Here is a 141,151-nt window from a genome sequence, read left to right as displayed (position 1 = left end):
CTCGTTTCGTGCATTCTTCACCTAAACAGGTAATGCCGGGCTTTTCCCAGAGATTAAGAGCCACTCAGTGAAGCTCTCAGGCTTCAGCACCTGCTACAGCCCTGTCTTCTGTCTCTAGCGCTGTGCCTTTACCACGCACAAAGAGAAACGTTTCCAAGATCCCCGTAACAAGGAACTCTCACAGTTATGAAGTGCTTTTAGCGCTTAGTTAGACTACAGCCCTCTCCTGGCCCCCATCCAGCCGCAGCGATTTATCCCCGCCGCACTGTTGGGATAATCCCGTCCAGCCCCGCGGGTTTATTCCCAGGCAGTCCCCTCCCTTCCAGCCCAAGTGCGGGGCTGGACTCGGCTTTCAGGAGCCGCTATCCGCCTACAGCTCCTCACCCAGCCAGCGAATCCCCGCAGCAGCCCTGACACTTCCCTTCCCTTCCCTTCGAGACGGCAGAGGGAGAACAAGGCGCGGAGCCGGGGTCATTCCAGGCCCCAGGAGCCCAGCCTCCACCCCACCCCACCCTCCGCCGAGTCAAGCCCCCGGAGATGCGCGGCGTCGAGCACCCCGGGGGCATACGGCTCCGCCGTGCGGCCTGTGCCGGCCCCGAGCCCCGCTCTCCCCTGGGGACCCCACACCCCTCGGGCCCCGACTCCACCGCCCCCCGCCCCGGCTGGAGGCAGGGCAGGGGGAGCTGCGGCCGGCCCCCGCGGGGCGGAGGTCACCCGCCTCCCCCCGCCCTCCGCCCATGGGCGCCGGTTCCGTCCAGCCGCCGCCGCCGCTCCGGCCCCCTGGCAGAAGGAGGCGGCGGGGCGAGTCTGTCGGCGGCTGCTGTGTCCGCCTGGCCGCCCGCTAGTCGCGGCCGAGGCGCATGGAGACAACGGCCGCGCCTGTGTGCTGGGGTAAGGCGCGATGCACGGGGCGTGGGGTGCTCGGCGCGGCCAAGGGGCGGCAGCCGGGCAGGGCGCTGCCCCGGGGGGCGGCGGCGGCGGCCCGGGGCGGCTGTCCGCGGAAAGTTTGCGTTACTCCGGAACCCGCCCCGGCAAAGCGGCAGCCCGGCGCCCAGCGAAGCGCGGCCGGGGAGGGCCGCAGGGGAGGAGCTGGTTGGGGGGCTGGAGCTAGCAGCGACCCGGGAGAGAGCCCGCAGGCTCCGTCTGGGGGTCACGGCCGCCCGGGCAGCCCCCTTGGTGATCCTGCACCACACGGGGCTGGGGCAGGGGTCAGGCTGTGTATGCAACTGCAGGAGCGAAGGAACCCAGCTCCCCAGAAATCTAAACGTGTTGTTATTTAGGACACGTTTTACTCGTGTGTGCATTTTGGTGCCTGCAAGTATAAATCTTTGACGTGCAAGTTATAAATACTGAAGCTGAAATGCGTAGGGGGGATACGTATCAAATTTGGGCATAAATTTATTTCAACCCAGTTTGACACCCACCCCTCCACCCCCCTAATGCATGCAAGAGGCACTGAAATGAGGGAACAATTGTGTTTTACAGGCATGGGTACCTGTGTCAGAGACTGGGGAATGACTGAACAACAATAGTTAGCATATTTACATATAGCAGTGTTGTTTGTACGTGGAGTTTGGCATCTAAGAGTCGTTAGAGTCCTACATAATTCATTTCCTAAATTGGATTAAGTCCTGGAAGTATGAAGCAAGGACTTGTTTGGTTTGTTCACCCCCATCCAAGCTACCTCTGTGCATGCAGTGACAGTCCAAACCATGTAATCCCTGCCCCAGAGAGTAAGTGCAGGTTAACACCACAATGTGTCTTCAGCTGACAGCTGGCTGCAAAATGAAAACAAACTGCTATTAAGGACTTTTCTTTTTCCCCTCCCCCTTTTTCCCTTCTTAGTTCTTTTCATCCATCTTCCTCTCATCTCTGGAAGCTCCATCCATATTGGACTAGGCAGCAATTATTCCACTCTCTGTAAGTAGTCTTTTTTTTAAACCCCCCCCCTCCCTTTTTCACTGCATTAATGTCATGCCTTGCAGCCATGTACAGCTGTAGGAATATTGTATTTAAAGTCCTCTAGCAGATAAACATCAATCCATTAAAAAGCCAATAGCTTCCTCACTAAGGAAACAACTGAGTTAACAGAAATGGAATTAACCTTGTGCTCTTCATACAGACAAAAAACTCACAGGAGTGAGAGAGAGAATTGCCTGAAGTAGAGGAACATGACATTTCACATCTTCAATATTTCCTTTTTTTCTTTAAAGGAAGAAAAAAAATAATAATAAAATAATCCTTTTCAGCATTTTCTCCCTCAACAGCAAATTAGCACAGAGCTGCTAAAACTGAGTTAACAGGCTGAGCACACTGACATCAGTCAAAATTGATATAATTTTGGCACTCCCTGCTGAAATAAACGTGGCTAAAAATTACCTCCAATCATGGAAATAAAAACTCCTGACATCTGACTGCCTTTCCCTCTCCTTTTTGTGACTGATTTTTGTAGGTATTACATGAAGGTGTTTTTTTTAAGAGGAAATAAAACATTATAGGGAGGCACTTCTGCTCCTGTTTTGGCAGAGAACCACACGTATTCAGGGAATCAAAGCAGCATGTCCAATCTCTTGGATGCATGCTGACAAAAATGTACCCACAACAATTAAAACAAGCAAGATCTTTCTCAGAGCAAGAGCTTCAGATCAAGAAAAATCTATTTACAACTTTTCAGCACAGCTTATGGCATGGGTATAAACTTCCAAGCCCATCATGGGTGAGAAATCATATGATTAAACCTGAAGTTTAAAGAAAGAAGAGGCAAAGATTGATTTACTTTTGAGCACACACAAAGGAACAAAAGTGTCAGGCAGCTACCATCATTCACACACAAGAAATATTCTCAAGCTTGGTGTCTGCTGCCACAACCTACCAACTTGGAGAACTTATGCAGAATGTCAGGATCAGCTTCTCCCAACAGTTTGGAGGAGCTAACCCTAGGAAAACCTTGGTGACTAGGAGCAGAGTTGATTGATGAAGTTAAAGACAGTGCAGAACCCAAGTAAATGCAAAGTGAGATCTTTCAGATTGCCTGGTTATACCTTAAGCTCCTATTAAAAACATGTTAAAGTTGGGCTCAGGAACAAGTGCAAAATCAGTAGCTGCTGGAAATTGTTCACTCTCTGGCCACCTAATAGATGACCACCTGTCATCACCAGTGTAGCCAGCACGTTTAGTTTGGGCATCCATATCAGAATGATAGCATTTCTTACCCATTCCCTGGCTTAGATTTTTCCCTGCTGTTGCCCATCCTAGAGACAACTTCTACATGGCAAGACATGGCATTCATTTCAGATTAGTGGAGTTTTGTAACAGGGCTGTTGCAGCAATAGTCTGAGTGTTGCTCTAATTTCCAGATGGGCACCTACATCTCTTTCAAATTAAGTGTTCTTAAGATAGTATTTTTGTTTTACTTTGGCCTTAACTGATTTGACTTCAGCCAGGCCCAGCATTCTGGCCTCCTGCATGAGGGCTGTGATATGTAGGGCCTAAACTGCTGGCAATTACAGGTGATATCAACACAATGCAAGGTGAGCATTAGCCAATAAACAAAAAGAACAAAATGCCTTAATAGAGAGCATGGAAAGAGACTAGTGTCATCCCAGGCCGTGACTGTGCTCTGCAGGAAGGAGACTGTCAACTGTGTACTTGAGCTACACAGAATGTGTAGCTGATGTGTGCCAGGTACCAGTGCTGTTTACCTTCCCAACGCTGAATTTGTAAGTGCAGAAGCCCAGGAGCTGGGCTGCAGCTCTTCTCATGCAGAGTCAGCTGTGCCTCATGAATATTGCTCTCATACAGGACAGAGATGTAAAGCCAAGTCAATGTTCAGGAGTTCTGTGACTTGAGCCACACAGCACCAAGGCAGGTTGACAGTTCCAGCATTAATGGAAGTTTGTGATAGGAAATTAAATCTGCTGTTAAAATGTGTTGGTTTAGCTGTTTCTCTCCGAGAGAGACATTGTATTTTCTTTGCAAAGTGTTTTTAGCTTTTTGGTCAGGTAGAGAGAATTGTGAAAGTGAAGAGTCAGCATTATCTCCAGAAAATTCATTTGTATGCATGGAGCAAGAAAAACAAAGCTATAAAATAGGCAGATAGCATTTTAAAATCCAGTGTCAAGACTCCTGTGTTTTAACCTTTCTAGATATTGCAGACTTAGTCTCACTAAACAGAATTATCTCACTACATAAGAAGGAACAAAAGTGTTCTTCATGTGACTGTCCTCTCTTTGTGCATGAAAACCACCCTAAGCCAGGCACAGGGACATACTTCCTGCAATAAGTAAGTGCAGAAGATCCTGATTCTGAAACCAGCAGGCCCTTGAGTAGACACTTTGGATGCTGTCCTTCAGCACTCAGCTCCTACACAGTAACAGCACAGCTGGATGCCAGCTGTGCTCTGAGTCCTCAGGATAATGGAAGGTTGAACAAGCTTCTACTCGTAAACAAGGAAATCTTTCTGTGCACAGCAAGAATAGAGAGCTCTCTGCACTGCTACAGACTAGGTAGCCTGCAGCTCTTGTTCTTTATGGCAAATGCTGCATGTTTCCCAGAATGGTCTCCAAACTCAGCCAGTTTAACACAGTTGTGTAGAGCCCAGCACTCAATGAGCAGAACTCCACATTCACAAATGCCTGCAGTTCAAACAGGTGGAGAAACTGGGTAATTTGGGTATCTTACAGTGGTTCTGTTGGCTACAGCAGATAAAGAGACACTCAGAAAGAGAGGAAATTGCCTCAGGCCTGTGCACAACAGTTCTGCTGTGAGTTGGTGTCCTGAGGAGTGCATTATGCCAGGAAGTTGAAGAGACAGACTGACAGGTCTGCACCCTGCAGCAACATAGTCCCTGCCACTTGTGGGGTGCCTTGAGAAGTGTCAGCAATCAAAGCACCAACATCTAGCACTCATTAGCAGAGAGTGCCAGAAGCCATGTGTGCCTGTGATGCCAGGCAGTGACAGAAACACACTCCAGTTGCCCCCCTCATCTCTAAGTGCACAGCAAAGTTTAATCCCCAGAATAATCTGCTCCTTATTTTCCTTCAGATTTCCTCCCCCCCCCAAAGTGTTGATGTTTCCTGAAGGAACCCATCTCTCCCTGTAGGTTCCTCCAGAACAGATCAACACTGGGTTCCTGCAGAAAACATCAACACTGTAGTTTTCCACCTTGGGCTTCAAGCTTGAATGACTCCATCTGTGCAGAAAAGGGTGTTCAAGTGCCACCAGAACCACGCCTCAGAATTCCTCTCCCCTAATAAGCGATACCCTGCTCAGTATCTGCCATCAATTCGTTTTATGATGGCTTGAAATTATCCCAGTCACATCAAGAATGATTTTTTTTACCCTTTCATTTATTAGACTGGATTTTGTACTAGGAGGATATCAATTTCTCTCTAAGCCTGCAATTTCTCATCGTCCTTTATGAAGATGTAGGCTGTTAACTCCAAATCATTCATTTCTACTGTAACCACTGACTGAGTGCTCTAGCTTCAGTAGCTTCTCCTGACTCCAACCTCTCATTCCTGATTTACATACTTTTTAGTGGAGAGAATGATAGATTAGAATCCCTTCCCTTGCAGAAATACATATTAGAGTCAAATTTTATTAGAGCAAATATAGAGAAATGATGCTTTGGTGTTTGAGGAGAGTCTAATCAAAGTGGTACAAGTTTGATCTAAGAAACCTCTCAGGGAAGAGAAGGGAAAAGGTATGTTTGAGGTGCTGAGTGCTGGTAACTCTTGCAGTCTGACATTTCATTATTATATAATGACTGTATTTGAGCTAGGAGCTCAGGCACCTAAAATGCAGTAGATGCCCAGACACCTTAATGCAAAGCATCTTTCAAGGAGAGGCAGACACCTGATTATGCATTTTTGTAAAGCCTACTTAAGAGTCTCTATCTCCAGATGCTTTGAAAATTTGGCTTCAGATTCAGAGCTGGCAGAAGCAAGCAACTGAGTTGGCTTTGCCAGCATCTATGCAAACAGTGATTTTAGCTGCAAGACTTCATATCTATCTTGGTAGAACTTCCTGAAATCCCTCAGACTTTTGCAAAAATGCTGACATGCTTTGACTTTGAGCCAGCCACAGTCTCCAAGGACCATGTGCTAAGGCAAGGCATTGCAGGACATTCCAGACACTTCACTGTCTGTTCTTAATGCAAATAGTGCTTCTATGACACTTTGCTTCTTTGGCCTCTTCAGTTCTAAGTTTCTTATCTTTTAATTGCTGGATTTAGTTTCATGCACGCAAATCCCTTTACTTCTACCATTAAAATGAAGATTTTCCTTTCAGCAATTGTTTTCTTTCTTTGTTAGAAGCAATGAATTATGATCCTGCCTATCCTCAGAGAAGGTCAACAAAGCTGGTGAAGGGTCTGGAGAACAGGGCTGGTGAGGAGCAACTGAGGGATCTGGGGCTGTTTGATCTGGAGAAGAGGAGACCTCATTGCACTCTACAACTCTCTGAAAGGAGGCTGCAATGAGGTGGGGTTGGTCTCTTCTCTCGAGGATCAGGTGCTAGGACTAGAGGAAATGGCCTGAAATTGTACCAAGGGAGGGTTAGGTTGGAGAGTATGAAAAATTTCATTGCTCCAAGAGTGGTCAGGGATTGGAACAGGCTGCCCAGGGAGGTAGTGGAGTTACCATCCCTGGAGGTGTTCAAAAAGCAGTAGCCATGGCACCTGGGGACATGGTTGAATGGCCTTGGTGGTGGTGGGTTGCTGGTTGGACTGGATGACCTTAGGGTTGCCAACCCAAGCAATTCTATGATTCCATGAGTATAGACAGAAGTAGTGAAATGTTTGTGGGTTTTTAAACTTCTGAATCTCTCTTATTTGTAATTCATCTGTTTTAGTTTCATAGTTTAAGAGAAGCAGCTCTGTAAACATCTCACCTGTACAGGTTTACAGCATCTTAGCCCTATTTTGTAGTAGCTACAAAATTACACAGAATCACAAAATGCCAACTTGAAAAGGGCCCCAAGGATCATCTGGTCCAACCTTTCTAGGAAATTGTTACAGGATTACTTCTACTTAAAAGACCTACCTGAGGCTAATGTTATATCATGGTAGGTACTGCACAAAGTAACTGGCCTTGTCCTTCCAGATTGCAGGTGTCTGGATAACACAGGGGGTAGGAAAAGGGGGGAAAAAAGGTTGGCAGAAAAACTGATTGCTTTAGATGACCTAGCAATTGAAGGAGAAAGCAAGGCCCTCCTGGACTGGTAGCTGTCTGGCACTGATTCTTGTTAACAAGATGCTGCACTAGCTACTTTCTCCTGTAGCATCTCCCCCTCCACCCCCCATCCTTGTCCAGTCTCATATCTGTCTGTTTCTGGGCCCAACTGGAGGAACAGACTTGCTGCTAGACAATCTCCACCATTCCACTGTTCTGCTTTTACTTTTGCATATGATTATGTAGTTGAAGTCATTGTCTTGCACTGCTTTTCAATTTGAAACATTAGGCTCTGCCCAGGTAATTTCTTACAGTTCAAAGTCTTCATGGTTCTCCTTGAAGATAATAAAACATCACAGTGGTTTTCTAGCATTCTCATCCAGACTATAACCCAAAGTGAGTGACACAGCTCAACAACAACTGGCAGAAACAGAAAGCGTGGTATTACTTTCTGGATGAGAGAAGAGCCATTTATCTTCCAGTGACCTTCAAAGCAGAGCCAGCAAAGCAGCAAGAAGGAAAACAGGAATTTTATGTTGCAGGAACTGTAGCAAACATTCTTACATCCAGACAGGGTGAAATTGTAAGTAGTGACAGAGCAGGACTGTGTCCAACTAATGAAAACAGCAACAGTGAATGAGAGGGAGGAAAGCTTGGGGACTGGAGCAAGTTCAGAGAGGTTTAAAATAATCTAGGGCACTTCAAACTACATTAGGAACTAAAACAGTCTTTATGGAAGCTATAAATATGTGAGGTGCATATCAGGACCAATTACTCTAATACATGTTTGGTTGTTGGGGTCTTCCTCTCTTTTCACAGCATTTTCTTGCAGGTGAATTCTTTCTTGCTATTTGCAATGACTTTGTAACCAGCCTAAAGCTCACAAAAGCTGTTCCCATTTACACAGGGACTGTGTTTGGTACCACAAAGTAATTACTGTTTAGCAGCTGCTTCTGTCCTGTTTTAACACTAAAAAAACCCAAACCAAACAGGAACCCCCACAAGATTAATTGCTGGAGTTCTGTGCCATTTTATCCCAAAACTGTCAGAGAAATACAGAAGGCATCTGGGAAGTGTACTGCAACAAACCAGTATGATCTGATTGCTGGTCTCTAGATTCCAGAGCTGCCAGGTACTAGCCTACAACCCAAGGTTTACTGTAACAGGATGCTGTCAGTGCTGGTGGTATTTAGAACTGTACTGACATCTCCTGGAGCAGCTATGTGGAGGATTGGAAGTCAGGAACAATCACTCCAGTGCCTCATTTTGCAGCTAGGAAGGGTGGGAAAAAGACTCCAAATTAAAAATACTGGAGAGCAAACAAATCCAGGATACAGCAAAACTGCCTGGCCTCTGCCAGGTACCTATTTGCACACTAGCCCTCTGTGTCCTTATGGTTAAGGCCAAAGATTTATCAAGTTGGGCTTGAAGGTTTATTAGCCTGTGTTTGGAATGGTTTAGACTGCTCACATCAAGCAACCTGAACTCAGCTCTAAGACCTTGCTATAAGGTATTTCATGTCTCTGCAAACCAAGCCTGAGTTTGTGTCTCCATAGATTTACAGAGAGCTTTATTAAGAGGATTCCAAAAATTCTTCCCTGTTCAATCAGACTGAGTTCCTACATTTCACTGTCAAACTGGAAAAGGATAGTGAGAGAGTTATATTAAGGGCTAAAAGAGCCCTTAATCCAGTCTTTTTTCCCCTCATTTATCCATTTTGTGTGTTAAGCTGGGCAAAGATGGATTGGTTATGATTTCTTTGGTGTGTTTCACCCAGACCTCATCTGTCTCAAGCACCATTTCATGATGAGCAACCACAGTACAGGAAACACTCCTTTGAGTCTGAGACCCTTTTCACATCTGACCAAGAGGACAGTGAGACTTCATCCACCCAGGGATTTCAGAAGCAGAAGGACTGACTTCCAGCATTTACTTGGCTTTGTTGCTCAGGAAGGAGTTGTTGTTTACACAAAGTCATCTCTCACTTCTTCTTTCAGATGAGCAGAGCATCCTGCCATGTAAAAAAGAAGAACTGCAGTGTGGTGACGGACTCTGCCTCCTGAACTGGCTGCGCTGTCGCTACAGGAAGGACTGTGGCAGAGACTACATGTCCATCAAACTAACATGCTCAAGTGAGTCACCTTTCACCTCCCCCCATCACCACCTAGGAACACAAAGACCATTTGCTCACCAAGTCAGTGTTTGTAGCAATGTTCTAGACGTGAGATGTGAGCTGGTTTTGCTCTTGCAAGGATGTGGCTGTTTAGAGGTTTATTTATTCATCTGTCTAAATCATTTACACCGTGTGCTGATTTCAAGTACAACAGCAGACATATCAGCAGTGGTGAGAATGGAAGGCTTGGTCAAGCTCAAAATGCATTAAGCTAATGTGCTGTGAAGGCTGCAGGTCTGTAATGCCAGATGAGGAGGGGAGAAGATTTAAACAAGCAGCCTACAAAAGGCAGTCACCATTGCCAGAAACAATTAGACACCGGCAGCTCTGCAGAGCAGTGACTGCTGGCTGGGCACTCTGTATTTGAAAGTGTTAATGTGAATAGACAAACTGCCAGCTTATTGAAACAATGCTTGGGCAGGGGAGAGAGGAATTCCATCCAGTCACAGGTACCCATTGTGCTTACAGAGTCACAGGGTAGCTTCTGTGAGCAGTGCAGGTAGCTTTAGCCATTTGGTTTAGACTTGCTGCAAATAAGTTGAAAAATCACAGAATCGTTAAGGTTGGAAAATACCTGTAAGACCATCAAGTCCAGCCTTGTACCCAGCACCTCCATGACCACAAGACCATGAGCATCTCCAGGGATGGTGACTCCACCACCTCCCTGGGCAGTCTGTTCCAACGCCTGACCACTCTTGCAGGGAAGAAATGATTCCTAATATCCAACCTAAACCTGCCCTGGTGCTGTCTGAGGCTGTTACCTCTTGTCCTGCCCAGCCCCAGCCTCACTCTAACCTCCTTTCAAGGAGCTGTAGAGAACAATGAAGTCTCCTCTCAGTCTCTTCTTCTTCAGGCTAAACAATCCCAGCTCACTCAGCCTCTCCTAAGAGATCTTCTGCAAACCCCTCTCCAGCTCCATTGCCCTGATGAGCTGGAGGATTTTTAAGGAACAGAAGTGTGTTGTCATCTCAGCAGTTGCTGTGTACTAGCAAACCTGGTCATGTAACCATCTCAGGTTTTTCTGTTCTTACTTTTTGTTTACTGATTACAGGATAGAGTTTTAACTCTGAAACCTTCCTTTTCAAATGCTCATTTTGTAACTAGCAGCATCTAATAGGGCAAATTACTTTTAGCCCTCCATTCCACAGGGTATGCATCAAGGGGTCACATACTGCTTGTCACTAAAGACCTGCCAGAAATACTTGCAGCCTTGGGGTTTTTAGTGAACACAACACCAGACACAGAAGATAGCCCCAACCTTCCAGAAAGGCCAGAAGTTACAAAGGGGAGAGCAGATGCATGTCAGGTGAAAGCAAACCAAGAAGTGAGTGTCAGGAGTGAGCCTAGGACAATCCATCCTCTAATGGGCACTCAGATGTATTGAGGCAAGGCAGAACTAATCCCAAATAAAGCCCTCTGAAACATGCACAGAGTAGACAGCAGGCCCTCAACACTGTTTAGCCTACAGATCCCTGATTGTCACAACCTGCTACCTGCCTTCACACTGGAGTTCAAGCACCCATGCAGCACAGGCACTCTGCAGAATTGATCTGAGCCTGTTAAGCAGAGCAGGATTCAGGTCAGATCCATGAAGCATGAAAAATTCTAAATTTATGGCTGAGAATCCAGAAGGGCTACAGTTAACAGGAACAGGAGGACACACCAGAGCTGAATTTGGGCAAGACCTTAAGCTCTTAACCCCTAAGTTCATCAGTGGAGATTAGAGGTAGGGTGGCGTCACAGAAGACTTAAAGGGAACTCATCAGATTTGATCGTGCATCTTGTCTGGATCACATGAAAACCTTTCAGCCATTTAACACTGCACAGGAATATGCATTCTTCTCTGCCCTTCTAGAAAGGTGTGCATCAAGTGAGTAGCAACAAACTCCTTTTAGTACATGCAAATAGCTCTTTTTTGCTCTAAATGCAACGCTGTTAAGTCAGTGCTAACAAGAAAAGCCCCAGACAAACATACAGAAGCTGACAAAATAAAACCTAATAGTCACAGGTTTGCTCTGAACATGTTACAGTAGTCAAGAGCTCAAAACTACAAACAGATCATTTGCAATGGTTACAGCAGAGCACACAAATCAGAAAGTGCCTGGAGGAAAAAGTCATTATCTTACAATGGAAAGACTGATTTGCTGTTATGAGCCTGAGAGCAGAGTGTCATCCAGCGAGGCACCAGCACCTGTCACTTTAGATACACTTCAGACACAGAAACGTTTCAGACAAGTGCCAAAGCACCTCTCTCAGCACTATAATTCTTCAGAATGCATCACAGAAGCATGGTGGGCCTTTACTTTGGCCTGGACTAGATAATCATAGAACCCTGGAGCGGCTTAGGTTAGAAGGTACCTTAGAGATCATCGGCTTCAACCTCCTTGCTGCGGGCAGGGACGCCTCTCAATTAGACTTGGCTGCTCAAGGCCTCATCCAGCCTGGCCTTGAACACTGCCAGGGAGGAGGCATCCAAAACCTCCCTGGGCAACCTATTCAGTCTCACCATACTTATACCGAAGAACTTCTTCCTAAGCTCCAGTCTGCTCTCCCTCAGCTTCAAGCCATTCCCCCTTGCCCTGTCTCTAGACACCCTCATGACAAGTCCCTCTGCAGCCTTCCTGTAGGATCCCTCAGGTATTGGAAAGCAGCTCTAAGGTCCCCCCAGAGTCTTCTCCTTTTAGTGATTTTTTTACTTTGGACTGAACTAGATCCTCTCTGAGGGTACCTAGGTTTAAACTAGCAGCTCTGATGTGAGCATTCAGGCCTCTAAACACAGCTTCAGTTTATAGAATCCAAAAACATGAAAGGTTGTGCAGCATGCAGGTTTAAAACCAAAAAGCTTCTCCATAGGACAGCCCTTACAAGTTCATCTGTCCAACAGTTCTCTCTTTTGGTCAGAGAAAGCCTTTTTTTCTTTACACAGAGCAATGAACAGTTACATTCCTCAGCCTGTTGCATGTGCTCACTCTGGAGGGATAGTCACCCCAGAGGATTTAGGATTTGTGCCTGGCTAAGGGGAATGAGCAAGATCTGCTTCTTCAAACACAGGCAGTTCATCAGCCAAGGAAGCAGACTAATGACAGAATGAAAGGGAAATGACTTCCAAATCACCTCCTGCCCACTGTGTCATTAATGCCTAACATAATATTCAGGATTCATGTACTCAGGCTTTGAGAGGGAATAAAATGAGAACCTTTTGTTCTAGCATTTATCAACTCAGATAGAATAGTGTCTATAACGGAGCCTCCCCGTACCAGGAACTGCTGCTCAGATGCATACAAGGATTTTTAGGTATCTTTTAGTGTCTCAGGTTACTTGTGAGTTTGGGGTTTTTTAAGCTGTACTATCTAGTGCTGAAGGCTAAAATACATTCTCACAGGAAGCAAGGGGTTTGCCTCACTGAAGCAAATCATTGCCTCCCAGTGCAATCATTTCTCTTTCTTTCCAAGGCTTGCATGACTGGAGCCTTTAGAATCAGACACTTAATGTCTTCATGTCTTCACAGAAAGCCAGGTTGGAAGGAACCCCAAGGATCACCTGCTCCAATCTTTCCAGGTGATAGTGGAGTTGAAATGAGCTGGCCCAGCACCCTGGCAAGCTGAGTTTTCAAGCCACCCAGTGTAGGGCACTCCACTGCTTCCCTTGGGAGGGGATTCCAGTGTCTGATTGCTCTCATGGGGAAACATTTTTTTCCTGGGGTCCAATGGGAATCTCCCAAGCTGTAACTTGCCCTCATCACCCCTTGTCTTTGCCATGGGACTCCTTGTCAAAAGGGAGTTTCCATCTTCTTGATACTCTTCTTATTATTAATTAAGCACTGCATAAAAAATAACTCTTAAGACTTAAGAGGAACCAGGTTTATGTTTGTTCTAAAAGCTTCATCTACACAGATAATCCTGCAGATTCCCTTTCCAGTAAGCACAGAGGCCATTTGGATTAATAATCTCCACCACTCTCTATGCAGCTTTATATAAAGTCCTATAGGTAATCCTGCCTAAGGAAAGTTCTCTCTGAATAATCCTGCCTGGAGCCCACCAGGATGATTGACATAATCTTGTCATGAGACTGTGGAAAATAATTGAATAGTGTCCAGACTTTAATTTTGAACTCTTCTTGTCAGAAAAGCAGATTTCACAGGAGACACAGTACTGTTGTTTAAACAACTGTTACAGAAACATAACAGCTCCTGAGAGTAACCACAGTCATTTTAGCCCAGTGAATGCATTCTTTTGTTTCTATTCATTCCAGTTTAAGTCCATTAGATCTCCTTCTACAGTTAATCCAACAGAAGAATGTGAAATGAGAAATTTCCTATCTCTTTACACATTTCTATCCAGGCTTCTCCCAGGCCACTGAATCAAGGAATCCTAGAATGGTTTGGGTTGGAAGAGGCCTTGAAGATCATTTAGCCCCAACCCCCTTGCCACGGGCAGGGACACCTTCCACTCACCCAGGTTAGTCAAGGCTTCTTCCAGCCAGGTCTTGAACACCTCCAGGGAAGAGGCATTCACAACCTCCCTGGGCAACCTGTTCCAGTGTCTCAGCACCCCCATTTTCAAGAATTCCCTCCTAATCTCCAGGAGAAATCACTAGTTCTGTGGATTACATTTGTTTATGAGAGAGTGTCCAGTGATGCTTAGTAAGACAGATCAAGAGATTCCTGAAAGGAGGTTGGTGTGAGGTGAGTATCAATCTCTTCTCCCTAGTATCAGGTGATAGGAGGAGAGAAAATGGCCTGAAATTGTCAGGGTAGAGAATAGGTTGGAGATGAGGAACAATTTCTTTGCTGCAAGAGCGGTCAGGCATTGGAACAGGCTGCCCAGGGAGGTGGTGGAGTCACTACCCCTGGGGATGTTGAAGAAAAGTGTGGACATGGAATTCTAGGACATGGGTTGATGGCCATGGTGGTGGTGGGTTGAAGTTGGGCTTGATGATCCTAAAAGGTCTTTTCCAGCCCAAACAATTCCATGATTCTATAAAAAGCCATGGTGCTTCAGCTCAGGGAATGGTGCTCTGCCAGCTGAGGGACAGCAACGGTTAAGGCTGCGCTGCTGCTGCGTGCCTCTGCCAGCCAAGCCGCCAGTCTGAGACCCAAAGCAGACATTGTGGGGATTCTCCCAGCAAAGAGAAATGTCAGAACTGACACAATGTTTGCAGTAATGAGCTGTGTTGGCAAAATTCGGGGAGATGTCACCAAAATGTAAATCAGCTCCACTGACTCAGGGAAGCAGTCTCCAGAAGAAAGAGACACAGAACTTATTTGCATTTAGCAAGGGATTACAACTAGCATTGTTCTCGCCCTGTCTCAGATGGAAACCGTTGGCTCAGTCTCAGCAGTGCAGAGAGGCATTTCTCTTCCTTGAAACTAGTTTAATACCAAGGGAATAAAGTGTAGATCCCTCTGCTTTTCAGCCAGCTCCTTTTCACACATGCTTTGCTGCAGGAATCTGACTCTCCACAATGGGAGTAGGCTATGTGATACAGTGCAGCAAGAGCATGCAGAAGGGCATGACTGGCACAGAAACAAAGAGGTCAGGCTATGAAAAGAGATTGATCACTTAAGTAGGATACAGTGAGGTCAGTACACAAGCCTTTGTTAGGGCAAGAAAGCATGTGGTCCATGCTGACTGCCACCTCCATTCTGGAAATACTCCCTGGAACATGAGTTGACAAGAAGTTTACCTGATGATAAAAATGCACCAATAAGAGAGGGAGAGAATGCAACCTCTTAATCTTTGTTGTCTGGAGGAAGGAAACATCACCAGGCTTATACAAAAATGCAACAAATAAGGCATGGGCTATTATTCTAGAGCATAATCAGGATTGCTCTTTTCCAAGCAAAGCAATTCTATGATTCTACAAGTCTGTGACTCCAGGATTAAAAATACCTCTGTGAAAATTACATTTCCCAAGGAATATAATGCAAACAATGACAAATCTAACAGCCAAAGTGCCACAAAGAAAAAAGTAGCACAGTAATCTGCACTGCAGAAGAGATGAAAGCATCAATTAGAACACCAGCAAGCCACATTTACAGAGCAAGTCTCTCTTTCCCTGTTTTATAGCATCACATAACCCATATAATATTCATTAGAAGTGATTTCTCAGCTTAGGAAAATAGTGTGCTGGTAATTCATTCCTCTGCTACAGGTCATGGGAAGTGCAGACTTAGAGTGTGATTTAACACAGCATAAGACATAATCATTGTGCACGTACTTTGAACCTGCACATGTAAAACTGGTGTGAATGCAGCCTTGAGACAGACAGGAAGCCCCCAGAACATCTCACTGACATCCTGCTCATTTAGAATCCTACCTTGGGGAAGGGTCTGCTTGCTGCTTTGCAATTTCATGTTTGGGAGTAACTGGAAGGTGAGCAGGTAACTGAGCCAGAGCACAAGATAATACAGGGTCCAATCCAATTGATTCCTCTTCTAATGTTTCATGAACTTGTGGTGATGAAGACTTAGTGGGGTAGAGGATTAGCAGTGCAGAAGACACCTACCTCATAATCAGTGAGAGAATGAGAGGAAAGAAGTCTTGGGCTAAATTAATGAGAGGCAATAGGACCATAATTCATAGAGTCAGTAATCATCCTGACAGATCTGGTAAATGAATGCAGTAGACATTGTTCAGGGCTTCCTCTCTCATGAGGAACACCACTGCCTGTCAGCTAGGAGGAACTTACTTTTCCCAGCCTGTCAGTGGTGTAAGTCTCCTCTCCTCTTCAAGCCTGCCAGCTCTGCCAGACAAAGATAAATAGGAGAGAGGACAGAGTGTATGATGTGCAGCAAGCAGCCCCTAGACACAGCACATACAAGGGCTGGTGTCTGGCTGCCTGGCAAGCCCTGCACTCAGATTTACCCAACAGGTGACTCCCAATGGGGATTTCAAAGAGAGGATTTCCCCCTCCCCGAGAGTTTCAAGTAGTAACCTTTGAGTAATTTAATTTCTATAGATCTTCCAGTATCCTTGAATTTTGGTGGCTCCTTACAGCAAAGAAACTAGTTGACTGAAACTGTCCCAAGGATCAATACCTGTTTGCAGCTATTGACATTCCTGCAGCTGTCTGAGAGAAGTCTTAGTCCTATTCAGACAAAATCACTTCTTAATGGTGTGAGACAACCCCTTGATTTATGCAGACAGAGCCTGCTGGAGCTTTAACAGATACAAATGATAATGTAAGTCACACTACAGGCTTTGTGTACCCTCTGATAGCAACACCATCATTCCCATGGCAGTGCAGAGCAACACTGCAAACCCATTTTAATTTTAAGAACTCAAGCCTGTTCCTGACATACACAGCTCAATCAGTATGGCAGGTGTCACTATTTTCTAAGTAGTTTCTGTCAACCATTCTTCTACAAACCTACTCTCTCTCAGCTTCAAACCATTCCCCCTTGTCCTGCCTCTACACACCCTCCCTGAAAAGGCCCTCTGCAGCCTTCCTGTAGGATCCTTTTAGGTGTTGGAATGCAGCTCTAAGGTCTCCCCACAGCCTTCTCTTCTCCATGCTGAACCACCCCAGCTCCCTCAGCCTGTCCTCATAGCAGAGGTGCTCCAGCCCTTGGATCATCTTTGTGGCCCTTCTCTGGACTCACTCCAACAGCTCTGTGTCCTTTTTATGATGGGGACACTACCAAGTTTTGTCACCAGAAAGAGAAAAAAAGAACTAAAAAATCATTGCTTTTGCCCTGGTCAAGCCACAGCCAACCTAAGCTGGACCCAAGTTTATGAAGGCAACCTTACTTTAATGGGTGAAATGGGATTCTCATCATAGTTATTTCCAAGCCCCAACACAGAGTGCCTGAAGAAAGTAATGGTTTTGGGTCCTGCTTATAAAATTGTATTAGTTCAAAGTTGTTTGTATATGAGAAAATAAGGGAAGAAACACATTGTCCATCACTAAGCAGGCTGTTACACTTCCAGAGTGATTGGTTTCACTGCAGTGGTATTTATCATGTTGATGAAACAGACCATGGATCTGAAAAGGGGAAGATTTTTTTCCCTGTTAATTTGAAGCAGCACCTCTACATGCTGCTGTGGCATCAGCATAATACCCTAAAGCCACAGCATCTGAAAAGATTTATTTGCTGAGCCCTCATGCCGCCGCCTTCGCGCTGCTGCTGACATTCTCAATTTGCAGGCTGCTGCCGATCCAATCTTACTCATTCTGGCTCTATAATAAGGATGTCAATGCAAGAAGAGGAAAGTCATTATCTGATAGCCAGCAGACATGATAAAAAGGCAGTTAGCTATCTCAGAGGAAAGGCCACCCTTTCTGCCTTGGATAAGCGTCTCAAGGTCACGGGCAGCTTTTGTACCTGTAAGTATGCTCCACATTCACTTCAAGCTGAGAGCATCAAATAAAGCTGAAGCGTCCCCAACACACAGTCTCATGTCCAACTGAAGGGTTGATTCTATATTTTTTTAATGATGATTGGAACATATAAATGCAGTGAGAGAGATCAAATGGCCAATTACAGAAACCATTACAGCTTCCCTAGAGCTGATGTGTCCTCAGGAAAAAAGATAATTAAAATGCCCACAACTATTTCAGTACCCAGGAAAATAACTCCTGCTTACATGCAGCGCTCCCTTTCTGTCTCATCTGGGACACAAGCAAGTGAAGGACAGAGAAGCCACTGCTAACAAAGGGCTTTGTCTTGCATGAACCAAACCCCCACAAAACATGCACACCAAAATAAACCTTTATTTAGAATAAACCAAACCAGGTTGGAAGAGACCTTCAAGATCGTGTCCAACCCATCAACCAATCCAACCCACCCAAACAGCTAACCCATGGCACCAAGCACCCCATCAAGTCTCCTCCTGAACACCTCCAATGACGGTGACTCCACCACCTCCTTGGGCAGCCCATTCCAATGGGCAATCACTCTCTCTGTATAGAACTTCTTCCTAACATCCAACCTGAACCTCCCCTGGCGCAGCCTGAGACTGTGTCCTCTTGTTCTGGTACTGGCTGCCTGGGAGAAGAGACCAACCTCTGCCTGTCTACAACCTCCCTTAAGGTAGTTGTAGAGAGCAATAAGGTCACCCCTGAGTCTCCTCTTCTCCAGGCTAAGCAATCCCAGCTCCCTCAGGCTTTCCTCATAGGACTTAATGTTCCAAACCCCTCACCAACTTTGTTGCCCTTCTCTGGACTCGTTCCAGCAAGTCAACATCCTTCCTAAACTGAGGGGCCCAAAACTGGACACAGGACTCAAGGTGTGGCCTAACCAGTGCAGTATACAGGGGCAGAATGACCTCCCTGCTCCTGCTGGCCACACTGTTCTTGATGCAGGCCAGGATGCCATTGGCTCTCTTGGCTGCCTGGGCACACTGCAGGCTCATGTTCAGCCTACCATCATATTTCACCCTGACTGTATATGACCCATCTGAAACTCCAACATTCCAAGGTATAAGGAACCTTCCTTCCAAGGTTAGTGAGAAGGGGAAAGCACAATGTATGCCACAAAAAGCTGAGTTGTACTACACCTCCTTCTACATGCTGCAGGGGGGTTGGTCTAGATGACCTTTGGATGTTCCTTCCAACCCAAACCATTCTACCATTCTAGAATTCTATGTTAATTGTTTCACTTGGAAGAGGCCTTCAAGACCACCAAGTCCAACCATCAACCTAACACCACCACGGCCATGAAACCACGAGCTGCCAACTCAGTTACCTGGAGTTACTTTACAAGTTGGTCTGTTGAGCTGCAGGAGCACTAGGGAAAGTAGCATCATGTGATATTGAAAGGGTTTTTCAGGCTGATCGTTCACTGTCCAACACAGAATGGATAGGAGGCAATTCTCCACTAGCACTGTCATGGTAAATTAAGAGTTCACTCAGCCACATGTGCCCCTTGCATTGTATTCATGACTGCAACAGCCAGCATGTTCCATTTGTGCCATGCCTGCTTACAAAACTCCCTTCACTGGAGGAAAGCAGTGCTTTGTGCACCCAGTAGAACTAATCCTCTGAACAGGAGTAATAAGGCACATTTAGGCAGGTATTGTGCACAGTTTTCAGTTGCATGGCAAAAAATATAACTCCCCTAACAAAAGCCAAAAGAAAACAAACAAGCAGCCCCTGCTATTGCTGTTCTGTTTGTGAGAATTATATGAAGTTCCAGATATTTTTATTATGAATAAAACCAATTTTTACATCCAGGTTGCTCAAGGCCTCATCCAGCCTGGCCTTGAACGCCTGCAGGCAAAGGATAGCCACAACCTCCTTGGGCAACATGCTCCAGCCAAGGCAGCCCTGGGAGCTTGCTAGATAAATGGGCTGTCTTAGAATTAAAAACAAACAAACAAGCAAGCAAAACACCTGAAGTACAAACAAACAGCATAAGAGAATCTCTAAAGCAGAACAGGACCAAACACCAGTACTTACACTAGGCTGGCATCACACAAGTCTCCAAAAGAAAAAGCTCACACCTCAGGCTCATGTCCTCTTCATGGGGGCAAGCAACTTGAGTCTTCCCTTTTATCTTTGCAAGCCAGCCAAAATTAGCAGGAAACTATCCACCTGTGCTTTTAGTTCAGGTGTCAACTCTCTGCAGTTGTGATGTCAGCTAGCTGGCACTGCTGGGAGATTTTGAATCTTTCAAAGACACAATCTGAAAGAGAAAAAACAAAGCATGAAGACATATGGCAAGCAGCAGGGGAGCACACCTGGGGGACACATAACCAACAGAGTTAACAGAAACGACTGTACAAATAAGAAACATGATTAGAACTTGGTTTATTTGGAGGCAGTTTAGCTCTAGTGCAAGGGCAATGAGATCAGCAGAACCTACCCCTCCACCATATTCTATATCCAAAAGCTCTTTGTGCTCAGGGTGTTCAGCTTGCCATTCCTTTCTGATGTAGTGCTACAGTCTATTTCATTTTCAGAAAATGAAGCTTTCTGGCAGAAAATGCTTTGTAACAGCTCAGCACATTTCTTGGCCATCTTAATTGCTCATAAAGATTCCCAGCCAACAGCCAAGAGAATAGAATAGAATAGAATAGAATAGAATAGAATAGAATAGAATAGAATAGAATAGAATAGACCAGACCAGACCAGGTTGGACGAGACCTTCAAGATCATCGAGTCCAACCTATCATCCAACACCACCCAATCAACTAAACCATGGCACCAAGCACCCCATCAAGTCTCTTCCTGAACACTTCCAGTGATGGTGACTCCACCACCTCCTCTGGCAGCCCATTCCAATGGGCAATCACTCTCTCTGTGTAAAACTTCCTCCTAACCTCCAACCTAAACCTCCCCTGGCACAGTCTGAGACTGCATCCTCTTGTTCTGGTGCTGGCTGCCTGGGAGAAGAGACCAACCTCTGCCTGTCTACACCCCCCCTTCAGGTAGGTGTAGACAGCAATAAGGTCACCCCTGAGTCTCCTCTTCTCCAGACTAAGTGCTTCTAAATAGTTACCAAAACCCCTACTACATGCTAATTCCCCAGGTATTTTGTATTTCTAATCAGTTCTCTCAATGTCAAGTAGCAGCCAATGATAATACACAGTGGCTTGAAGCCATCATCTTCTTTTTAAGCTTATTGTGACTTGAAGACAATAAAGTGATAACATCCCAAAGGAAAAGATTGCTGAAAACTCTCTGCTAACAAGCTTCCATGTACAAACCATAAAATCATAGAATGGTTTGGCTTGGAAGGGACCTTCAAGATCTTCCATTTCCAACCCTGCCTGCCATGGGTTGGAACACTTCCCACCAGCCCAGGTTGCTCAAGGCCTCATCCAACCTGGTCTTGAACACCTCCAGAGAGGGGGCATCCACAATCTCCCTGGGTAACTTGTTCCAATGTCTGACCACTCTCACTGTACAGAATTTTCTATTTGAAGCATTGAACCATTCATGTTTGCCAAGAGGACCACCACATCACCCACGCTTCTGCCTAATAAAAAGCCATGTCTGATGCCTCACTAAGAATCCTGATTGAGTCCCTTCCTCACTCTGCTCCAAATCAGTGTTTTGGCTGCTGGCTCATACCACAAGCACAAGCATGTCCTATTCTATGAGAGCTGTCTCCTCTCTTTCCCTCCTGCCCAAAACCTTCTCTGCAAAGCCTTGGAATATTTTCAACCCTAGTAACATTGTACACTTGCTCTGTTCTGCTTGGAGCCCCCAGTTTTGAGTTTTCACATTCTTCCTCCACATTCAACATCAATCAATTAATGACAAAGAGAATCTTTCCAGGAATAAGCAAATAAAATTACACAGCATCCCTTACTGACTCCAGCAGGGCATTCCCCAATAACAGGGAAATGATTGCTGAGTGACACCCCCACCCAGAGTCAGTTCCTAACAGCACTAGAAACAGGTCTAACAAATAAGTTTCATAGAAGTTCCATGGAACTGTTGAGGCTGGAAGAGACCTTTGAGATCATCAAGTCCAGACACTGGCCTAGAGCTCACAATGGCACCACTGCCGCTAAGCCACTACCACTAAACCACATCCCTCAGCAGTACATCCACCTCCCTGGGCAGCCTGTTGCAGAGCCTCAGAAGCCTTCCTGTGAAGAAACTTGTCCATATGAGCATGAATTCAAACAGTGGATCTGCCTCAGGCTGTCTCTTAGGGCTTTGAAGCCCTTCAATCTGGTATCTGTATAACCATGCTTTGTCTCGTTTCACAACTGACACAGTCTCTCTCTGCTGTGCAGAAGTCCACTTGAACCAGAGCAACGCAGCCAGTGAATTGCCCAGCTATGGTGAAAATGGAAACGATACCAGTTTACTTGTTTCACCTCTCCTGGTAGCTGGAGTAGTGATTGGACTTGTGCTATTTCTGTCCTGCATCACAATCATCGTCGGCAGCCTGCGCAAGGACGGCCGGTTAAGACACCCACATCCCAGGAGAGATGCTGTTTATGGTAAGCCAGCTACTTACTGCAAGAGAATGCTTAACTTGGTTATTATCTGGTGCTATGGGCAACAAAAAGCATCTGCCTGCTGTGCAAGGGATAAAAAAGTAACATAAACGCCAGGGTAAGCAGGTCAGGGGCAGATTTGCTGTTGAACAGCATCTTTGCACTGGCTCTGAATGGTGCAAGCTCCGCAGTTAGTGGTTAATGTAAACAAGGCTACTGCCGACAGCATTTCATAGGCAGCTTGTTTCCCCTTGATAGGGCGTAGGAGTTCTTCTCCATCACCAGACTCCTCACAGTTTATCTTCATACCCCACTGGAGCCTTGCTATAGCATAGAATGTAACTTTGGTGTGTTGGAAAGCCTGGAGGCTTGCCACTTTGGCAGCAGGCACCAACCTACAAAAGGGCTGGGCAATTACTTCTGAGCACAGAAGTGAATAACTGGATATAAACACAACCACAGTGCAGCAGAACATCATTTCAGCTGTCATCATCATTAATGATGGCACTGAGGGCTTCTAGTGACAGAACAAAGGGGAATGGATTTAAGCTGGAAGAGGGGAGGAGATTTAGACTGGAGATTAGGAAGAAATTCTTGAAGGAGGGTGGTGAGACTGGAACAGGTTGCCCAAGGAGGTTGTAGATGCCCCCTCCCTGCACAGGTTGGAAGAGGCCTTGAGCAGCCAAGTCTAGTTGAGAGATGTCCCTGCCCATGGTGGGGAGGTTGGAGTAGATGATCTCTGAGGTCATTTCCAACCTGAGCCATTCTAGGATTCTATGACCTACAGATGATGCTAACGTGCTCTTAGTGGTATAGGGAGCTCCTGTGAATCCTGCTTGTTCAGATCAGTAATTATTCTGCCTCAGATTGGTTTGATTTATGATTTATGGCAGTGGGGTTGGGCTAGATGACATTTGGAAGCCCCTTCCAAGCCAGACCATTCTATGATTCTGTGAAACAGTGATAATGTCTCACAGAATCCACCAGGGAGGAGAAACCCAGCAAGTATTAATTGTGTGTTTTCCAGCTCCAGATGGCTTCTCCTATGGTGGCTCCTTTGGAGAGCTGAGATCCACCTGCATGGAGGAGTTTCCCCCAGCTTTTGATTTTGGTTCCTATCTGGATACACTTTCTCAGGTCAACGTCATGTATCCTGATTCACCTCCCTGGTAAGCATTTCTCTAAGGTTCAGAGTGTTCTAGCCCTGCACTTGCAAAGAAATAAATCTGTTAGACCTGTATCTGCTACAAAAATGCAGGTCACACAAACTCCAAATATAGACAGAATTTGGTTAGTTCAAGTCTAAATTCATGCTTTCCTTAGCAGAATATTTCACTAAATAAAGGCAGGGGTACAGCCAATTCTTGTTTACTAATGGTCACATTAAAATGTATGATTTTGATGGCATGCTCATGAAACACGAGCAAAATTGCTTATGAACATCTTTCTTTGGAAGACACTGTTTCACCACTCAATTTTTCACTTCCAGGAGAAAAATAGATACTTTTTAAAGAACTTTCATGTGCTGCTCTCCTTGAGATCACAGCAAAGAGAAAAGTGAAGCAGAAAAAACAAATCAAAGGGCAATAAAAATTTGAGAAACCTTTAAAGCTTTCTGTACTTTTCAGCAAGTCTCACTTCTGAGCTTTCTTAGCCCTGCTGGTCTAGCAGACCTGAAGTAGGCACCTTCCTGATACACCTCATACCTAGCCATGATACTGCATTTGGTATGGGGAGAGATGGATGGAGATTGTTCATCCTGTCTGAGTAATCTGAAGGGGGATGATTGCCATTGCAGCCTGCTCTGGAGAGCCATAGTTGCCTAGGTTGTTGTGTAGCACCTTTGAAGAAGTGGCCTTCAAGTATCAGACAGTTCTCATCACCTGGGGAGGTAACTTAGGTAGAAAACACATTTTCCAAAGGATCTTCAGAGCAGCTTTATCTTTTGAATGCCATTCTTGTTGATGGGGAAATCCATATGTTCTCATCTGAATTGAAAAGCATTGTCCTCATGAATGTAACAGGGAAGTAAAAACAGCAACATCTGGGGAGGATGTTCTTTACCATGGGGGTGGTGGAATACTGCAACAGGTTGCCCAGAGATGTGGTTGAGGCCCCGTCCCTGGAGACCTTAAAGGTCAGACTTGATGTGGCCCTGACCAACCTGATCTTGTTGGAGATGTCCCTGCCCAGTGCAGGAGGGTTGGACAAGATGACTTTAGAGAGTCCCTTCCAGCTGGATGCATTCTATGACTCTATATTTGCCTAGCAACCTAGCACTAAGATTTCCCTTTCTCACCTTTCCCTTCCCTAAGCCCCACTTTCATCACCCAGACTAGGAACAGTCAAAGGTGCTGCAAGGGAAAGGTGTGAACAAGTGCAGCAGAACCAAGTATTTCTGTAAGGCAGGTCCTCCATGGTTGAGGGCAGTAGATTTGAGCTTACTACAAGCAATGCAAGCTGCCCTGCTGCAGGCCACTTATCATTCAGAAGCAGGGTTTATTAGCTTGGGTTTAGCCTGGCAGTAATGCAATTACAGGAGCAGAATGACTGCCTGCAGTCTACTGGGAACACACATGCTAAATATCCAGAGTTTCAGGAAGGATCCTAGATCTTAATAGCTCTGCAGTTAGCATGGTTGAGGAAATGGCTTCATTTGTCTGGCTCCACAAAACTGTTTTTCAGGTCAGCAGAGTAGGCAGAGGATTGGTTGTTTGGGTTGGGATTTTACAGAAAACGTTCCCTCCTTCAGAACTGGATTTTCAGTGGTCTTGAAACAGTTAAACGAGGCAGCCACAAACAAAGCAGGTCCAACATTTAAGATCATGATGTTAGGACTCCTCCTCACTTTTGCCTGTAGCCAGTGAGCCAGGAAAGCAGCATCTGCCTTCAGACCACTAGACCTTGGCTGATTTGATAGGAAAAGTGGAGTCAGCTGTAGTTTGTGGACAAACAGATGATGCAAGGACCACCCAGGTAACAGACCAGGTTCATCAGCTCTGGTCAGCCCTCCTTGTGGCCACAGTGCAATCAATCTCTGCAGAGCCCTTAGGCTTAGGAAGCCTCCCAAGAGATCATCTTCCAAGGGGAGCAGTGGATTCCCCTCTATTGGACAGCTTGAAGACTCAGCTTGGCAGGGTGCTGAGCTAGCTCATTTCAACTCCACTATCACCAAGATATGTTGGACCAGGGGATCCTTGAGGTCCCTTCCAACCTGCACTCTGTGAAGACAATCTGCTGCTCCTGCCAGCACAGACCTGCACCCAGGACACCCCACTACATGTAACTGCTGGCTGAGCACCAGAGACCTGCAAACCAGGAGGACAACAGTCAATGTGATCCTCTGCTAGACACCATCCAAAGCTCTCTAAAAGTTAATTCCTAACTGCAGAATGCCAAGACCACTTCCTTTTCCCCAGCCATTTTCTGATCTAGCTATCTATAAGCAGCTGAGAGGAGGAAGGAGCCCTTGCTGTATCACACCTACGGTGACTGCTGCAGCATGCACAGCTCTGGGAGCCAGCACTGTTACTCCTCCTGCATAACTGGCTGCAAGGAGCTGGGCTTGTGCCCAGGGAGCTGAGCTCAGCAGTGCTGCCAGGTTACCTTCCTGCAGGAGGATGGGGACTGAACTTCCCCTGAGAGCTCAGGGATTATTTCCAGGTAGGTAGAGATGTGCTGTCAAAAATCCTCTGCACTCAAGCATCTCACAAGGCAGGCTAAGCAAGGGTGGGGGCTGAGGAACAAAACACCAGATGATACTTTTCTTCTCACTCCACCTGTCCCTGTTATGCTGTCAATAACATACTGTGGGGTTACTCACAGGAATCTCATGAAAACAATCTTCTCTTTCTCTTTTCAGCTATGATGAATGTGTGGGGCCAGGAGCAACACAAATCTATATCCCCACGGAGGATCCCCCCCCGTATTCTCTTACGGACCCTTGCCAAAGAAATGAAATCTCTCTGAGCATTAGCCTGGAAGAAGCAGCAGCAGCTGGGACTACAGGACAGGCTGCAAACCACGCAGTCAGGCTGCAGGACCTGCAGCAGCCCATTTCATCCATCTCTCTGTCAGCTCTCGCTCTGGAGGCTGCTCCCCGGTACGAGGCCGTGGTGTGTGAACAGAACATCCCCATCCCACTTGTCCCACTGGAAGTACTGAAAAACTCTCCCACTGCCTACCAGACCCTTCTGAACCCAATCATGTGAACACCTGGGGCTCTTTCCCTCAGTTATTCTGAAGAACTCAGACCAACAAAAACAAGCAAACATTTCCACAGAAGAATAAAACCTCTGAAGCTTTAACTTATTTTCTATCTTGAAACAGGGATGCAAAGGGATTTTGCCTTTTTTTTCTTACAGTGAATTTTGAAAGTTTACCTAAACTTCCCTCTTTGTGCTTCAAAGTGTTCCATGACATCATGCAGCATAAAAAGAGGAGCAGTGACAAGCAGCCCACCTTGGTGAAGCATTGTAGAACAGATTGAAATCGGCCACTCTTGATGTAGTTACATGTTAGCCAGGTAGAGCTCTACCTGTTGATTTTAGGATACTTGGCATGGTTTAGAGCAGAAGGAGAAAGAAGAGCATTTTGTTGTCCTGGTAGATGTCATTCAGTGTCTTGGCAACCAAGCATTCTTGAATAACTCTTTGTCTAAATATGTATTTCAGCAGAGACAGCACACTGCCTGCCAAACGGGACTGTCAGTGCCAGCCATGCAGAGCCTGCTGCAGTGTCTTCCTCAAAAGAAACCAGCAGCAAGTGATGGAGAAATGGCAGTGGATCCCCAAAGACCAATTGGCTTTACCTATAGGAGCTGTGCTGCAGCTGGTGCAGGCCTGGGAGCTTCAGGTCCTTTGTGGGCACTTGCTCTGGCCAAGGGAAGGGCAGTTCCTGGAATCCCAAAGATGCTTCATGACAGTTCCCATGCAGAAATGCATTTTCTGGCACTAGCAGGTCTCTTTCTTCAGAAGGATCCTGTAGTGTTACAAAGGACCTTGGCCTCTAGCAATTGTGTTAGGGTGGTGTAAATAATAGATAGTGTAGTTGGTATGCACAGGAACCGAGCCCCTCACTTTGTGCAGAGACCCCTTTGAATGGGCACCATCCTGGCCACTGAAATGTTGCTACCCCTTTGAATGGGCACCATGCTGGCCACTGAAATGTTGCTACCCCTTGGAATGGGCACCATCCTGGCCACTGAAATGTTGCTAACCCTTGGAATGGGCACCATCCTGGCCACTGAAATGTTGCTACCCCTTTGAATGGCCACCATCCTGGCCACTGAAATGTTGCTACCCACAAAGCTAACCTTTGGTTGTAGACCTGGACCTCCCACACTTCCATTTGATAAGGGAGACCTTACAGCTGCCTTCCAGTAACTGAAGGGATCCTACAGGAAGGCTGCAGAAGGACTTTTCAGAAGGGTGTCTAGAGACAAGACAAGGGGGGATGGTTTGAAGCTGAGGGAGAGCAGGGTTAGACTGGATCTTAGGAAGAACTTCAGTATGAGGGTAGTGAGACTCTGGAATAGGCTCCCAGGGAGGGTGCATGGTACAGAAGCCTCCTGTCTCCACACAAGGACTAAGCTACATCTTCAACCAGCACTAGTTAGCACAGTTACCAGAGGCTGAGCTCCACTCAGTCTCCTAGAGGTATTTTCACTGAAAGAAAAACCCACTTTGGGGTTTTGTTACACTGGTAAAATGGACTTCAGTTTGCTACCCCTACTGAAGGCTGTGTCAAAATCAGTAACCATCTAAGAGTGTTTAAAAGGAAGCATCACCCAAAATGCACTTAGGTTTTCTGTAAATACTAAATCATTTTCCACTGTAATCATCATTCAGCACTCCAAAGATTGACACAATTATAATTAATACTTAGATGGGAAGTAATTACATGGTTCTTTACTGCTGTATAAATGATTCCATTACTGACTCACATGCACATGATAAGGTAAGTATGGATTTTTTTTGGCTAAGTAGATGTTTTGCTCAAATATCAGAACAGAATTCTTTGGCAGTTCAGCAAGATTTTCCACATTCTCATTAGTCTCTACCCAAAACAAAACTGCTGGCAAGCACTGCCACAACAGAGGCTGCATTTCACAGGTCTCCTTTCAACAGGTATTGCTCTGCACAGAAACTCTTCTGGAGGTATGCAGAGTGTCCTGCAATAAGAGAGACAAAACTCTGCAACATCTATTAGGAGCCAGGAATGAGAACTCACAGTGAAACATGCCAGTTTTATTGGCAGGAAAAAGAAGTGAAGGAGAGCACAGAGGTTTAGTTATGCAGAATAGGACATACTTTCAGAGCTGTGTCTTTCTGCAGCTCTTGGAGACCTGCCTAGAACAGGGTAAGTCATTGGGATGAGATTCTGCTTGCTTCAGACTGCTACTGGGGAGGTGGAAGGGGAGATCTGATAAATATGAGAAGGCAAAAGTGATATCCCTCCCCAGAAATTATTCTCTTTCTGAGGCAAACCTGAATGTTCTCCTGAAGACAAGCACAGAAGGCTTGAGGTAAACATGAAGGTTTTCCTGAAGACAAGCACAGAGGGCTTTTCACATCTGGCAGGCAAGCCTCTACTGTGTGAGAGATGCTCACATTTCCTGTATATTTTGGGAAATCCTTTCAACCTGCTCAGCTCTCAACCTGACAGGGATTTTCTGCCTTCCCCCTAACTTTCTGTCTGGTTAAAAGGGTAACTCCTTTTAAGGAGGCCTCTGCTGAAAACGGGAGATTCGTATGTTACCTCACGCCAGAAATGCATCATTAAGATGAGAGAAAACCGATCAAAGTCTTTTTTCCTTGCCAACAGGCACACCCTCAGCGTTGCCCTCTGCGTGCTGTGTAGCAGCATTACTTACACGCAGCTGGCTGCTCCCTCTTGTGGCTCACCGTGTTACAAAGCCAAAGCATCTACTTGGCACCTACACAGAGGTCACAACCAGGGACTTGTCCATCAAAATCTCCCCAGTTTCTTTGTCACAGGGATATGGAAGCCAAGCATATCATAAACTTCCATCCTGCAGCTTTTTGCCAGATGGCCACTCAATGCAGAAGTTTTGGCATTCATTGCAAACAAATCTCTTAATAACTTGTAAATTAAAAGTAGAGTATGCTACCTTTAGTGGTACCTTACCCTGATCACTGGCAGTAGTGGCTCAGAAGTTTCTATTCCTGGTAATATTTTCAACTAGGTGATATCCAGCAAAGTTGTGAGGGGAAAATGCTTATAAATCCAACCCATATAGCTCTGCAAACAGCCAATACTCAACAAGAGAAGTAGAGAGCTCTAAAGCTGCTCTGACAGCTTCTGCTGCTACTCCTGGGCTAGGGTTGCCATTTCTTGTAATGATGCAATAAGAATGTGTTTTCATGTCTTGGAGAATATTTAAGGTCCTGGAGAAATGCCTTTTCCAACCTCAATGAGTCTATAAATCTCCAGCAAAGTTGACAGTGTCTCCTGGTGCTCCTCTCAAGAAATTCATATCAGATTTTATCCTAAACTCTTGCATCGTTTTACTGCCAGTCCTAAAAGAGGCTTTCACTTATTACATGATTACTGTCAGAAAACAAACTGTTTGGCCATGCTGTTTCTCTCTCTGTGATAACAGTGCTGTATTTCTGTAGTCATGTTTGCTTCCAGTACACAGATCTCTACACAAAGCTTTTAGTAAAGAACTTACCTGCACTCACCAGCTTCTGTGCTCTTTACTGTGTGTCAGTACTAGCTTTGGGATTGTTTACAGCCTTTGGCCTTCTCTTCATCATGAGGCTAAGCAACTATTGACTAAGCAACATTGTGCTTCAGGCACTTACATTTGGATTGTACAAGGAATAAGCATCCATCAGAGCAGTCAGGTCCCTCGGGTCCCTCCGGCTCAGGTGGAGGAGTCAGTGTGTGCCCAGCCAGGATCAGCTAATCTCAGCAAGGGCAGGAAGGGAAGAGGCTGCAACACTGCTGCAGTGGAAACTCTTACCCATGAGACACCCTGAGGCATTTCAGGAAGAATCAGAAACCCTCATACATTCTGAAAACTACTGAAGTCAGGAGACTGGGAAATGCAATATACCACCAAGGAAAGAGGGAAAGCCAGGAAATAACAGACCAGTCTTCCCAGAATTACTCAAGCACAGCAGGGTGAGTGTACTTCCTGAATGGCAACCATCTCTGACTGATGTAACTGCTCATGGTATGTTCTGACAGAGCATTCCCCTCCTTCAACTGGAGAAATTCTCACTACACAGAACTCTAAACACAGACTCCTGTAAATTAAAATCATAACCTTCCCACAAGAGAGTGTTTATCAACTGCACTGAGCTCATGTGAAAGGAAGCATCAGACTGGATCACCTATGCCCTTCCTTTACCTGAAAGAAGGCACAATGTAGACTGGAGAGAGGAAGAAATTCTTTACAGTGAGGGTGGAACAAGTTGCCCAGGGAGGCTGTGGATGCCCACTCCCTGGAGGTGTTCAAGGCCAGGTTGTATGGGGCCTTGAACAACCTGGTCTAGTGGGGTCATGGGCTGGAACTAGATGATCTTTAAGGTCCCTCCAAACCCAAACCATTCTATGATGCCAATGCTAAGTGTTTAAGTGACCTGTGAACCTGGGGCTTAGAGACTTGGTTTAGTGTTGACCCTTCAGTGTTGGGTCAAAGGTTGGACTGGATGTTCTTGAAGGTCTCTTCCAAGCAGACATGTTCTGTGATTCTGTGTTGCTAGATTCCAGAGCATTGAGAGAAAAGGGACCTATTAAAACCAGCAAATGACATTAAACCACGAGAGGCTAGATAGATGAGGGAACTCACTGGTTTATGCAAATGTGAGAGACTAAGAACCAACAACAAAGCAAGAGTCTCTGCACCATTCTACTAAAATACACAGGGTTTAATAAACTGCAGCTAACATATCTTAACGAGAATGGCAAAGTTTAAAGAATCCAATCCCCCTCCGGTGGGAGCCAGCGTGCAGAAACCTGAAATCAAGCCTCTCATTTGGGTCAGTGAAGTTTTGCATACAGTGGGAAGGGAGCTGAGCTGCCTGCAGGCACCCTACAGAGAGTCTGCCTGCGTACACAGGCACATATGGCAGGGGAAGAAACTCAGACACTGCAGCAGATGGCCAGATGGCCTCATTTAGCACGTGGTGGGAGAATGGGGATTTGTCCCCCCTTCCTCTTGGCTAGCTCAGCAGTTTTTATACAGCAATTATGCACACACACATTCTACAGAAGTATTTCCTAATGATCTTTCACTTGGAATGACGACCAAAAGCATATGTTTTAGGAAAGCCCTCTTGCCTGGCACGTCAGAGAGGCTCCCAGCTTGTTTGCAGCCCAGCAGAGCCCCGTTCCACAGGGGAAGGAGGAGGGCTGCGGTCAGGCGAGCCCGAGGCCTGCCTTAGCGACGAGCAGCCACACGCCCCCGGTGGGTCCCAGGGGGACAGCAATGCATTTGGAAACCCAGCACGTGGCAAAGACAATCTGTAAGATGAGCCATTTAAAACCCATCAGGTGGAACCCACGTTGGCGGCCAGTCAGCTCAGCGGGGACACCACTGAAGGCACCGAGCCCAGCTGCTCCACAGCACGCATTAAGGTCACGGGCGGCTGATGCCAGCACTCACTGAGGGAATCGCACGGGTGCCTCACATCAGAGCAGCCAGGGGAAGCGGGGCCTGGGCCAGGAGAGCAACGGGACCGGCAGGAGAGAGAGGAAGCACGAACGGCCTTGGGGAGCTACCGGAGTACCGGAGCGCGGCCTGGCCGGGAAGAGCCGAGCCCGACCTCGAGTGGGGAGCGCGGCAGCTCCCTCGCGCGACACCGCCACGCGCCCGGGCTGAGGCGACGCCGGACCGCGCGGCCCCGCCCGGCCCCGCCCCCTCCGTCTTTCACTTTCAGTTCGCCAGGCCGCCCGCCCCGCCTCCCCCGTCCTGACTGACACCAGGAACACCACTGAGCGGCCGGCGCGCCGGCGGACTGACCAATGGCGGCCGGGGGCAGCGCCTGCGAGCGGGCCGCCCGGCCGGCCTGAGACCGCCATGAAGGAGCCGGCGGCGGCCGAGGAGGAGGTGCTGCGGGACTACCTGGCCTACTACGCGGCCCGAGGGGCGGAGGGGGAGCTGGCGGTGTGCGATGAAGCCTCCCTGAAGGCGAGGGCGCGAAAGCTCCTAGGCGTGCGGCGGCGCGGCGCCCTGGACGTGTGCAGCCTGGCGGAGCGGTGCCGGCGGGCCCGGGGCGAGCGGGGCGGCAGCGTCCTCCGCGATCTGCTTAGGGCGCTGGAGGTGCTGGAGTTGCTCTGCGTCAACCTTCTCCTCTGCCCGTGGCGGAAGGAGATCAGATCGGTGAAGGTAGGGAAGAGCCGTGGTGCTTGGATGGGAGCCGCGGGAAGCCCCGGAGAGGGCTCGGCCGGGTCTCTTTCTCGGGCCTGTGCTGCACAAAGGCTCAGCAGAGGCGCCTGCGGCCCCTGCGGCAGCGCTTAGGAGCCCGTTTAGAGTTGTCAGGGGTGCCCTGAGCGGGTTCGCTGGCCTTGTCTTTGCTGAGGCCGGGCCTTCAAGGGCCCTCTCGGGAGCTCTCAGCGGTTCAGAGGCTTGGAAACACACACTTTCTGTCGTGGTGAGATTGTAAAGGAGTGAAAATGTGCAATGAAAGGCTTGCATTACTCTGATCTTTAACCTTAATTTGCCTGTGAGGATGGGATGCTTTGGAGCATTAGCTGTCACTTTTGCTAAGAGTTTGCTGCCAGGGGCCAGCAGGGCGATGTCTTCCTGCTCTGCTGATTTTTAGCACCTATCCAAGTTCTCATGGCTGCAGCTGGTGAAGTGAGTAGGAAAATCCTCTTCAAAAGAGGAAGTGCTGTGTGCTCTGCCTCTGTCCCGTGCACACCTAAGGGTGGGGACCTGATCCACAGAGTGACATTTATAGATTCACAGAATGGTTTAGGTTGGACAGGATCTTAACGATTGTCCAGCTTCAAATCCCCTGCCATGGGCAGGGACACCTGAACCACAGAAAGATGTTTCAGCCTTGTCACCAGTTTAGGAAGAGAATTAACAGTGAGTGCATCATGCCTGGGAAAAGCTGAGACCTCAGTGATTCATTCTCTGAATCTTCAGTTGTTTAAGAAAAGCTTCCATTCTTCAGCAGAGCACATAAGACTTATAGCTGAGTTTCTCTAGCATGACTGAAATGATTTTTCTCCCTTCCTTTCTGAATATTGATGCTCTCAGCTGGTATCTCAGCAGGTTTAAACTGGCATCGTTTCACAAATTTTCATGTGTGATAGCAAAGCTGCAATGCTCGAGAGGCTGACAGAGTAATGCTGACAGAAGCACCTCACTGATTCAGAAGTCAGTCTTTTAGGATCCTGGGTTTTTTTTTAAAGATTTCAGTGATTTTTGAAGTCCTTTTGAGTTGAAGGATGTCTTTCATGCTTTCTTCTCCCACCACACAGCCCACCCCCACCCCTCCCCCCCAGCGCTCATCTGTTGTGTTCTGTTTCAGACGTTCACCGGTAACTTTGTCTACTACATTCAGTCAGTGCTCCCAGATGACGTTGTCACAACAGTGCTGGAGAAAATAGGTTACACTGCAACAACAGCAACAGAGTTTTCACTTGTCAAAAAGAGGAACAATGAGGAAACAAAGCAGACTGCATTTGAAATATTCCTGGCAAGGATTGAGTGTGAAACCATCCTCGAACTGACAAGTGAAGAAAAGCATGGCAGTGTGGAGGAGACCCTGCAGAAGAGAACACAAACACACCAGCGTCATCAGGACAAAGAGGACCAGACAGCCCAGAGAGAAGAGGCTGAAAGTGGAGAAATTAAAGCAGTCAGTGAGACAAAGTTTTCCCTTGCCACTCAACAGCAGCCTCCAGCTCACAGCCATGCCTCCTTTGAAGCTGCTGGGAGCCTGAGGAGCCGAGATGAGGTGCCTGAGTTAGCAGCTGCTCTATCCACTAACAGGCCTCAGGAGCACCAAAGGCAAGGCACCAACACTCTGCATTTGTTGGGCAAGTGCTCAGACAGTGAGGACTTCCTGACTGAATACAGTGACATTTTCATAAGGCAAACACCTCTTTTCAGTGAGAACCTTTCTCCAAAGGTGTTTGAAAACAAGCCAAGAGCCAGCCTGAGTAAAGAACGTGTGCTGGCAGCCACTGCAGAGCCAGCTGCAGATGAGACCAGGCCTGTGCCACTCTCACCAGGAGCAAGTGGTCCACCAGCTTTTGCAGTATTTGCTGACAGCTCTTGTGGCAGCAAGACCACCTTGGACTACAAAGCTCAGCAAGTCCCCACAGAATCCATTGAAGCAGAAATTCACGATGCCATGAACTGCATAGACCCAGACCCTGCTGATGAACCCAACGAGCTGAAGTCTCTGCCATACAGGGACACTGCATCTGTCCAAAACTGCAGCCTCCCTAGGGAAGAGGAAGTTTGTGAGCTGTCTTTAACCTTCACAAAACTCCAGATCAAGGACACCCAGGAAGACCTCATGTATCCAGTAGAGGAAACTGGGCAGCCTGAGTCAGTGTCATATGCACCCACAGGTGACAGGCATGTGAGAGAATTCAACCACTCCAGAATGGCACAAACATACCTGAGCAGTGCTCAGGTGCAGAACAAAGCAGTTACACATCCTGAGCCATATTCAGACCTGTGCTGTCCTGCTGGGAGCATGAAGGATCCCACTGCTGCTCCTGATAGCAAGAGACTCTTCATGGCTGCTCCTGATGCACATCCAGCTGCTGAGTACTTCATGCACATCAGAGAGCCCCCTTGCCTCACCTACGTTCCACCACAGAGTATTGATGTCCAGTCCTCACACATAAGGAGTGCACAGGGCAAAAGGAGCCCCTTGCAGCCTGAAGGTGACTCTCCTGAAGCCAGTGAGGTAAAGCTGGAGACCCATCACTCCAAAGTCAGTGAACTCCAGGAGCCTTATGTCATTATTGACAGAAATGACCCAGGAATGTTGTGCCATCAGGCTTGATTCCACCAGTGCTTTAATTCTGAGCTGCCTGCAGCTTTTGCCCACTTCCTTACTTTTGGCCTCAATGATCTTTGCAAGATTAGCTTTGTCAAAACAGTTTAAAGAAACCTTCCTTTACAAACCTGTTCCTGAATGACTCTTGAAGAGGGCTATGAGGATAGTGAAGGGACAGGAGCACTGATGAGGGAAGGATGAGAGACCTGGGGCTCTTTAGTCTGGAGAGGAGAAGGCTGAGAGGGGATTTTACTAATGCTTATAAATCTGAGGGGTGGGTGTCAATAAGAAGGGGCTAGGCTCTTCTCAGTGGTGTCCTGTGACAGGACAAGGGGCAGTGGACACAAACTGGAATCCAAGAAGTTCAACCTCAACATGAGGGAAAACTCCTTTGTTGTGAGGGCGCTGGAGTCCAGGAGCAGGCTGCCCAGAGAGGTTGTGGAGTCTCCTCTGGAGATTTTCAAGACCCACCTGGATGTGTTCCTGTGTGGCCTGCCCCAGGTGATCCTGCTTTGGCAGAGGGGTTGGACTGGATGGTCTCCAGGGGTCCCTTCCAACCCTTGCCATTATGTGATTCTACAACATGCTGTACACTCATAGAATCAGTGCCCAACCAATGCTATGGAGGGTACTGCAGTGCCCTCACTGCATTCCCATGCAGCTGTGCTCTCAGCTAATCTTGCAGAATGTAAGTTCAAAAACTTCTATAACATTCCTTTAGGTTTAGAACGAGGGAACCAGCTCTGTGCCTGCTTGCAGCTTTATTTTTGCATGAGGAGTAAGAGTTTAGCTCTTGCAGAGCCACCTTACCACAGGCTTTAGAGCTGTTTTCCTCTGGCTAGTGGTATTTTTTTGTGGCTACCACCATGAGTTTCAGGAGCGGCATTGAGCTGTGATTGTTCACTGCTGCCAGAAGAGGGAGATCCAGCTCCTGCTGCCATTTCCCTTCCCCCTGGTCCTGCCACTTACCTCAGCTTGGTTAAACGGAGGGGAAAACCTGCCCTTCCCTCACGTTTTAGTGGCAGGAAAGAAATGAGTTCAGAGAAGGGTCCCAGTGAGCTTCAGGGCTGGGCTGAGGGCTGTGTGAAAAGCATTGTGCTGGGGAGGAAAGAGATCTCATTAGATGGGATCAGCTGGAGCCTCAGCACTGAGAAACTGTGGTACAGAACATTTAATCCCATTTGGAGCAGCACAGTCACTGCTGCTGCACTTCAGCACCACCTTCAGTGCTTGTTTCATACCTGGAAAGGTATCAAAGTGCTTTTTGTTACCTAGACAGTTATATGCTGCTTGCTCCAAAGGAACTTCAATGCTAGCAATGGTTTATTCTCTCATCTATAGGCAAAATATGAGCTGGAATTAACTTAGTATAAATTGGAAACAATTTACTTTTATCCCCCAAAAATTCAAGAAGAGCAGATGCTAGAAAAGCCTCAGGAGCTAAAATGGTTTTTTTAATGACTAATTACTGAAGTCTTGTCATCATCTGATTCCAGCAGTGGAGGAGGAATGAAGCTTGGAGCAAGCTAAGAGGCCTGCCTTCAGCCTTGGGTGGGGCTGGAAGGAACAGATTGCTTTGAACATCCACACACAGATTAATTCTAGGATTGAAACAGCTTCCTTAATAACAGCTCCTGGGGCAGTCTGGTTGGGATTTGTGGCCACAGCTGCTGCTAACACACCACTGGTGTGGCTGCTGCTGAATAGTGTCTGTCACAGGTATTTTTCTGCTTTTCTAACTACAGCCCCAGCAGCTGGGACAGCTGAGCTGCCCAGGCCAAAGGGATGCACCATGCCATGTAATAAAACTGGACTAGGAGACAAACAGGTAAGGGTTAAAGCAGCAACTAACCATGAGCTTTTACTTGAGTTACTCAGCACTGCTTCACAGGTTGCTCAGAGAGGTTGTGGATACTCCTCCCTGGAGGTGTTCAAAGCCAGGTGGGATGAGGCCTTTAGCAACCTGGGCTAGTGGGAGGTGTCCCTACCCATGGCAGGGGGTTGGAACTAGATGATCTTGAAGGTCCCTTCCAACCCAAACCATCAAGAGGAGGTTTTGTCTAACAAGGTGTGGCCATTGCTCAGACTGACTGGGATCAGTCTGTCTGGGGGATGTGATCAGTTCCTGCCCTTGGGTCTTTTCTTTCCTTCACACTTCCTGTGTCTTAACCCAAAAAAAGTCTCTAATTTTGCTCTTCATATTCTCCCCTGTTCTGCTGAGGAAGGAGGAAGCAAGCAGCTGTGAAGGGGTCTAACTGTTGGCTAGGTCAACACAACCTCCTTCATCTTCTTTCAGGTACCCTTCTGTTCTTCCTAACCATTTGGGGTTTTCTGAGTTGCCTTTTCCCCCTGTGGGGGTTATTAAAATTCTGTGTTTTAAATCAAGAAACAGAAGCAAATAAATTCCAGGCTTAAACCCAGCTATTTATGATGACTGCAGTACTTTTTATCTACATGTCTAGAGCAGACTGCAAGCATTTCACATTTATGACACATGACAAACAACCTCTTTAGGTTGGTTCCATTCTCTAACATTAAATACCCCCCACCCTGCCTCTAAATTAAAAACTACACATGGGAAGGAACAGCAAACCATCAAAGAAAGGTGCTCTGTGTCCAGCACATCTGTCATGTGAAATGATTCCTTTCTATTCTGTTGCTAACACCAAACTGGAGAGGGTGGCTGACACCCCCCAGGCTCTGCTGGAACTGATTCTTTCAAAATACAAAAATGGGGTTGTCTTTGGAGAAAAAGACTAAGAAGAAACTTAGGTTACTTCAGAGGAAGCACCAAAGTGGGAAATGAGAGGGGAAAGCCACACTTTATCTGGCTGAAACTGACACAGTAAGGCTGGCAGAGAACCTAAACACAGGAAAGGGCTTTGATTTACACTGGGGTTAGGATTTGTGTCTGAACATCTCAGAGCAGCAAGTTCACAACATTCTACAAAGCATACTGGGAAAAAAAAAACCAAAAACCACCACCAACTAGTATTTAGAAATATTAAAAATACCCCAGATTGCCCCCAAATCAGACTTGATGTGTTTAAAATGCAGCAGTGGCAGACTCCTACAACTGGTGGTGTCTGTTTGCAGGGTTCAGGATTTGGTCCCGGTTTTCTTCATACTTCTCTATCATTTTCTGCATGTCGTGGTCAGCTCCAATGACCTTGGAAAGAAGAAGATGACATTGGAAATAACTGACAACACCAAATGTGGTTGGGGTTAGGCAAAAGAGAACAGCAAGAGAGAAAGAGAATTGCAGGCTGCACAAGGGCTTCATTTCTGCATGGTGCCACACTAACACACAAGTCACAGCTAAGAAAAAGCAGCAGCCACAAAGGCAAGAGAGGGGATTCTGCCCCTCTGATCTGCTCTGCTGAGACCCCCACCTCCAACACTGCCTCCAGTTCTGGTGTCGCCAGCATAAGGACACACAGCTGCTGGAGTGAGTCCAAAGGAGGTCACAAAGATGATCCAAGGGCTGGAGCACCTCTGCTGGGGTTGTTCAGCCTAGAGAAGACTCTGGGAGAACCTCAGAGCTGCCTTCCAGTACCTGAAGGGATCCTACAGGAAGGCTGCAGAAAGACTTTCAAGAGGGTGTCTAGAGACAACACATGGAGAGCGATGTGAGGGTGGTGAGATTCTGGAACAGATTGCCCAGGGAGGTTGTGGATGCCTCCTCCCTAGGGGTGTTGAAGGCCAGTTTGGATGAGGCCTTGAGCAGCCAAGTCTGGCTGAGAGGTGTCCCTGCCCATGGGGGGAGGTTGCAGTAGACAATCTCCAAGGTCCCTTCCAACCTGAGCCATTCTAGGACACTCCTAGTGCTTTCTCTCCATTAGCTTCCTGTCCAGGAGCTGACATCCCCTGAAAAGTTCCAGGTCTAACCCTGCAAACAAGCACAGGGAACAGAGCCTCAAATTCCACCAGAGATGGAAGTCCAGACTTTCATGCTGTACTCTCTGGATGGCTATAAACACTTCTCTGTGGTTTTCCTTCTTTGGAGGTTATTAGAAGAGCAGGTTGATTTCCTTGTCACACAGAACACTAGCTGAAGTGCACCATCTTCCACAGGCTTAACTGGTTATAAACAAAACAATACTTACAAGCACTGGGCAGGAAACTTCAAACAGTGTGTGTTTGATGAGCCACTCTTCATAGAGCTGATGGATAGCTTCTAAATACTCCTAGAAAAGAGGGATTCAGATAACAGATGTTCAGGGATGAGACACACATTCTTGTCTTTATATATTTGGAAGTATTTAAGAAGTGCAATAGAAGCCACTAAGAAAACCAAAGAAAACCCCAAACAAGAAATATCAGAAGGCTTCTGAGAAAAATTAATTCCCAGTGCAAGCTTTCGCTCCAAGGCACAGCTTACAGGAGCACAGGGCTCTTAGCTCCTTTGAAGATCAAGAACCACATTTCCCCTCCCATAAAGCATGGCTGAAGGTTTTACAGAGGAAAATACACCAAAGTAAGGACATAAAGGGCAGGACTTGCAAAGAAGAGGGCAAGGAGGCACTTCCTGTGACACTGTATAGCCCTAAAATTCCCTGTTCACCTCCTCCTACCTCCATTCCCTGTAAAAGCCCTTCTGCCTGCCATCAGCTCTTAGGGTTTCTTCATGCAGGCTACTGAACCTTCTTCAGCCATTTTTGTTCTCCCACCCCTAGGCAGGGCTGCAAGGTTACACAATGTCTCCTCAAATCCATTGTAAGGAGGATTTATTCTCCAAGATAACATCTCACATGGCCCAAAAATCTAGCTCTTTGCATCCACCTTCACCTGACAATTGCTCTACTGAAACCACCCAACTCCAGAAGTACTCCTGGCTGGGCTTTCTCTTGATGAAAGCTTGTTTCCTGAATCATCACTCAGTGTCAGGGGCTGATTTTTGAGCAGACTCCCACCCTAACCATTTTCAAGATGTTTCTTTGCAGAGACATTTCCTGCAGACACATCCTGGTGATAGCAGAAAGTGCCCACCTCAACCTTCAGCACCTGCAAGCACAGCTCTCTCTGCTTCAGCTGCATGTTGTTACACCATTCAGTGCCCTCTTTACATCTTGGAGAAGATTAAGAGTGGATGAATACTGCACCCAAGCAATGAGCTACAGGGCACCAATAACTAAAACACCACATTTGGGAAGCCAGTGGGCATGGCAGATCATAAATTAAATTAAATCAATCAAAGTCTTAATTTGCAGTGGAAACAGCAGCCCCACATGCTGGCAATACCCTCAGGATACAATTTCAGTGATTAGATTGGAACCATTCTGTTTTTCAAAGTCATGGTAACCACAAATACTGAAGGAACTCCTTACCAGAGGAATGATCTTTTCCTCTTCTCTGCATCTTCTCTTTAACCTCTCATAACAAACTTCAGGAGAAGTCTGCAGATAAACTGTGGTAACAAAAAGTTACAATAAAGGTCAGCTTTAAAAGCAAAGCAACTTGGTTCACAAAGTCTAGAAGGAAAGAATCCTGGCTGAAGCCCCACCACTGACCCTCCCTTTTGGCATTGGTCAGTCCATGAACCACCCACAAATTGATGTTGTCTGATGCTAGACATTGGCAGCCACTCTTACACCGAATAATGGCATTACTTATTACCTGAATTATTATTTATTACCTGAACAAAGTGATTATTTATTACCCAAGAAAGAACTACTGTTTTCTCCTAGTAAGGAAAGCCCACCCACAAACATGCCCCTGCAGAACCCAGCCAAGCCTTACCTATCAAATCAACTGAAACATCAGTGTTCTTCTGGATCCAGTCAAACCATTCACTCAGGACAACATAATCCACCTCTGGCATCTTCCCACTGAATAAACAGAACAGCCATCACCCAGGGAACAGCATACAGAGGTCAGTTCCAAACTGATGGTTTTTCATCTAACTAAAATGCCTCCAACTTGACTCCAGCACATATGAATCCCACAATTGTTTCAGTTGGAAATGACCTTTAAGATCATCCAGACCAAGCATTCTCGAGCTCTAACAAGGCTGGAGCTAAACCATGGACCTCAGCAATACATCAATGCCTCTTTGAAACACCTCCAGGGATGGGGATTCAACCACTTCCCTGGGCAGCCTGCTCCAGTGCTTAAGAAACCTTTCAGGGAAGAAGCCTCTTTTAATGTCCAATCTAAACCTCTCCTGGTGCAACCTGAGGCCATTTCCTCTCATCCTAGGACTTGTTATTTGGGAGAAGAGACCAACTTCCACCTAGCTCCAACCTCCTTTCAGGGAGCTGTAGAGAGCAACAAGGTCTCCCCTCAGCCTCCTCTTCTCCAGGCTGAGCAACCCCAGTTCCCTCAGCCCCTCCTGAGAGCTGTTCTCCAGACCCTACAGATACTAAACAAACAAGCTCATTTTTTCTCACTCTCCTTCTTTCTCCTCCAAAAACTTCTAATTTAAGGGTGACAGAGCCCTGCAGCAGGCTGCCCAGAGAAGTTGTGGAGTGTCCATTCTGAAGACTTTCAAGACCCATCTGGATGTGCTCCTGTGTGACCTGCCCTAGGTGACCCTGCTCTGGCAGAGGGGTTAGACTCAACGATCTCCAGAGGTTCCTTCCAACTCCCACCATTCTATGATTCTGTGATAACCCAGAACAGTATTTCCACTCCAACAGCAAGAAAGCATGCCCCTGTCTGTACCTCCCTTCTTTGTCTGCCATCCAGCTGAATCTCTTGCCTCAGACATGGGACAACACAGTTCAGTGCTGCTGTAATGCAGGCTAGCAGGCACACACAGAAACCCAACACTTCCTGCTGCTTTTCTCTAAGGTGTCTGGGGAAACTGGGGAAGGCCAGAAGAAATGAGGTACAAGACAAAGCTCCACTGGCCTGCTCCTAGAAGGTACTTCTAGCTTAGTTCTGTATTGACCTGCCCTGCAGACACCATGCCTTTGCCTTCCCTCTGTCCATAAGGCCTTCTGTGAGGACTCTGGATCAGGCTCAAGCTCCATAAGCACACAAAAAGGTATCTTCATTCCCAAACTTTGCTGACATTTGACTCCTATCAAGTGAAGTTTGTTACTGCAGAAGTTAAAGGTGAACAGAACCAGCTTTGTGTCACAAAACTCCCTGAATTCACAGGGCACAAAGCTTACTTTGCCATGCATACTCACATTCTTCTACAGTTCTACACCTAACAGAGTGTCTCTCTCAGTGCTAAACTCAGCTGTGCAGTGGTGGTAAGGCCTGGGACACTCCTGCAGGAGAAGCTCACAGCAATTGCTCACAATTTAAGCCTTCCATCAGCTCTGTAAAGCTTACTCTATTTGTCTCCCTGGGAAAGTGCCTGCAAAGCCAAACACAAACACTGGGTGACACTGGGTCAGAAAAGAGCTGGTACTCCTGGTAGTCCCACAGCTCTTCACCCCATGCTTCAACCAATCACTCTGCTCAAAGAGCTTGTGTGAGAGATTACAAGGGATTCTCCCTCTAAGAGTGGGAACCTCTTTCTGCTTGCCTGGCATCTGAACTCTGTCTCATTAAAATTTCAAAGCAGCTCCACGACGACTTGTGTAGCATGGGTGACACCTTGTGGCATGCAGCTGCTCTCCCTGCAGACAGGAGCAAGAAACTGGGTTTGTCCCTGAAGACCCCTGAAAAATCATTTCAAACAAGCATCTGTGATATGCACTGCAAACAATCATAAAACCAAACCCACACCCCAGACCACTGCTTGTTAGGAAAGGAAGGGCAAATTCACATAAATAGTTGTTTCAGTCTTGTCCCCCAGGACAAAATAAACCAGGTTGGGCTCTGCCCCTGTCCCATGCACATCTAGGGGTGGGGACCTCATTCAGAAAGGGACATTTCATAGATTCATAGTATGGCTTAGTTTGGAAGGGACCTTAAAGATCATAGAATCCTAGAATGGTTTAGGATGGAAGTGACCTTAAAGCTCAGAGAATCCTAGAATGGTTTAGGATGGAAGTGACCTTAAAGCTCACAGAATCCTAGAATGGTTCAGGATGGAAGTGACCTTAAAGATCGTGGAATCCTAGACTGGTTTGTGTTCAAAGGGATCTTAAGGATTGAGTTCCAACCCCACTGCCACGGCTAGGGACACCTCCCACCAGCCCAGGTTGCTCAAGGCCTCATCCAACCTGGCCTTGAGCACCTCCAGGGAGGGGACATCCACAACCTCTCAGAGCAGCCTGGGACCTTAGAGGCAAATGGCCCTTGATCTTTCTGTACTCACCAGTCTCCTTTGATTCTATGAATCCTGATTCTGAGCAACACTACTTGACCTGAGCTCCTGCTTGTCACTCAAGCTCCTGCTTGCAAGAAATGCCAACCCTGGATGCTAGGTGGGACAGCACTATCCAGTTCTCTCCCTCCTACAGTGTCACTCTTCACATCCTCATGGGTCTCCACCTGCTCAGTGTGTGTTTGCTTTGCTTCAAGCAAGACTTTTGTATTCAGCTGGAGAGCAGATAGCTTCAGTATGTGTTCTTAGAGATGCTCTAAATATACTTCTGGAAAAGGCTCTCACTTGCCTCATGTTCTACAGATTTTATTCAACCAAAGGGCAGCACACCTTCTTGCCACCCTAACACAGATCTGGCAGATTTCACAGAGCACTCAGATGCAAATTACCAAAGAAATCAGTCAATTGTACATAGGCATAATCTAATTAAGGCCCAAAAGCCCAGTCCCGAATGCAACAGCATACCTGCGGTACAGGTTCTCTACAAAAATGTACTTTGCACTGTGGATTGATCTCTCCATCATTCTCACAGGGGAAATCTACAAAGCAAAACTTCACAGTCACTGACCACTTTACATTTCTCAGCATGCTTCTTTCTTTCACAGACTGCACTGGGTTGGAAGGGACCCTCAAAGGTTGTCTTGTCCAACCCCCCTGCAGCCAGCAGGGACATCTCCAAGTAGATCAGCCTGCCCAGGGCCACATCGAGCCAGATCTTGAATGTCTCCAGGGAAAGGGCTTTAAATATATCTCTGGGCAACCTATTCCAGTGCTTCACCACCCTCATTGTGAAGAACTTCCTCCTGATGTCCAACCTAAATTTGCCCTGCTCCAGTTTCAAACCATTGCCCCTCGTCCTATCCCTATAAGCCCTTCTCAGCAGGTCCCCTTCACACACTGAAGTGCAGCTCTAAAGTCTCCCTGAAGCCTTCTCTTCTCCAAGCTGAACAGCCCCAATTCTTTCAGCCTGTCTCCACAGCAGAGGTGCTCCAGCCCTACAATCATCTTTGTGCCTTCCTCTGGAGCTGCTCCAGCAGCTCCATGTGTCTCTTGTTATTACTCAGAACTGCATCTAATCATTTGTTTTCCACCAAAAGGAAAAGGTTGTTCACCATTGGCTTGGTATGCTGCTCCAGCATTGTAAGCTGGATGTAAGTCTGCAGAGTTATCCCCCATCTTGAAGCATCTTGGTACATTAAGCCCTGGAAGCAAGAACAAAGCAGACATTCTTGTGAGTTCAAACAGCAACAAAAGGCAGAAATAAATAAAGCTGGGTGCTTAGGGTAAGGAGAGGCAGTCAGCACCACCTATCAAAACTGTGTCTCCCAAGAAAAAGTTATTGGTGGTGGTGGTGGTTCCCTTCTGTGAGGGACCTTTCATAGAATCATGGAATAGAATCATAGAACAGTTTGGGTTGGAAGAGACCTCCAAATGTCCTCCAGACTAACCTCCCTGCAGTCAGAAGGGACATCCTCCACTAGATCAGGCTGCTCAGAGCCTTGTCCAGCCTGACCTTGAGTATCTCCAGGGATGGGGCCTCAACTACCTCCCTGAGCAATCTGTTCTGGTGTTCCACCACCCTCATGGTGCAGAACTTGTTCCTAACATCCAGTCTAAATCTCTTCTCTCATTTCAAACCACTGCCCCTCAAACTGTCCTCGCAGGCCTTTGCAAGCAGTCCCTCTGCAGCCTTCTTGCAGCCCCTTTCAGGTACTGCCAGGCTGCTATTAGGTCTCCCTGGAGCCATTTCTTCTCCAGGCTGAACAGCCCCAGCTCCCTCAGCCCATCCTCAAGGCTGATCATTTTCATGGCCCCCCTGGATCTGCTCCATCAGGTCCATGTCATTCCTGTGTTGAGGGCTCCACAGCAGGACACAGTACTGCAGGTGAGGTCCCTCCAGAGCAGAACAGAGTGGCAGAATCCCCTCTCTCCATTTCTGGCCACACTGCTTTCAATGCAGCCCAGGCTGGCATAGGCCTTCTGGGCTGCAGGTGCACACTGTCACATGCAATGTTTCTATCTGATGCATCCCTTAATGACAGTAAAAGATCTTTCTGCATCATAGAGCTTTATTTTTCTGCTGTCTAAGATTATGACCACACCTTCTCTAAGAGTTTTGCTGAATGGTAACAAGTCCCCATGCAGCAACTGTAATGGTAGAAATGATTTCTGCCACTTACCAGGATGTTATGACCACGGACATTCCTCCACTTAGCCACTGGCTCAGTCAAAACCTTGGGAAAAAGAATTACTCCACATTAATCATCTTGTGGGTTCCAAATCCTTGATTTGCCCCTGCAAGTCTGTAACTACATATGAATCCTCATTCAGTTAAGTCAGAGTGTTCAGCACTTGTATTGCAAAGCTCATCCAAAAAACAGCAACTGAACCCTGTCACACAGGAGGTAATGATGAACACTGCTTAAAAATAGAGGAGCTGCATTATACAACATCTCTTTCTTTTGCATTTTTTAACTGCCAAAACAAAACTCTTGACTGATTACCCAGTGAGTGTGGATAGATTTCCCTTTTCTCAAGTCAAAATCAGTACAACATAAGGGACAGACTGGTTTAGCTGAGTGCCAGCTGCACAGAATCACAGGATATATTTGGCTGAGAGCTTCTGTTCTGAATAGGTAAAAATCATAAGAGACTTCTCTGGCTCAAACAGGGCCTGAAACTCCAGCAGTGCTGTACAGCCAGGCCTGGGAAGTTAACTGGCTTTGCCTAAAGTGCTGCACTACTTCAAGCTCAAGTTTACTTGCCCTTTGTCTTCCCAGTTATTTACTCCATTGCAGTTAATCACCAAACACCCCCTGGCAGCCCAGCACTTTTATGAGGAACCCTAAAGTATGTTCCCTGGTCTGCTGGGAAAAGGATTCATACCTGCTGAACACACCAACAATTGCTCACTGAGCTTTGATCTGGCTAAAGTACAGCGAGCCTGCTCTTCCCCTAATCTTCTTGCAAGCAACATGAAATCCAACACCACCCCAGTCTAAGGAGTTCTACCAGTTCTTTCATTCATTAACAAAGCCATCCATTTCCTGGCACCTCCATCACACCACAGCAGGACTTTTACAGCATTCCTTCTTGGTCTTTGCTTATTACAAGACATATCTGAGATTTAAGTGACAGGAAAGAGCAAACAGGCATGTCCAAACAGGCCCAACCCATGTGGATTGCTGGTACTTGACAGCAGAAACCAACTCCAGAGGCAGAGACACTCACTCACAGGTTTTACTGATGTTTTGGCATCCTGTACTGTATTACATATGACCTAAATTTCTCCTCTGTGATTATCAATAATTGTGGGAGGTGCCCTATTCAGTGCCCTGGCTCATGACCTGCAGCTCCTTTCTCATCGACCCAAGAGAGGACAACACTTCCCAGCTGTCAAATTTGTCAAGACAAGCAGCTGCTTGATGATGTAAAGAGAGAAAAAAATATACACCCAGTACCTCAATGCTGGTGGTCTGTGCAAAGTAATCCAGGCATGTTGTTTTGCCACTTGCAATGTTGCCCTCGATACATATCTGAGGAAAAACAGGAGCACCTTTATGAACCAGGCTGTCAGATAGCAGCAGAGGCCACATGCAGAGGCCACCCTTTCCAGATCAATATGGAATAGCCTTACAACGGAAATAAATTGCTTTACAGGGAGACACTGGGGATCCCTTTGGATTCTGACTCCCTGCAGGCCACTTCTCTCCCTCCCACACATACCAAATGCCTCTTCTTCAAGGCCAGGTTGGACATGGGATGTAACTGTCCCACTCTACTCATCTATGTCTTTCCTTAGGCTGGGAGAGAGGAACTTTAGACTGGAGATCAGGACAAAAGTCTTGACAGTGAGGGTGGTGAGACACTGGAAGAGGTTGTCCAGGGAGGCTGTGGATGCCCTCTGCCCTGGAAGTGTTCAAGGCCAGGATGGATGAGGCCTTGAACAACCTGGGCTAGTGGGAGGTGTCCCTGCCCATGGCAGGGGTATTGGAACTAGATGACCTTTAAGGTCGCTTCCAACCCAAACTATTCAATAAGTCACCAGGCAGGGGCAGCCCTACTCTTATGAACCTCTGCAACCAGCAGGCTGCCACTGCTTCCAAATTCCCAGCCCCCCTCCCATGGCCCCAAGAGCTTCTGATGGTCACTTGTGGGACTGTGGCTCCCCAACACTGAGCCACAACTCACCTCAGAGACCTCAACTCAACTTTCCACCTAAATGCCTGCTGTATTGGTAATTCCAGTATCCATTGGGTAGCTAAAACCTTACAATGTATTCTGTTTAATTGCTCAGGCATCTGAAAACAAACTAAGAAAACTTTGTTGCATCTGTCTTAATGATAATTTATAGCCTAAAGTAATCACAGCTTCACAGACTGCATCAGGTTGGAAGGGACCCTCAAAGGTCACCTTGTCCAAGCCCCTAAAGTCAGCAGGCACACCTCCAACTAGAACAGCTTGCTCAGGGTCCCATCAAGTTTGACCTTGATTGTCCCTAGGGATGGAGCCTCAACCACATCCTGGGGCAGCCATTCCAGTATCTTACCACTCTCACTGTGAAGAGCTTCCTCCCGTTGTCCAACCTAAATCCACCCTGCTCTAGTCTAAAATTAATTAGATTCCAAACCCAGAAAAACACACAGGCAAGGCTGATCAGAGCAACCTTTTTCCGTAGCTTTCTGAACAAAAGGCAAACACTTACAACCGTCTTTCTATCATCTTCTTTTATCAGATGTTTATCTAGAATGGAAATAAACAGCAGTTACAACCTAGGAGGTCTTCATATCCTGAGCCTCTCAATGTGACCCCCCCCCACTAAGAATTTTGTGCTGAATGATCAAGCTTTAAGGTTATAACAACCTTACCAGACAGGTCGTGGCATGCACTGACACAGATTTAGCCTACGGTCTGCACTGGCCTTGACACTACCAAGAGGCAGACGGTGAGCACCTACGCCCTTTGAGCAGACCTTTGGTACTGCTGATCCTCGATGGGTTTCCATCAGGGAAAAAACGTAATTTAGGAAAAGGACCTCAAAGGCCTAACCAGCAAGCTGAGCAGGGGTAAAGATTTTAGGACACCTCCAAGATGAGCAACGGAGATGACCTGCATCTCAAAACTGCCTGTATAAAACCTGTGCCAGCAAGGCTAGGATTACTGAACCTTATCAGGCGCCCAGAAAGGGTAGTGTCGGTACCCAACCGCTGCTGGCGAGGGGGCACAAGGCTTATCAGAGCCACCAGGAGAAAGAGGAAGCTGCAGATTTACTTAGTCTGAAGAAGAGGGAATAGAGAGCCCTGCTCTGCCTTGGACAGAGGCTCCGTAGCTCCTCACAGCGATGCCATCGCTGATGCACAGCTTTAAAAGGAACTGAGCGGTGCCCTCTGCATCTCCCTCACCCGCCCCGCCGCATCCCCTTTACACGCTTAGGGAGCGGCTGTCAGCGCCCCGTCCGCCCTCCCCTTGCCAGCGGGACCGCCGCCGCCGCCGCCTCGAGCTCGGGCTACCGCCGACCCAGACCCCCCGGCCCCGCTACCCGCCGCGGACTTACAGCCGCCGGCGCCGCTGGGGCCGGGCCGGGAGCGCAGCGCCAGGCCGGTCGCCGAGGAGCTCGCGGCCGCTCCGCCCGCGCAGGCGGCTCCGGGGACTCCAATCAGCGCTCCCCGCCGCGGCCGGGCCCCGCGCAGCGCCGCGGGCCGCGCCCAGGTGGCACCCAGCCGCCACATCGCCCATCCCCGCCGCGGCCGCCGCTCCTGGCGCGGGCTGCCCGCTTCCGGCCGCGCGCGCTCACTTCCGCCGCGGGGAGCGGGCTGGGGCCGGGCCGGGACTACGCCTGAGGCGCGGAAGCTGCGCGGCCCAGCCCCGCTCCGCTGCCCAGCCCCGCTCCGCTGCCATGGCGGTCGTGGACACCAGCTACCCCTACTCGCTGCGGGGCGGCCTGAAGCTCTTCCGCACGGTAGGCAGGGCCCGAGGGGAGCGGGGCAGGCTCCCTGCGGGGGTCCCTCCGCTCCTGAGCGGGCGGGGAGCGGGGCGGGGCGGTGCTAACGCCCCGTTAACCAGCGGTTAACCCTCGCCACCCTGCCCCCGCAGGTGCTGGCCTTGGTGGCCTTCCTGTTGTTTTTGCAGTCCCAGTCCCGCGGGGCGTACACGGCGCTGGCGGGCATGGAGATGATCATCACCGTGCTGTCCTTCCTGTTCTACTTGCTAAAGCTCGACAAAAAGCTGCGCTGGCTCTTCTGGCCGCTGGCCGTGAGTACCGGCCGGCCCCTCACCCGGGGGGCGCTCACCCGGCACACAGCCACAGAAGGCATCGGGTGGGAAGGGGCCCTCAAAGGTCATCTTGTCCAACTGCCCCGCAGTCAGCAGGGACACCTCCAGCTAGAGCAGGCTGCCCAGGGGCACATCGAGTCTGATTGTGAATGTCTTCAGGGACAGGGCCTCAATCCCATCTCTGGGCAACCTGTTCCAGTGTTCCATTACCCTCATTGCAAAGAACTTCCTAATATCCAAGCTCAATCTACCCTGCTCTAGTTCTAAACCATCACCCCTCATTCTGTCACCACAAGCCCTTCTAAAGAGTCCCTCCCCAGCCTTCCTGTAGGTCCCCTTCAGATGCTGAAATGCTGCTCCCCAGAGCCTTCTCCTCTCCAGGCTGCACAATCCCAACTCTCACAGCCTGCCCTGGCAGAAGAGGTGCTGCAGCCCTCTGATCATCTCTGTGGCCTCTTCTGGATCCTGTCCAGAGGCTTGCTGTCCAATCACTTCAGATACTGGTCCTGTAATGTTAAAGACAAAGCCAGTGTCTGTGTGAACCCATTTTTCCTGACTGGGTGATTGTTCTCTGCATTGATTTCTACAGAGCTGACCCATACCCCTTCATAGTCCTTCCTCTAATGAGCATCATTTGCATAACGTCATGATGCTGCTCTTTTCCCCTCACAAATCAAACCTACCCTTGACCTTAAACACTGGCTGCCTTCTCCTCTCCCTTCCTTTGTAAAGTCATTGCTGCTTTAGCCTGCCAGGTGTAGCCAAAGTGCATCAATTTACCAAAAAAAACCCAACCCAAAGTAAAATGAGGAAGTTTTGTCAGAAAGCACTGGTTTTGACATCAGACCACTGGGTGTCACTATGGACATGGGTGTAATTCCAGCAGTTTTGGTGGAAGCACAGGATATTGGGAGCTACTCAGCTTTTCCTTCAGGCCTGGATTTCAGAGTAAGTCTTTCGCTTCCACTGCCTGTTGCAGGATGTTTTGAACTCGGTGATTGCAGCGTTGTTCCTGCTCATTGTCTGCCTGTTCGCAGTAATTATCAAGAGCAACAATGGGACACTGGCTGGAGGAGTAAGTAGGAGCATTACTAACAAAGTGCAGTTCTCTCAGTAGGTAGGGTGTGACCTGCGTGGTGGGCTTCCATTGTGGCAACACCATGAAAATAACTCTTGTGGGACAATGTATGCAGAAAAAGAAAAAGGAGTGCAGATTCACAGTATCTATCACAGTATCACCAAGGTTGGAAGAGACCTCAAGGATCATTGAGTCCAACCTGTCACCACAGACCTCATGACTAGACCATGGCACCAAGTGCCACATCCAATCCCCTCTTGAACACCTCCAGGGATGGGGACTCCACCACCTCCCTGGGCAGCACATTCCGATGACGAATGATTCTCTCGGTGAAGAACTTTCTCCTCACCGCCAGCCTAAACCTCCCCTGGCACAGCTTGAGACTGTGTCCCCTTGTTCTGGTGCTGGTTGCCTGGGAGAAGAGACCAACCCCTTCCTGGCTACAACCACCCTTCAGGTAGTTGTAGAGGGCAATGAGGTCTCCCCTGAGCCTCCTCTTCTCCAGGCTAAACAATCCACTCTATTGTACTAAAAATATAATCCTCAATAATTTAATAATATACTTAATAGGTTTTATATATTAAATATATCACTAAATAATTAGTATATTTAGTATATTATATTTAGTATTACTAAATTATGAGTATATATATGAACAGAAATCCTGGAAACTCCTAGAGTTTGGGCAGAACTTCCATCTTTTCAGCTTGCCTCGGCAGTAATCCCCTGATTAGGACAAATCCATTTTAAAACCTAGAACTGTGGAATCATAGAATGGTTTGGGTTGGAAGGGACCGCCAAAGGTCAGCTAGTCCAACCCCCCTGCAGTCAACAGGGACATCCTGACTAGATCAGGTTGCTCAGAGTCTTGTCAAGCCTGACCTTGAATATCTCCAGGGATAAGCCCTCCACTACCTCCCTGGGCAACCTGTTCCAGTGTTCCAGCACCTTCACAGTGCAGAACTTGTTCCTAACATCCAAGAAACTTTTGTGCACATGGGGTTGGGCTGAAGGGTGAGAGCTGACCGAGTTTACTCCCTGGCTGTTCTGCAAAGCCATTTTTCCAGTTGTCTGCCTGAAGTTGCATAGTTTTTGAATAGTTACACACATTTTCTTCACTTGGGAAGGTATTTCCCCTTCAGAGCTTCAGAGGAGAGGAGCACTGTTCTTTTCCTGCTAGGCTTGTTTTGACAGACATTGACTTTTCTCCAGGCCAAAACCATTAATTGGGCAGTCCTTAAAGAGACAGAAGGGGTCTCATGTAGGATAAAAGCATTGTCTTGCATAAAGCTTAGCTTTCAAGGAGAACACACCACTCCAAGGCTTCACACAGACATCAGCCAAAGCTGCTGATGGGTTTTAAACATGGATGCTGTTTCATTCATCAGCTCTCTCATCACACATGCATTTCCAAGGCTAGGGACAAGTTAGGAAGATGTGTGGACTGCTTCCTTGAGGCCTGGTAGATGAGTCTCTGCAGTGGAAGATAGAGAGTGCATGGGGAAACTAACCTGCTGATTGTTTTTGTAGGTGTTTGGTCTCACACTGTGTGTGCTGTGTGTTGTCGACGCGGTTCTTGTTTGCCGGAAGATTAAATTTGATAGATCCAGAGGAAACAATACTGCTGAAAACTAAGATTACCATTTTACTCACAGAACCAGTCCCAGAGTAACTCTTGTGATTGTTCTCAAGAATGTGTGCTTCCATGTGTTCACTTTGGCACTTCCTGTGCATTGAGGTACTTCTTTAGAAAGTTAAGAAGGTTTCCTTGCATTTCCAAGTGTGGTTTCAGTGTTGCAGTTTCACCAGTTCAAGCCTCACAGCAAGTTGTCCTGTTTTTTTCTGAATTTGATGCCATTTGGACATGTTAATAAAAAAGGGGGAAAAAAGAAAATACAAATAGGCCTAACTGTGGTGTTCATCGTTATTTAAATGTACTTAAAGTTACTTCATGTGATGTACCAGTAAAAATCTGCAGGAGAGCCTGGTTTTTTTTCCACTCCTCTTTTTGTTCCTGATGCCCCAGATCAGCTTCCTGGCTGCTGATTGTCTCATGGGAGTGCCTGATTGCTAAGGCACTCTGATCCCTGAATTTTCATTGTCACGTTGGGGAACTGCTGAGAACAGCCATCACCACAGGGGGTGAAGAGGGGGAATTAAAGCAGCTTTAGAAGCCACTTACAGCTCTTCCGCCTCTCAGTTCTAGAGCCGAGAATGCCAGCCAGTGCCCTCTGAACTACCCTCAATGTCCAAAGCGAGCATCCAGCATCCCGCGATTGGAGAGCTCCGGGCTGACACGGGGGTGGCAGCGGAGGGATGGAGGGCGGACACGGTGACCGGGGCGGCTCCCTTTGGGAGGCAGAACAACTCCAGGGTTGGCTGGGGCTGCTGCTGCCCAGGCAGCGGGAGCTGTGCGGGGCAAAGGCGGGGAAAGGCTCGCCGGGGCTCTCTACCCCTGTGGGACCCCCACCCACCCGAAGCTGCTGCTGCGAGCAGCTGCGGGGCCCCCACACCCCCTGAGGGCAGCGCTGAGCGCTCCGCCGCCGTCCCTCAGATTTGGGGATGCTGAAAGTCTATTTCCACGTTTCCGCAGTGTCACGATTTCCGCTTCCCTTCTTCACAAAACCCCCGCCCCCATCCCCACCCCGCGCCGGCCCCGCTCCGCCCGGAGCCGCTGCAGCCAGCGGGGAGCCCGCGGGGACGGCCGCCCGGCCTGCGCTCGCTCCTGCCCCCGGCGGAGCTGCTCCGCTCCCGCAAGAAAAACATGGCATGAGGAACATTTTATTCCGTTGCCGGCACTGAATGATACACGGCTTGTGCTGAGCTCTTCACTCTTCTTACTTGCTTGTAATGATTAAGTACAAAAGCTTAAAACATGTTCTGGATTCACATCAAGATCTGAACACTAGAAGAAAGTAATTCTTTCAAGTGTTAATAAAAAGTCACATTTACAAGCGAAAATGTTTAGCAAGTGCTCAGACTTAGTGCTCAGTTAACAGCACCCCTAGGAACGACCTCTTCCACGCAGAAGGGGGCATTCGCTATTGGCTTCAATGCAGCGAGGCTACAGAGAGCTGGCACAGCAAAAAGGCTGCTGCTTAACTCAATAACTATATCCTGCAAAACAAACAACGAAAAATGAAACAGACCTTATGTTTAGCACGCTGAAACCGCGGGCGCGGACTGCATTTCCCGTGAAATATCGCGCGGGACCGTCCCCGCAGAGCCCTGCCCCCAGAGCGCTGCCCCCCTGCCAGCGCAGGCGCCCTGGGCACGCCGCAGCCGCTCCGAGCGATGTTGTTTGTCCTGGCGGTCCCCGAGAAGCCGCAGTGTGGGGGGTTGCCCAGCCCGTTACGGGGCAAGTGTTGGGGTGAAGGCGAGTGAGGGATGGAGCCAGCCTCCCAAAGAGGGTGCTTGCAGCCCTGAAGGTTTGAAATACCTGAACATTTCGCGGAGGGGATTAAAAAGCATTCAAAACTGCAAGTATTAGTGCGAGGTGTTCCAACAGAGAAAAAGCTCTGCTGCTTATCTAGATATTGAAGGATGGTATTAATTTATATGTAAAAAAAGACTTTGAAATTACCTCCTTGGTAATTTCTATCATACATAAATGTCTATCATACATAAAAGCTTCTAGAACATAAAAGCAAATCCTAAGTAGAGCCACATAGGGGCTTGGCATCTAAATTGGGTATATGTACGTTTAAAATAGTGGGTTTTCTTTTGTGCGTGTTGTGTTCTTATTTCAAATTTAAACGGAAAAAAATCTGCCCAGGGCAAAACTGAGCTGCCCCCGACGCAGAGGCAGGACACGGCCCGCCAGTGCTCACTGCTGCCACCGTGTGCTCAATTGTCGACACTGCGGCTGTGCAGCGGCGTGTACAGCCCTGTCGGTGCCCAGTGCTGCCACTGTGTGTTTAATTGTCGACACTGCAGCTGTGCCGCCTTGTCAGTGCTCATTGCTGCCACCGTGTGCTTAATTGTCACCACTGCAGCTGTGCAGCGGCGTGTGCCGCCCTGTCCGTGCTGTGCTGGCACCGTGTGTTTAACTGTCGACACTGCAGCTGTGCCGCCCTGTCAGTGCTCAGTGCTGCCACCGCGTGTTTCATTTTCGGCATTGCCGTTGCGCAGCGGTGGGCGCCGCCCCGTCAAGTCCTCAGTGCTGCTGTCTCGTCTCCAAAAAGCTCAGAATGCTTGAAAAGTCTCTGGAGGACTGGTCTGGGGGGAGAAGGGGAGAGATAAAAAATGATTTAAACTTGTAGCTACGAGTGTGAGGGCTTAAATAGACAGAAATCTCCTGGTTTTATATAGATACCAAAAAGCGCCAGTAATTTATAGTTTTAAAAGGCATTTAAAAATAAAGAACCTGTATCTACTCTATTATAAAAGGATTTCAGACGATCGAAACCGGCTCCCCTGGGCTCCGTCCGGCTCGGCTGACTTCGGCTCCTTTCGGCGCAACTCCCGTCCATCCGACTGGCCCTGCAAAGCCCATGCGTAACTAGGCAGCGCCCTAAGCCGCCTGCGCGGAGTCCGTAGCAACGCGCCGCTATGCAACGCGTGCTGGGCGTCCACAGCAACGCGCGGAGCGGGTCCCACGGCTGCGAGAGCTTCCCTGCTGCCGGCGCCAACTCGGCAAGAACGCGCCGGCTCCTTCGCAGCACGGGATTCGATCGTCTACAATCCGTTATGTAACAGAGTGACTGCCCTTTTAGGAGCAACAGCCTCGTCCCTGTTGCAGGATGATTCTGCTCGGTTCAGGCTTCTCCAGTATTCAGAAGAGATTCGGCCCATGGACAAAAGTCACATCCCTGACAGACCGATCCTCGTCAAACTTTCACCATTCAGAGACAGTCTAAAGGCACAACAAACTGACATGCGTTTGAGAACCGACTGAGAATAAGATAATGGCTGTGTAGAGGTCAGGGAAGCCTCATGTATTTTTGAGGCAGTTGTTTGCTGTTGCTGAGAATTCACAGAATCACAGAATTATTGAGGCTGGAAAAGACATCTGAGATGATCAAGTCCAGCCTATGACCTAACACCACCATATCAGCTAAACCATGGCCACCAAGGGCCACATCCAAGCTTTTCTTAAAGACCTCCAGGGATGGTGAATCCACCACCTCCCTGGGCAGTCCATCCCAGTGCCTAATCAGCCTTTCTGTGAGGAAGTGCTTCCTAACATCCAACCTAAACCTCCCCTGGCACAGCTTCAGGCCATGCCCTCTTGTCTTGTCACAAGGTGCCTGGGGGAAGAGCCTGACCCAGCTGGTCAGAGAGGTATAACTTCTTTACCATAGCATTCCTCCTTCACTCCATGTATCACAGAATCATAGAATCATTAGGGTTGGAAGGGATCTCAAGGATCATCTAGTTCCAACCCCCCTGCCATGGGCAGGGACACCTCACACTACATCAGGTTGCCCAGAGCCACATCCAGCCAGAGATGAGGCTTCCCTGGGCAACCTGTTCCAGTGTCTCACCACAATCATGGGGAAGAACTTCTTCCTAACATCCAATCTTATGGCATATCTTCAATCCCCACACAGTCTGAATCTACCCATTTCTAGTCTTGCTCCATTCCCCCCAGTACTATCACTACCTGACAACCTCAATAGTCCCTCACCAAGTTGCACCAGGGGAGGTTTAGGTTGCATATCAGGAAAAAAATTACTTGCTGCAAGAGTGGTCAGGGGATGGATGTTAGAGGAGGATCAAGAAAGTGCAGTGTGGAAGTCTCATGGACTGTGAGATCCATTTGTATGCAAGCACATGTGAACAGGCAGCTTTCCTGGCCAGCCTCCTGAAGCTGTGGCTGTCTTAGGTACCTTCATAGAATCATAGAATTGTTAGGGTTGGAAGGGATCATCCAGTTCCAACCCCTCTGCCATGGGCAGGGACACCTCCCACTACAGCAGGTTGCTCACAGCCACATCTAGCCTGGCCTTAAAAACCTCCAGGGATGAGGCTCCCACCACCTCCCTGGGCAACCTGTTCCAGTGCCTCACCACCCTCATGGGGTGCTCATGCTTGCTTCTGCTGGCAGTGAAAGCATCCTGAGTGGTTTGTGTTTAATTGCTGAATTTCCTTCACTTAAAGAAATTGCCTGCTGGCAAGCTGATTGTTTTCTGTCAAAACAATGAAATTAGAGGCAGATTTTCACTCTGGCTCTGGGTTTTGACAGCGAGTCCTCTGGAATCAGTCCTTTGGAAGTTTTACCTAAAACAAAAGGAGGGTGAATGTTGATTTAACTTTCAGGTGTGCCATCATTGTGTTTTTACATTGTTGTCAAGAATTCCCTTTTTGCTTGTTTTGGTTTAGCACCTTAAACACAGGAAGCACTTCTAGCTGCTCCAGCCCTGAAGTTTCCTTTCCTTGATTGGGACTGGCATTATTCTTGAGAGAGGTTACACGTAAACAAGAAGCTGCTGTTTCCCGTGCTACAAGAGCCCAGTGTATTCAAGGACACGTAGCTTCATTAAGCTTGTGATGGCTTAAGTGCTGTATATTTGTTTCTTTATGTTCTAGCCCCTTAGTTGGCAGCTTTTAATAGAATTTAATAGAATAAACCAGGTTGGAACAGACCTTCAAGATCATCGTGTCCAACCCATCAACCAATCCAACCCACCCAAACAACTAAACCATGGCACCAAGCACCCCATCAAGTCTCCTCCTGAACACATCCAATGATGGTGACTCCACCACCTCCCCAGGCAGCCCATTCCAATGGGCAATCACTCTCTCTATATAGAACTTCTTCCTAACATCCAGCCTAAACCTCCCCTGGCGCAGCCTGAGACTGTGTCCTCTTGTTCTGGTGCTGGCTGCCTGGGAGAAGAGACCAACATCCACCTGTCTACAACCTCCCTTCAGGTAGTTGTAGAGAGCAAGAAGGTCACCCCTGAGTCTCCTCCTCTCCAGGCTAAGCAACCCCAGCTCCCTCAGCCTCTCCTCGTAGGGCTGTGCTCCAAACCCCTCACCAACTTCATTGCCCTCCTCTGGACATGTTCCAGCAAGTCAACCTCCTTCCTAAACTGAGGGGCCCAGAACTGGACACAGGACTCAAGGTGTGGCCTAACCAGTGCAGTGTACAGGGGCAGAATGACCTCCCTGCTCCTGCTGGCCACACTGTTCCTGATGCAGGCCAGGATGCCATTGACCCTCTTGGCTGCCTGGGCACACTGCAGGCTCATGTTCAGCCTACCATCGACCAGTACCCCCAGGTCCCTCTCTACCTGACCACTCTCCAGCCACTCTGACCCCAGCCTGATCTCTCTCTGTAGCAATAATCTGCCAGTGTGGTTCTGGAAATATCTTGCACCACATTGTGAAACCTCTGATCTGACAGTTTCAAAAACCTCAGCAACATTCTTTCCTGGCATAAAACACTGGGAAATGGGGAAATGAGGTATATGGTTTTCCCCACAAATGTGAACTGTAGTCCTAAGGAATTTAGTACCTATCTGCAGTCACTGCAACTTTTAACTACTACATGTTTGGCTTTACCTACTGTTAACTGGTAATGCAGTTAATGTTTCAGTTTTCTCACTGGAACTGCTTTTAGTGGTCTGAGTGGGGGAGACTATCTTTTCCCCACTAGGCTATAGAAAACGTTACTAGTTTCACAGATATGTGTGTATGCTTGAATGTTCTGTTTAGTGGAGAGCAGGACTGAAACAAGCACGTAAGGATTCCTTTATCTTGGGGCTTCCTGTGAAGGATGCTTCTTTTGTAAAGATTGCATTTTATAGCTAAATATGAAAACCAGATTAGGGAATATCATAGAAAGATGGAAATGGTATGTCAGAGAGTGTCTGTGTTCTGTCAGGATGACATTTGTGTCACTGTAGCACCACACCTGAATAGCAGAGAGGTTACTACTACAAAATAGCTGTTTCCTGGGAATTAATCAAGTAGAGCTCGATTCCAAGTAGTCATTGGCTGATATTTTCAGATATCCACAGTACTGGAAGAGATGAAACATACATCTAGATCCATAGTATCAACTACAATGACCTTTTATAACTTTTTAATAGGTTCTTTGTAACTTTTCCCCTTGCAACAAAATGCCTGCCCAGACAGACACAGAAACATTTACTTTAGTTCTTCAGGAAGAGTGAAGGAATGCAGGAGGCAGCAATCCTGCCAGCAGCATTGTGCTGGGTTTGGCATGGGTGCTTGTTTTGTTTGCCATTCAGTAGGTGACACTCCTCTTTCCACAACAGAGGTGGTGTCACTTGAAAGATCAGATTTGCTGCCAGAAAAATGGTGGCCCTGTTCTAACCTCCAGTGCCACAACATTCATACTGTGCACTGCAAGCTTTTTTTTTCCCCTTAGCTTAGCTTCTCTCCAGAGTCTTAAGCCAATCACTTCTGAATTAACAGAGATGGTTAATGCTTAACTAATAAAATTGTGTGAGCATCATACAGTAAGGCAGATTCACAAGGTCATGAACTGAGGCAAACTCTTACAATTGTAGTTTTGTGTTAATCCTGCATCTTTGTTTGGCTCTCAATATTTGAAGAGAAGAACAAAACCCCACAAACCAACCACAAAGCAACCTTTCCAAGTGTCACATCTCTGTTTAGCAGAATGTGCAGCCCTGCAGCCCCCTGGAAATTATTCACTGATCTTTGTTTGACATCAAACATCCCTGATAACAACTCTGTGGCTCACACCACTTGCATCTCAAATAGACAGACTGCATATCCTGGTTAGGTGAAGATAATATTTGGCACTGAAGATACCATTGTTCTCTAGCCAAATACTTAATCCTTTTTACATACCTCAGGCGTTTTACCTAAGTCTAACCTGGCATTCTGAGATGTGACCAAGGTATTTTCTTGGGGAAATAAATCAAGTCTGAGTTAATCATTCATGTGAAACAACATGAGAAGGTATTTTTAAAGTAGAAGTGTACAGAACAAGTGTATCACGCAAGGCTTACCAACTGTCAGTGTAAATACCATTGTCAGACTCATGTAGTCATATCAGATTATGAAACTCTTGGGTGATATTCTAGGGTAACCCCAGCACAGCTCATCAGCTCCAGAAGAGCTGCACAGACACAAATGAGAGTAGAAGCTGACCTTTCCAATTCACATACTGAGTCACAACTTCATCTCAAAAGCTGATGTAATCATAATGCACTTCGCCTTTACATCCATTTTATCTGCCTACAGTTCTCATTACTAAAAATAAACCTCTGCTGGAAAGTTAAAGTGGACATGTGACAGCAGCCACTTTGGATAAACCCCAGCACACAGACACTCCTCCCTGTTAATGGTTCCATTGTAGTTCTGTCTAATGCTCCCCAGTGCCGACATCTGCTTTCTCTTAGCTTAACTGGAGTCAAGACAATTGATGAATGCAGCAGAAGAAAGCTCCCAGTTCACTGCCTCCATCAGTTTTGCCGTTTTCTTTGGGAATCATTTAAATCTTAACAAAAGAGGAGACCAAAAGTCACTGTTCAGCTAGCTGGAAGTTCTTAGGCATCAGAGGGATTTTAAAATGCAGTTTGGCACGGCAGAAATGTCAGAGTCACTCAGTGCGACATCGGCAGAACGAGAGGCTGCCTTGAAAATGTTTGATCTCAGCTGGAAGATGCAGAGACAGGTCGACAAAAAGTTACTAGGACAATGTCATTAGGGCAAACTTTATCCTATGACCATGCTATTTAAATCTGCAAAGGGAGAGGAATATGCAGGAATTAAAGCAAGCTCCAAATGCCATTTCCTCAGTCTGTCAACACTCACTGTAATGTAAGACCTTCTGTTTTCCTTACCCAAAAATACAGCAACACTCTATAGCTCTGGAATGTACGCTCTGACTACTTTATTCCTGCTGGCATCCTCAAAACTACCTTGTCATAAACCCACTGTTTTTCAGTGAGAAAAACAATAGGCACCTCTTCAAGGAGACTGGCTAGGTCCCCGCTGATTTCTTTATCAGCTTTGTTATTGACAGCGTCACTTAGAAAAGAGCTGTGGATAATATCCTTAATATAGCACTGCAAATGAACAGGCAGATTAGACTGCTAAACTTAGGTGTCCAAAGTTTTGTGAACTACATTAGGATAGAGATGCCTGCCACTGCATATATTAAGCCATGGTTTCTGTCTGTGTGGTGGTGCTGGCTTGCCTCTCAGGATGTAAGCATTTGCTGTGTACAAATATTTACAGTAGGCAACACCAAAAGGGCTTCCTCTTACAAATGGTGTCAGATGAGATGTTTCCCAGTTTGAACTTGCACCACAGCTTCAACATCACAAAAGGATGCACAAGGCTGCAGGCTGTTTGGGGGAATGTCTGTGTATGTGTGTTCAATTTCAGTGTTCAAATGTTTCATTTACTGTGTCTGTCTTAAATTCATTGGACAAGGAAGCTTACAGCCTAGATTCATTACAGCCTAGTAATAAGGACACTGAGAAGCAAAATATGTAAGAGTTCCCACAACTATACCCTTGGCAAGGAAGCAAGAGAGTAAGAAGAAAGCAGCAAGCAGCAGCACACCTCCCACAGTAGATTCAGCAAGATGTGTTGGGAAATAAGTGAGAAAGTGAGAAATAGCTTTGTTAGGGATTCTGGTGGAGCTTACATGGTGACAATACTCAAGAGACAAGGCTGAGGTGCCCCATGTGTGCTGCAACTTGAGGTGTGTGAGGGGAATTGCAAGTGCAAGTGTGAGTACCTGCTGGATTAGTTGGTGAGTTGAAGTTTTGATGATTTAAGTACCATTTAATTCTGATTGGTTTTTTAAAGCCTGTGAATGGCTTTCTCCCACTCCAGAAGGATTACCTGTGAAGTTATTCACAGTGGGCATGCAGTTACATCAAGTCTCTGTACCTTTTTCTCCACTATCCACACACCCAGACAGGATTCTCCTTCCCTTGCAAGGCTAAAGAACCATCAGGTTTTACCTGATGATAAGAGCTGGACCATGTTCTTGTCATGTCAATCAGTTAATATGGGTGTCCCTCAGCATCTCATGTTGCCTCGACCTAGCTCATCCAAAGCTTACTGTGTTTTGGTTTTTTCTTTTTGGTTGGTTGGTTGGTTTGGAGATTTATTTATTTATTGCTGAGGGTGGTGGTCTTTGGTTTACAGACTTTGGGAAATCTGTATTTTCAAACCAGTTACATGAACTGTATTGCCTGACATCATCAGAGAAGAAAGGAGTTGGTTAATTATTAGGGTTTTTTTTTTAGCTCTGTGAAATATTACCGGAGAGGAGGCCTGAAAAAGCTCAGAGGCAAGAGCATTACACAAGTTTATGATATCATAGTATTATAGTATCATAGTATCAGTCAGGGTTGGAAGGGACCACAAGGATCAGCTAGTTCCAACCCCCCTGCCATAGGCAGGGACACCCCACACTAGATCAGGCTGGACAGAGCCTCATCCAGCCTGGGCTTAAACACCTCCAGGGACGGGGCCTCAACCACCTCCCTGGACAACCCATTCCAGGGCTTCACCACTCTCATGGGGAAGAACTTCCTCCTCACATCCAGCCTGAATCTCCCCACCTCCAGCTTCATTCCATTCCCCCTAGTCCTATCACTACCTGACATCCTGAGCAGTCCCTCCGCAGCCTTCCTGTAGCCCCCTTCAGATACTGGAAGGCCACAATTAGGTCACCTCGGAGCCTTCTATGAAGAAGTTAGGCAACTAAAGTTACCAGAAGAGGGGAAGTCAAACTCTACTGAGGCACCTCGATTGTGTAAAGTACAGCAGAAGCTATGTGACTCAAACAGTTGTGTTCCTCATGTGCACCACAAAGACATAGCTCAAACCCACTGAATGTCTAATCATGTTTAAGCCAATTTAGTTTTATTAGTGCTGATAGTTTCATGGTAGTTTAAAAAATGCAAAGACTTTGCAGGCTCTTACTGTTTTGTGGATTGAAAGTTTAATTAACATCAGCAAAACCAAGAGTTGTTTGTTCAGAACATTTTTATCACAGCAGTTAGAAATTACTTTAAAAGTAATAAATTAAAATGAGGATGTCATCTTTAAGCCTGTTTGAACTATCCTTTGGGTTTGTTCTTTTTATCCCCCCAATTTAGCAGGAGTATAAAGATACCACTCATGAGTTCATGTTGTTTTCCTGAAATAGTCATCTTTTTTTTGTGAGAAAGGTTTGGGGAAAAGGCCTAATGAATCCTTCCTGTGGTGTCTGTTAAAGGATAAGTGAGACAATCCTAAGATCCTGGGCTAATGAGTTCAGATATGTAACTCCTCATGTTATTACTACATCATCTTTCAAGACCTATGATCATCCCGTGAGTGTAAGACAATGACATGACAAATCACTGGGAGGCACAATGGTGTCAAATTTAGCACTGCTGGGCATCATTTTTCATTCCCTACTGATGAGTCATCTGTCATTAAAAAAAAAATAAATAAATAAAATAATATTTGGAGCCCAGCAGCAACAACCTAGGAATTATTTTCATACTTATTAATAAAGCAACTAAAGCTGATTGTTCTGACCTGAGACAGGAGGAGCTTTTCCCAGCGTTCTGGAGGTGCTTCCCACCCCCTCTTTTAACTCTTGGTCCTCGTCGGGTTTACTTGCCCTGTCCTTAATCTCATCAGCCGCATTTCCACCGCCTAGACTTTCAGAGGAACATCAAGTGCTGCAGATGAAGTGATGAAGGTGTAAAGACTCCTGCTGAGAAGCTAAATCGGAATCGCATGTCAACACAGTTCAGGCTCAGTTCCTGGCAGGGTGGCAGGATCACTGTTTTTAATGCAATTTACTAATTAAAAGCGAGTAGCAGATTACTGAAAGTCTGGAATGAAGCGGCTTGCTAGAGGAGTATTTTAGCTCCCTGAACTGCCTGCACCGGAGCTTGCTTTTCATTAAACTACAGCTAATTTGGAAGCTGATGTTTCATCACCGGCTCTCCATGTTTAGACTGGGTCTGATTTTACTGCAGATGCAAAACTGTAGTAGGGCAACGGGCAGGTGTATTTTATCCACCAGATGTACTGTAAACGCATTACAGCAGATTAACTGGATTTCTTCCTTTAAATGTACACTGCGAGATCCAACTTGCAAGCCAGCTGTTTCTTATCGGCCCGTTTAATCTTCCAGAGCCCGGCTTTGCTTCTTCCTTGAGCAGCTATTTCTGTAACGGATCGGGCGAGGGAGAGGGCGAGCGCCGCTATGAATTTTAATGCATCCACTAGGGAATCCCTCCCGCCTCCTCTTTTTGGATGAGATCCTCGAGGAAAGACCCAGAACGCAGCGAGGAGGAGGAGGAGGAAGAGGAAGAGAGGGAAGAGAAGGACGGCAGAGCCGCAGTACTGAGGAAAGCAGGACGGGGGAGCCTCCGGGAGAGGAGGGTTGGCAGCCGCGGGGTCTAATTAGGGAAGGTGGCTAGGACGACACCGAGGCGGTCAGAGGGGTGGGTAGGCAGCGTGGAGCCATGGGGGAGGAAGGATGACTCGGGGCGTATTTCGCTGCCTGACCCCGGCACGTCAGCAGCGGCCGGAGAGCCGCAGACACATGCACCCGCCGGCATCCCCCGGGACCGGCCGCGACGGGGACAACGTGGAGGTGATCCCGCTGCCGCTAGGTCCAGGAGAGAGACAGAGGCGGGGGACCGGGCGCTAGACCGCCTCGCCAGCTGCACGCCGCGTCCCGACAGGAGGATCGCCGGCCGGCCGGGAGCGAGGCGCTGTGCGGCAGGCCCCGGGTCGTGCGCTACCCGGCGCCGCTCCCACCTGCCGCTCCATGGATAAGGCGGGCTCGCTGCACACCTCGGTGCCCACGCCGCCGCCCCGGCTCTACCTGCCCCGCAACTTCAGCTGCAGCGCTTGCCTCTATGGCAGCCTGGCCGAGCAGTGCAAGGGGGGCTGCAGCCCCGACGGCGACGCCGCGCCCCCCCAGCCTGTGGTGCGAGAAGCGGCGGGCGAGAAGAAGCCGCCGCCGCCCCGCGGCCGGGAGCCCACGCTGCCCGCCGTGCCCCCCAGCCCCACGCAGCGCCGCCGCGCCAAGTCTCTGCCCACACCCGGCGACCGCAGCCTGCGTCCGGCGCTGCAGCAGAGCCCCTCTCGCCGCAAGACGGTGCGGTTTGCCGATTCCCTCGGCCTGGAACTCACCTCCGTGCGCCACTTCTGCGAGGCCGACCTGCCGCAGGTGCCGCTGCCCGCCCCGCCACCGCCGCGCACCGCCGACCTCTTCAAGACCAGGAAGCCGCCGACGCTGGGCGATCTGGAGCCGGTGCTGTTCGGACCGCCGCCGCCGCTGCTGGAGCCGCTCTTCCCGCCGCAGCCTGGCGCCAGCCCCGGCTTCGCGGAGCGGGTGCGACAGCACAAGGTGAGGCTGGAGTGGGTGCGGGCCGAGCCGGCGGGGCTGCGCGGCGCCGTGCGCGTCCTCAACCTGGCCTACGAGAAGGCCGTGTCGGTGCGCTACACGCTCAACAGCTGGGCCAGCTGCGCCGAGGTGCCTGCCGCCTACCAGCCGCCCGCGCCGGCGGACGGCTTCACCGACCGCTTCGCCTTCTTCCTGCCCCTGGGCGCCGCCGCCGAGGCCACGCTAGAGTTTGCCGTCCGCTACTGCGTCGCCGGCGCCGAATATTGGGACAACAACGAAGGCGCGAACTACCGGCTGCGGGGCCGGCAGCGCGTCGTGCCCGCGACCGGACTCCCGCAGGACCCCGACAGCACCGCCTGGATCCACTTCATCTGAGGCGGGGGCGCGGCAGGCGGCGGCCGCCTGCTGAGGGACCGAGGGAAGGAGTGGACGCGGAGGGAGCGCGGAGCCCCGCGGGGCTGGCGGGCTGGTCCTGCTCCCGCGGAGGGGCAAGGGTTGGCGGCCCCTAACCCTCAAGCGGGGCTCGGCACTCCTCCGGCTTCGCCAGCCCGCCCGGGGTTCTGCGGCCCAGCGCAGGCCTCGCTTCCAGCCGCTTCTCTGTAAGTCGCAGGAAGGTTTTGCCTGAATTGTGTTTACAGACGGACAGTTTATATTTTATATTGCACTGGCGATACCGACGAGAAGCCTCCTACGGTGTACGGCCGATGCGGTTTTCTGCCTCCATCTCCCAACCGCTGCACTGTGGCTACCACCAAAGCAGCTACCCGGCCAGGCTCAGGAGACCGATGGGCCCGGGGCGTTTGTGGAATTCACTGCCCTGGACCAGGGCCCTCAGGTGCGAACAGATGCTCCCGGGTGCCAGAGGTCAGGATCATCTGCCGTCACCTCCACAGGGTCAGCCTGAGGTGACACGGAGGGCACTGTGATGGGGCACCCGCCCCAGCCATCCTGTTTGCCTAAGCCTGCTTAAGCAAAGCCCAGCTCCCAGTTCAGAGCCTCGCTGACCCAGTCGCGTTCATTGCCCTGTGGGGTTAAGGGCCTGACAGGGCAGGGCTATGGGCAATTACCGGTTTAAACCCAAAAAGAAAAGAGTACAGGTGGCCCCAGGTGTAGCTCTGTTTCATCATGCTGTGAAAACTATCGATCAGTTTAAAGCCGAGAAGTTTTGGGCTTGGTTTTTTGTTGGTTGGTTTTGGGTGTTTTGTTTGCTTGGGTTTTGCTGTGTGGTTGGTTGTCGTTGTTTTTTTTTACCTGAACTATTTCATATGTTTAAGCATACTTAGTAAAGAAAAACAAGGTCACACACTAATTGAAATGCAACCCGTTGAGAGACTTTAAAAAGCAAGCGTTTTGTTTAAAATTCATGTGGTGTGTCGCTGCAAAGGTTTGTTAGGATCCATTGTTTGTTTCGGTAGGACTGGTCCCGTAACGCTGCTTGTGTTCAGGTCAGCGGGAAAGTCATGGAACTGCACCAAAGGAGCTAGAGATGGTAAGAGCTGAATCCGTCATTTTAGTCTGCACCCTGAGCAGCACTTTCAGTTCTATTCCTCTTCACAGTTTAATTGGACTTCTTATGATGAGGTATCAGTGCAAGATTCTGCTCTCTGAAAAACAAAATGCTCTGAATTTTTGGTAAGACTTTCCTAAGTGACAGGTTTGGGTTTATCTGGCTCAACTTTTCCAATTTCGTGAAGAAAGCCATATCTTGGCATGTAAAAACAAAAATTATATCAAAATTACAGACCATGCTGACTTCTGTCTTCAGAGGTATGCTTTAAATTACATCAGCAGTAAGTGCAGTGTTTTGCTTTTAAAAGTTGCTGTTTCAGGAGTGCAGCTGAATACTCGTTGAGCTGGTGCCCAGTCTGGGTGCTGATTTTCCAGAATTTAGGCATGTCTGTGTGCAGGAGAGGGACCTCTACAAATAAGACTTCTGGCAGTGGCAAAACTGATGTCAGGGTGATTATGGAGATCTAGAAGATCAGGCCATTAAGGGTGTGGATCGTCTCTAGATTGGTTAGGAATGGAATGTGATTTTTTTTTAACTGCATTTGCATGTTCCTCGAAAGGGTTAAGTGTCCTGAAGAGCTTGATTAATGTCGTAGAACCTTCTGGCTTTGGTGGGAATTGAGAGCACTTTTGTCTCCTGAGGGTTCAGTCAGAATAATTAAATCTATATATTCTGAGGAGAGAGAAAAAAAAAAGTCTGGAAGCTTAATGGGAAAAAGGAGATTTGCTTTAATTTAATTTCTCTAGTTCACTGTTTCTGATCTAATAGAAATAAATGCAAGACTGTGCTATTAGTAAGGTGGTTTTAATTTCCCAGTCAGATCTCTAATCCCTTTTTCTTTCTTTTTTTCATTGAAAGACAATCTAAAAGAAATGCACTTGTCAACATCTACTGAGTGCTTCCATTGGAGAATATTAAGGCCTGGATCACATAAGGAAATGATCCTCTATATTATATATTACAGGTGCATATTTATACAGCTAGAACTGCAGAACTAGGCTCTTAAAGTGTCTGTGGTTAAAGCATATTAAGTGGAGTGTATGAGGAAGAAAGCCCAAGTGACTTTTAGTTAAACTTACTCTTTTTATGAGAGCCTTAATACTGGAGAGAAGGAAAAGGACTTGTCTCCATTTGAAAGCACTTTGACATCTGGTGGAAATAAAGCCAAACCTCTTTTATTTATGCTATAGCTTTCCAAACTATCAGTGAATACCTTGAATTCTATAATTTACTTTTTTTTCCCCCCCTGTGAATAGCAGTTTTTATTGTTGCTTGGTTTATGCAGCATCTGAAGGTCTCCAGTTCTTTAAAAATCTCCTTATGGCAATTGTGGCTTAAACTGTCTTTAAATCTGGGATGTTGAAATGGATGGATGTGCATTGAGTACACGCACAAGGTGTTGTATTACCCTTTTTTTATCATGACTTAGGTGAAATTGCAACTGCTTTTAGTCAAAGTGTTATAGACAGAACTGGGCTCTGGCTTTAGGACATCATTCAGATACTATTGCTCTTTTATTTGTGGTCCCTTTGTCAAACACAAATCCCAGTACTAAACCTTTTGAAGCCATAGTATACCAGAAGACTGTTTTGCAAAGCAGAGTCTCCTGAGCTTCAACATGAACTTAAGTTTTGTGAGGGTGGTGGGGTTTGTGAGTGTGTGAGCTTGTGCTTAATGGGCTTCAAGGTGATCACAAACGATTTGTGATAGATGTGTGAGTCCAGTGAGAGGCATGGTCTTCTAGAAGCATTAACATCTACTTTTTAAAGTCTGGAAAGCAAGGTTGCACCCAGTCATCTTTGACTGGGGAATGCTGTTGAGGAGGCTTGAGGTGTTTTAACAGGAGTTTCAGTGGCATATACCAAAGGTGCACTACTTTGGTTGCACACTTTTATTCCTATCACATCAATTGATTTCCAGGCAAGTTTTATTCAGTTGCCAAAGGCATTCTCAGTTGCAATGACTGTGAGTGTTCTTCGGCAGCGTTCACGTACAATTTCCAGTCCTTTAGAGTGTAACCTGTATAGGTTGCTGCAAGCATCATGATGAATGGAGATGAAATAAAAATCCCAAATAATAATTGTGTAGTATTTACATAAAGGATGACTTTGAGGAGAAAGGCCTGGGCTAGAGAGGATGATTTTCCAGTTGGTGGCTCATCAATCATTGTAACGGAAGCAGGAACAAATCAACATTCTCAAATCGTGTTTCTCAAGAATATAGTTCTACAGAGTGAACTTTCACAAAGGAAATACTTGATCATTTTCAAGCCAACCTTTCCTGGAATAAATGTCACCTCTTTGTATTTTGATTCACAGAAATTAAGCCCATGACACTTTCTTTTCCGAGTGATTCTAGAACGCTTTAAGTGAGGCAATAACCTTTAGGTAGTGTACTTCACTGCTAAGTGAAGTACATTGCTTCATTGCTCCCGTCTCTGCAGAGGTAGCCATGTGTCTGCCGTTTAGTGTGCAGAGTTGTAGCTTGGTGCAGTGTGCCCTGTTATTTTGTGTGCAATCTAATGATGCTTTACACAGCCAGGCAGATTGTACTGTATGCCTGATACATGTTGATGTTTGCTGCTCCGCACTTACACTGGTAGATTTTTTTGCATGTGATTCCATGCCTTCCACGGCAATGGTTCTGAAATCTACCCTAAATATTATAAATCCTAAAAAAGGAATCAGAACTGTGTAAGAGTCTGTGAATGGAATGTCTGCTAGCTAAACATACTGCTGTTTATTAGCATGAAGTCAGTAGCTGAAACTCTCATACTCATTTTCAATAACTGTACAAAATTTCAGGTAAATGTGTTTTATTTTTCTCCTTTGACCATTTGCAAGCAACTCTTTGATGTGGCTGTGTGTGCCCTGGTATCTCAGTAACCAACAGAAGAAGTGCACACCCTTTGTTGTTTCAGCACATGAGAGGGGGAAAATGTACCACTCGAATGAGCAAATGTCTGCTCATGCATAAGCACGGCCTCTTTACAGACATATGAAACATTTTGCCATAGCACCACCAGGCAAACATCTGCTGATCCTGTATTCTCACGTAAAGTAACCTACAGAAACGCTCCAAGTCTGCTTTTTATCGTATTATAATATATACATCTATATATAAAATGAATTTATGTGCCTTTCAACATTTCCTAGGAAGAAATCTTAACGTATTCCTTAGCTCTCTCACCAAAAGATCAATAATGGCTTTGTCATTACAATGAAATTTATACTAAAGTAATAATTAGCAATTCTAATTCCTGATGCATTTTCAGCTGTGGCAGAAATCCTGCATCTGCAGCAGCTGGAAGGATTTGATACTGTTTCCCCATATTACAGTCAGAAATATGTCTTCCTGGTACACCTCTACAATGATGTAATTAAGTGGAAAAAAAAAAACCCCAACTGTGACTATGATTAATCTAACAGAAGATACTTATTGTATATATCCACTGATATTCTAAACAGATATTCTATCTGAAATCAGAAAATCTAGTTTTTTATGAAGTCTATTTATGGAGACCTGGTCTTTTAAGCTTTTGCTCTTATTTGTCTGATGCTGCATAATGCACACTGTTAAAACTTTAGGATGGATTTAGTCTATCTACACAGTTTGTATAATACAAGTGCTCACTATAAGGAATGTCTGAAGGACTTTTACCTTGCACAGCGTCTTGGCACATCATCAGTGATTCTGGTTCCTGTACGCACTTCATGTGTGCATGACCTGAACATCTGAAAGGTTGCTTACTGAAGTGAAAATATTTGTGAGCACTGCAAATGAGGTTTTCTTTCAGACATAAGTAGCTGAGGATAGGAAGTAAGTACAGTCCACTTTGCTGTGAAATAAAAACAACTAGCCTTATGTAGAGCTGACCAGTACTTGGTGAAATGGAAGGTGGTGATGTTTGTTTGAAGTGAAACACGTTCAGGGAAGCACACCAGTTTCAATGGGAAGGTTTTCTCAGGTTCAGCTTATCTGAGAGAATTGTCCTAAAACAGAGCAGTGGTGAGAGGACTTCCTTACATCATTGTATGGACATGAATGTGGGGCTTCCATGACCCAAGGGAGCACTGAGCTGTAAAACTATTGGCTACTGTTGGACTCCCTCCAACTTAAAAGACAACTTCCACATTATTTTACAGGGAGGATTTTTGACCCTGGATTCCCCATGAATATCCTCTTCATTCAGCTGTCCTCCCTTTTGTTTGAGCTTTCTGTTGTTGAGAAAGGTCTGGTTTTATTTTTGTGCAACGCAGGGAGATTATTTTACATTCTGTTTTGGAGGGGAAGGCAGAAAAAAACCCATTTTGCTTTCCAATTTTAGTGGGGGTTTTTTGGTGTATTTTTTTTTTAACATTAAACAATAGCATGCAGAATTAAAATATGCTTGAAATAATATGTGCACTAGTGATTCCAAAGAATATAGCTTAAAAAAAAGAAGTCAAATGTGAGATGAGCTTTGTTTAAAGAAAATAAATATGTGCTTTGACTTAGCAAGGCAGGGAGAACTTTCCAGCCTCCAGTGCAAGTGTATTAATGCCAGGGATTTCTTTCTATGCAATATTATGGTGCACCTGGGGTGGGTTTTATTAGGAGTTAACTTGATTTGTCTAGTCACTGCATTGGTGTGTGTGTGTGTATAGGATGTTCTGTTGCAAGTGTCATTAAGGAAACTCTGTGTCTTAACTAGTGTTATGTATTTAGGCTCTTGTTTGTTCAATCTGACTCCACTAAATCATAGGCAAACTGCTTTGGGTAACAGTAACAAGGCAATGTCTCAGCAAAGTGTGTAATGATGTTATCCTTTCTCACCTTCTAGGATGAAAGGTTGTGTTACTGTTGTGAGGATTTTTTTTTGTTTGTATTTCTGTATCTTAAAAGTAAGCCAAATTGTATTATGCTTTTAAACTTCAAGGAGCTAATGCATATGGTTTTTAAAGCTCACAGAAAGCAGTAAAACTAAAATTGGTTGTGATTACCTGCAAGTAATTGGTTGGAATTACTTGCAAGTCCAGTTTCTAATCTGTGGTGTGTTTGTGGGCATCCTGTAACTGGCCTCATGGAGGTGCACCTCGACACAGGTTGTGCATTTTAAGGTTGACACAAAATGAGCTTAACCTGGGTGCAAAACCTGCCTACATCTTGGACACAAATCCATGTTGTGCTGCAGAAAAACTGACTGCTGTGACACAAAATCACTGTTCTTGGAATGGGTTTAGACAAACCTAACTCCTCACTTTTAGTGTAACACAGGTTATTCCCTTCTCTACCGGAGATGCTGTCTACTGAAGACAGTGTTCTTTAATGTGGGAGGTTTTATTACTGTTCCTTTGATTTACCTTGATCTTGTTTAAAAACAAACCCAAACCCTCATTGTTTCTTAACTCTGTACTTTGCTAGTAAATTACTTTTGGTTGTAGTTTCTTCTGCAGTGTTTATATTTCACCAAGTAATGTTTGTTTCTACTGTTTGTAAAAGCAATGTAATATCACCAAAAGTTGAAAATCAACATTTTTCTAATAATGCCTTGTAATTTACCTAGCCTTACAGTATTTCAGACAATTTTCCACCAAAACCCACACCTAGTTACTGGTTGTCACAATTATGAAATATATATATATATATATATATATTTATAAACCTGTAGCTTCCAGTTGTCATTAAAGATTAATGATATGGGTTGTGAGCTTGTGGTGAATGGGAACCTTCTCTTTTTTTTTGGTAACAAATTAACCATGAGTTCTTTGTGCAGGGTTTGAAACCATGAAGTTCAAATTCGTTCACAGTGTCTGCATGAAGATGTGATGCACCTGTACATCTGAAGACAAATACCTAATGTTTGGGGCAGATTTTCCATCCAATTCGTCCCTGGGCAGTCTCCATTAAGAGTGGTCTCTATGGAAGCTGCAGCATGCTGAGTTGTGTTGCTAATGTGGCCTTCTCCTAATGCAGCCTTCTGTGACTAGTTCTGGAGCCCCTATTACAGGAAGGATCTGGAGGTGCTGGAGCGTGTCCAGAGAGGGGCCACCAGGATGATCAGAGGGCTGGAGCACCTCTCCTATGAGGACAGACTGAGGGAGTTGGGGCTATTCAGTCTGGAGAAGAGAAGGCTCCAAGGAGACCTACTTGTGGCCTTCCAATATCTGAAGGGGACTACAAGAAAGCTGGGGAGGGACTTTTTAGGGTGTCAGGGAGTGATAGGACTAGGGGGAATGGAGCAAAACTAGAAGTGAGTAGATTCAGATTGGATGTTAGGAAGGAGTTCTTCCCCATGAGGGTGGTGAGTGACTGGCACAGGTTGCCCAGGGAGGTGGTGGAAGCCTCATCTCCGAAGGTTTTTAAGGCCAGGCTGCATGTGGCTCTGGGCAACCTGATGTAGTGTGAGGTGTCCCTGCCTATGGCAGGGGTGTTGGAACTAGATGGTCCTTGAGGTCCCTTCCAACCCTTACATTTCTATGATTCTATGATTCTCAAGTGTAACCAGGTTGCAGGAAGATAGGAAGAGGTTGTGGGTGGGCATAAATGCATGTAGCTGTCTTTGTATGAAGTCTTGCATGGTTATCGGTGTTTCAGACCCAGTTGAGCAGTTTGTAGTTCAGAAAGGGATGCCAGAAAGTTAGCTATTTGTGGCTTTAATCCTTCCTTCCCAGTTTTGTATCATCACAGTTGCTAGTAACAGCTGAAACGTTCTCAAGTGCCATTCAGGACTGAGCTGCCAAAGGCCTGTGCTAGGTGCTACGAAGTACAGAAACAACATCTCAGGAGAGCAGAGAGTGGCTTCTCTAGAGGATAGATGTGGGATATGTGAAAAGAGCTGTGATGTTTATGTTTTTAAAATAACAGTTTCAGTTTTTCAGTGACTGGGAGGAAAGTTTCTAGGTCCCACCTATTATATTCTGCAGTAGCTGCAGCCAAGCTGCTTTTAGCCAGCACATGCCTTTTCCTCCAGTGGTGATGCAGAACTGAGGCTAACTAGGCAGTAGCTAAATGGATTGTAGAACAATCTCGCCCCCCCCCCCCCCCCCCCCCCCCCTTCTTTTTTAGTGCTACTCTCTGGGTGCCTTTTGGAATCTACCAATAAACTTTGATCTGGCTGATAGCTGAAATGGCTCAGGAGATGTGTTGCATGCCATGCCTGTCTCACAAGGGGCAGCCCCTGCAACCAGCAGAGGTGGTAAGAGGAAGCAGGATCTGCTACAGAGAGAAAAGAGAGGGCAAAGAGGAGGGAGAGAGAGCAAGAACCTGGTCTTTCAGCAGCAGGGAGCTGTGAGATCAGCTCGGGCCCTGCAATCTCATCCCAAGAGCTCATGTTGCTGTTGCAGTCTAGACCCATGGTTCCCAACCTTTTTCGGACCTCAGGATAACTCCTTGCAACTCTCTATGTACACAGGGGCAGGAAGAATGGAGAAATGGAGCTTGCCTGTGCTGCCTCTAAAGAGTGGCTCTTTGCAAGATTATGTCAGATGCCCTATTAGAAATACTGCTTTAGATCACACAGAAGCAGCAGCATGCATCAAAGGGCCACGTTGTCCTTCAGTTCCTCCTTAAGCCTACGGAATATAAGGGAGATAGGAAAAAAAATGAACCTGTCAAGGCTTTGAATAACTAAATTCTCTTCTTTGTTGTCTAACCTGAGGTAAGAAGTGTCCCTTAGTGTAGAAGAAAGCTGCAAAAACTTTTTATTGGTTGTAGTTGAGGGGGATACACTGCAGAGGAAAAAAAGCAAGCTGTGCAGTGGTGATAGGACACCAGTTTTATCACTGGGTTTGCCTCACCAATGATGGTACAACTGAGGGGCTGTCAGAACAGTCAGGGGTTGCCAAGAATACTTAATTCTCTGTCCTTTTTTCTTGATCCAGACTCACACAGCAAAGAAAGGAGAAAGGAGATGGCTGAATAACAGTACTCTTGAGTCTGAAGTGCAGACTCATCATCCTGTCTTGTGGATTGATTTTCATGGTTAGAGAAAGGTACAGCTGTTGTGCCTCCATTAAAATACATCTCTGAGCAAGAGACATTCAATAGCATAAATAATTGAACACTATAAACAAAGGACAAATAAAACAGCCTAATAGCAGGGGATGTAAGACACTTGTACTGCACTAAAATACATCAGCTCTGAAGCAACTGTTTTATGCTTTGTCAGGACGAGAGGGTTATCCATATCTTGAGGTGAACTCAGACTGCTCCAGATACCACAGACTGAATTCTCCTCCTAAGGGCTGTTCCTCTAGGGCTGTGTCTCAAGTGGTGTGGGGAAAGTGGAGAAAATTGCACTGAGGACAGTCCAAGCTGCTCTCAAAATGTGTCTCTGTTATCTGAAGCGTATCTTGCTGGTAATTTACAGTGATGGACATTGCTCAGGAATATCTTAATACTGACTTGCATCTCCCTGGAAATGGCTTGCCAAAAGAATTTTGATTGTCCATCAGTCCAGCCACAGCCCCCACACTAAAATGTTCACCTGTAGAAGCATCACTGTGTTATGTCAATGACTTTGCAGTCTCTCTGAGGCTTCATTGATATAAAAATATCAGCTTTTACAACATCATGTAACATCAGTGGTGCAGCTTCACTCATATAAAAACATTTTCCCTGGTGACTTTGGAAGAATATTCCCCAAAGTCCCAGTCGATCTCTGCTGTGTTATCAAAAGGTGCCTATTGACCCAGCAGCTGGCATCATGTTTGGCACTTGGTAGCGTTTTAGACTGTCCCAGCATCTCCCTTCCCCACCAGGCCACATTTTAGATGTGCTGCAAGAAGCAGGAAGAGGGGGCTTGGGCAGAAGAAAGATGAAAAGATGATGGGTATAATAAAGTGAGGTTTAAGCGAATTCCTTTGTTACATATAGTGTGTCGGGAGTGGTTTCTAAACATTTTCAATGAAGCAAGATGTGCTCCGTACTTTTTTCCTGCTCTCGAAGCTGGTCTAGGAAATAAATGACTCTGAGGTCGCTGAGATACCTTCTAGGGCCCGAGCAGCCGAAGGGGAAAACCAGGCTGGCCGCTGCCCTCCCTTGCTCGCCTGTGCAGCGCCATCGTGTGGTGAAAGGACGCAACAATGCCCTCTTTTAACTTGGAATTCTGTTAATCGGCACGTCACGGACAACCTGGAGCCTTCCACCCACCGGTGAACTCGGGTGATTAATTATGTACCGCTGCTGGGTTTCTCCCAAATACACAGCGCAGTTGGTGCCGTTTTCTTTACCTCTTGCTGTGTGATGTCTCCCGGCACTACGACACAAAAGCACCACATGTTCTGCTGAGGAGCTGAGGATCTTCTCTATTGATTTATTGGAGCAGTTCTGTTTATTTGCATGACGGGGCTGACACGAAGATAGTTGTTATGTCCTTTATGTGTCAGCTTATGAAAGTTGTGTGATGGAAGCCATTACCAGAGTATGAAGAAAAAGGAAGGGGGATCCTTATCCACTGGAGACTCCAGTTAAGAGGAGCTATAGAAACTGCACTTCTAATCAGAGCTGCTTCAGTAATCATCTTACTCCTAATTTAATGACAATGGAGATGACATTGCCCTTATTTTATGCTCATCAAAACACCACTAACTGCTATTACTTCTTTTTGTCCTTTTACTTCTATACCACTGCCACTTTTTCCTCCCTGGTGAGAAGTACTAATTACATGGTTTGTATTTATATATAAGATTTGATGGGAGAGGCAGCACTTCATTGGTTGAAAACTAGACAACATTTGAGGTATGCAGTCTTTTCAGAACTGACATTGGTAAAAAGCTTCAAAAACTAGACAGGGATTGGAAAAAAAAATCAGTCCAAGTTTAGTTTATATTGTTGAGTTAGCTAATTTGAGAGATAAAGTGCCTGGTACTTGTGAAACAGAAAGCCAGGGATGACAAGGAGAAAGTTGAGGCTATAGTCAACCCTTAAGAGATGTAGAGATGTAATTATTGGTTGTGGGAGAAGTATGGAAATCATAATTTGCCATGAACCCAACCTGAGTCTCTAACGCTGAGTAGCCAGTAATTATGAATGGAAAGTCCTTAAGCTCAGGATTGAGGCTTAAGAGGTCACAGATAAAACAGTTATTTTGTTAAAAAATCATCTCCTTTCTTCATTTTCTGCAGGAGCACACACTGGTGAACAAATGATGTTTTCCCCTCTGATTTACACAAAAGCATTTGAAATTGTGGCATAGACCAAAGCTAATACACATTCACTCCACCTTTTGATTGGGATGAAAGGCATTCATTATGGATTCATGCTGGCAAGCTTTGCATTCATGCTTTTGCAGAGCCTGGCTCCAACTAGTGCATGCTGGTCTGCCTGAGGCTTCCTGCTGCTGCTGAATATAGTGATGGGATTATTTGAAAGCTAAGAGTTCTGCTTGTGTAGCATACATCAAGCAAGGAAGAATACATTCTTTTGGCAGTGTAATTCAGATACTTGAGTGAATTAGAGAAAGATATAAAAATATTTGCTCCAATAAACATCCTTTGGCCTAAATCACTGTAGAACTCCAGAGCTCTTGGCACGACCACATGAGAAAAATACCTCAGTATTATTGTTCCCATTTTAAGAGGAATTGGGAATTTAATAAGTCACTTTAAGGCCACACAAAACTGTGAAAGAACCAGGGAGAGAGAGGTTCCTGGTTCTCCTCTTTTGTAAACAAAAGTTCATTCTTTCTCCAGTTGTACACCCTGAAAGAAAGGTTAAATTCTGTTTCAGATGCCTGTCCAGAAAGTTGTCATTTAACCATAGTCAAGTCTAACCTTATAAACACTGCTAATGGGGAAGGGCAGAGCTTGAGGAAGAGATCTGATCTGCCAGTTTTCACTATTCCCCAGGTTCCTCAGGAATTACAGAATTACTATTTCACGTTTCACTGATGAAAAGGAAAGCACACAAACATTTTCAGGAAAAAGATAATATAAAATGCATTAGAATCCTCTAGACTAAGCATTAAAGGGAGATTCACAAGGGTCATACCTTGCCTGGCTGTGGCTGAAGGACCTATTTGCTGCAGAGTTGGCCAAAAGAAACCCCAAAGGGTGGAAGAAACAGTATCCTAGCTCTATTTGCCTGCACTCATTCTAGTTTGAAACAAACTTTCTCATTCCCTTTGGAAAGTACACAGGGAGGTCAAAGATCCGAACTGACACAGGGAATCCGTAAGAGGCCAGGATCAGACTCTCAGCTCTGTGGGCTCTGAATGTTGTCACAATAAATACTGCATGATACTGTGAATAATGGATAAGTACTGAGAGACTTTAAAGCATTTACGCTGGATTTACCAGAGCCTTTATCAAGCACTGCCAAGCTAGGACTCCTAGGAACAGTCTTTCCTCTCAGTCACTTTGCAGTTTAACTCCCACGGAGAAGATAGAACTATCTTAAATACACAGCAGTCTGCCTCTTGGCAGGGCTTTTATTTGGGACTTGTGTAGGAAAAATCAGCTCCTGGGATTTCAAACCCACAACAATTACTTTGACATCCCTTCAGATCATAAAAGCAAGCCCTTTATTCTCATACATTAGAAAGGTTCCTGCATCACCTGCAGGTTATTTCTGCCCTTTACCCAGGCCATGCTTTAGAAAGGAACTTCCAAAGGACTGTGAATTTTGCCTTTGTCATCTCACATCAATTAAATATTCCCCTGCTTCCTCTTACATTAACTCATATAGTACTTGATTTTCATTCTTGTGCTGTGCTTGGCTTCTAATCCCCATTTTTTAAAGTATGTGTGGGGGGAAATTTAGATCAAAACTCTGCTGTACCATTAGATTTTCCTGAAGTGCAGGTCTGTACAACTCAACCTTACCCTTAGATGTCACATCAACTATGAGTGCACATTTTGGACTCATTAAATATTAAGTCTAATGGAATCAGCTGCTTTAAGTTTACTGGTTTGCAAAGTAGAAGCTTTAATTTCATTGCTGTGATGTCATTACAGCAGTTGATCTTAAAGACAAACACACACACGCTCCATTCTGTGTCAAACTCCTACTGATCTCCTGAAATCATCACAACTACTAGGTACATGATGTAGAATTCCTTAACTACTCGTGCCATAGTGTTTGCTAGTTAAAAAACACAGCCTGAACAATCCACTGTAGAACCCTGCTAAACTATCACTGCTACTAAATTTGATTGTCAAAGGAATCTTGGAAAGCAGGTACTTCAGCAAATAAATGTATAGAATCCAAAAATATGATAGAAAACATCCTGAAGTTATGTAAATCAGAAAACACAATTAAAAATCCTCAGAAGTATATGCAGATGTTAAACATCTTTAGCACTGCAATTATTTATGGCCTTGTATGTATGTGATCATGAGCAGTGTTTTTCAGGTTGCCAAAATTGGGTATTTTATACTTCACTGATTGATGACAAACCACACCACAATATTTTTTTTATGGATTTATTTCATTATTCCAGCTCAGTCCTCAATGGATTTTATGTACTTCTCATAGGCATCTTCGTTCATCAGTTCATCAAGTTCAGCAGGGTTTTCCACAGTCATCTTGATAAGCCAGCCTGTAATTAGGAAATTAAAAACAGTTGCTAATATCCTACAGGAATGATTAATTTGTGTTGCTGCCTGAGAAAAGTGCTCCCAGTGGGCACACAAGCCCTGGGACATCCATCAACAGGATCTCCTGTGCAGGCAAAACAGTGTTTTAGTACTCTAAAAAATTAAAAGCCCCAAACCTGATGCAAGAACTGGCCCTAAATTACACACGTCTGACCACTTGTCTAATTTAGCACTGTCTGTGACAGTGGCATTAAGGAAATGCCATCTAGAAAGAGTAGAAGAGCCTGAGCTCTCAGCATCTTCAGCTGTTAGCAGATCAAAAAAGAGAAATGCAAGCAAAGGGAAGAGATTCAAATTCAGCCACAGCCTGTGTCTAAAAAGACTACACTGTAAAACAGCTATCAGTGGAGACAAGACTACGTAATACTTCCATGTTAAATTGTATTGGGCTTGATCTATAGTCAGTAGGTGTTGGATGATAGGTTGGACGCGATGATCTTGAAGGTCTCATCCAACCTGGTTTATCCTATTCTGTATTCCATTTATTTCTCCACACCATTAAACAGGAATAACTGGGAGTTGCAGAGCTATTTGTGATAGCCAGAATCCAGGTGGTATTCATGGATGAAAGATAAAACATGTCAACTTACCATCTTGATAACAAGATTTATTGACGAGCCCTGGATTATCTGCAAGGGCAGCATTAATCTCAGTCACTTCTCCTGTGAGAGGAGAGTAGAGTTCACTAGCAGCTTTCACACTTTCCAAAGCACCAAACTCATCTGGAACACAAAATGGGATTGAAAGCTTTGAAAAGGAAAATACAAAGTCCTTTAGATTTTCCAATCAGACATTCTGGTGATGACCTAGCCATTGAAGAAGTGACTTGATCTTGAGCAAGGAAAACTGTCAAGAGACTGAAGTCATCACCTTTATGACAACAACAAATTTAGTATTACATTTGCTGTTTATGCACATGAATTATTCTGGGCATCATGCATAACACTGGCTAGTGGACTTCTATAGGAGGGACAGAAATTTCTTACATGTGGCTAAAGCCCTACAGCATGTGATTTATCAGGTTGGAAGGAACCAGATCCAGCTCTTGCTGCAAGACACCAAAATATGTCTGTTAGCTCCAATCCAAACATTTTTATACCTAACTTGGTTACAAAATAGCCCCAATTTCAGGAATCCCAGCTTTTTCTTCAGAAACACTATCAAGTGTTACATTTGCACTCACTGGAACACACACATTAGTATTCAGAAGCACCACACTGGAATCACCCAGCCGCTCTTCCCTTGTGTCTCTTTTGTAGGCAGTTATGGAAATGGTGCCTGGAGCAATGTTAGTCCAGAGTAACTCTAAGCCGCAAGCAAACAAGCCAGAGGCTGGAGGCACGCAGAGCTGTCAGAAGAGCAGATAGCCATCAGCAACAAGAATCGAGAACAACATGTTCTGGGAAAGCTGGGAGTTAGACTAAGGCCACAACGGGCAGAAAAGAGAACAACTAAACAGAAATGCAATGGCTTCTGAGAAAACAAGCTCAGGGTTGGTTCATGAAAACTCTAAGCAGAAAGACCTTTAGTCTACCCTTCACTGCTCAAGGTGATGCAATAGATTTGGCCAAAACAGCTGACAGGATGTGTTCCAAAGAAAGGATGGGAATACAAAAGTCTGCTCCTTTACTCTTTCTGCACCACCTGAGGCTAAACACAATCTTTTATTCATACACTAATGGGGCAGCTATCCATGTAAATACAGGAGCATGCTTTCTGCTTTCTACCCCAGGAGGAGGTTTTCCTTTCTATCTCACCTTTTCCTTTCTACCCTACTAATGCTCATCTTTCTTTGTGGAAAATTGCTTAACTGAATGAAGAAGAATGTAACTGTTTGTATGCCAGCAATTAGCAAAAGCCTGTGATTACAGCTGGTACCCCAAAATTACATAGTCTGTATATTCTCTGAAAGATTAACTAGGCATGTTTGATCAATTTGATGTTTTACACTGTGCAACACATGAAACACCTCCCAGCAGTTACAAATAAGCCAGCCCCAACAGGAGTGAGTCAAAACCAAGATAGAAGTGTTTTTAAAACAGAGCATTGGTAAAATGATTACAACAGATACTTCACACATTTGATTTTTAACTGAATCTCTTCACAGTTTAATAGGCAGGTACTTCCTGCTGCCATGAATGGCCTGAGAGTGAGAATTTGAAATTAAAGCTGTCTCTTGGAGAAATACCCAAATTTATTCTGCATCCATAAGATTTATAGTGTCATTAGTGACCATAAAGATCACTTCATTTATCTTTGCAAAAGGAGAGTGGGATGAGTAAAATAATTCATTATAAATTAGAGCTGAAACTTACCATGTTTACTCAATTTTGTCCCAACTTCTGGAAGACTACAGTAAACAACGTCTCCTAATGCTTCCTTTACAGAAAAACAAAAGCACCAAAGCAAGACATTAATGACACTATACACAGGAGAGATCTGACACAGCAGATTCACAATCTGTACATAAGTAATCTCTGTCTCCAAATTTAGTTCTCCTTCTTTAAGGGCTGCATATTTTAAACTTTTTTTAACATTTAAAGTGGGAAAAAAAACCCTGTTCTGCTATTATGCCCCAAATGCCACACAATCGTTTATCTATTACACTGTTAATAGCCCTCAGGCTGAGTTCCAAGGTTTATACCCAGATCTCTTCAGGCAGAATGAGAAATAACATCTGCTGATCATCTTTGCATCAGACAGAGTAACAACCATTTTAAAGGATAAAGTTCCAATGATCTGAGGAACAAAAAAAAGAGGAGGATTTATTTCCAGTGCAGTTTGAAAGAAAACACAGTAATTCCTCCCCAGAGACAGCTCCAGAGCTGTTAGCATACAGTTTGTCCTTAATGACTTAAGAAGGAGCCTTATCACCATAAGAATCGGCTCAACCACAACAGGCTTCAGCCCCTTCACAGCCAGTGTGCCCTGTCTCACAACAGACGTGGGCTCTTACACTGTTTAGTGCTATCTGCAGGAAACTGAGATTGCAGGAAACGCTGCTTTGTCCTAAGAAACATTCATTCCACTTCACTGATAACTTCTCACATTGGATTTCAGTTTTCACAAACAATGAATCTCTGTCTTGAATTTGCCTACAACTACTGCAAATCAAGAATTTCCATGAGAATGAAACAAAAAAAAGCCCAAAGGAATTCCTATCCTAGAGTCAGAAGCATATGCCATGGTGTGCTGCTATTCACGGTTGCTCTTTAGCCAGAGGGACTGCAGTGTATTCACGTTCAAGCGAAGTCTGGCATAAAACATGCACAGTATCCTCTGCACATAGACAGAAATAATAAAGGAGGTTTAAAATTCTGCTGAACCACTAAATTTCTCATCCAGTTCAGCTTTCCATAGGCTAAATCTGAAGTGATTAAGAAGTTATCAGAATGCTGAAGCAGGATTCTCTTCACTGGGATACCTCCAAGTCCAAAACTCAGGCTCATTCCACAGTGTATGCAATTAGAACAATAAAACCCAGCAACCGTCCAAAGAGCAAGGACAAGAACAGCCACAGGTAAGTAAACACTGCAGGCTTGGGGAGGGGGGAGAGATCAATACCTGTGCAAAATTGCTGATTCCTACTGTTCCAATGCCATTCTCAACTGATATCCATTCATGCTTGTCTGTGTACTTGCGAGCTACAAGGAAAAGCAAACTTGGTATTTTAGAAATAAGTGGCATTAACACATCTGCAGGCTCGAACTGTGGTTTGTTGTCTGTTTGTTTCTAACTGGAGTTTGGCTTGTTTTTCCTAGAAAAGATTTTAAAACAGAACCTATAACTTACAAAAGCTTTTTTTTTTCTGAGCTCATGGCATGCTTAGTGACAGAGCAGCAGCTCACTAGGGGTTCTCCTGAGAGTATTACTGGTACCTGTGCAATCATAGTATCATAGTATCACAGTATCAGTCAGGGTTGGAAGGGACCACAAGGATCATCTAGTTCCAACCCCCCTGCCATGGGCAGGGACACCCCACACTAGATCAGGCTGGCCAGAGCCTCGTCCAGCCTGGTCTTAAACACCTCCAGGGACGGGGCCTCGACCACCTCCCTGGACAACCCATTCCAGGGCTTCACCACTCTCATGGGGAAGAACCTCCTCCTCACATCCAGCCTGAATCTTCCCACCTCCAGCTTCATTCCATTCCCCCTAGTCCTATCACTACCTGAGATCCTGAGAAGTCCCTCCCCAGCCTTCCTGTAGGCCCCCTTCAGATACTGGAAGGCCACAATTAGGTCACCTCGGAGCCTTCTCTTCTGCAGACTGAACAGCCCCAACTCCTTCAGTCTGTCCTCACAGGAGAGGTGCTCCAGCCCTCTGATCATCCTTGTGGCCCTTCTCTGGACACGTTCCAGCACCTCCACATCCCTCTTGTAATAGGAGCTCCAGAACTGGACACAGTGCTCCAGGTGGGGTCTCACCAGGGCTGAGTAGAGGGGGAGGATCACCTCCCTTGACCTGCTGGCCACACTTCTCCTGATGCAGCCCAGGATCTGATTGGCTTTGCGGGCTGCAAGTGCACACTGAGAGCTCATGTTGAGCTTTTTGTCCACCAGCACCCCCAGGTCTCTCTCCTCAGGGCTGCTTTCCAGCCAGTTACTGCCCAGCCTGTATTTGTGCAGGAGTAAAAGAGTAGTTCTGCTTCATACAGAAGTATAAATCTAAAGCACACATGTGTACCTTACTCATAGTAATGCATTTTTATGGTAGCTTAGTGACTTTTCAAACATATTCAGTGCTTCTGACAACCACTTCATTACTCCTGCAAAGGCCAGTTAATGACATGTTAGAACTAGTGTCAGTATTACAAGAATCTAAAAATACCTACACAGAGGAATCTGTTGAAGTAAAAAAGTTGCAAACTAAAGTTTTGGCTGATTCCCTTCCCCTGACATCTCTCATGGTGTCTACTTCTGCCTGTTAAATGTTGTCACAGAGCTATGTGAAATTAAGGCAAATTAATAGAGGGCAAATTAATAAGGTGATTGATACAAGCCATTATTACTTAAGAGAATTTGTTCTCTGTTAATACCTTTACCATGAGAAGCACAGAGGGGTTATTCCTTATAGTGTTAAAATAAGCATGTAAGACACTGTTTAGTCTTTTCACACCAGTCTATAGAATAGAACAGAACAGGTTGGAAAAGACCTTCGAGATCATCACGTCCAACCTATCATCCAACACCATCTTATCACTTGAGCCATGGCACCAAGTGCCTCATCCAGTTTCCTTTTAAACACCTCCAGTGATGGTGACTCCAGCACCTCCCTGGGCAGCACATTCCAATGCCCAATCACTCTGTGAAGAATTTCTTCCTAACATCCAGCCTAAACCTCCCCTGGCACAGCTTGAGACTGTGTCCTCTTGTTCTGTTGAGGATGATACATATCTTTTAGATGTGTAACTAAGGGCAGCTTGCACTAGTTTTTATTAGAAGCAGATGTAACAAGTAAATGAAAAAGGCAACAGTTTTCTTGCTGACGTTTTTACCTACAACTTTTCTCACTCTGAGCATTTTCAGTGTGCCTTCTCTGTTTTCTCTCTTCCACAGCCTCCCCACAGACATTCTCTTTTCCCCTCTCCCCCTTCTTTTTTTAGTAATTATTTATTTTAAATGTTCACTTGTAGCACCCATCCAGTCAGGCAAAGGGTGTTAAGAAACTGGAGAAGATAACTTCTTAAACAGCACTCCCTGTGTGCTTAGTGCTGGAGTAGTGTAGCTGGACCTTTTGCATTCAAAATGCTCCTCTCAGGCTCTTCCTCTGGGCTAGACTGCTTACACCCACTTGAGAAGCTACACTCCTGCAGATCTCTGTGTGTTTTCCAGACTTGCACATGAAGGCAGACAGAACTTCTTGCTGCAGGCCTGCTAAAATCTTTCCACTGTCTGTCAGTCATATTATAAGCTGTTTCAGTTGTAGCAATCCTCTTATTTATGTCTGAACACATGTAGGAGAAGCAAGTCTCAGATGAAATGGTTTGTCTTTGAGGATAGCCTCAGGTGCATAGACCGTGGCAGAGCAATACATGTTGTTGTAAGTACAATACACAGAAGATTGAGTGAAACACAAAGATGAAGCATTTTCCCACTAATTATCACTCAAAACCCCCTCAGAGAATTCCAGCTAGCATTATTTATACCCACAAAAATCTCTCGGGACATGTCCTAATGAACAGAAGAAATCAAATGTCTTAAATCATTTTAGGTCAAGACATTAAACCCATTGGAAATGAGTAATGAACCGTGGGATGAGAGAATGGCACAGCGTCTCAAACCCAGCTGAACATTTGTGACATTACACATCACAAAGAAGCCAACCAGTATGTTTTATGTAGGGCACTAACACTGTATAACATTTACTTAGAAAGCAAGGTTATAAAGAGCCAGAAAAACTAAATACTTCCACGATCAGTTTGGAACTCAGCAGTAAAATGTGAGAAGAGCACACAAACTTCTGGTGGGACCAGGAGGAAAAAGAAAACAAAGGTGAAAAATGGGAAATTCTAACCATGCAACAAACCCCTACTGCAAATAAAGTGAAGGTCAAATTAAAAGTAGTTAATGAGTAATCTCACAATCTGAACTTTGAGTTTGTGATCAAGCCCATTGAAGAAATCAAATGAAAGAAACATGACATTTCAGAGCATACTAAAGCTCTGTGCACACTCTTCCCGATGAAGAGCTACTTTTACTCCTGTGTCATTCACTTCCTCATGGCTTTGGGTTTAGCCTAACTAGCACGTTCTGAATTGAGGCCTTCATTCAGCCTAGCTTGCCTCTATGAAATATTTCAGAAATACACACCTGAAGAGTGTCTACTTCTGAATGCCCACAAAAAGGCATGCAAAATTTTCCTATCTACCTAAACCAAAAGCATTAGTTATGTTACTGCTTCAGAGTGTATCTATGGAAAAGAGTGAATACACTGAATCATTAAAATAGAAGAATAAAAGCTTAGATCTTGACTTCAATTCTGCAAGTAATGATTAATAAATGGTATTTCTTGCACCAGCAGTAGAAAGCAGTTAGACAGGTTAAAAGGCTATCTGGAAGGAAGTTTATGGCAGTAATTAGTTTTATGGCCTGTTTTCCTCCTCTCCTATACCTTTCAATACTTCTGTTTGCTGCAGTGCCACAGATTCTGCTTTTCAGACTTCTGTGGCTAACTTTCACTTAAAAAGAGCTTTGACAGCAGGGATACTTTCAGAATTAAGCACAAGAAGTGCAGAATCACACCAAGGCCCGATGCATAAGCCCACCTCCTGCTTGACCACTTCTGCACAGGAGCTAGGAGGCAGAGCCAAACTTCTTCAGCCTAAACAGGCTCACAGGCCTGAAAATCCAGCCGAAGTTTCTCCAGCAGCCCCACGCCAATCTAACCACTGTGAGTCTTTGTCCTCCATCTATTTCGGTTTGGCTCTCTTTAGTGCTGCTGCTGCTCCTCGGAGCTCACAGGCTGCTTCTGCAGGACGACCCCAGGAAAAGCTATCCGTTGGTTTTGTCAAGTTCCTGTTCTCCACACTCGGCCACTCAGTGGCACCTGCAGCTGGGGACGGGAGGGGACTGGGCTACTTTGCGTGAAGGAGTGGTTAAAAGTTATCTGACAATTGAAGGAGTCGAACTAGCTCCTCGTGGAGGAGGACCTGGGAGAGTGTCAGTACCCGGCCATGGGACAGGTGAAGCACCCGCTGCCAGAAGCAAGAAGGCACCGCTTGTCCCCCGCAGCTATCAGCCCATGCGTGGCTTCAGCCATTTTGCCAGGCTGTTCCCAGATTCCCATATGGACAACCATGCACCAGCGGCTGGAGGGGACCCGTCCGAAACCGGCGCGGCTAACGGGATGCGCAGAATCCCGCTACTCGCCCCGGTCGTGCCCTTCCGAGCCGCACGGGCAGCTACAACACTCGACACGCCTCACCCCGAAGCACCTTTGTACACCAGAGTCTGGCAGGCAGAGGTTCAAACTTGGGGACCGCTCCGGGCACCGAGCCCGGAGGTGACTCCAGCCCTACCCGCGGGTGGCAGGCACCGCTACTCCGCGGGCTGCGCCGAGAGCCGAGATCCACCCCGGCCCGCACCACCTGAGGGCCGGCCCGGCGGCAGCAGCAGCCCACTCTCCCCTCCCCGGGAGCCCTTACACAGGGGGAGCGACGACCCCTCGCAGAAGTGGGCCGCTCCCAAGCGGGCTTCCCTCCCGCTGCCCCCCCGGCCGCCACTCACCGGACAGCACCAGCGAGCTGGTGGCCAACCTCCGGGCAGCAGGCACCCGCAGTGGGGGCGGCAGCTGCGGCGAGAGGCGCGGGCAGCGCGGCGCCAGGACCGGCCCGACCCGCCGCAGCGATCGCCACGCCATCTTTGCAGGGGGCGGGCGAGGGGGCGGTGCCGCGCCGCGCTCCCGCCTCACCGGGGGCGTCGTCTGGGACGGCCGTTGCCGTGGGCGGGAGCGCTCGGTGCCCGGGTGCCCTCAGCGAGCCGCGCGTTGCCTGCCAGGGCTTCGCGGGCCCTGAGGAGCCGCCTGGCAGCCAGAGGAGCGAAGGCGCTGCGCGCCCCGCCGGCAGGCCGCTGGGCCGGGCGGCCGCCATCTTCCCGTGGCGCTCCCTGCGCGGGAAGCGAGCGGACGGAGCCAAAGGGTGCAACCAACGCTCAGTGTTTATTAAATAGAGCTCCTACAGCTACAGAAAGCGCAGGTGAGGCGTTTGACCTCAGGTTTAGCCTATTTTCATAGCTATTGCTTCAAAATAATGTCAGCAGCAACTGGCCGAATGCCGCAGCACTTCAGGAGCACCTAGGTCTAGCCACCGCAGAAGGTAGTTTAAATCTTTCACCCACAAAGTAACTTTTCATGGTGATTATCACTCAGTCCTTGACAGCTTCTTCCAGTCGATCATTGGCCACTGGCTTCTCTTCCTTCTTGCATTTAATCCCGAAGAAACTGAAAAGTTTCATTAGCATTAGATCAACAATCTCCTCTTCTTCTGAAGCCTAAAATAACAACGAAAAGTACATTACTGGGATGCATGGACCAGAGGTGGATACAGTCTCTGCTGAAGCCAGAGAAAGTCGTGTGAGAAAATTTCTTGTCACTGAGGTGCATTAAGTCAGCTTTCACTTGAAAGCGTTACCCCAAGAGCAAGGTATACACAGAGCTGGGGTCTCGGCTTTGCACAAAGCCAGGAGCTCGCTGCTCCTCCAGAGAGCCAGCTCTACTCAGTTTCACACACACATACGGTTCTGGTTAACAGACCCCTCCTACCTCTGCCTATCTGTAGGTATTCCACTTCTTGATTGGCTTACAGCTTCTTCGCTTTCAATTAAAGCAACAGTATCCACAGAGAGAATAGTGCATTCTCTGGGTGGTGGTCTGGTAGGCAAGGGGCTCCTCAGCTCAGGAGGGTGTGTGGTTTAGTATTATATATTAATGAATAAAGTTCACTCATTAGGATTATAAATTGCAACGGTTTATATCTTCGCTGATAAGAGTTTCCTCTGCTGACCACAAGTTCTTGTTTCTTTAGGTCTTGATGTCCTTGCTGCCTTCTTACAGGAATTTCCAGCACAAGCCTGGCATCATCGGTCTTTTGGTTTCTCAAGACTCTAGTCCCTAGCAGGCATGCATTGCTTATACAAAGTAACCAGCTTTACCCCATAAAGCCCCCCATCAATGGTCCTCATTAGAACACCAGTGCAGTATCTTCAGCCTCGCTTAAACAGCGTGACAATAACCCAAGCATTTACTCTAACGGTTTCACTTAGATGACAAAAGAACAACAGGAGTAACTGCCGTAACAGAACATTATGCCAGTGTTTTATCAAGACAAAAGTCCCAGATGAGCCTGGGTAAGCATGGACTTTACAGATTAAATGTTGGCTCTGTCAAAGCCATTGAAATGTTGCTGCAGGAGCCTGGAGTTCAGTTGCCAGTTACCGTACAACTAGTGATATACACAGAGAGCTATCCCCCATTTCTGGAGAAAGGAAATGAGGAAAACTAAATAGATCTTGTTTTCCATTGACCATATTCTTTGTCTCCCTTGACTTTGGTTTAAAACATAAATGCATTTCAGATGCTACTGGAGTAATAAACTGGATTTCATGCCATCCCTTCAATAGCTTGAAAAGGTGAGGCTCTCACAGGAAAACAATTAAAAGAGCTGTAAAGTCCTTGGGGACTTCAGTAGCAGTTTTTTGCACTCATTTGAATGGTGCTGGGGCACAAACCTTAAGAGATTTGCTGGATTTAGAAGGCTACAAGTCAGATCTTGTACTAAATCTGAACAGGGAGTCACCTGAACAGGAACAGACAGCATAAATCTGGAAGAGCTGAAGAGTACTTGATGAATAAATATTGTCTTCTTAAAAGTTGGAATGAGTTTGCATGGTTTTCATCCAGTGGTGAAATACCTAAATCCTGAGTAAGCACTGCACAATAAATGTTTAAAATGGCAAGAGATCTGAGATGAACACACCTGGTAGTGCTTCTGCTCCTCACTAAAAGCAACCAGAATCACCGAAATGAACAGATTCAGTACCACAAATGTCATGAAAATTATGCAGGATCCAATTAAGAAGGAGCCTAAAATTGGATTGTAGTCCAAGACCTGTAGTATTCATAAGGTAAGACATCATATTGTGATTGCAAAAACAAACAAATCATGCATACAAGCAGTCAAGACAGTAAGGAGTTTATCTCTCTGAAAATCATCCTGGCTAATTAGTTATGCTGTGTGTGTGGTACATAAATATATACAGTTTCTCCTTATGTCACTTTCCTGTCATGATATGATAAAAAGATGATAGCATGTATGTGTGATAGATGAATATGGACAATCTTTTGGGGTTTTTAAGTACTTGCATTTGATTGTAAGGGCAGGGAATTTTCACATGAAAGTTGGCAGGCCTGGAGATCTCTTATCCACAGAACAGCTGAAGCTCCATCATGCTGCAGCTTTCAAAGTATTGATGAGATTTCTGTGTGCTTTTATGCTCTACAAAGAAGCCCAGTCAGACTCTCATGGACACATGTAAACTAAGGGTTCTCTAAAACTCCAAACCCCTCATTTCCATGTAAGCTGTAATGCAGGAATATATTTTTGTGATTAGCAATGTGAGTGGAATATAGAGGGGAAAATCTTTGTGCTCCATTACTGATCTTCAAAGCTACCTATACCCTGTTGGATATGTGGCATAAAAATCTTCCATATAGGGAGACTTCACAGTCAGGAATGTCCAGGAACTAGCTTAATCCACAAAGAGCTGCTCAAAGCATATTGTATTATTTGAAAGAACTTAATGAAGAAGAGAAGAATAATGAAACCAAATGTAACACGGAGTTCTTTTGTGGAGGGACTTGTCTTTCTTGGGAAGCTGATGGGAGTGTGCTCAGAACAGAAGTGATGTCCTATCACATTTCTGTCTGTAGGAAATTGTTCAAAGCTTTCTGTAGACAGTAAGTAAGATACCTAGTTTAAATGTGAGCACCTTTCTCATTGAGAAGTTCATCATGAGTCTACTGATGGTCAAAGTGGGATGTGAGATACATTCCACTTGGTATTTTTTTGCTTGATGAGAAAAGGTGGCTTCTTTAGGAAGCTGTGGAGCTTGCAAAATTGATGTCTAGCACTAATTAAAAGTCTGTCTGTTTCCTGGATCAAATCATATTTGTTAGCTGAGTTGCTAATTACACAGTGATAAACTTCTCAAAATTAGAGGCAGTACCTCCTCATAGTTGAAGATTCCCAGCTGAAGACTGACCATGGTCTCTGCTGAGTCAAAGAGAGTTTTGTAGGAGTAGAGCTTCCAGCCAAATATCAAGTTTGTCTGCAGAGCAAAGAAGGCATATCAGAGTCTTTGCTGCAAAATCAGCCAATGACTGCTGTTCAGGGAAAGCCTTCCTAGCCCATCATGAGAGCCTTGAAGCTTTTTTGGTTGTTTTTGGTTGTTTGGGTTGGTTTTGCGGTTTTGTTTGTTTACAAACAGGGGAAAGCCCAGACAGTCACAGGAAAGTAACCTAGAGCTAAGAAATAATGGATTCACCCTTTCTGAATGTGTTTAGCTCTAAACCCTCTTATTCTGGGTGTGATAATGTCTTGAATCTGCTCAGCTTGCTGATAGATAATGTCAAACCCCTGCAAATACCTGACAAAATCAGGAAAGTAATTTAGACCACCTCTAAGTAGCAGACTTATCCCTGTGTAATTGGCTGGATGAATCGCTGTCACAGACTTGGCTTCCAGTGCACAGATCATTCCCAGTAAGCAGACTCCTTGTTTGCACTCTGTAACCAAGGTGCTCTTTTCTTCATTTCTATCTTGTGGGCCTGCTATGTCTGATTTAAAGTGAAGCTGCTGCAGTCTCACCTTTTTTTCTATCCATACATATGTATTTCTGCCTTTCTGTCACACTTCATGGTGTGACAGGAGGGTGGGTACTTTACCTGTTAAGTTTGTAGCCACAACAGTGCCTAAAGCAGTAGGGAGAAATGAGGGACATAAAACTGGGCCCTTTGAGACTGCAGCAGGTCCCATTTGGCACAGGAGTGCCCTGTGACAGCTTGGATTTGGCTCAGATGTTTCCACCTTTTCAGTGACTTTGCAGTTAAGGTGTGCCCAATCTCCCACATCACTCTGCCAGAAGAGTTACACAAAACTTTTTACCTAAACCAGTAAATATACATAACAAGTTGCAGCCCCATAGTTCTTTAATCTCATTAGAATTACACTATTTCCCTTGCATAGTAAGTATTCCTATAATAGGCAGAAGAAAGGAATTATTTCCCACTCAAAACCTAGGCAAACAGAAAATGGCACTTGCCACACTCTTCCTGAGTTTGAGCTTTATCCAGAAAATCGTTTTCCTGTACTTTGTTCTTTATCACATCTATTACACACTGAGAATCAGGGGAGGGGGTTTCTGTCTTGGTGTTTGCCTTTTCAGTTTGCAAAGAACAGACAAGTGGGTATTTTAACTTCTTTCACTTATACTAAAGAATTGGGCTGCAGGCTGCTAACTAGGATTTAGACAGGCAGCTTTATTCAGGTTCACATTTCAAAGCTATGCTGCTTTCAGCATTCAGAAAAAAAAATCACTTAACCTGACAGTACCTGGGTGCAGAAACCACAGTGGTACTCACAGCAATGGAGTAGGCGAGGAACATGATTATGATAACAGTGATGAAACCAGAGATATCCCCCCATGCCCTTCTCAGAGTTGAAGTGATCATGTTGAGCTTAGGGTTGAGCCTCAGGAGATGCCACAGTTTCACTGTGGAGAGGAGCACTAGGAACGCAATCAGGTAGCCAAGAACCGCGTCAGCTCTTGCTGTTTCCTTAAAGCTTACAGAGCTGAAAAAGAGAAAAGAGCTAACAGATTGTGCACACAGGAGCCTCAGAAGTGCAGAAATCAGTGTGCTGGAAAAGACACTCACTCTATCCTTCTTGTCAGTGGAGAGCTAAGTTGAGTTAATGCTTGAATGTTCACACCTGTACTTCCTGCTGCATGCACAGAAAAAGCTCCCTTCTACATGGCAGAGGATTTGTTATCAGCAGTAGCTAGAGCTTAGGTCCTTTCCTTCCCAAATTATCTGTGATTTGGTGACCTTTTCTGTATGAGTTTTTTTGGACAAATGTTATCTTCCATTCTGTATAAGATGAGACATTATTGTCCTCTGACCAATGAGGTTTTACAGCAAAGAATGAGGCAGATTATGTACTATCTGGATAGATGTTGTTTAGCAAAAGGCTTGTTGATTCAGAAGAGGGTGATGCAGATAGGGAACTAGCAGCTGGATTGGGGAACTTGGTGCAGAGATATGCTGGTTTTTATTAGAGCAATACCAGAAGAAAATCCTATTGCTGACATGGCCCTGGAATAGAATAGGATAGGATAGGATAGGATAGGATAGGATAGGATAGGATAGGATAGGATAGGATAGGATAGGATAGGATAGGATAGGATAGGATAGGATAGGATAGGATAGGATAGGATAGGACAGACCAGGTTGGAAGAGACCTTCGAGATCATCGCATCCGACCTATCATCCAACACCACGTGACCAACTAAACTATGCAATACTGACATGGCTCATCACTATAGCCATATAGGGTACCACTGCCTAGCACAAACAAGCTGCCCTTTGGGAAGAGGAAAAATAGATTTGTTTCTGCCCAAGCTGCACCAACAAAGTATGCAGTAACTAGCGTTAGGACTTACTCCTCTTTGTGTTCCTGGTAGTGGCTGATGTCTCGGGTCCCAAGGATTGTCCGCTTCACAAACACTGACAAGGCACTCCAGCTAATCACTATAATGGCCATTTCCAGGAGATTCCACTTGCTCTGGAAGTATCTCCATCTCAGAGCCTTCATCAGTTTTCCCTGTGAAAACAGGAGCTTTACTGTTTCAGGCTTGTGATTCCGTATCACACAATACACCTCTGAAGACTGGGGCTCTCCCCTCTGTAATAAAGCAGACAACTGCTTTCCCTTTGGTCTCACCTGTACTACCATGTAGTACACAATAAAGAGGAAATAAATGACTTCTGCTGCCACAACAAAGATGTGGAGGCTGTTGGTGTATGGGTAAAGCCGGACACTTTGCAGCTCTGAGCTTGTGAAGAAGGCCCCTAAAAAACAAAGTTCACCACAGTGCTCTCATAATTGCATCTTACTGTTTTCATTCCAACATTTTAGTTCACCAGAAAGACTTCTGTACTCACATTCACATCAATGGGAGCCTGGATCCAACGTGAGTAGCCTTGTAAGTGTGCTTTGAAATTGTCCTCAAATAGGGATTTCAGGCAGCTAATGGCTTTTAGAGGGCTAATGCTCTCTTGTGTGATTGTATGAGATTAATCCCAGCAGGGCTGAGTTTGGATTGGACTATAAAAGCAGAAATATAGCAGGAGGACCTGGAAATCTAAATCTGAATTGATTTTCTAAGAAGAAAATTAGCTTAATTTTGTCTGATTTGAGCATTTCCTAATACTGGGACAGATCTGAGGGAGACTACTGTTTGTATTAAATGTTTTTCTATGGCCTTCAAACCAGAATCTAGCTTCACTGTTTTCTTTGCTGTATCCTGATGATGTATTACATGGATACATGGCTATATATTAGAAGCCTTTTGGAACAAAAAACACAGACTCTGCTACTTGTACTTTTTGTCTTAATGTTATATTCATTAGCTAAAATGATTATGAAACATAATTTTTATCATTCCTGTTGTGTGAATCCTGGAAATTAAGTTTCAGCACCACATTTTCTTCATCAGCAGATGACTACAACATAAGCAAGCAGACATTCCACTATGGTCTGTGTGAGTGATGCTACATTTTTCCTGAAGGGTTTATAAATCTTGCATCAATTCTCTAGTGACTGGATTTATGAAAACACTTCTGTTTACTGACTACAGAACCAGGGGAACACTGACAGCATGTAAATCTGTGGGTACATTGCTTGCTCTCTTCAGAAATTTATGACCTGAGGAAGTTCTCACCTAAAGCATTGGTTTCAAACATCAGGCTTACGATGCAGAACAGGTTCACATTGGCATTGTAGACTGTAAACTCAACAAACACTGCTCTTGTGAAGGTGTCCAACCAGACATTGTTGAAGAGGTACTGGAGAATTCTGTCAAAAAATGCATAATGTGATCTAACTCATGGAGGAAAGAATCACAGAATGGTAGGGGTTAGAAGGGACCTCTGGAGGTCATCAAGTCCAAACCCTCCTATTAACACAGGGTCAGCTACATCAGGCTGCACAGGAATGCATCCAGGTGGGTCTTGAAAGTCTCCAGAAAAGAAGACTCTGCAACCTCTCTGAGCAGCCTGTTCTAGTGCTCCATCATCCTCACAGTAAAGAAGTTTCTCCTTAAGTTTATGTGGAACCTCCTGTGTTCTTATTTGTATCTGTTGCCCCTAGTCCTTTCACTGGTACCACTGAGAAGAGCTCAGCCCCATCCCTCATGAGCTCCATCCTTTCGGTATTTATGTGCATTTATGAGATTCCTTTTGGTCTTCTGTTTTCCAGGCTAAAGAGCCACAAGTCTCTCAGCCTCTCCTCATAAGAGGAGATGGTTTACTGCAATAATCATCCTTGTGGATCTCTGTTGGACTCCCTCCAGTAGTTTCCTGTCCCTCTTGACCTGGGGGGCCCCAAACTGGACATAGTACTCCAGGTGTGGCCTCACCAGGGCAGAGTAGAGAGGCAGGAGGTTCTCCCTCAACTTGTTGGACATGCTTTTCTTAATGCATCCCACAATACCATCAGCCCCTTGGTTATGAGGGCACATTCCTGGCTCATGGTGAACTTGTTCTCCACCAGCACTCACAGATCCTTCTCTGCAGTGCTAGAGATGGTGTCAGGTGGAGTGTTTGAATATTTTCATAGAGAAAGAGTAAACCAGAGTAAAATGTTCAAGAGGACATCTGGTCTGTAAAGACTGGGGATGGGAGATATTTGTACTATTAGTCTAGGTGGTAAGTTTTCTTTTGTCTCTTCTGAAGAAGCAGGTCCTAGATATTGGCACCTGTGGTGCCTCAGATACCTGATTATTTACTTCATGTGTGTTAGGAGCAAAAGGTTCCAATTTCATATCCTAGTTGTTGCCTAGCATGGAGCAAGGTGATAGAAACATAAACTACAATGATGTCATAACAGAAATACCTACAATATTCAGCACAATGCACAGCAAGAAAACTCAGGATACAATCTGAACTGAATCTTAAGTGGAGCAGAGGAAAGAGCATCACTGACACACAGCAGACACTACTAATGTACAGGAATATAAGTGGTACCTGGAGGCGTTCTTAGGATCAGTTCCCAGGTGAATCACGTATCCCCCTCCCCTGTAGGTGGCAAGTTTGCCCCAGCTGGGCTGCCCCCTCAGTTTGGACTGGCTCTGATACTGCCATGCTGAGCTCATGTCTGAGGAGTTATTGAAGACTGGGGTATGCCAGTGTTCCCCATAATCTGACATGTCTTCTGATTGCAGGGAATAGGGAGCGTGGCATTCCTGAGCCACATGCTGGAGTTTGGGAGGAATAGGGCAGGTGTCTCCTCGCACTCTTACTTGGCGAATTCGAGTGCTCCCCACCAGCTTGGAGTTGCCATCTGTAATGAATCCTAAACAGGAGATGGAAAAGAGCAGCACTGGGAACATGTCAGAGTTCCTGTGATATTTCTTTACCTCATTTCTGATTCACTGATGCATTCCTATTTTGCTGTAAACTTACTTTATAAAACCCACTGTAAACAAAATAGTCATGAAAATGAATCCCTCATACTAATTGAACTGAGTTCTTGGGTAACTCAGTTCCACAGACAGCAGAATTCAGTGTCATTACTTATCTGTATTTTAGCCAGGAGGAAACTGAAGCCTGGAGGTGAAAAGGGACTTGCTTTGAGTCCCACAGCAGAATAGCTGTGTGCAGTGTGCACTTGGCTACAGTTGCTCAGTGTATGTCATGTCCAATGAACAATTCAGCTACTGTATTTCTGAGCTGTATTTCTGTACTGTATTAGTGAGCTGGAAAATGGGCCATATTTATTACTGGATGGGACATATGTATTACTGGATATGGCTAAAAACAAACGTGATGGAGTGCATAATTGTCCTTCCCATTGACCCAAGTCATGATGCAAAGAGAGCTCTCCTGAGGCACAGCTTTCTAGTGCCACCTATCTGCCATGCTTCTAGTGAACAGTGGGAAGAAACTCCTGTAAATCTCAGGCACCTACCTGCATATTTGGAAGAAGTAGTGTAAAATGTGCAAAATGTAAAATTAGCATGCAGAATGTTTGTGTTATATTAAAGATAAGGAAAATACCAGGGCACTTGAGGTCAGTGTGTGTGGGGTTTGTTATCCACTGGTATTCCTATGATAAGAATCCACACTAAGTCTCAGGCACTCACAGTCTCTTCGGTCAAATATGTGTGTGCAAGCCAGGGAGTTGTATGAAAGATAGTGTTTCAGGATCTGTGAAGCTGAAGTGAAGCAATGGGCTCTGTACCTTTATATGATCCATACAGATTTTTGACTAAGGTAGTGTTGGCCCATGTGAAAAAATCCTGGTAACTGTAGATACTGTGGAATCCATCTGTGAAGCTGTTCTCAATGTGCTTGTTTAAGTAGTACGAATTGGGATCCCTCTGCCCATAGGCAACAAGCAACAGCATCCATAAAAACCCCAGGTAGGCTGGAAAAGAAACAAGAGACAGCACGTGTGAGTGCAGAATTAACACTGCTGTTCAAAGGAGTTTGCATGAATGGTTATTGCTACCATGACTTATTAGGTTAAGAAGATGCTCTGCAAGACTCTGCCTGACCACTGCTAATGAAATGTCCACCAGCTACTTCCATGTGCTGCAGTTCAAGCATTTTACATTTGGAGTATGAGTGGCAGTTGAGAAAATAAGTGAAAGGCTGTCTGACCACAATAGTCATGGAATCATGGAATCAATAAAGTTGGAAAAGACCTCAGAGATCATCAAGTCCAACCTATCACCCAACATCTCATGACTAACTAAACTATGGCTTCAAGTGCCACATCCAATCCCCTCTTGAACACCTAATCCTCTCTTGACAGCTGTAAATAAAATTGAGTAGTCTAAGGCTGTTCCAAGTGAAGCTGAAGTATTTTTCTGTTGTTTTTAGAGGAAATAAAATGGAGTATATGATGTGATCAGTAGATACTACCTGCTTTTGGAAAGATAGCCTCCATCTGTTCTCACAATTTCAACTTCATTTAACTATTGGCCTCCTCCTTCTACTCTTTATAGTGTGTTTCTATGTGTTACTAAAAAATCAAGCTGTAGCCACACTGTTATCTCCAGCTGACATCCCCACCTCCTTTCAGCTCCAGCTGCCACTGAGCAGCCTGTCTGCACCATAATGGCTGGCAGAAAGCTAAAGATGTGCCCAAACTTTTTCACCCAAGAGAACAGCATTTTCATGGATGCAAAAATCCTGATGAATACTACTGAATAAAGCAAGATAATCTACATATGGAGAATACCCAGGATTTCTCTGATGAGGGCAAATGCTTTCTGCTCTTTCATGCAGCTAACTTTCATTTTCTCCACATCAGCCGTAGGAGGTGGCCGGTAAATGTTGCTTCTACTGTCCCACCGGGCTCCAAAGAGAGGATTTGGATCACCTGTGAGTGAGAGCAGCAAACCCTGCAATTAGTCAGCAGATCATCTATGTCCTGCTTTTTGCTTCTTTGGACATTATAAGGAAACCTTTCTCTTTAATGATTTCCATTAGGAAGACAGGGGATGTGATTCGAGCACTTAGTATAGTAAGGCAAGCAGTGGGGAGAGAAGGAGTTGGGTTTTGGCCCTGGTGTAGTCCAGGTGTTTCAGTCTAGGCTGAGCATCTCAGACCCTGAGATTGATCAGAGAGGTTGCTGTAGATCAGGATTCTTTGCTGGGCCCCAGGACCCCTGTCTGCTGGTCTGAGCTCGTTTTTGAGCCATGATTGTGATTGCAGAAGCCACTGCTGAGTTTATGGGAGCAGTACAGATTATTGTGGCTGTGGGGAAGTATGTAAGCCCAGAACTTTCATATAAAACCTACAGGAGGTGGGAGATTTCCTTGAGAGGGAGCTTTAGATACACTTGCATCTAAACTAGATGAAGAGTGCATTTTGCACCGGCTCATGTGTTTCTTTTCACCAGGTTGTGGAGTAGTACAGGTTTTGTTGCAAGCCAAGGGGTATTACTCTTTTGATCCAGAGCTTCTTTTCTATCTTTTTGACCTTGTGGTGTAGCCAACCTAAACATAGAGTGGTCTCTATGTTCTTTCCAAGTGGCACAAAATCAGATATTTAGGCTTGTTTACACTCTCACCTTGACCTTAGGAGTGCTAACAGGTAGGTACAGAGTCATGGCACCTGCTTGATTTAGTGATTCCTGCTAGCTTTGTCAGCTAAGGTTCAGATAAATAAAGATAGCTGGTGAGGTCCTCAGTTGACCTGAGTCATGTGTTTGTGCATGAAACACATTAAAAGTTTGGAGAACATCTCCCTTTCTTCAATAATTTCTCACTTTACAGTTACCTGGTGCAGATAAAGGCCCATCAATAGCTGTGTTTTCTTCATCCTCATCCTCCTTCTTCAGAACCAGAGCAAAAAAAGCAGCAAATCCCAGCACCTGGAAAGAATTAGCTATAGACTGATCATATGCTCATTTAATATAAGCAAGGTCAGTCAGACAGAACAACTTTGATTTGGCTTTGTTGAACTCATGCAGCTGAAGCTCATAAAGAAGAAAACAGTGTGCAATGCTGGGCTCCATCCAGCTGAACTGATCTTGCCATGTGACACATCTTCCCTGGTGAGAAACCTTATCACCAATTAAACTCTGGCAAAACAAGGGAGTTGAAACTGATGGAGTTAAGGCCAGCAAAAGACAACAGGACTCTGTAAACCACCCACTAGCTCTTAGTTTGAGGGCAAAGATATCTCATTCTGCATGCTAAATCCTGCTGTTCTTTAGAACTCATTGCACTGTCTCCCTGAAATGATAGCAGGATGAGTTGTTATTTCTGGGGACCTCACCTTTAAGGGCTGTGTGATGAAAAGGCTTTCCAAGAAAGAGATGACCATGGAGATCAGCCACTTGATGGAGTTCTCCTTGCCGTAATGCAGCCCATAGAGCATGGTAAAGAACCCTGATACACCACTGGTGGCTGCCACGAGGAACCAAGCAATGAACACAAACCACCAGGGCAGCCCTTTGGGAGAGGAACTTTTCTTGCCGTCACCAGAGAAGCTTGGAGCCAGGGACCACCTTGAGAATCAACCAGAAGAAAAAAAAAATCAGTCTGCAGTGGAGCAGAAGCCAAACTCACAGTTTGCAGGTTCTATGGGGATTGGGAACATCTTGTGTTGTAAAATCTCAATCAGAATAGTCTAAATTCTTTCAATACAGTTCTGTAGGAGATATAGTTAGTGAAAAGAGCAGTAAGGAAAATATGAGGAAGTGTATAGAGACCAGCTAAAATCAAAACCAGTCATGATAGGCTTATTTACTCCTCAGTTCCTGCATAATTGAACCTCCACTAGAAATACCAACAAATAAAACTATGAATACATTTCAGTTTCTTGTGACCACCATAAAGGCCAGAGAGATAATTAGCTTATAGTTTTCAATACCTCCATCTTAATTAGCATATTTCAAGGGAGTATTTTTGTCAGCTTGTTGATCTTGCTTTATCTTGTTGTAAGAGACTTCTGAGAGCTCAGTCATTATCCCATCCCCTTCCTATCACATAGCTTTGTATTGTAACATACCATTGGCAAAAATGCCAAGGAGTGATCTGTTGTTACTGCTTTTGTGTGCAGTTCACAGTGCATTGACATTTCTTTGTTGCTCCTAAACCAAGATTTGTTTCCACAGCTGAAACAACAGGTATCTAGCACACATTAAGCAGGAGGGTGTTGTTTTTTGCTCCATCACCCTCACTAGTTCTGAATGCACAACTTGAGTTTACTTACAACTGAGGATGCAATGAGAACCTGGGATACCTATCACTGATGGATGCTGACGAGCAGAGCCGGCTCTCCAGGAGGTTCTTCATGTGCTGAACCTGATGAACAGCTTGTGTGTAACTCTGAGGCATCTGAAATTTATGGGGCCCCAGCAATTCCAGCTCCATCTCCACCTGCTGGAGCTGCACGTACAAGCAGCGATCGTAATCACCGTACTTCAGTCGCTCACACATTCCCCTCTCCGGAGCTGGGCTTCTTCCTTTCTCTTGCAGGCAAAGAATTATTTATTAACTTTTGAAGAAATTGACATGAGAATTCCTAGATTAAAATACAGCACAGATTAAAATACAGCCTAGATTAAAATACAGCCTGATCTAGTGTGGGGTGTCCCTGCCCATGGCAGAGGGATTGGAACTAGATAATCCTTGTGATCCCTTCCAACCCTGACTGATACTATGATACTATGATACAAAAGGTAGCAGAACTGGAGCTCAGGATTATAAATGTGACCGTGTGAAGAGTAACATTTGAAGGGACACATAAAAGCAGCTTTAGTACTAGAGCTTAATGTTCTTCTGCTGGAATAGACTGAATTGTTGCCAGAAGGCAACTTCATTAGACAGAAGTTCTAAAACCTTAATAGAGAAGATATGATCAAGTGTTAATTTGTTCGTGGTCTACCTATTCAATTAGTAGCTGGGTACATTAATTGGAAAAGCCAAATGTGAGTCTTAATGAAATCAGTGGGATTATTTACTCATGGATCTTGTATCATTGAGAAGAAATTAATTTCCAAGTTAAGAGTCAGACTGAGGGGAACAGCAGCACAAGGCCAAGAAGGAAAAAGACAGGAAAAATAAAGATTATGAAGCAATTGAAGTAATTCTTTATGCTATTGGATAGTGAACCTGCTCCTGAGCCAGGCTGGTAGCTAACATTTCATTTTACAGTGTAAGCAATAGAGATTTCACAATGTCTTTACTCAGCTGGGTGCTCAGTGGTGCACACTAAGGGGACAAAAGGCAATGGGCACAAATGAAAACATGGGGAATTCTATCTAAATTTAAGGAAAAGCTTCTGTATTATGAGAGCTGTTGGAACCTGGAGCAGGTTATTCAGAGAATTTGTGGACTCTCCATCCTTGGAGTTAAATGTGATCCTGGGTAGCCTGCTCCAGTTGACCCTGCTCTGAGCAAGGACATCCAATGTTACCACCATTTTTACTACAAGGTTTCAGTGGGCATCTCACATTGTGTTGTTTACCTTGTATATCCATGGCACCTAATGTGACAATGATGGGGTCATCCTTCTTCTTGCTTCCCTCATAAAATGCTTGCCCAGCTCTGTTCTGCTGGCTGATGATGTCCTCGACCAATGCCAAAAGTGTGTTGATGTTAGTTGATTTTCCAAGATCTGATGCTGAAGTTAGAGATGGAGCCCTCAGGGCCTTAGAAAGTGAGTTGGCAATTCTTCTTATGTCCTAGAAAAGACAGCAGCAACACAGCAGTGACTCTAGCTTCAGTGACCTAAGCTGATAGGATCTGAAGGCACCACTGGTTGGGAGCTAAACTGATTGCTAAAGTCTCCAGAATGGGTAAGGAAGAGTACATCCTCCAGTGCTGGGTGGGACAGGCACATTGCAACGAGTTCAGCAAGACAGCCTTCAGGATTCAAAAATACAGGTTGCATGATTGAGGACCAAAGCTGAGGAAAACAGGGTCTGTGACACCTTGTGGCTGTTGTATGGTTTAACCCCCAAACGCTGCTTTTGGTCACACTAATAATTGTGTGAGGGCTGGGATGTGGAGAGGCTGATCAGACAGGGATTCCATGCAGCTGGAGATGAGTGTTTTGCCACCAGTGTGTGGTTGGCTTTTCACTACAGACAAGCTGAAGGGTGTTTGACAGAGAAGCTGCCTGTGGTTAAACTGGAGCTGCCAGATAGTGCATGGCAGCAGAGGGCAGTGCGGGACTCACTGGGGACTTGCCTTTGTCACAGCCTCTGGAGTGAGTGAGACAGCCTGGGTGACCTGTGGGGTGGGAGGTAGGCTTGGGGACACCCGACCATTCTTTCCTGGCTTCTTCTCTCTCCCCTGGGTGGCTGGTCGGGCTCGTATGTTCCTGAAGATCTGCACAATGAGCAGGTTGATGGGGAACATGAGGAGGGAGCTCTCAAAGCCAATCATCACTTCCTGCCATGTGAACTCGATCTTACCTGCCAAGATCAAACAGAGGGGAGGAGTAAAACTACAGCAGGAACCATCAGATCTCTCTCTTGTGAAAAAGGTCATTTGTTCAACTGTCCTGCTTCTAGATTCTGCTGCCTCTGTATTTCCCTGCCCAAGCCATGGTGAGGATTGTTACCCAAATCCATTTTCTGCTCAGCTGGGTCCTTTGGCACTCCCCAGAACATGATGCTGGTCAGCATGGTGCAGAGAAGCAGTGAGAAGCAGCACGAAACACGCTGGGCTCGTGTGAAGGAGCTTCGTGGGGAGCGGCTGAAAACCGAGTACCAGATGTGCCCGTCCTGGAAACCCTTGGAGGTCTTCATGAAAAACAGGTTACTAGGCAGGAGGAGAGGGATATCAAATGGAAACTTAGGAAGAAGAGGGAAGAATAAGGCTGTTTCAAGGTCCTGCCATGCTTCTAGGCACTATCAGAAGAAATCGCTAGGAGAAATTACCAAATGTCATGCTTGACTTGCACTGAGTGGTTTTGGCTGTTTATGTCCTTTCTTTCTGGCCACCCCATGGAGGGAAAGCTAATCATGAGCAGCTTCTATACAAATTGTTAGGGAAATTACACATAAGAGCAGATGCTTGGGTTTCTGTAGGTCTTGCCAGGCTAGCATTCTTTAACATCAATATTTCCTGGGTGGTATCACTGTTAGGGTAGGGACTGGTCTCCTTTGTCTTTTCCTTGTTCAGCCCCCTTTGGAGGCAATGGAAAGACCTTCCCTGTTTGCATGTGTGCCCAGGGCTTTTATCTTTCTTACATCCTTGCTTTTCTAGACTGATTGCTCTCCAGAGTAAAAAAGTCCACAAAATAGAAGGTACCTGAACTTCTTCATGTCCTGCTCTGTAGCTACTGGGAACACTTTATCTAGGACACATTCTCCAATATCAATGGCTAGCCAAGAGTTACAGAGGAAGTACCATTTCTGATCCCATGCCAGATCATGGACCAGTACTCGATTCACATACCTGTTGGAAAAACATACAGGGCACATTCACATGTAGCTGTGCAGTATGGAATTCAGGACTCAAAAGGACTATGGGGGACAAACTCTGGCCTTTGGCCACTGTGGTTATGTCTAAACCATAAGGCACAGAACACATCCCATGCTGTGCTGGACACAGGATACAGGGAACACTCCGGTTTAGATTATTATTTGATCTCCACTTACCAGGATGGATTGTCCCCTGAATTATCATGCCATAGTCTAATACTCTGCAGTTCCCCAAGAGGGAAGAAGGTACAGAGCAGGAAAACATCCACTCCTCCACGTTCAAAGACTGGTGTATCAGGATCCGTTAGATGGTGTGGCTCACTCTCTCCTTCCAGTCCACAGAGGGTGAGAGTCACCTGTGGAAAAACATGGCAAACTGAAGGCTTGCATGTCTCAATCCCATGTATGATTATTCTTCTGGCATACTCTTCTTGCTTTCATCAAATCTAAGGACATTTTAGTCTAGACATTGCATTTGCACCATGCTGTTTAGTAGCTTCATCCAGTGTTCTGCATGAGTGCATGAACTGCCTCAGCAGTTTCACCACACAGTGCCACTGATACCTTGGAGGTTGTGGCTGCCCCACGGCGGTGTCCTGTGAAAACTGTCACAAGGTAACGATACTGAGCAAAGGGGTCATTGTCTTCCAGTACTGTGATTTTCACCTGCAGAGTGACAGGACGCAAGCAGTGTGTTAGCTGTTCCATAGGTACAGATTCCTTAAAGCAGTGCATAGGAGTTTTTCATCTTGTGAGCAATGCATATACTTACCAATAAACAGAGAGTTACAAGGAAGGGAGTAGGATTGGTTAAAGTCTTCCTATTAAAACAGGCTAAGCAAAGTGGGAATTGCCCTAAATACATTCAGTTGTGATTAGCTGAAGACTTACTTTGGCATTATCCTGGATGTCTTTCCTTCGAGCCCAAACAACTATGAGCACATATATCAGAAAGAGGCATCCTACAGTTGTCACCACCACAGGATTGTCCACGAATGTACCAAATAGCTGTGCAGTTTTGCTAACATCTATGGCATTGGGTATGACGAAGAAGGAGCTCCCAAAAAAGGTCAGGTGGTTGCAGAGACACTGTGTGCTTCTGGGGGTTGTTTTTGGTCCTACCTGAAAACCAGAAAAAAAATCCTGATAAAATGTTTAGCTTCAGTTTTAGATAACTTACCAAGCACAGGAAAAGACAGTGCTGAGAATGCTAAGTTAGGCTGGAGAACTGCTAGACACAAAAGAATCATTCAAGGTCTAGGGAGGAATAATTAGTTCTAACGTCTAGCCAGTTTTTAAAATACCTCAGGATGATCTTGGATTGCAGTGTGAGTTAAGTGCTATCATATTACCACAAGGTGGTGGTTGTAAGGGCTGGCTTTGAAGTGCATAATATCAACCATGTTTTGTTTCACTCTACTTACATGACATCCATAGCTGTTCCAGTTCCCCTGGCTCTCATCCCAAAACACACAGAGGGATGCAAAACAAGTGACAGCTATAGTTAGCCTCTCATAAACTGTGGAATCCATTCCCATGTCTTGTAAAACCGTGAAATAGTAGGTTCCTTCTCCGAAAATGAGTTCTTCTGGGCTAAGAATCCAAGTGTTTGTCTCACCTTGAAGGGAAATATTTTCATTTCAATGAATATATATAAATGCTAATTGAGAAGCATGGAGCTGTATTGCATATAATCAAACAAACAAACTGAAGAAGGAGGTATGAAATAATTCTTAGCAACACCAGCACCAGACCAAGAGGACACAGTCTCAAGCTGTGCCAGGGGAAGTTTAGGCTGGTGGTGGGGAGAAAGTTCTTCACTGAGAGAGTCATTCGTCATTGGAATGTGCTGCCCAGGGAGGTGGTGGAGTCACCATTCCTGGAGGTGTTCAAGAGGAGATTGGACGTGGCACTTGGTGCCATGGTTTAGTCATGAGGTCTGTGGTGACAGGTTGGACTTGATGATCTTTGAGGTATCTTCCAACCTTTGTGACTCTGTGATTATTCAAAGTATCCCACTCTTTACTCCTCTATACTAGAGATTGGTACCTTGAAGCATGACAGATTGAAAATCCTTTGAGAGGTTTCTGTCTACTTAGATGTCCAAACTCCTGGTTAAAGCTCATTCTGCAGATGTATGCTTGTGCTGTAAAGTTGTGCATGAGCAGTGCCCGTGCTGCCTGCACTTAACTCGCTGTTGGTGGTGAAAGTCTTGTGGTTATGTAAGCCCAGAATGCACAAGTCCATGGGTCACTAACACGTTGTCTTACCTGCACTGGTTTTCTTACAGAACAGGTGATTTTTCATGTCATAGTTGGTTTCATTTGGGTGATAACCGTACCCTAAGTAGAGTATTAGTGGAATGTCATGTTCAGATTCCAGATGGATCACTACAGATGTGTTGTCTGAAGTCACATTGACTTGGAAGGTGCTGAAATTGCCCAGATCCAACAGAATCTTATCTTCCTGAGTTGCTGAAAGCCTTGGTAACATTATCTGTTTTTAAGCAGAAAGGCAGAGCTTTAAATACAGCAAAGCATCTTGCTTTTACTATCTATAAGCACAACATAGAAACATGCTAGATAATCTTATCTCATAACATAGGGAAAGCATGGCCAGCAAAAATATTATCTCCAAAGCAATTTTCTTAATACTGTCAGATAACCTCTGAAAAGTTTGTTTGAAACCTATGCAGATTTATCACAGTTTATGACTGTATGTCCATTTCTGAACTGAGAGCTGGGAATATGACTGAAACACTGCCTACATGAAGTGCATGTATGAGTGATTTAGATGTTAGCTTCTACATCAGCTGGGAAGCCCAAACACTGGTGATACGTCATAAGGAGTTGTGTTTGTTTTCCTCATGTCTACCTCAGCATTGTTTGTCCCGAGGTGCTTTCACACCACTGTCCCAGGAAAATAGCTGCATATCCACAAGACCTCAAGCTCTGCAATTATAGCAGCTGATAACCAGACAAGGCCAAAGGTTCCACGTTCAAGAGTGTTATAACACAAGCTGAGGCTCACTGTGATGGTTTTATGGGCCTTGTGATGGAGAGGACCCTCGGAAATGATTAACACAGCAGTTTAGAGACAAAAGGGTGTGCAACTTACTGTGGGACTGGAACTGACACGTAACTAACCATGGGACCAGGGCTGACACCAGTTGAACGTGCTATAACCATGGCAACTGAGGAAGGAGCTGTGACCAAATCTGAGATTGGAAAAGGTATAAAACCTTGAAGGCAACAGGGAAGTTTGGAGCTCCCCCACTGATTGAAGCCTTCAGGATTGGCAAGATGTTGCTTGATCTTCAGTGATAACTGTCTCTGCTCTTGCTATCTCTTGCTTTTTAGCTCCTTTTCTATATTCCTAACTTACCCCCCTGCACATGTAAACAAAATACAATTCAAGTGCTTTTCCCAACCAACTGCTGGGTTTCTTCTTGGTTTCATTCAGGGATCCATCAAAGAATCATCTTCTCTGCAGAAGCAGATTGAGACATGTATATGCTGTAGTACTAATCCAGTTGTTGGGTGAGGAAATCAGACATTACATTGGTTTGGGATGACTATCATCTGGAGTCTGTTTCCACAGCCATTAACATTCTCATAGCCATTTAAATGAAGAATAAGATGCCTTCTCTTGAGGAAATAGAGAAATATTTGTTATCTCGTGTGTCACATCACACAAATCTCTCCACTACAAATGCAGACATCACCATTCTGTTATATAATGTCATGAACACTACCACCATTTGCAGTCACCTCACAGAAGATGGTAACAGAAATGACTGTTCAGTAACAGAGAAAGGGGAAAATGGGAAAGAAGGAGAGGGATACAAAATAGTGAGTTTACCTCAATGTTCTCTTTGAGATTGCTGACTGGTATAATCAAGCCATCCAGACCAGTAAGACTTAGACCTCCCACTGTTCCACTGATGTCAAAACTGGTGTTACTGGAGAAAAAGGGATTCATGGCAAAACTCACCATCTAGAAGCAAAATATTAACAATCAGACAGCTGAGCTACTGGCAGTATTTCATTATATTCACACTCTGAATTGCTGAATAGCAAAAGCCTGTGCTCAAACCCAAACAGCACCTGACTTAGCAGCCTGCATGCAGATTTGAACAAGAAGCTGCTTCATCTCTAAGGCAGGTCCAACACTGACGTTGAAAGTGATTTTGATTCTGAAAAGTGAGATGTGAAAAGCAATGTTTATTGGTTTCTGAGAATCAGACCAACCAGGGAGATCTTCAGAAAATCTATTATAAAAATTAGACATAAATGCAATCTGTTGTTTGGAGGGAAGAAACACCATATCCTAATTCAGAGGAGGGGCATTTGTGGGCCTTTTGGCTCCTGCAGGATCTGAGTGCCTCAAACTGATCTATTTCTGGCTGGGGTGAAACAGGACTGCTGCAGATTAGCTTTAATGGTTATATGGACTCTGAGCTGTTGCATCCTGCTCAGAGCATAAGACATAAACAAACAGCAAATAGATTTACAGGTATTGATTCATTTCATTGCCTTCTCTAGCCATGCAAGTATGAATCAGAAATGTATGTGAGGGGCTGATGGGATGTGGAATTTCATCTTTCAGTCCCACTTAGCTTGCTGAACACACTTCATGCAATTAAGATAAATGAAAGCATATTTGACAAAAAGTGTTTCATTTTGATGGCATGACAGGAGGGATGACTTGTGTGCTTGTGTATTCATTCTAAAAGGGGGGAAAAAAAGGATTATAAAGCCACTAGATCAGGAATGTAAGTTGTATATCAGACTGAGTCAGATAAAAGCTCTTTACTTGCCCTTATATCCACTGTTTCATCAAGCCCTGAAACGCTGAGAGAGGAAGTAGATGGGAGAGTAAAGCTGGCAGAGCCGGAGCTGGAGATGTTAATGGATGTGCCATCCATGTTTTCTGTTTGTAATCTGTCCAGTTAAGGTTAAACAGAAGCAAAGCAGAATAAAAGAGAAATGGAAAAAATCAAAACAAAGAGGTAAAACAAACCAAAACCAAATCAGGGGAAAAACAAACCAAACATCTCTAGCAGGGACTTCCTATTCAGAGAAAAAGCTTTCTCATTTCACAACTATAACTTAGTTGCAAAACTAAGTCTTTGCAGGTGAATCTGTCCCTGACATATTACTCCACATAATGCTACCAGAGAATCATCAAACCCAGGGTGGAATTGGCATATCAGGATAGAAAGTTGTGCCCAACTGGATGTACTTAGGTGAAAGTTGTTTCTATCTGAGCATGTTCTCGAATTGAATGCACAGTTAAATGTGGATGAAAACCAGGCTCTTGGACAATAATTTAGGGATGATTATAGGTAACAGAGAAAGCTCATCAGGATCCTCATGATTGTATTTGCTTCTGCCAAGCTGGTTACAATTCTATGTGACATGGCATTATTGGCAGTTTGGAAAAGAAAAGCCAATAAAAACCTTAACTGACATAACCTGAGTTTCCCACAGGATTTCAAAGGTAAGCAGCTACTGCCTCAGGAAACAGCAGTAAGTTCTCTGCTGGTCAAAGAAGACACAGCATGAGAATTTCTAAGGTGGCATTATTGGAGCTAATTGGAGGAGTCCAGGCTGTTCTTACCATCAGTAATGACTGTGGATGTTGTCATTATGCTACAATATTTAGTTGGCAGCTCCCTTTAAGGACAAGGTAATCAGTGTTTGAGGCAACTTGGATTAACTCTCAGGGGAGTAGGTGGGAGACACTGCAGCTGTTACCTGTGTATGTACATGGTGGCAGAAGGAGTGGTAAGGACTGTTGGCTCATCATTGGGTTCTTTCCCAAAGAGAAGGGCACTCTGTAGATTGTCAACTGTATTCAGGAGCTGATGTGACACTGAGCTCTGGAAAGGGATCAGAGAAGGAAACTTGCAAAAATGCTCCTCAGAATCATCAGGTTGCACAGTATTTGCCTTTACTTCCTTTTAGGAACCAATGCTAATTTTCAGTGTCTTACAAAGCTGGCAAACTTGGTGATGAGCTTCTAATCTCAGAGAAGGTTATCCTAATCAGCAGTTCAATTTCTGTGATTCTCATGAAAACATTGCAGACAGCCAAAAAAGATCTCACAGCTTTTACTTTTATATTCTATTATTTATAACATACAGATGGAAATGTGAGGCACTGCAAATACAGTATCAGTTTAATGTGATATGTTCTGTATGTCAGTGCTCTTTAGCTGCACACTTTAGTATTGCATTACTTGCAAAAGCAAGACCTAATTATGTATTAGTTGTGTGTTACGAGTGTGTTATCCTAGGGCAGTTTGAACACTTCAGAACCTTTTCTCTCAAGTTAGATTTATTTCATGCCCTGCTCCCTTGCAGTGATGGAAGTTAAAGTATGTTCAGCCCATATAGATAGGAAGGGATGGGACAAAAAATCAGAGTGGGCTTTCTGAAAAAGTGTAAGCAGCAAAGAGAGCTGATTGCAGCTTTGAATTAGTGGAGCCAATCCTGAACACTGAGCATCTGTGGCTTCCTTGAATGTTGAGGCAAAAGATGGGATAGAATCAAATCTGACAACACTCTTTGTGCCAGTGTCACCCATGTAGAGGGTGTGCACTGATGCTGTGTTCTCAGCGCTCTGTCTTGTGCAGCTTTAAATGTAGCAGATCTCGAGAGTCTTCTATTTGTTAGCAAACTGTTCTATCTAACAGGTCTACCTGGGGAGAAGTTTCCTTTGATATTCGAGTCCAGCATGGTGTCATAATGAGCCCTACCCACTGCCAATTTACAAGTATGAAAGGCAGCAGAATCATTCAAAGCCTTCCAATGCGAGTTCACACACAGTCCACTACAAACTGTATCAAACCAAAATTACCTGTGCTGCCTCTGGCACTGAAGTGTTCACACCTCTGGTTTCTACAGAAGCTTTAAGAACATTGCTCACTGCATGAAATAGATAGTTGACTGCATCCTTTAGCTTCTGATCATCTCTGCTCTTCTCTGTGCTTACAGTGAGCAAGGAAGCACTGACATCTTTTAGAGTGTTGCTTGCTCCCACCTGCATGGGAGACAAGGGAGAAACTTTAAACGTGCTGGGACTACAGATGACAGAAGAGACACTTGTGACACTTGCTGAATATTGCAACCTAACTAATCTCATGGGACTGTTTGAGGCTAATGCTGTTTGTCCCACGATGATTTGTGCTAGGGCAATACCTCAAGCACCAATAAAGATGATGTACTGCATGGTATACTAGCATGTAATACAGACCTGGAAAATGCAGCCTGCTTCTACAGATTCAATCCAGAAAAAAGATAAATGACATCTGAAGGAAGCTTGTCTGTCAAACACTGGGCAAGAAGAGAGATTAAGTATACAGTAAGGAGTAAATTAGGTTGTACTTCCGGGTGCTGTGTTCAAAATACACCACCACATTCTTCAATGTGTGTGCATTTCAATCTTAAGTCACCCCAAACCCTGCTGGATCAGTGCCATGTAGTACCCTTGGCCATGGGCTGCGCTAAGTGCCAAAGCAGAATGAGTTTTACAGTTTGTTTTGTGCCAAAGTGAGGCAGAGACTGCTTTGTGGCTGTGAAAGCACTGGCCAGCTTTTAGCCCAGGGTGCTGAGAGAGCCAAGCAAACTCGTTGCAAGCTTGGACAATCCATTCCCACAGTCTGCAAACACTCGGCAGCCCTACTGTGGAGTGAATACTGGATCTGAGCTATGGGTTTTGTCTTGCCAAAGCAAACCATATACTGCTGGAAGCCTCCAAGCTATTGCCTGGATGCAACTGAATAATAGATCAGAAATGAAGATGGTTCTTTTTCCTGTCAGTGTATTTGGGAAACATCCCCAGTGAGTTTGTTCTGTCCTCCCGTGTGCTCACTCCTTGTGCATAAATACCATCATCTATTAATACTGTCATGTTCACAGAAACATAGATACATAAAATGCACTGGGTTGGATTCATAAAATGCACTTCTAGAGGTCATATCTGGTCCAACACTCCTTCACTAATCAGGGATATCCCCGATTAGATCAGGTTGCAGAGTGCCCCACCAAGCCTGACCCTGAATGTTTCTAGGGATGGAGTTTCCACCACCTCCCTGGGCAATCTGTTCCAGTGTTCCACCACCCTCATAGTAAAGAACTTCTTCCTAATGTTCAGTCTAAATCTACCCTTTGTATCTGTTGCCAGATAAGAATTAAGAAACACTTTTGTGAGGCCAATCTGAACATTTATCCCCAGTTCCTCTGAGTGCTGCCATGTTCCTGCCTCACTGACAACCACTAGAGTGTGTTTTGTTACACTGGATGGATCAGGGACCAATGCATCTGGACAATTCTAGAAAAACCCTGCCTGGGCCACTTTTGCTGAGGATCCTAAGAGTACTTGACAAGATAAAGCATACATCCTAACATGCCTCTGACTAAATGTTAAGGCATCTGTCTTAAAAAAGCATCATAAACTATAACTGGCCAGATAGTCACAGCCTGGATTGTAGAGGTTGCTGAGACAGTATCTGTGGCTTCAAAATCTCTTGCTTTAAATAGAAAAATGGATTCCCTTGTGGTTCAAATGAACATGCTGGTACAGCAGTAAAAATGGGTAAGAACAGATAATGGCAAGGCACTGAGACTCTTCCAAGGTCAGTGGCTGCAACAGTCAGTAGAAGATGAATTACTTCTTACCTGTGCTGAGACAGACAGCTCCTCACTCCTGTAAGTGATTTCTTTCAATACTTCTGACATCTTAAGAGCAGTCTGCATTGATGTTACATTAACAGCAGAGAGAGTTGTCAGCATCAGCCCTCGGAGCTTGGGATGAAAAGGGATAATTAAGCAGAGGAATAATATGTTAATTAGAACCATACAAGGAGTGCTGAATATTGAGAGCCAGGCTGGCTGTAAGTCACAGTGGTAGAGTGAGACTCCACAGCAAGAACCATTTGAACTGAACTGCTGCTTTGAACTACCTACTGACAAGATGTCACTTGCCTTAGTAACTATCTATTCACAAATTTCCTGTTACCACCCAGCAGAGAGAATCTGTACACTCAACATCCATCCACAGCAAGGAGAGTTACTTGGGAGAATTTGTCCTCATCTGTATGGATGGCTGCATAACTGGTGCTGCCAGGGAAAGCAGAGCCACGTGTGATTGATGTTACACAAATAATGAATCATAATTGGAGGAGAAATTGCATTTCTCTAGGTCTTTTCATCTGAGGCACTCGAAGCACTGTACAAATAGAAGATTGTAACTGAAACATAAGCTGAGAGCTGAAATGAACAAACTAAAATCACCTGCCAGCTAGTACTTTTTTGTTTGGGAAGATTGGATAGGATATTTCTCCCCCAGTGAGACCACTTTATTAATGTTTACATTGTTTGTGGAAGACCAGGTTGACTTTAAGTTTTAAAATGCCATCCAAATTAGTAGTAGTGCAATAACAATTGAGATTTAATTCTTTTACTGATGGATGATAAACCAAATTATTTATATGGGCAAATGGTGAAAAATAGCTGAAACCTGTGCCAAACAGTGAGAGAGATCCTAGAAACCTGAACCCTCCGTTGATTCCAGGTGGTGATACGTGAGGTTTCTATTACTTTAGATCTGCCACAGCATATGAAGAGTCCATTATATTGTGTTATACTGCAAGAAAACAAGTGTCTGACTGACCTCCTTTCGTGTGTTTGTCTGTAAAGATATGTTGAAGCTTTCCTCTTGGGTCTCCTGATTAAGGACAGATGTCACTGACTTGTACAGCTGGAAAAGACTCATGCTGTCGTTCCCCTCTTTTAGGATGGTGTTTGCTTTCTCAGATACAATGGCCTGAAGGGTCGTGTTACCATCTCTCATGTCTGTATGTCCAACCTGATGGAGAAATCAGATATGCTCTTAACATGCTGTTATAATCATCTTCAAACAGCTTCCACAATCATCTTATTGATAGCCTAGTTAGAGTGGAACAGAAAGCTTTGTGTTCCCAGTTTTTAATGTTTTATTTTTAGTGTCCTGATATGGATCTCCTTACTGGAGCAGAAGCAGGATTTTTCAGGGGCCTACACAGAGTAATGCCAGACTCACTAAACACAGTGTATGCTGCCTGATGTGCAGATAGATCTTTTAAGCCTTTATCCAAGAAAAAGGACAGTGGAAGATTCTTTTGACTACCTTGAGGCCACAGAGAATAGTCCCTGTTAGACAGGAAAGTGGTGATTATGACACATTCAGAAAGAAGTAATACATATGAAATGGAAAGACGCTCCAGAGTGCATCATGGCTCAGGCATCAACTTGAGAGATCTTGAAATGAAGTGATTCTACTGTGTACCTTCACTGAAGCATTAGTTTGAACTGTGTCACCAAAGCTGTTGCTGACAGTAATTGTCATATGTAAAATGAAATTATTTTCCTCTTCTCCAAGTGGAAGATAAACTGGGAAGAATTCAGGGTCTGGGCCACAGTGCAGGAGAGAATCTGAAACAGGAAAGAGGGTGTTACCTACCAGAGACCACAGAGAACACCTCCTGTTCCCTAAGCCTGCTCTGAGCAAGCCTGGCTGACTCAGTACTAGTCCCCCTGGGGAGCAGAAGCAGTCTGTGCCTTTGCTTTGGTTAGTACCAGTAATCCACAGGGTAGCAGTTAGCCAAACAGTTCAGCTCAGGACTTACTTGATTTCAGATAGAGGCAGTATGTGAGCCTGTTGTGACTGGATTGGCATGGATGTGCCAAGCAAGGAGTGCTGCAGGAGACTCTGAACACGGTGAGCACTGATCCCTGCTTGGGAGACACGGCACAGCTGGGGACCTCGGGTGGAGGCACGGTGCTGACAAGGTAAGTTTGCTCCCCATAGCCACGCTGAGTCACACCTGGGTGTGGAGGAAGCAGAATGTCAGCAATAATCGTGCCCCAGCAGCACTGATTTCAGACATTCATCTTGCCTGCTCTAGCAATGGTGCTGTTTGTTCAGGCACCAAAACCACCAGTCTAGGCCTAATCAGAAATGAAATCCTGCTACTGAGCAAGCCACAAGAAGAAAAGAGTGATTAAAAACATGGTCATGTTTGCATTTTAAAGTAAAGCTGCATTATTTGATCAAGCATTTAGCATAACTTATTTCCAGATGAGCCTTAACAAAGTTCTTAACAGCTTGGCATAAGAAAACTGGACTTGCTGTGCAGCAGTCCAGAACAAACTTAGCTCTTAATTATTGTAAAGAACTTGCATATAAAGTAACAGCTCTCAACTTGTGAACTAATTTAACTTCATTTGTCAGAAAAGCTATGAGTGTGTAATGTCAGTATTACATCACAGTGGCAGAGACTATCTCAAAAGAGTCTGGAACATCCTACTTGTCCATACCTGTTACTTTAATCTGAAAAGCTTCTCCCTGTGTCTGCAAGAAGGAGCTGTTCATTTTCAACACGGATGAGTTGCTTTGAAGCAAATGCAAAGAGTTCTGCTGGAAACCAGTCAGGCCACAGGCTAGAGGGAGGACTGCAGACTGGAAAATCAGACAGAAAAGAGAACATGGCAGTGGAGGCTCTTTGCTGTGAGTTTTTGTTGTGATTGATGAGCAGCAGAGTGACGTTTTGGTGGCCTTCGTTATTACCCCTCCCAAACCAGACACTCCTTGTTTCAGTCTTTACTGTTATTTAGAAATCATCCATTTCACCAAATTTTGCCCTGAGCCCACCTGACTTTCCCTCAGGTGGATGTCTATTTTTGCTTGTGCAGTATTTCTGATGAATCTGATGTTCTTACCTTGGTTTGGAATGTCTTATCTAAATACCAGTTATAATACAGGGCCTGGGAGTCCTCCTGTCCAGACACACTCAGAACAACTTCTTCACTAGCATTCACTGGCTGGCAGTTTGCCTCACACCTGTAAGGAAGTAAGGTTACAGTTACAGGCAGTAACTGTATGAGATGTCCTAGTCCTTGATGTTTAGTGGGTTATTCACTTTTGGTGAAAATCTGCAAAGGCCTACAGTATGAGACAGGTTAAATAATCTTAAAGTAAGAGATTTAGAAACTTTTGTCTCCATTTACAACATGACTGAGGCCCCAAAGCCCCAAACCATTTATGCTGCAAAACTGATTCAGGCTCTCAGATACAGCCTGCCTCTATTTAAGCTCCTGAAATGATTATGCTTACAGATCATTGAAATGCCACTGCTCTTTCATGAGGCACTAGGCTCTTCAAGGATATATATATTTTTAGGGCAGGAATGTGTATCTAAATATCTAGTAGAACTTTCAGCCATCTCTTAATGGAGTTTATTCCCATTGCTTCAATGAGGTTTGTACATGAAAATCTCCAGCATTGAAAGGATGTAGTGGGGTAAAACTCATAAATCATTTTGGGGAGAATATTAACCAGTTTATGAAAGGATTATATTCAGAAATGTGGACTGGAAAATGCTTCAGGACTCACTTTGCCTGTAATTCCTATGATGGTAAGGTATGAATAGATTTATAACAATTAGTGGTAACTGTGGCCTTACACTATGTTTACATTGCAGTAAGTAAGTACTAGGGTTTAAAACCAGACCTGATTTCCAGCTGCAGTTCTTTTTTTGCAGTCACATAGAGGCACTGTTCATCCTGCCTCTCTTCATTGCCATGGTTTCGGACTGTAACCCTGACGGTCACTGCTGACTTTGGAGGAGGAAGGCAGGACGGTGGGATTTGCACCTCCGGTTGGTTGGTTAGGATTATCTGTTGCTGCACACATTGGCTCCACTCAGGCCAGCAAGCTCCTGCACAAACATTTCCTTTGTAGTTAAAATAGTGATAACATCCCATGTCTTTGTATAAATGACTCTCCTGCCCTAGGTTTCAAAGAACTTTAGAGAGCAAACAAGTCTCCTCAACCCAAATTAAAGTGTGGGCAGAGTTCAGAGTACTGCCTGATTTGTTCCAATGTATGAGGTCAGGGATAAATATAGGGACAGAATACAGATATCCTGAATCTAAACTCAGTTTTCAGCCAAGAAAGTTTTGTCATCATGTTTGATGCTGATTATTGCTGGCTTATTGAGACACATGCACCTTGCAAATACCTAACCCTGTAAGTCACTTGGGACTAGTTCTTACTAGAAGAGTGAGGGCTTAGGATGGGAAGATCTTGAAAACTGGAAACCTAGGAGTAACCACCTTTGGGAAAAGACAAAACTGAGTACTGTGCCACTACTGGTTGTAGCCAGGTGAGTGTTGGTCTCTTCTCCCAGGCAACCACCAACAGAACAAGAAGACACAGTCTCAAGATGCACCAGGGGAGGCTTAGGCTGGATGTTAGGAAGAAGTTCTTCACAGAAGGACTGATTTGCCATTGGAATGGGCTGCCCAGGGAGGTGGTGGAGTTACCATCACTGGAGGTGTTTAAGAAGAGACTGGATGAGGAACTTGGTGCCATAGTTTAGTTGATTAGATGGTGTTGATTGATGGGTTGGACTTGATGATCTCAAAGTTCTTTTCCAACCTGGTTCAGTTCAGTTCAGTTCTATTCTATTCTATTCTATTCTATTCTATTCTATTCTATTCTATTCTATTCTATTCTATTCTATTCTATTCTATTCTATTCTATTCTATTCTGTTGCATCCCATCACTTGTTCAGTGTTAAAGCCAGGACAAGGCACAAAGATATTCTTCATGTACACTGAGTGGCAAACTTTAAAGCCATACTTTAGTCAGATTTATACCACTTGATCTGGGATGACAGTGAATTTGTACTCATCAAACAGAAGCTGGTGGATATATTCAGGAAATGCACATACCGCAGGACCAGAGAAAACTGGCACTGTTGTTGTTGCCTGGCCAGCCAAGCGTAACGGTTGTGAAAGGATCCACATGGCGGCGCGGTTTAATATGTATTTTGTATTTCCTTTTGTGATCCTAAGTGATAAGTAAATGCATCAGTTAGGACAGGAGCACGTTGGATACATTGCACCTATAGATACAAGACAAGGAAGGTAGCTGAATTTGTCTTTCTGTGAAACAAATCATGAGAAATTTAGTTTTGAGTTATATTTCTGTTCCTCTCATGGAATATATCCTTGCATGCAGTTTGTAAAGCATGATGCCTTCTTGGGAAGCAGCACATCTCCTGTAACAGGCATCTCTCTGCTATAGTTAGAAACTACACCTTTAAGATGATAACAAAATATTAGATCTGGCAATTTGTGCAGCTGCTAGCAACTGGTGTATGGTTAGTTTCTCTGTTTGCCATAAACTGGAGAGTTCTTCCTTGCAGTGTAACTTAAACATTCCACTATGGAAGCAGGAAACACTTAGAAGCAATATAAAAATATATTAAACTCTGCCTGAAGGGTAGTCCCTGAAAGAGAGGTTTCCATTAGTCAAGTAGATAATTTAAAAGTTCATTTAAGCTCATTTCAACTCCCAAACATGAATCATTGTGAAAAGCTCATTTTCTCTAATCTTGCAATTGTTGCTTCCAGGCTTTTATGAACTGTAGATTGAGTGCCTGTAAACACACTTGTCTCAAAGGCTTTGGGTGTAGATATTATGTTAAACCATATGGGACAAAGAAAATCTAGCCCATAATCAGTCACATAGAGACACTGTTCATCCTGCCTCTCTTCATTGCCTTGCTTTTGGACTGTAACCCTGACAGTCACTGCTGACTTTGGAGGAGGAAGGCAGGAAGGTGGGATTTGCACCTCCGGTTGGTTGGTTAGGATTATCTGTTGCTGCACACATTTGCTCCACTCAGGCCAGCAAGCTCCTGCACAAACATTTCCTTTGCAATTAAAATAGTGATAACATCCATGATGCTGGTAGGATAAAATTCTAAGCATTTCCATTCTAAAGAAAGAGTCTTAAATAATACTTACATTTGTCTTTTGGGCATTTGTTTTGGAGCTGCCTTCTTCCTTAGCTGAATCTGTTTAATATGAAAAGGAGCAGAATATTTTAGTGTTACTTGTAAAACTTTCAGAAATCCTCAGTGCATATGACTTAAATACACAGAATTTGACTGCTGCCAGTGTGAAAGATACAGCTGTGAGAATCAGACTCCAGAGCTGTGACACAGTCTCAAGCTGCACCAGGGGAAGTTTAGGCTCGAGGTGAGGAGAAAGTTCTTCACGGAGAGAGTCATTCGTCATTGGAATGTGCTGCCCAGGGAGGTGGTGGAGTCACCATCCCTGGAGGTGTTCAAGAGGGGATTGGACATGGCACTTGGTGCCATGGTCTAGTCATGAGGTCTGTGGTGACAGGTTGGACTCGATGATCCTTGAGGTCTCTTCCAACCTTAGTGATACAGTGATACTGTGATACTGTGATACTGTGAAATGGGCTAGCCAGTCACACACTATGAAGAAGAGCATCCTGATTCTTCAACCTTTATGGTCTACAGCAATATCAGTTCACAGAAGGTGATGAAGTTTCATTGGTGTACAAATTGAGGGAAAGCACTGGAAAAGCTGCAATAGGATAAGTGCTAAAGCAACTTTTTTCCTGGTATTATCTGCTTTTGTAATTGTAATGATGAGCCATCTAGAAGCATTTACTGACAGCAATTTTTGAGACTGCTGTGATGCAAATGTTTCCTGGCTTCAGAGCTATGTCTCAAGCCATCAACCTCACTAATTAGGACAAACAGCAAATGTGCAACGTGTAGCATACACAGAGTGATGCTAATTTGTGACTGCTTCAAAGCCAGGCACTCTGCTTTCATCAGGAATAAGCCTTCACAGAAGTTTTCAGCACTGTTGCTGGGAGGAAAGTAATTACTAGATGCAAACCGTAAATACGCCATGAAATGCTCTGGCTGCAGAAAGCCAGATTGGTGGTAAAAGCAGGACTGTTAGATTAATGCAATTACCTTCTATCTGAGAACTGTTTGCCAACACAGTGATGAACCCAAGATCCAGACTCGTATTTGACAAGGCGTTCATGGCCACCACTCTCACTAGGAAAGTACCTGGAGAAGACAAATGGCCAGTTAAGAATAGCAGTGAAATCCTATTCATAAAGAAAGTCCTATTCTTTTCTGTTAAGACTTTTGTGGTTTCTCTGATGAGTTTCCACTGATGAAGGACTTTTTAAGGAACGTTCCTCTCCTTTATCTCAGCTTTTTAATAACTCATCTGCCCTTGTCCTAGCGCTTACAATGCTGTTCTTCATCAGCTGGTTATGATATTACCACACAGGAAACTAGATGTGTGCAAACACTGCAGTCCACATGAGTTTGGGCATCCTGAGAAAGCAGCTGTCTTGTTTGAAAATTCCTGCCTGAAGGGAAAGGATGTGCAAATGGGCATAGGGAGACCAAGTAAAACTTTGAATATTGAATCACTTTAAAACACAAAATGAAATCATAATTAGCTTCCAGTGTTCCAGCTTTGGCATGGGATTTGAACAGTTCATTAGAGGACAAAACTTCTTTATCTTTTCTCACCGAATTAACTCTTAAGGACAATCTCTCTAATCCCACATTTTAAAGGCTTTGGTTTCTTAATAACGGGAATAAACCATTACAACAAGGAAAATGTCATCATTTGTACTTGAATCAGATCACATCATGAAAAAAATGAAATCTGGATCTTACTAAGTGCAAAACCCAGGCAAAGCCTTGCTCTCAGTCCCCATATGGAGACACATTTGCCAGTTCAAGCTTTTTCCCTCACAAGTCAATAAGACTGTTTCATTCATACTGTTCTGCAAACCAGGTCTGAGCAATTGTCCCCTGTCACAGGATGCTGTGACTCTTTATGTGAGCACCTCTACTGGGCTGTGAGCGTTTTGGAGATAGAGAAGATGTCTGCATGCTGTACCTTCAGAGGGCACAGGAATGATGAACATTTGAGGTTCCCCATGAGGGCAATCTTCTTCGTGAGAGTGAGTTTCATTAGATCCAATCACCTCAAACTTCAGCTTATCTGGGGCACCGTGAGACACAGAGACATTAATCTCCAAATTCTCCCTCAGCTGCAGAGTGTGAGAAGGTAATGTAGCCTGAAGGCCAGACACCGGCTCGATTAAGTGAACAGCAATGCGCCCAGAGATCCCCGGTGCGGTTGTGTTGCTGGATGCTCGGATTTCCAGCTGATGTACCCCTGGGCCTAGCAGCTGCTGAGCAGTGCTGTCGAGTGTCAGATTGTGAGGCACAATTCCTTCCTTTTCACTGGATTCAGTGAGTGTCATGTTGTCTGCTAATAGAATGTAGGTCACTCCGTTGCCTGCAAAAAGAGAGTTCAAAATTTCTCACAGCTTGCATAACGGAACATCCGACTCTAGCTGCTTTCTGCAGCATTCAGGTGTTTCTAAAGCAGACCTAAGAACACTACAGCAATGCAGCCATCCTTAATGAAGTCTCTGAGGGTATTTTTATGCCCTTTAGATTCTCTGTGCTTTCTGCTGGGCAGTCAAGAGAATTCAAACCTACACTACTGTCTTTTAGTTTGTAAGCGCTGATGTGGATTTCAGGAAATTGAAGTGAGAATTAAATATACACCAGCAAATGTGACCAGCTCAGTGTGGAATCCTCTTACCCTCGATCACAGAAGCATTTCTGTGAGTTCCTAACTTCAAATATGGAAATCTTTGCTGGTTTCATGTGGATTCACATGACTGATGTTTTGCTCAGGCTCTGCCAGCTTTTTGTAGAGGGAAAATATACATGTATTTGAGGTGTGTAACAGCTCTGAGAAAGACACCCCCTCCCAATGGAGCTGACATTCTTCAGCTGCAATAATTAGAGGGAAAGCATTCACTGAAAAGAAATATTGGTTAGAATACTGAAAACCCTGTTTCTGTCCCACGAGCAACAAATTCTTTAGCCTGCCATTTACATCATGCAGGGTAAATGTCCTCACCTCCATTGAGTTCAACTTGAATCCACAGCAGCTCCCCATACAGTGTACGGCAGAGAGAGCTGTTGCCAGATTGATGCTGGCTGTAGCACCCAGTAATGCTTAGCTGATCCATCTTAGGGTGAACTCTGACCCTCTTCTGTGCCATCACGTGCCACTCACTGCTGGTGCATTCCACAAAGACTGTGAACTCTCCAGGAGATGAATATCTGTGTGTGATGTTGCTGACCAGTCTAAGAATAACAAGAGAACAGCTGCTTGTTGTGGAAGACTGTCCAGGGAAGTCCTTAGCCTGACAGTGGTCACAGTTCCTGGATCTCTGTCCTGACTCAGCTCTCCTGCAATCACTGTAATGCCTCATTTATTTACATAGAATTTCAAGAATTGAAGATTGTTCCTTTGTTCTAGCTCCAGTGTCATGAAGGTTGTATATCAGGGGTAGTTATTCTTGAAGCATATCTACAAGGAGGGATATATTTTGCTATAGAGTAGGTTAATTGCAGTTCAATAACATGTGGCAGTAAGTCTGGTTTGTGATTTGTGCCTCTGAGCACAGACATGTGACTACGCACACTGGAACATGTAATGGTGGCCTTAATTCTCTATTTCATTCCTGGTGTACCATCTCTTAGGTATAGCAGTGGAAGCTGAGGCTGCTCAGCATTTTGTCAGAGCACTCCCTTGCTCTTGTGGTTTTACTATGTGCAGATGTGTCTATACTTGCCCATGCTAGCAAAAATGTCTCTTCACTCCTTGGTCTGGTGCAGCTCCAGTCATGATGGCAATAGAGGTTTGGGGTACTTGCTGTTACTACTAACAAGCACTGGAAGGTGGTGAAAAGAATCTAAGAACATCCTTTGTGAATGACATATACCATGGAAGGCAAATAAGCAATATCCCTGACACCATTCTCTCTGAACTCTTAGTATTTTTACCAATGGTCCCACCTAGCAAATGCAAACAAAGATCAGGACATAGCAGCCTTGATACTGCATATTTTTCATTAGCTGTTTTACTGATGAAAAAGCTTCATTCTAACTGGAATTCAAAAATATGCCAATGACAAGATCAGACCAGAAAAGGCAATTCCTGTGAGAGTGGATATCAAACTGGACAGAGAAAACAGATGAGTGTGACCGTGAGTGATGCAGTAGGTGAAGTGAAAGGGCTTCCCACCAAGCCAGCAAGCCTCTGCTTACAGCTAGCAAATGAATTTTACTTAAAGGCTCACTATCAAGGATTATCTTTTCTAAGTTCTCTACAGCTACAGTCCTCTGTAGCTCTGAAAAACTTTTTACTCTTTCTAGTATGTTACTACTATTTGGTTTTCACTCTTCCACTCTTGCTTCTCTAGTTGACTGAAGTTGGATTCTATTAGTAGACAAAGAGGTTTCTGGAACCATTCTCTCTTATTCCTAGCACTAGAACAAACTCTGATTCTCAAATTCAGCAGCAAAGTGTTTGATCATTTCAAAGCAGTATTTTTAAGCAACCACAACAAAAGAAAAACTCTAGAATTCCATTGGATTCTTTTAAATGTTACCCAAAAAATCCTCTTTACACTTAACAAAATAATGCTGGCCTGTTTGTTCAGCAACTGCTGGCATGGTTTCAGTAACATTGTGGTTTAGGATCTGGAATAAATTCTCTTAGTAAGAAATAGGAATCACTTGTCATAATAAGCAGAAGAAAGATTGTGGTTGGCAGCCTGACATAAAATGTTGTATTAATTTCCAAACAAGTTTCTGCAGAATCCAAGTGTCTTGTATGCACAGCCTATTATTAATCTGCTCGATTTTTAACAGCTCATTTAAGAGGCTTGGAGCAGTCAATAAAGTGCAAGCAGTGAAATTTACTGGCTGGCTGATGATAGATGAAGGCTGTATCTTACGTTAGGGGGTAGTAAGGATCGATAGTGTGGCCATCCCCGGTGCTAATGATGCAGGAAAGGTTGCCAGAGTATGGAGAGAGCAGCCAGCTCAAGCTGACCGTGATGTTTTCAAAGACAAAGGACTCATCTGGTACAGCCAGCTGCAGACCTGCGGAGCACAATGACAGAATTCAGCATCATTCTTGCCCTGCATTTCTTACATAATTCAGTTAATTTTTGTGTATTGGGAGCAGGCCTTCTCCAAATCAGAGTTGATAGTGCTGCTAATTTGAGTGCATTAGTGGTGTGACAGGGAGCTGGTTCTTTTCCATACCAACCGGTCAAGATTCTTGTTGGAATATAATTTCATTAATGTCTGAGTTCTCTGACTTTGTGTCCTAACAACCCCTCTCAGTTAGGACAGGGAAGCTACATTTTTGTGCTTATTTTTAGTGGTCAACACTCTTCCAAGTTCTTCCTTGATTTAAAGATAAATATCAATAGCCACAGTGTTACAGCAAAGAGCAATCAGGCTTTTGGTGCTGGTGGCCCTCTCTCACTTACCTTCCTTGCACTGGTATTGAATAGACAAATAGCTTCCAGAAGCTGGACAAGGATCTCCAAAGAAAGTGCCATCTGCTGTCACCTGGCAGGCCTGAAGACCATGACACTGGCCTGGAAAGGACAATTTTAAATGAACTAGTGCATTTTGTCTTTAGCTTTCATAACAGCTCAGATGAGAGAATGCAGAAGCAAAACCAGGCAGGGAGAGCAATACCATGCCACTGGTTTCTAGACAAACCCCCACATGACTGACTTTAGCAAGTTGCTTATTGCTTAGTATTTCTTACCACCATTCCACTTTATTGGAATAAAGCTGAGTTGGAGAGGGTAAAGAAAAAACAAGTAATGTGTTTTGGTTGTTTTGGGCTGAAGCCCAAAGAGCCACCCTAGGTTCAGGCCACAGTCACTGTTTATCCTGGCAAGTAGCAGTGCCTGCAATTTCAGCAGGCAGTGTACTTGACACATGGCAGGCAGCAGCAGATCCCTCATGCCCTCGCATTGCCATGCTGCCAGACTTTTCAATCCTTCTGGTCTGGAGTTTGTATGGATATGTTCTGTTCCATCTCTGTCAGACCTAGGCTGTCTTCCCGAGTTTGTCAGCGAATCTCTGTACCCATGTATTTTCTTCACGCAGTGAGAGGAACTAGGTATGCATTCACTCCCACTCTCGTCCTCCTCTGAATTTTTGCTCCTCCAAAAGTCCCTCCTTTCCATCCTGTGGAAACTTCCTCCATATTAGAAGTTCTCTTTGATTACCTTCATTTTAGGAATAAGCCCCTTTCCCACTTGCTAGCTACTGAAATGCAGGATAAACTATTTAGGGACCAGGAACTTTGGTACATGTTTTTGGCAAGCAATGCTGGAAGATACTACCTGCTACTTCATCTTTGACACTGATCCAGCTGCAGTCTCCATCTGGATCATGCTGGAGAGGAGGCTCTGACACACAGTAGTGAGGAGTCTTCCGCCCATAGAAGCTCTCTTCTATTTGAATGACTTCTCCTGACCCACACTGTGCAGTGGCATTGTAATTATCACAGGCAATGCTCTGACCAGATTCTAGTAGGAGAAAAAAAAATCACATGTGACTTTTTGAATTTCTGAAAAATCCTGCTACAATTCTCCTGCATATCCTCTTTCCCCTCCCCTTTCCCCTCCCCATCTTTTCTTCCTTTTTCTCCCCTTTAAGCTAAAACATCTGAAAAAGAGAGAAGAATAAAATGTTTTTCCTTTTTTCATAGTATCATAGTAGCAGTCAGGGTTGGAAGGGACCACAAGGATCATCTAGTGCCAACCCCCCTGCCATGGGCAGGGACACCCCACACTAGAGCAGGCTGGCCAGAGCCTCATCCAGCCTGGTCTTAAACACCTCCAGGGACAGGGCCTCAACCACCTCCCTGGACAACCCATTCCAGGGCTTCACTACCCTTATGGTGAAGAGCCTCCTCCTCACATCCAGCCTGAATCTCTCTACCTCCAGCTTCATTCCATTCCCCCTAGTCCTATCACTACCTGAGAGCCTGAGAAGTCCCTCCCCAGCCTTCCTGTAGGCCTCCTCCAGATACTGGAAAGCCACCCTGTTTACTGCCTAAAACATAAATTTAAGTACTTTTTAATGCACCAAAGCATTTCAATTAACAAACAAACAGACAAACCCCCCACAAACAAACAAACAAATGAACCCCCCCATATTTTTGTGGAAAACCCTTAGCACTTGTTTGACCTGCAGTACTGGAAAGTTTAAAATTACTCCTTAGTTACGAAGGAGCCTTGTGGCAGTGTGTGATTTGCATGATACTCAGGTAATTGCTCTGGAGAATAGCTTGCATATTAAATATGGGACCTGATCCCATTTCTGCTACAGAGAGACCTTTGTTCCTGTGTGATATTCGACTGACTTCATTCAGCAGGACTGCTCAGATGAGTAAGGTCATATCTCTAAATACATACACCTCATTCTTTGATTAATCTGGGACAGTTAATTATCTTTCAGAATTCTTAGTAGCCTGTAGTAATCAGGGTACATAATACCCTGAAGAGGAGGATGCGAAAGACTGCTCTCACATGGGAGTGTTGCAAAAGAGTGCTTTTGTTTCAGCTCTCTCAGGTTTGAATACGTTGTCCTGCGGTTGCTGTTTCGATCATTCCCTTTAAGTACCTTGATCACCGGTGCCAAAGCCTGCACACTGGAGTAATTGTGTGCTATTGTTATTTAAAGGTTAAATCTAAGCCTGGCTGTAACTATAGCAACATGATCAGTTTACAGATTAGCGCTCTCTAAATAAGCTTGCAAAATAATTTAGCGGTAAAGTCTAATACGGGCTATCATCTCGCGCAGTTTTAGTTCTCTGCTTGGTATAGAGAGTTCCCATAGTACTAGCTGTCTCAGCAACTTCTGAGACATGGAAAAATGTACAGAACCTGGTTTGTCTGCCTATATGTACACACCCTGGTTCAGTATTTTTCTACAACAAATTCCTAGCCAGCAGAACACCAAATGGAAGAATAAGAGTAATAGCAAACAACGATAAGGAAAGTTTTTGCTTGCACTGAGAAACACAAATGATGCTAAAATAGGTGGCCACAGAAAGGATAAAGGCAGAACACTGTCTGGTTGCCTGTTTGTGCACATATACCTAGCTCAGATCATTGAGATGGCAAACTTTCAGGACTCAGAGAAATTAAAACCCAGCTGCGGTACCATTTGGAGCTACTGATACATTTCATTTGAAGCCTCAGTTAATGTGAACCAAACCTGAAGGTGAAGGTCTTGAGCATCTCTATGTCCGTTTTACAGAGGCACACCTACCTGAAAGGTGGTTGTAGCTGGGAAGGGGTTGGTCTCTTCTCCCAGGCAACCAGCACCAGAACAAGGGGACACAGTCTCAAGCTGCGCCAAGGAAGGTTTAGACTCAAGGTGAGGAGAAAGTTCTTCACCAAGTGAGTCATTCGTCATTGGGATGTGCTGCCCAGGGAGGTGGTGGAGTCCCCATCCCTGGAGGCGTTCAAGAGGAGATTGGACGTGGCACTTGGTGCCATGGTCTAGTCATGAGGTCTGTGTTGATAGGTTATAGATTGGACTCAATGATCCCCGAGGTCTCTTCCAACTTTAGTTATACTGTGATACTGTGAAACAGAAGCTCTGTGGAGTTGTGGGAACTTGCAAACATTCAACACCCAGAGAAACTGGTGAGCATACTGCTGCTGTTTCTCTGGGGTATTGTATGTAATTCCTTGCACGCAAAGCTGGTGAAAGAGGAGTCTACTTTGCTATTGCAAGTTGTGTGTGTATTAATGGACATGGGCTGTAGAAACTGAAAACAAGGCTGTAATTTGCTCAATCTGTCCTTGGTTTCCTGGGTAGTGGATAATGGATGCAGGGTAGGACATTGTTGCTCACTAATGCAAGCACTCTTTGAATATAACGGGCTTCTAGTCAGATCCTGCTATAACAGATGATAATTTCCTTACAAACAGACAGTTGTCTACCATCGTTGTAATGGAAAAAGGATTTTAGTCTGTTTTTGCAAGGAAAATAAGCTGAAGGGATTGTGCTGTCTGTCAATTAACTCTCCTTCAATCATCTTTAATATTAGTTGACTTCAACCAAATTTGATGTATAGCTACAAACCTGAAAATACCATAGCATGTCATGAAAATCAATAGCTAGGTAGAAGAGAAGGGGCTACATCAGTGCCTCTGTTAGGAGTGGAGATTGTAACCTGTTTGTCTGTTGCATCATGTGGGATTCAACCAGGCAGCACATACAGCTGGAGCTCTGGAGCAGCTGCAGAATTGCAGGGGAGACAGCTGAGGGAGTGAAAAGTATTTGCAGGGGTGGAACACGCTGGGGATATGGAAGTGAACTGGGAGTGCTGAGGAGGAGGGCAGGGAGGGGATGTGGAACAGAAAATCAGGACAGGAAACAAAACTTTATTGGTTTTGCTGATTGTGGAACGACTTGCTAATTAAGTCAGAAGTAGTACAGTACTGGACCAGAGCAGCAGTGGTTCTAGGGCTTGTGGAAACCTGTAATTGCATCCTGGATTCAAAGAGTGTTCATGTTAGTGAGCCTACAGCCAGACTGTCCTTCCAGCGCTTATGACCGTAGTTCTAGTTACAGTTTAAAATGCTTGGCTTATGTGCAAAGTGCACACACAAATTCCCCTCCTATCTGTGTGTTCAATGGGACAGAATGCCAGCATTCCTTTCCAGGACTGTTTGTTCCAAGTCACAATTTATGGAGCACAATGTCTGTAGATCTATCTGAGCACTCAAATGCCACCAGGTAGTAAAGGTTTCTGTCTGCTTCCTTATCCTGGGGAAACCCTTAAACTTCACCTGATGGAAGGGCCTCGCTTACTCCAGGTTACCCCAGGATGCTAGGAGTGTTTTCTGGAAGACTGGCTGTATTTTTGCTTCAGTTACAAATGAAAATTAGTTTGGCACATATTTATGTTTAGGTCTTCTTATAGGGCAGTCATACAGGTCCCACCTAGCTCAGGTACTGTGGTGCTGCGGGAGTCTGTTCTTGCAGCCATGCTCTTATGTACTGCTCAACTTAGCTTTAAACTAGCAAGCTTATGGCCACTGTGAAAAGGAACTGCTACATATTTAGATTCACCCTCAGATTCACTTCTGTTTTACTAGCCCTCTATTGGAAACCTCCATCTTAATGGCTGTGGCCAAGCATCTACATCTCAAAGACATATCAGGATTCTTCCTTTCTTTGAATCAGATCTTACACTGGAAAAAGGATTCCTGCTGAGGTTATTTGGCTTTTTGCTTGTTCACTTTTAATAAGCTTGGTGAAGTTATTGCACAAACACTTTGGAAGCAATAAGGCAATTTATGCAGAGCTGTGAAAATGGTATGCTTGCTTTTCAGTTCCTGCTGCTGTGTATCTTACCAAACTCGCAAATGAAGTCAAATTCCTGGCTGCAGTTCTCAGTCACACCCCACTGATACTTGGCATTCTTCAGGATGTACCCACATGTGGCAGAGACAGGAGATGGCTGATCCTTGTACCAGTTACTGTAGCTTATATTTGAAGTGTCCAGCCAAATCATTGACCCTGTGAACAAAGTAATTGTGTCCCAAGTGTTATTTTCTACAGTAATGCAATTACAGAGTCAGAGCCTGCAAGCAGGACTGTAGCCCTGCTCCCACTGAAGCAGAGGTGGGTTAGTCTGTATAGGATCTTCAATTACATTTTACATTTAACCTGATATAATAATTAAAAGAGACACTGCCACTTCTCCCTGTGCTCCCAGTCTCGAGATTTCACCCTTTCCCTATCAGATCTTGCAGCACTTCCTAGTGTGATGAATTGTCTCAGTTTGCTCTTCCACTGGAGACCTAACCCAGCACGTTTGTTTCACTGGTCAGCAAGCTGATCTAATTCACCATATGCTCACACAGCCTCAAGATTCAATGGAAGGAGTGAAAGCATGCAACTGGGAAGGAAGCAGGCAATTAAAACATCGTAATATCAATCTGAAGGTACAACAAATAAAGACAGTGGCTTTGCAGCAGATGCCTACAGAGGGACTAATTGCATTTGTTACCATGTCAAGTAAGCCTCATGGGCTGGTACAGTTTGAAAGAAGAAGTTTCAAAAGCACCTACCTTGAGTTGTTTCATTCAGCAAGGAGTTTGAGATCAATCCTATCCACCATTCCTGATCCTCAGCAATATGTTTTTGCAAGAACTCTTGAGTTTCCTCATTTTCAATAAAGACAAGGTGCCCTCCTCCTCTCTCACACCAGCTCTGGGCACTTGTGAAGGTATGCTGGAGTCTAACAAACTCATAGCATGACTGGTTGAAAGCTACCTGGTACTTTGAGCAAGGGATTCCTTCATCAATGGTTGCTTCCTTTACAGCCAAACATGCAGCAAGAGAAATTAGAACTGTGATCCCAAGCCACATTCTCAGCTCAGTGCCCTGTGTGGCACTGGTCTTGCTTATCACATCACCACTCTTTTTGCTACCCTCTTCAAAAGCTTAAGATGTCATCTGTGTCATGTCATCAGCATTTTTCCTTCCTCTGTGCTGCTTGCAGCAAGAGCAGCAATAGGGTATGGAACAGATTGCTCCCCATATATAATGGTGATTGTGTCTGAAGATACGTACAGCAAGTGTTGCTGCTAAGTCACTGCAGTGGCCATTGTGAGGGTTATTGTATAAAAGTGTCATTCCATGTGAGGTCAGACTGAGGAGAAGACATTAGAGTATTGATTTTCTCATGGGCAGAGAAGATAAAGTTGATATATGCTGCTGCTGGCCACATGGGAAAGTGAGATAAAGCTCCTACACCAAAGGCATCATTGTGTGAACCTTGAAGCTGGAGGCCTTTACGACAACAACAGAGAGACACAATAGTACAAATGAAAGGAGAATGGGGAAAATGAGAACCACAAGGAGTTATGGGATGGGGAAGCACATAGTGCTCCTCTAGATACATTTATTGATTTAATAATTATTGAGGTGCCTCTTTTGGATGCTAATGCAATGTTTGTGCTTATTGTATCACATCCATCCTGCCCACCTGTTTACCCATTCATGTCAATCTCAGCTGTCCCAAGTAAGCTGCATTTTGCAGTGGGGTGTGTGTTTAGAACTCCACACCCTTAAAAGCTAAGCTGCTTAACTGTATAGAACTACATCTTTTATACATTCTAGGAGGCAAAAAGGAATGCCAGAAGTTAAAATAGTGATTTAGACAAGATGAAAGCACTGCCTTAATCATCAGAACTACTTGGGAGCCTGTGTGCACATTCCAGAGGCTGCTGATGGACTTTGGGAAGCCAGCCCAGCACCATCTCTAATAGCTTCTGAACTTCCCTACAAGAGATACCCATCAGGTTTACAAGGGCACTGGATTAGCAGAACTGCAGTGCAAAGAAAGCTGTGTAACTATGGTGATCTTCCTGTCCTTGGCACTAACTCCATTCAATTTGATGCAATTATTATTAATTTATACCACTGTAACCTGACACGGAAAGAACATGCACTTATATTTAGATATGGGTTGGTGAGCCAGCTACTGCATCACAGAGATGCAGGAAGCAGTGAGGTTTAGTTGAGTTCCTGCACTGCAGAAATGCCACCTGCATTGCACTGTTGAGCTGAAGGCAATGCCCATCCAGCACGGCATGCCAGTCCAGCTCTCACCCTAAAACTTTCTTGCAAAGTATGTGTACAGCTTCCAGTAAGCATTTATGAGTGACCTTCAATCCCAAGACCTTTTTGGATCTCCAGTTCAAAGTCACCTTGCTTAGCTGGATAAAGCAGGACTATGATCAGGGTTCTCAAGATAAAGTTCATGGCAAAGTGTTTAATGGTTGGGACAGTTGTAGGGGAGGAGAAGAAATGGTAAGAAAGTGCACAGTGATAGAGGAACAGACACTATGCTGGATGTCTCCTTTCTCACCACACCTGAAAATCAGGATTTATCTCAGCTATGGAACCCTTGGTGCAGATCCCACATTAATTTCTGAGCAATTAACAGGAAGGTATTTGTAGCACCTGAGATGTGAATATTCAGTCTGAGTTTCCCAGCTCTGGAGAAGGCCTGGCTATATTCTAATTATCTGATGGATCTGACCCAGTAAGTGCCCAGAAACCCATCACCTTCCTGGAAGGGGCCATGTAACTATGATTAGTTTTGTTTCTGTTGGCTATGTCAGCAAATTAGAAGCCCCATTTGGGCTGCATACAACATTTCATGGGCTTCAGTTTAGGAACACCCAACTGTTTTGTCTTCAAGCTATTGTGAAAGTCAGTGCAGAGGGCAGCTGACATTCAGTCAATTGGCCACTCTACATGTTCATGACATTTCCTTCAGAGTCCTTGCTTCTTCCTGGGCTTTGCTGACTTGCCAGGCTTTGCAGAAGCTGGCAGGCAGCCCTCCCAGTTTGTCCTTTTCGATATGAGAAACAGACTGCTTCTGAAAATAGAGGTGTGATGGAGGAGACTGCACTGAATTGTATCTGATACAGGCTATGCATTTCCAATAGGTGCCATTGACTCACACTGGTGATGAATGGATTCTGTAGCATTGTCCAGGTCTCTCCTTGCAACTGGAAATTTGACTGCATGAACATACTGCTAAAACTGCCAGAGCTGGAGGTGCCACAGGCTATCCTTTGTGAACCTGCTCCAAAGCCATTGAAGTTAATGGAAGTCTTGTCTCTGGCCTTGAAGGATTTTGAAACAGGCCCTGAAAAAGAACAAATAATACTTGGAACTGTCTACAATTCAAACTGGGCCCTCCAAGTGGGTCTACTGTTGGCAATTCCTACAGCAGTGTGAATTTTTTTCCTGATTTACGGTTGCTATAAGTAACTCTTCAGCTGCCTGCAGCAGATGGGGAATAGAAGAAAGACAATTTCCCTCTTCTGCAGTTTGTTGCCTTCTTTCATTTTAGTGCCAGCAAAGCAGTCTGCCAGCTTATTCTGTTTACCACAAGGAAGAGAAAAGCTTTTACCGAATAGAAAATGCTGCTTTAAAGCATCAAAATTAGCCACTGGGGTCCGCAGGGAGAGAGAAAATTCCTGAAAGCCCTTTTCACTCATAACTGAAAGGCAGCTTCATTTCAGATAAACAGTGCTCCTTCTCTTTACCATTTTGCAGGAAACAAGTGCCTTTTGCATTCTTCCTCAACAGAAAGATTTTTTCTTCTTCAGAATGGTTTTCTCATGCCATAAGTCCACATGGAAGCTTCTCAGGATCGTGGTGGCTTTGGCTTTATTCTGCTGCTTCTCTTTGTATGGCTTGCTGAATGTAAATTATTTAAGAAGCTACTTAAACAGATTAGGATAGGATAGGATAGGATAGGATAGGATAGGATAGGATAGGATAGGATAGGATAGGATAGGATAGGATAGGATAGGATAGGATAGGATAGGATAGGATAAACCAGGTTGGAAGAGACCTTCAAGATCGTGTCTAACCTAGCATCCAACACCACCTAAACAACTAACCCGTGGCACCAAGCACCCTATCAAGTCTCCTCCTGAACACCTCCAGTGATGGTGACTCCACCACCTTCCTGGGCAGCCCATTCCAATGGGCAATCACTCTCTTCCTGTAGAACTTCCTCCTAACCTCCAGCCTACACCTCCTCTGGTGCAGCCTGAGACTGTGTCCTCTTGTTCTGGTGCTGGTTGCCTGGGAAAAGAGACCAACATCTGCCTGTCTACAACCTCCTTTAAGGTGGTTGTAGAAAGCAATAAGGTCACCCCTGAGTCTCCTCTTCTCCAGGCTAAGCAACCTCAGCTCCCTCAGCCTCTCCTCACAGGGCTTGTGTTCCAAGCCCCTCACCAACTTTGTTGCCCTTCTCTGGACATGCTCCAGCAAGTCAACCTCCTTCCTAAACTGAGGGGCCCAGGACTGGACACAGTACTCGAGGTGTGGCCTAACCAGTGCAGTGTACAGGGGCAGTTGTATATGCTAGTGTGCAAGGGGCAAAATGGTGCCACTTCTGCATAGCCTCATCTCACATGTTCCAAAAGGCAGTCATGGAAGAGCTTAATCAAAGCTCTCTCATTATCTCAACTATGCCAATTAGACAGTAAGTTCTCCCCTTGTGGTTTCCCATGGGAATGTAACTGACCCCTAACAGGTATTGTAAAGCCACTCCAGTAACTTCAGGGAAGGGCCAAGCACAATATCATCCATAGAGATTTTGGATCCACCAAAACCATTCACTTGCTGGTTTTTGTTTGACTTTCTCATACTTCTGCACAACTGGAGCAGATCACAAAGGAAGAGCCTGTATCTAAGCATTGTTTTTAAGGAGCGATGAACCCTTTGCAGGACTTGTTAATCCTTGCTCACTTATAGCTGCCTGCCTGAAAGGCTGATGTAGCAACCACCCTAACAGCATGATTATGTACCAGTGACTTCAACTCAAACATATTCAGTAGCTAAAATAAGGCTTGCAAAGCCATTGTTTTGCAAGCTTTGACTAGAAATTAGTGGCAAAGCTTTCTCAATATTTTCACACCCTCACTCCAAGCTGCAATAAAGCTATGAATAACTCCTTTGTTAGTGAACTCTCTTGTGTCTGGTGGAATAAGACCTTCACTTTCCTCAGAAATGTTTTAGGGGGCCCTGCAGATCTCTTGCAGAGTCCTAACTTGCCCTTAGGAGTTAGACCAGATGGTGCTCATCAAGAGAAGGTTCCTTCAGCAAAGCATTGTGCTATATAAAAGATCACAAATGACAATGATGAATGACTTATTCCTGGTTTTCAAATAGATCCTCCAAGGTTTGGGTGTTGGAAGTAGAAGCAGTGGAAGTGAAAGAAATCTGAAGCAAATTTTCTTTATGATGCTGCAGAATTTCATAGGTATTAAAAAAATAATAATGGTGAGATTGAGAAAAACTGAGATTCTGTAAGGTAGCCTTCTACGTTATGTTCCCCACTCCTAAGAAGTGTACCTTGTAAAGCCAGCTCAGATTTGGTACACAGAGTTAAGGTAGAGAAGGGCTGCCAATGGGAAGGAATAAATCACACCCCTCTTCATTTTGGCTTTTGCTCATTTGCCTTGAGGAAGAGCAAGTAAATTTTCCTTCTATAGGAGGATATTATCATCTTTGCATTCCTGAATATTACTGAATGTATAGATTTTATCAGGAATAGAAATAAATCTCTCTTCTATGAATTGAACAGTCATACAAACAGCAAATGCATTTAGATTGCTTTTACTTTCAGGTCTCATTAACTTCAGATAAGATTGAGAATGGTTCATTTTAGTGTGTCACAAACACTTCTTGGAAAGATCTGTTTCACTATTACCCAATGGGTACTGAATCCTGATCAGACTGTCCAGAAAGGGGTGGAAAAGAGCCCATAGGCACACCTACATCTTCCATCTCTCCAGCTGGCTTTTAAAAAGCCCATCTGCCAGTTAGTTTAAGAAGGTGAATCACAATCACACTTCCTTCCTTGCTGCTCTTGTGGGCTGCTTGTCCTCACAGCAAGATCCAGTTATTTGCTCACTGAAAAGGGTTTTGTTTTGCTGTTGCTCTACTGTCTAATTTTCCATGTGGCAACACAGTGAACTTACCAGTAAGCCCTGCCAAGTTGCAATTTTGATGTTATCTTGTTTAGAAAAATAGGGAAAACAATTCTTATCTTTACAGGGTGCAATAATTAAATTAGACATTTGTGCCTGGCATGATGAGGTCAGGATAAAGATAAGTAGGACTACTTTCAAGAGTTGCTGGGTTGGACATCAGTTCTATTTGTAGGATATATATGGTTACCTTCTGGAGCAAATGTTGCCTGGTTAAGTGTCTAAGGATCTTCTCCTAGGAACTGTCCCTTTGGAAGCATCCAGTATTGTCCTTGGGCTTGTAGCTTGACTTTCCTCACCTGCCATACAGTTCATGCCTCAATACCCCCCTTCTTCCCAGCTAGTTCCTGTGTTTTATTGTCTTGCACAGCAGAACTTCAGCTGTTGGGAAGAAGAGGTTAAGTGTGCCCCATGAGAACATGAACTGAGTTAGTGTTATTGATGGCTAAGGTTAGCCTTGAATTGACATGTAGAGAGTAACAGAACTATCGGAATTATCTGCTGACACCTCAAGTGTTCTTGTAATCATGACTGACTAAGTGGCACAATTTAGATGTGCCATTACCTTACTATCTTAATAAGAGAACTGTTCTAAGGATTAAAGGTTCCCTCTTTGGGTAAAACATTAACTGGCAGATAACAATTGACTCAAGTCTTGCTAGAAAAAACTTGCTTGAATCTAAGTGTACAGCCATTACAACTCACTGTGTTTCTGCAAGTCACTCCACATTGCCATAAGCATGAGACTGGCCAGATTTCTAAGGCACTCCAGCTTCCACCTCTGGTTTAATTTCATTACCTGTTTTCCTTCTACTTGTTATGAGCTATTTCTGAGCTTACAGGACACCAAAACAGAACAACAAACCCCCCCTGTGTTACAAGATTTTTTTTATTCATAATGCATCCCATCAGTAGTTAACCAACTTGCAGAGGAGATCAGCTTCACAATCCCCATAAAGAGAAGACTGAAGGTCCAGCCACCTCTCTGTTCAGGAGCACTGCTTTTGTGTTAATCACTCTACACTCATAAACCATCTCACTAAAACCCAAGAACAGTTTTTCTTTGTGTCCTCCCAAACATGTGCAGTAGGCTAAAAGGTAGGACAAGGTGTAGCAACATGAACTTCTGTCACTGTAAATGTCTGCAGCACCATTTGCACACCTTCAGTCACAGAGGTAAACGCCAACCTTCGTGTTGACATTCTGCCTGCTTGAAAACACACTACTGAACTGTGTAACACATTGAATATTGAAACATGCAAATTGTCTTGGGCTGCTGAAAGGTTAAAAAAGCCTTAGGGTGAGGAATTATGATACTATTGTGGCCTTCCAGTATCTGAAGGGGGCCTACAGGAGTGCTGGGGAGGGACTTCTCAGGATCTCAGGTAGTGATAGGACTAGGGGGAATGGAATGAAGCTGGAGGTGGGGAGATTCAGGCTGGATGTGAGGAGGAGGTTCTTCACCATGAGAGTGGTGAAGCCCTGGAATGGGTTGTCCAGGGAGGTGGTTGAGGCCCTGTCCCTGGAGGTGTTTAAGCCCAGGCTGGACGAGGCTCTGGCCAGCCTGATCTAGTGTGGGGTGTCCCTGTCCATGGCAGGGGGGTTGGAACTAGATGATCCTTGTGGTCCCTTCCAACCCTGACTGATACTATGATACTATGATACTATGATTTTAGGTGGGAACTGTGGCCATTCAGTTATTTGAATAGCTAGTGCTTAAATGTTCAGGCACTTAAATGCTTGGGCACTAGGATCACTGGGTAGGCTCAGTCTGGTTGGATACTAGCACAGATGGGCTAGCAGTTCTGTGCCTCAGTGCTTGGAGACTTTTCATACTGACTTACATTATTTTTATTTAAACTAAGATAAAAACCAGTATTTCTGGTGATGCACATTAAAATATGGCTCTATGAAAGAAAAGTCCTTTTGTTTATCATGAAAGAAAATAAGGAAATGCCACCAAGAAGATTAAAACCTCACAAAAAAATAGTTACTTAGATCCAAATAATACTGACCAAGGGTATGGTCAAAACTCTTTTGATCCAAATAAAACCTGGTCAGAATACGGTATGGAAATGATTGTTTATTCAGTTTGAAGACTCTGTATTAGTAGTTTATAGTTTGCAGTTACATTTGGACAGTGCAAGAGAGGTATTCCTAGATAGTGTCATGGTTTTTAAAGGAGAATATGTCAATAAGCCAGTGTTTGTTAACAAAGGTAAGAGGTGATATGTCTGTGGTACAGTGAGACAGCAGTCAGTGTGACTTCAGCAAGAATGGCTCTTAAATTAGTATCAGTTTTCCTACTGGAATCTTTATTTGGCAATAGCAGATAACAGTTGATAGTTGAAAGTTTGCAGCACAGCTTAAAGTCATATACATGTAATTGGATTTTCTAAATGGGCTTTAATTAGCACTCAGATTTTATTAGAGAAAGGTTGAGATTAAATTAAATAGAGATAAGGAATAATAATGGTCCCAGTCTGATTTAAATGGCAGTGATTTGCTTCTTGTGTAAGTGAACCAAAAGTACAAAGGTTGATACACGGCAGCAACCTTATTGTTACACTGGAAATTTACTTATCCAGCTCCTCTGCCTTGGACAATTTTGTTCTGATTGGCCACAGGAATGACATCTTAAATGTCATCCCCAGACTTGCATGGCCAGAGGGTACAACCAGTGCTGGGCAGGGTAATGCTGTGCTCCAAAGATGTCTTCATAGCCTTTTGTTAAGTTTGGGAGAGAAGTTCAAGGCACTCTGAGGCTGGAGGAAAGGGGAAGCTACAAAGAAGCCAGAAAGGGAAAGCTACAAAGAAGGCAGAAGGAAACAGCTTGTAGTCTTTACCACAATTGCTTAAAGCAGGAAAAAAAAACACAGTGAAAAATACCTGCCTGTGGTGGGGAGCTGGTAACTGCAAAAAATGTCATCATAAGGGGTGAAGAGAGAGGAAATTGTGAGAAGAAATGCTGGATTTGGTTGTGGGAGGATCTGTGTCTGAAGGAGTCTGCAAGTGGACAGTTGGTAAATAAGGTCAGGCATCAGGAGAGGGGACTCAAAGCGTGGGGCTGGATCATTTCATTAAGGGTTATGCTTTCAGCACAGCAGTTTATAATGTTTTGGTAAATATTACCTATATGAGTTATGATGTGTCTGGGAAATCTGAGACCCAAGAGCTGCTCCTAATCTTTCCAGAGAGGGGGTTATTTCCTCTATGTTCTCTTGCACATGGACTTCTATAACCTTCCCTGTTCTCTCCCATCAAACGTGTTTTTACAAAGGAAGATGAAACACTGTAAAATAACAAGGTGTACAAAATACAGAACAAAGCTTTCAGGCAGACACACCTGAAATTAGCTGTCAAAACACATTTAGGCTGGTTTCAAAAGTTATTGGATATCTAATCTACTTGTTAACAAGATTTCCAGTTATCTCGTCTTGGCTGAACCTTAAACTACAGGAACAGTTGTGCTGGGGAAGGGGAGAAGTGGTTTGAATTAATCTTTTTATTGTTTGCTTGCTCTGTGGATATATTCCTATAGATTAGACTGCTCACAGGTCAGAGAATTGAAACTGCAGCATTAAGGCTACAGCTGTGTAAATGGATGAGGATACACTGAAGAGAACACAGTAAAGCAAAACAGAATGTCATGGACAGAGAAACTGACCCCTTGGCTTAGTGGCAATGGAGCTAGATGGCTTTGCTTTCTTGCCAGTTCCTTTTCAGTCTCTAAGGTGGCTGAAAAATCCCTCAGTGTATACAAATACACCTCAATACACACAGGCTCTCTCTCACACACATATGTGCATATAAATTAGATTTAAATTAGACATTAGGAGGAAATTCTTCACCATGAGGGTGGTGAGACCCTGCAACAAGTTGCCCAGAGAAGTTACAAAGGATCCAGTACTAGAAGTGTTCAAAGCCAGGCTGGATGGGGCTTTGAGCAAGAGACGTCTCTGCCCATGGCAGGAGGTTTGAACTAGATGATCTTTAAGGTCCCTTCCAACCCAACCTATTCTGTGATACAGTGTATGTATGTTCATATATATATATATATATATATATATATATATATATATATATATATATATATATAATGCATGTATGTATATACATACATGTGTATATATACATGTATGTGTGTATATATATATATATCATACAGGCTGGGGTCAGAGTGGCTGGAGAGTGGCCAGGCAGAGAGGGACCTGGGGGTACTGGTCAATGGTAGGCTGAACATGAGCCTGCAGTGTGCCCAGGCGGCCAAGAGGGCCAATGGCATCCTGGCCTGCATCAGGAACAGTGTGGCCAGCAGGAGCAGGGAGGTCATTCTGCCCCTGTACACTGTACTGGTTAGGCCACACCTTGAGTCCTGTGTCCAGTTCTGGGCCCCTCAGTTTTAGAAGGAGGTTGACTTGCTGGATTGTGTCCAGAGAAGGGCAACGAAGTTGGTGAGGGATTTGGAACACAAGCCCTGTAAGGAGAGACTGAAGGAGCTGGGGTTGCTTAGCCTGGAGAAGAGGAGGCTCAGGGGAGACCTTATTGCTCTTCTACAACCACCTTAAGGGAGGTTGTAGCCAGGTGGGGGCTGGTCTTTTCTCCCAGGCAACCAGCACCAGAACAAGAGGACACAGTCTCAAGCTGCACCAGGGGATGTTCAGAATGGATGTTAGGAAGAAATTCTTCACAGAGAGAGTGATTGCCCATTGGAATGGGCTGCCCAGGGAGGTGATGGAGTCACCATCATTGGAGGTGTTCAGGAGGAGACTTGATTAGGTTCTTGGTTGCATGGTCTAGTTGATTAGGTGGTGTTGGATGCTAGGTTGGACACGATGATCTTGAAGGTCTCTTCCAACCTGGTCTATTCTATTCTATTCTATTCTATTCTATTCTATTCTATTCTATTCTATTCTATTCTATTCTATTCTATTCTATTCTATTCTATTCTATATGTGTTATGTCTCTAATACCCTTTATAGCCTTCTGGTTCGTTCCTGCTGTTTATTACTGCCACTAAATCCAACAAAGCCCTTTTATTGTTTGTTTGTTTGTTTATTTAACCTGGCTTCATATTTTGTTATCACCTGCTTCAGTCCGTACTTTCCAACAGTGACAAAGTCTAACAGTGACAAAGTCATGCTGTCATGAGGATCTCCCAAAGTCAAGACAAGGCAAAGGTTAGGAAGAGAGGAGCAACGTGTAACGAGTGTGTCAGAGCAGTCTGCAGCACAAACTGTGCTTTAAATCAAATAAAAATGTATGTTTATAAAAGATCAGTCAGCCAGAGGAAGTGATGCTAAAACATTTGGGGAACAACTGTGATTTAGCTGGGGGGAAAAAAATATCAGCTTTTAGGGTAACCTCATGTGAAATTGCATAACATAGAATTGTGCAGAGTGTTCTTATCCTTCATGGTCAGTGGAGCCTATGATTTGCTTTACAATCACATGCTTTATGGTGAAATAATTCTTTTCCCAGAGGATTTTAAAATTAACAACATTGAACTCAGTTAAGTCTCTTACCTAGAAGCAAAAGCATGAAGTTAAAAATCCTCCTTATTTTTTAATGGTTCTTGCCATACTTTCACAGAGCAGATCCAGGTCACATATGGGAGAATATGTTACAGTGATTGCTTGTGAAAAGATGCTTGATTCCAAGATGTGACACTCAGTTCACTCTGGAACAGCTTGTATATAAAGAAATGCAGCACATGACTCTTGGGTGATGCTAGGTTGTTGTTTAGCAGAACAGCCCAGATTATGCCTCACAGAATGGAAAGAGAAGGATGACATCTTGCTCTGAACTCTTTCTCACTCCCAAAGA

The 141,151-nt window shown here is 45.1% G+C and overlaps 7 protein-coding genes across 8 annotated transcripts; 4 read left to right on the top strand and 3 right to left on the bottom strand.

The window, feature by feature from the left end:
* The first annotated feature begins 385 nt into the window (after positions 1–385).
* BEAN1 (brain expressed associated with NEDD4 1) lies at positions 386–26,551 on the top strand. 2 transcript variants are annotated; one of them, XM_068150885.1, is made up of 6 exons: positions 386–891; positions 1,846–1,920; positions 9,170–9,304; positions 22,038–22,247; positions 23,272–23,413; positions 26,107–26,551. In XM_068150885.1, the coding sequence occupies exons 1-6, from the start codon at positions 861–863 to the stop codon at positions 26,453–26,455; spliced, it is 942 nt and encodes a 313-aa protein (XP_068006986.1). In that variant the 5' UTR covers positions 386–860; the 3' UTR covers positions 26,456–26,551. The 2 variants fall into 2 exon arrangements, with proteins under 2 accessions (XP_068006986.1, XP_068006987.1); XM_068150886.1 differs by lacking the exon at positions 1,846–1,920 and having other exon boundaries at positions 387–891.
* Positions 26,552–32,292: 5,741 nt separating this feature from the next.
* Positions 32,293–37,665, top strand: LOC137447398 (uncharacterized). The gene is made up of 2 exons (XM_068150884.1): positions 32,293–32,604; positions 33,758–37,665. Exons 1-2 carry the CDS (start codon positions 32,296–32,298, stop codon positions 35,249–35,251), a joined length of 1,803 nt encoding a protein of 600 aa, XP_068006985.1. The 5' UTR covers positions 32,293–32,295; the 3' UTR covers positions 35,252–37,665.
* Positions 37,666–38,048: 383 nt separating this feature from the next.
* TK2 (thymidine kinase 2) lies at positions 38,049–49,298 on the bottom strand. The gene is made up of 10 exons (XM_068150887.1): positions 49,027–49,298; positions 48,178–48,215; positions 46,934–47,008; positions 45,653–45,706; positions 44,585–44,674; positions 43,938–44,011; positions 40,985–41,073; positions 40,573–40,652; positions 39,352–39,432; positions 38,049–38,414 (listed from the first exon to the last, which is right to left on the bottom strand). The coding sequence occupies exons 1-10, from the start codon at positions 49,199–49,201 to the stop codon at positions 38,316–38,318; spliced, it is 855 nt and encodes a 284-aa protein (XP_068006988.1). The 5' UTR covers positions 49,202–49,298; the 3' UTR covers positions 38,049–38,315.
* A 52-nt stretch (positions 49,299–49,350) lies between these two features.
* CKLF (chemokine like factor) lies at positions 49,351–52,810 on the top strand. The gene is made up of 4 exons (XM_068150889.1): positions 49,351–49,431; positions 49,566–49,724; positions 50,725–50,820; positions 52,354–52,810. The coding sequence occupies exons 1-4, from the start codon at positions 49,369–49,371 to the stop codon at positions 52,456–52,458; spliced, it is 423 nt and encodes a 140-aa protein (XP_068006990.1). The 5' UTR covers positions 49,351–49,368; the 3' UTR covers positions 52,459–52,810.
* Positions 52,811–63,865: 11,055 nt separating this feature from the next.
* LOC137447396 (protein phosphatase 1 regulatory subunit 3E-like) lies at positions 63,866–72,315 on the top strand. Its single transcript, XM_068150881.1, has 2 exons — positions 63,866–65,984; positions 66,565–72,315. The coding sequence occupies exon 1, from the start codon at positions 64,568–64,570 to the stop codon at positions 65,522–65,524; it is 957 nt and encodes a 318-aa protein (XP_068006982.1). The 5' UTR covers positions 63,866–64,567; the 3' UTR covers positions 65,525–65,984; positions 66,565–72,315.
* A 6,612-nt stretch (positions 72,316–78,927) lies between these two features.
* GCSH (glycine cleavage system protein H) lies at positions 78,928–87,617 on the bottom strand. The gene is made up of 5 exons (XM_068150880.1): positions 87,466–87,617; positions 82,802–82,881; positions 81,553–81,616; positions 79,828–79,959; positions 78,928–79,179 (listed from the first exon to the last, which is right to left on the bottom strand). The coding sequence occupies exons 1-5, from the start codon at positions 87,596–87,598 to the stop codon at positions 79,082–79,084; spliced, it is 507 nt and encodes a 168-aa protein (XP_068006981.1). The 5' UTR covers positions 87,599–87,617; the 3' UTR covers positions 78,928–79,081.
* A 268-nt stretch (positions 87,618–87,885) lies between these two features.
* PKD1L3 (polycystin 1 like 3, transient receptor potential channel interacting) lies at positions 87,886–130,436 on the bottom strand. The gene is given in 43 exon segments (XM_068150914.1): positions 87,886–88,227; positions 89,712–89,843; positions 90,961–91,062; positions 92,375–92,585; positions 93,454–93,614; positions 93,735–93,862; positions 94,735–94,868; positions 96,038–96,365; positions 97,254–97,439; positions 98,259–98,399; positions 99,302–99,395; positions 99,803–100,034; positions 100,772–101,000; positions 101,999–102,215; positions 102,724–102,950; positions 103,100–103,299; positions 103,792–103,938; positions 104,142–104,320; positions 104,529–104,630; positions 104,856–105,086; positions 105,389–105,582; positions 106,235–106,460; positions 107,826–107,960; positions 108,784–108,907; positions 109,724–109,848; positions 110,828–111,010; positions 112,648–112,773; positions 113,642–113,836; positions 114,296–114,441; positions 114,636–114,833; positions 115,327–115,468; positions 115,729–115,849; positions 116,519–116,726; positions 117,745–117,862; positions 118,825–118,874; positions 119,817–119,915; positions 120,769–121,173; positions 121,810–122,039; positions 123,698–123,845; positions 124,241–124,351; positions 125,114–125,299; positions 129,150–129,314; positions 129,869–130,436. Coding segments are annotated over 43 exon segments (7,710 nt in total). The 3' UTR covers positions 87,886–88,101.
* Between the last annotated feature and the right edge of the window lie 10,715 nt (positions 130,437–141,151).

Source organism: Melanerpes formicivorus, unplaced genomic scaffold (assembly GCF_026170545.1).
Source record: "Melanerpes formicivorus ecotype bairdi unplaced genomic scaffold, bMelFor1.0.p_v2 SCAF_20, whole genome shotgun sequence".
Taxonomy (NCBI): domain Eukaryota; kingdom Metazoa; phylum Chordata; class Aves; order Piciformes; family Picidae; genus Melanerpes; species Melanerpes formicivorus.
The sequence above is the reverse complement of the archived record's forward strand: the minus strand, read 5'-3'. Positions and strand labels throughout refer to the sequence as shown.

What these genes read in the sequence shown, in the direction of transcription:
- LOC137447398 (XM_068150884.1), top strand. Translation starts at nt 32,296, where the DNA reads ATGAAGGAGCCGGCGGCGGCCGAGGAGGAGGTGCTGCGGGACTACCTG. An exon ending in AGGAGATCAGATCGGTGAAG is followed by an intron (nt 32,605 to 33,757) that starts GTAGGGAAGAGC and finishes GTTCTGTTTCAG; the next exon opens with ACGTTCACCGGTAACTTTGT.
- CKLF (XM_068150889.1), top strand. Translation starts at nt 49,369, where the DNA reads ATGGCGGTCGTGGACACCAGCTACCCCTACTCGCTGCGGGGCGGCCTG. An exon ending in GGCTCTTCTGGCCGCTGGCC is followed by an intron (nt 49,725 to 50,724) that starts GTGAGTACCGGC and finishes TGCCTGTTGCAG; the next exon opens with GATGTTTTGAACTCGGTGAT. An exon ending in ATGGGACACTGGCTGGAGGA is followed by an intron (nt 50,821 to 52,353) that starts GTAAGTAGGAGC and finishes TTGTTTTTGTAG; the next exon opens with GTGTTTGGTCTCACACTGTG.
- GCSH (XM_068150880.1), bottom strand. Translation starts at nt 87,598, where the DNA reads ATGGCGTGGCGATCGCTGCGGCGGGTCGGGCCGGTCCTGGCGCCGCGC. An exon ending in GACAAAATTGAGTAAACATG is followed by an intron (nt 79,960 to 81,552) that starts GTAAGTTTCAGC and finishes TTTGTGTTCCAG; the next exon opens with ATGAGTTTGGTGCTTTGGAA. An exon ending in TAAATCTTGTTATCAAGATG is followed by an intron (nt 79,180 to 79,827) that starts GTAAGTTGACAT and finishes TCCTAATTACAG; the next exon opens with GCTGGCTTATCAAGATGACT.
- TK2 (XM_068150887.1), bottom strand. Translation starts at nt 49,201, where the DNA reads ATGTGGCGGCTGGGTGCCACCTGGGCGCGGCCCGCGGCGCTGCGCGGG. An exon ending in CCCCAGCGGCGCCGGCGGCT is followed by an intron (nt 48,216 to 49,026) that starts GTAAGTCCGCGG and finishes TTTCCATTCTAG; the next exon opens with ATAAACATCTGATAAAAGAA. An exon ending in AGGAAAAGATCATTCCTCTG is followed by an intron (nt 39,433 to 40,572) that starts GTAAGGAGTTCC and finishes CCTCTTTTCTAG; the next exon opens with GAGTATTTAGAAGCTATCCA.
- LOC137447396 (XM_068150881.1), top strand. Translation starts at nt 64,568, where the DNA reads ATGGATAAGGCGGGCTCGCTGCACACCTCGGTGCCCACGCCGCCGCCC.
- BEAN1 (XM_068150885.1), top strand. Translation starts at nt 861, where the DNA reads ATGGAGACAACGGCCGCGCCTGTGTGCTGGG. An exon ending in CAGCAATTATTCCACTCTCT is followed by an intron (nt 1,921 to 9,169) that starts GTAAGTAGTCTT and finishes TTCTTCTTTCAG; the next exon opens with ATGAGCAGAGCATCCTGCCA. An exon ending in CATCAAACTAACATGCTCAA is followed by an intron (nt 9,305 to 22,037) that starts GTGAGTCACCTT and finishes TCTGCTGTGCAG; the next exon opens with AAGTCCACTTGAACCAGAGC.